A 144,179-nucleotide genomic window follows, 5' to 3' on the forward strand; every position below is an offset into this window, starting at 1 on the left:
AGTGAGGTAGGTACTTTTTGTGGCCTTGTTAATGTTTCCTATCAATATTGATTCATAAATGCTATCATTCTGTCAGTAGAGCAGTAGTTTAATGCATGTACGGTTGTGAGGAGTGGGAATTTTAGAGTCTCCAGTAGGACTAGGCTGTTATTTGGTCCAAATCAGAGCTTTCTCCTTTTGTCAAACCAACAATTGTTGAATTTCCAAACTTGTTTTTCCTTTTCTGAGGCCAATTGCTGGGCTTCTGTAGCCAGTTTTTCTAGGTTATCATTCGGGGAAATATCCCTTCAGACCGTGACAGAGGTTTGGCTGCTGCTGGTCCCTTTAAGGGAAGCATTCCTTGCAGAAATGTCAGCAAAGTGATCTTCCTTAGCTTCCAGAGAATCAAGTTTAGAATTTCCTGGAAACTTATTAATAGCTAAAGTGGCAGGTAAAAGTATTGTATCCAATAATTCTGATCATAGGGACCATGTTTAATTTGATTTCCACTGGAATTAAGGAAGCCACTTTGTTTCCACAACATTCCAAAATCATGAGCTACTCCAAAAGCCTTTCTACTATCAGTATAAATATTGGCGGTTTTGTCCTTGGCTAAAGAGCAAGCCTATGGAAAAGCATATAATTCAACCTGTTGGGACAAAGCAGCCGTAGGTAAAGATGCTGCCTCAACAATATCAAAAGGAGTTGCAGTAGCACACCCAGCACGGTATTTGCCCTTGTCACCTTTTAAATAAGAACCATCACTGAACCTTGAGAAGTCAGTGTTACCAAAAGAAATTTTCTACAGATCATCATGAGGAAGTCAGGAGGTGATCCCCAGCGTTAAGTACTTTTGAGGTACTTTGTTGGTGATGGAGGGGGGACAAGTAGCTGGTGTTTAAAATTGTAAAAGAGTTACATGAGGAGCACTTAACAAAAGATCTTCATAGATGAGGTGACTGGCTAGGAAATGTTGACTGTGAGAGAACACCTACTGCATGAGGTACAGAAATGGTTAAAGGGGATCCCACTATGATTATCCCAGTGACCTTAATCTAAAGGGCAGTGGCAGTAATGGTTCTAAGGCAGGGAGGCATCCCTTTGCCACAGGGTCGATGGTAATCTCTGTATTTTTGGGTGAGTACCTCAAGGGTATTCCCTTTCTTTTCATCAAAAAGGAAAATGGGAATCTGATATTTGGGATGCCCAAGGTCAGGTGGCTTTATCAAACTCTCTTTTTAGGCCTTAAAAGCTATGTCATCCACTTCTTCCCATAAAATTGGGTTGGGGTTGTTATTGTTAAGCAAAGCATACAGAGATTTGGTCATAAGAGAGAAATTTGGAATTGAATATTAGCAATAACCAAATAGCCCAAGAAAACCTTGCAGTTGGCACTCAGTTTTGGGTTTTAGGAAACTGAGGACACCATGAAATCTATCTGCATCTAGGTGTACTCTTGTTCTGACATCAGATGCCCTAAATATTGAACCTGGGTTTGGGCAAACTGCAGTTTTCCTTTGGCGACTTTATGTCCCTTTAAGGATAAAAGCTTTAGCAAGTGCATGCTGTGTTACTGTGAGGAGGCTTGAGAAGGAGAGAAAAGAAGCTGATCATTCACATATTGCAACAAAGTAGAACCCTAGCAAACTTTATATTCTCCAGATCAGCCTTCAGAATTTGTGAGAAATAAGGACTTGCAGTAAAACCCTGAGGCATTACTGTTCAGGTGAATTGTTTTTCTTCCTAAGTGAAGGCAAAAAGGTATTGGCTAGCTTCATCAACTGGAGCACTAAATAATGCACCACATAAATCAATTACAATTTACTTCCCATGGTAATGGATGGTAGTAATGTGTGAGGGTTAGGAAAAATAGGGTGTTGAGGGATAACAATGTTTCTTGCTCAGAGGTCCTACACAAACTTCCACCCTCAGCCCTTAGGTTTTCTCACTAATAAAATAGGAGTATTGCAGGGACCTAGTACAAGGGATATTGAGGCCTTGAGGCTCTTAATCATCTATTATGGGCTTTATGCCTTGAAGAACTTCTTTACATAGGAGGGTATTGATTAACTCCGGAAGGAGGTTTTGAGGGATTTATTTGAATCTTGATGGGAGGTGTGCTGTGAATTTTTCCAATATCAGGGGGAGATTTTGCCCATAAGGTGGACGGCAGATGATTCAGTAGGGACAAAATGATCAGTATTTCGAGAAGTAGCTTTAGTATTGTCAGAAACGGAAGAAACAAAAGTAGCCTGGTTGGCTGTTTTGACGAGTATTGTCAAATTCTAGAATTATTTCCTCCTTTTTGGAGAAAGAAATTCTGGAATGATACTTCCCTAAGAAGTCTCAGCCTAATAAATGGATAGGGGTGGAGGAACCAAGGAGAAAAGGATGTGTATCTCTCAAAGGGCCGAAACAAAAGGGAATAGATTCAGAAACAGAAACCTCTTGAGGTTCCCCAGTATTTGAACTGTTTTAGGACTCCAAGGCAGGGATGCTTTATAGTAGTGGGGTTGAGCACAGACAATGTGGCTCTGGTGTCACTTAGGACTGGAAGAAATTCATCCACAATCTGGAGAAATGTTTCTCCTAGCCGATTAAGAGGGAGGATTGGGAAGAGCCTCTGTACTTCCTGAGAGGGAAATTGGGAGGATGTTGGAAAGGCTGGTTAGAGGGCGGAAAGTGCCTAAAGCACTTAGATTTGTAACATTCTGTTTTCCAATGTCCTGCTCTTCGCAATAACAGCAGAAACTAGGAGGGTTTCCATATTTCTCTGGGGGACAACAGAACACCAGAAGCCTCATAACCCATTTGGTTTATTCCAGAATGGAGACAATTTGTGCACTGCTCCTGGGAAAGCAGCAAGATTCCATATTTCTCTTTGCCCAGGCCCATGCACATAGCTTATGAACAGTAGGTTAGAGATGGTAATATGGCATGTCTAGGCAGGAGACTTGAGGCAGACCCACAGCACAGTGCCATCTCACTTTCAGAATGGCCTGCTGCTAGTGAATAAAGCTTTGTCCTTTCTCTGCTGTTTTCTGGTGGTTCAACTCTGGGACTTTATTTACAGTAAATAAATCTCTGTAGGTGTGTCTAAACTCAATTCTTTATAGCTCCATCAGTTCTCTATTCACTATTGGTTAAAAATAGAAGATGGTATTTAAAATTTTTAATTTTGATACAGGCTTTTAATTTTTTTCAATAAATACAATTACCATGCATAAATAATACATTAAGTATACCATGACCATTTTCACTTACTTCACATTCTACTTTTAATCATATTTCAGATGTCTATGAAAGCAAGAGACTTTTTACTTCCAGGTAACTGGGTTTGTCTCAAGTAGACAGCAGTTCTAAGAGTTGTCATTCTCTGATGATTGGTGGCTGCTTGAAATGCCGTGAGGTGAGGTTTCTATTCCACCCTTCAAAGAATACTTACTACTGCAAAAAATGGGCAAACGTCTTTGCTGCTTTAGGAAAGGAGCCAAATTGTAAATGGTTCTAGAATAGAGTCATGGACTCATAGGGCTTAACTTAAGGATGCATGATATTGAAATCAGAGAACATTTGAAATCAGGAGATTTGGACTGGTGTCCTTACTGTGTGAATATTTAGTTGTGTGGCTTAATTTCCATTACTTATAAAATGTGATTCTGTTATAGATGGCATCTAATATCCCTGCCAGCCCTGGCATTCTATGATTACGGAATGAGGCATTTGCATCTGTTATTTAGATCACAATTTAAAAAGTCTTGTTGATAATCAAAAACCCTGAGAACTGTGTTAGAACATTGATTCCCAGGTTTCATCCCTAAAGAAGCTGATTCATTAGTTCAGAGATGGGGCCTTGGAATCGGAATTTATAAAATATCTCCAGAGATGAACCAGGCTATATGATGTAGATCTAATTCAGACCACAATAAGATGAGTAAAGCCTGAAGAAATGGGTTAATCCTGTGATGCAGAGAAACTTAAAATTATTTTTAATTATAAAGGTAGAAAATGTGAGTTATAAAAAACTTAGAAAATACAATAAGTATAACAAAAAATCTTAAAATCATTCATTCATAACACCACTGCCTAGAGCAAATAATGTATTCTTTTTTTGTGTGTTTAACATTTTTTGGTAAATATGTATGTGTGTGTATATACACATATATGTATATATACATGTATACATTCATATTATAAATATATAAATTATCCATCTGATTAGGTTTATGTCAATTCTATTTTGCTGTTTTATTAAATATTTTTAATTTAAATTCAAATATCATGAGTAGTTCCCTTGTCATTAAAAATTCTTTGAAAATACAATTTTATCACTTGATTTCATTTTTGTGTGTGGAAAATATAATTAATTTAACTGCTATTTTTATCATTTAACTCCTAATTTTTCACAATTGCAAACAAAAAGACTAAAATAGATACCCTTGTATGTAAATGCTTGTTCCAACTTTTATTATATCCTCAGTGTAGAGTCCTAAATATGGAATTACTAGATTAGAGGAATACACTAAATTATAGTGATCATGTGAAATGTGGTCAAAGATTGTGCTAAGGTTAGCATTGCCATGAAGACTAGAAAGATAAGAATTAATTGGCTCAAAGTTGTACAGAAAAAGTCAGGGTCTTCAATAAGATTTTTAAAAATCATTTTTATTTATATCTAAAATCCAAACAACTGCTAGTACTTTTGGTACATTTAGATGTATAGTTCAAGCTAATTGATTTTAGATAATTCACAGCAGAGATAAAGAGTAAGGCTTGGAAATTTACCTTAGAATTATCTGAAATCTTTCCTTTATATTTCCTTTCTTTTCTTAATATTTATTTAAACTCATGTTAATCTCTCCATTGTTGTTTATCGATATATCCAACAGCATCAGGGGCCTATGATTAAATTTGTGGCTCTCTGGAAGGAGGGAAGGATGACGCACTCTACCCATCTCAGAATCTGCTTCCTTCCAGAAGTTTCCCTATCTCTCACTCTTTTTCTGTCTCTTTCCTCACCCTCATACACAAACATATATATGCATGCATGAAGTTACGTATGCACACACATGCAACACGCACACATTGTGTCCAATATATTAAAAACTCAAAATGGTTGGGGAAGATTAAGCTAATGAACTGAAAACTAACTAACGTCTTTAATCCTATCTTACTTCAACAGACCTATAATTAGAGCAGTTATGTAAAGCAATCCTGTCATTAAAATGACATTATGCGGGCACAATATGACGTATTCAAAGGGTGAACCAAACCACTTTACTTGAGTGGATCCCTCTTATAGACGCTGACTAAAACAAAGGAGTTGGTTTAGCTGGAACACTGAACCAACTGTTTGGAAGGACATAAAAATTCAAAGGAGAGACAAACTCAATCAGCAGTTGAGTTATGAAAGATAGGCTGGCAGATTAAACTTTGCCCTGCATTATTTCCTGAGTAAAAGTTTCAGGCTTCTTCTGGGCTGAACACCTCTCCACATCCCATGTGCCAGGCTGGAATAAGCAAAGGAGAGGGCGCCTTGGATGGGCCATCCATTCTCCACCTTGTTGAATTATAACTGTGACCAGGCTCGATTGAATGCCGAAAATCCCCTCTTTGAGATGATGAAATTAGGAAATACAGGGCTTTCATTAATCTTCAACTCAGCTTGCCAGAAAGCACTGCTGATGAATCATTTGCCACAAGGCAGCTTTGTTGTTCCTAATTGTCTGAGTTGTCTCTATGTTCCTTCTTTTCTTCAACTTCTCTGCCAACCTACTTTACAGGAAAACTGGGATACTGTTTCTATTATAAAGAGGTTAGTTGGTGATTTTAACTACAGGCTTACCTTGGAGATAGTGCGGGTTTGGCTCCATACCACTGCAGTATTAATCATATGTTGAAATAAAGCGAGTCTTGCGAATTTTTTGGTTCCCCCGTGCATATAAAAGTTTTGTGTGCACTATAGACTATTAAGTGAGCAATAGCATTATGTCTAAAAAACGATGTACATACCTTAGTTAAAAAATACTTTATTGCTAAAAAATTCTAACCATCATCTGAGTCTTTAGGGAGTCATAAGCTTTTTGCGATAGTAAGATTAAAGATTGCTGATCACAGATCACCATAGCAAATTTAATAAAGAAAAAGTTTGAAATATTGTGAGAATTACCAAAATGTGGCACAGAGGCATAAAGTGAGCAAATGCTGTTGGAAAAATGGTGCCAGTAGACTGGCTCAACTCAGGGTTGCTACAGACCCTCAATTTGTAAGAAAAAAACAAAAAGAAAAACCCGCAATGTCTGTGAAGCACGGTAAAGCAAAGTGCGGTAAAACATGATATGCCTGTAATTCCTTCACTCTGCTATTTGGCAGACAAAGGGATGTAATTTAAGGTCCAATTCTTGGATAATGGACTTACAGATCCAGAATAACTTGCTCATTTCAGAGTCTAACCAAAAGTCCGTAGAATTTAGATGACTTGCCTGAGGAAAAATAGCTAATTTGTGACAGAGCTGCAACCCAAGTCTCCCTATCCCTAGTCTGGTATCATTATGTCTTACCATAATGACAGTTCTTTAGCGCACCTGCTGAGAAGAGCAGGGCAGGTGTGGCAACAATTCACAAGATCAAAGGCAATCGTCAGATAATAGTGGCTGCTGATGTGGTCTTAATTCCAACAATTGACCTTGACCCAGCGATAAAAAGTCATAAAACTCTAATACCTCATTTCCAATAATGCATCAAAAAGAATCTGAAGCAGCGTTTCTATTAACAGTAGCTCACACTTTATAAATATAATATGGCAAGTATATTTTTCATACATCTCAGAAGATGCATAGCCAGGTTATGTAATCATGTTCTTGTTTCCCTTTAAAACCTCATTTTACCTAAAATACTTAAGACACAATGGCTCCACTCGGCTTACCCCATGTCATCATCTCTTATTACCAAGCAAGGATGCCCAGGCTTACCCTTCCTGCCACTTGTGGGAGTTTGGACTCCAGCAACTCCTGTGTTCACCCTAAAGAAAGACTGAGGCAGGAGATTTTACTAAATTTCAAAAATGTCAAATCATTTTAAGCACTGTTCTTATCCTTCTGGATCCAAATCCGTTTCCTTTATGTATTCCCCTTACCTTGTAGGAAACAATCATTGCCTCCTTCTCAATGTAATAAAAAAATAAAAAATGCCCAGCAGTTGGGGGCTTAAAACTCTAAGCAAGAAATTTAACAATTTTCTCATCACTACAGTTTTTCTAAGTTATCAGTCTAGTTCAAAGTTATTTTTTATGTATTTGAATTTTTTAAAAAAATGCTTTATGATCTGTGCTCATAAATGAAGGTTCTAAGTAGTTTATTAATGCAGTTTAACATGAATAATATTTTACTAGTTGAGCTGATATATTTTTATATGTTGTATGATTAAGCACTCTGTTTTGACCAGCCCCAAAGCCACTTTGCCTTCGTAAATTAAGTACTTGGGCAAAATATATTAAGTCTATCAGGGCTCATGAAGTTACCACGTAATTTAACAAATGAGCACTGCAGTCAATAGGATTTATAAATGATCTGGTGGCTAAACGTATCCCTTATCAGCAATTAACTCTCACAGGATGGCTTGGAGATTGAGAAAATTAAAGATTACAATTATTATGCTTACTAATGTAATTGTTTTAACATAAAATGATAATTCCACACACGAGTGATTGAACCTAAATGATAGATATTAATATGCCCAATCATATGGAGCTATATTCCTGACATACTCAGATATTTTCAGTTCTCCAGTTTATCTATCATGTCCTCTTCTCTAAGCCCTATTAGCTATCTGAATCCCCTACTCAGTCTGCCCCCACCCATGGCTACCTATCTGATTTTATTCATATTTTGTGGCTTAGTATCAAATTAGCCATGGCTTCCATCAGGAAATCAGCCATAATCACTCTCTGCCCTGGCACCTACTGCCAGTAAAGGATGGGTGCCCCTTTTATATGCTCCTAAAGTGCTCAATTATAGCACTTACTGTGCTATTATAATTGCCTACTAAATAGTGGGAAGTGGTAGAATATAAGTCAAATGAATAAGTTTAGCATCATCTCCCCTAAACTCAAACTCCATGAATACAGGGACAATGTCATCTGTCTACTGTTGTATTCTTAGTGCCAAGAACAATGAGTCATATATAGTTAAATGCAATATATGATTATTATATAGTGAATAATTGAATTAGTGACATTATTTTTTAGGACAAATGTTGACAACACTTCGACTTAATGAGGTAAAAATGAATTCATTGAGTCCTAATAAAAACCTTTAAAAATATTTTCTAAATTGTGCTTTTTAAAGAAAGAATTTGTCAGTACTATAAAAATATGATTTAAAATACCTCTGAATAGTCTTATATACCAAATTCATGTTCCTCACGTTAACTGGTTATTTTGAATTACTTGCCATTTCAAAGAACTGAATGAGAATTCAGTGAAAGTAACAAATGAACTAAAAGAACAATTCAAAGGAAAATGACCGAGAGAGGTTCACCCTCTTGATCCAAAAGAATAAATTTCAATCTCAACTCTATTACGTTGTTCATGAAATGTTAACCAACTGCCTTAGATCACTGGAGTTTTAAGCTTTCTTGTACTAGATTAGCTGCAGAAAATATAAGGGAAATAGTGACCTTGTTGTCTCAAAAGAAGTCAAATGCACCCAAATAACATGTATGGATTGCTTAAAGTTAGCACTTAAGTAAATCAGATGCCAAAATATTATATGCATGTGATAACAATCTTATTCATTTAATTACTGTAAGGGGTATTTATTACTTTAAAAAGAATAATTGAACAGTTGAAATTTTTGAATGTTGATGGTCACACATTATTAGTAAAGGCGAATGCATTCATGTTCTAATATCTATTCATTAGAATTCTGTTCAGAAAATTAGAAACATGAGACATAATTACAGTGGGTATCTCTTATCACCTCATTATTAATTCAGTTATTTATTTAAAAATATTTACTGAGTGTTTATTACGTGGTGGGTGCTGATTACAACAGTGCTTCAGAAAGGTATGTTTCCCCACTCTTGAGGGGCTTTCGTTCTAGTGAGCAGGGAGGAAGAGCTGGAGTCAATAGAAAGGTCATCAAAGGAGCAAGGTGTTTTCAAATGTTGATATGTACTCTGAAGTTAACAAAGCAAGGTGCTGTGAAAGAGATCAAAAAGCAGATGCAGGTGCTTTCTGTTGATATGTCAAGAAAGGTATGTCTGACAAGCTGGGTGGCATTTGTACTGATAAGTAAGTGACAAGAAGAAGCAGCCAGGGGCATGTGGTTGTCTAGGCAGAGCTAAAAGCCAAAATTAAAGGCTCTAAGGCCAAAAGGATCTTTGCGTGTATGAGAAACAAAATTAAAGGTAATGTGTCTGTATATAGTGACAAAGGACAGCAGAAAGGTCAACAAGAACTAGGTAAATATGAATTTGGATTTTAATCTAAGCAATGAGAAGTCATTGGAGGTCATTTGTGTGTTGCATTGTTGTTGTTGTGTTGGTGGTAGTTATTTTACATGCTTGGACCACAGCCACCAAGAGTGGAGTCAGTCATAAACTTTAGTAAACAATGTGAAAGATCTCTCTTGATTAATTTATTAATCCTCATTCAACTTCCATTCTTATTTTTCTCACCCTAGGTCTCCACTCTAATTCTCTGGTTGGAATTGTTTTTATTAAATAATAACAGCTATTCAGAAATGTGTAAAAATTATGAGAATAGCTCAGTGATTGCAGAAGTTTAAACATATCTGTGTAAGAGATAAAAAGACAAGCCACAGAGTGGGAGAAAATCTTGGCAAATTACTTGTCTTAAAAAGTATTTGTATCTAGAATATATGAAGAATTTTCAAAACTAAACAGTAATAAAACAATCCAGTTTTAAAAATGGGCAAATGACCTGAATAGATACTTCACAACAAAAGATTTGAGATGAAAAATAAACATATGAAAAGATGCCCAATATCATTAATATTTAGACAAGTGCAAGTTAAAACCACCTTGAAATATTATTACCTACCTATAAGAATGTCTAAAATAAAAATAAAACTGGCTGTGCCAGAAACTGGTGAGGATGGGGAGCTTTTGGAGCACTCAGATGTTGCAGTTAGGAATATCAAATGGCATATTCACTTTGAAAATGGTTTGATAGTTTCTTACTAGGTTAAACATACACCTACAATATGATTCAGCAATCCAACTCCTAGAAATCTTTCCAAGAGAAATGGAAAGTTATATTCATACAGAAGCCTCTGTGCAAATGCTTATAGTAGCTTTAGGTATAATCACCCAAAATTGGAAACAAATCCAGATGTCCTTCAACCAGTGACGAGACTGTCAGTGTCCTTCAGCCACAGATCACCAGGAACACACCTATAGTTGAACAAGTTGGGTTTATTATTTAATGAACACACCTAGAACCCAGATTATTATGAGCAATAGTGTTACTCCCGTTCTCTTGAGGCCAGTTCTTGAAATTGTGCAAGCCATGGATTCAGAATTGCTCAAGATGGAGCAGCTTATGTCATGGCTATAGTCTGGTCATCATGTAGTTAGCTTTTTCCCTCTGGTGACAGTTACAGTATCTGTAAAACAACTCAGGACTGTGCATAACACTGTTATCTATATCTTTTAGGGAGGAACTAATGACTCTGTGACTCGTCCTATTGTCCTAATCATTAACTGCTTGAGCCTGCTCTTTTGTGACTCAGGGGAGGCCTGGGAAATGTCAGCTTTTCTACAAATAAGAGGCAGGGTACATCGAGGGACCTTTGTACTTGGGAGGGCCCTGTAGGGTTCTGCTCCATTTTGTGAGTACATATAAATAGCTGAATAAGTGATGGAGAATTGAAAAAAAATTCCTTGAGAAAAATTCCAATTAATAAACATATAAAAAGTGAGAAAAATAAAAAAATCACATTGTAACACCATAATAATAATTGCCATAGGCAAGATCCTGCTAAAAGAGCAGGTGAAAGTTAAAGCAGAAAGAAGATCTGTGCATAGTCTAAGATTTTCTCCCCTGAAATATTTAAGAAGATCTGTGCATAGTGCCATCCTCTAAAAGAGCAGGTGGAATTTAAAGCAGAAAGATCTGTGCATAGTCTAATATTTTCTCCCCTGAAATATTTAAGAAGATCTGTGCATAGTGCCATCCTCTAAAAGAGCAGGTGAAAGTTAAAGCAGAAAGAAGATCTGTGCATAGTCTAAGATTTTCTCCCCTGAAATATATTTACTATTATAAATGGAATAATAGTAAATTTCCATAGGAGAATCCTGCCAGTCACCACATTAGACAAATGATCAAGGTTAACATCCCCAATAATACATATCAACATCATGTACCTCTTGATATGATGACCTAAAAATGGCGCATCCCCTCTGTGTTATCCTTCCAAATACTGGAAAATTTCATGACAAATTATGAGAAAACATCAGACAGACAAACCCAGATTGAGGGGCATTCTACAAAGTAATGGCCCAGTACCCTTCAAAAGTGTAAAGGACGTGAAAGGCTGAGGGACTGTCACAGTTGGAAAAGAGTAAGGAGACAGGTAAATGCAATGTGGGATCTTGGAACAAGAGAAAGGATATTAGTGGAAAAGTGGTATAGCTGATTCACTTTGTTATAAAGCAGAAACTAACACACCATTGTAAAGCAATTATACTTCAATAAAGATGTTTAAAAAAAGTATAGAGATATAGATTATTTAGTGCCATCCTCATAGTGCTAATTCAGGAAGTCTGCGTTGGGCCTTAGTGTGATTCCAATGACCAGACGTGTTTGCGGTCCACTAATTTAGAAGACTTTAGTTCATTAAATAATTGGTTTAGCTTTTTTCCTCCCATTTTCATTGTAAGAGCTACTGTCAAATGCTGGTTGTGTGCCCATCAGAACCATGTTTCAACCTGTCCTTTGTTATCTAGTTCTTCTACTGTAGCCACTCCTTCGGTGAATTAGGAGTTGATCCAAATATAAGGGTCTGTGAATAGTACATGGAAATTTCTCTAAGAGGCTTCCTTTTGAAATGTGAGGGAGGGTATGGTTTGCCCACCAATTTGACAGGAAATAAAGGGAATGAAAGGAGCCATGTGTTATTGTATTTAATATGAACTGAACTTGGAATATCTGTATTAAAGTGTGTTGGGAATTGAGTATTATGAGGGCCTGAGATTGAACAAACCAAAAGAAACAAGATTTAGAGAGCTATCATCGGACTGGTTAATACTCTTCCTAATATTGAAAATTAGTAATAGTAATAATTATTACTACTTCAGAAATGAGGAAACCGAATCCTAGAGCAGTTATGTGTTTTTTATTTTTCCTTTAGATCTCACAGTTAGTACATGGTAGTGGTGGAATTCAGGTAGTAGTTAATCCATTTTCTTTGCAACTGACTATCTCCCCTGCATTATAATATTTTTCACTTACTATAATGCTTTTACATTTTCAAAACGCAGTGCCAGCAGTGATGATATAAAATTTAAAAACATGATTTATTGAAGGCATAATGAGAATTTAGAAAATATTGAAAGATATTGCTAAAGTACACTTTCAAAAGTTAACATCGTGACTCATACAACTAGAAATGAACACGTCAAATTTTTATTTACTTAGATAGTAAGGGATTCAGTAAAATGGTGAAGTTGATTCTAAGAACATTAGAGGAACTGGCTATTGATAGGAAAAAATAAAAAGAATATTAGAGGAATCAAGATAGCAGAGTAAGAGAACACAGAACTCACCTCCCCCTGTGAACACATCAAAAATACATCTACACGTGGAACAATTCTCACTGACCACTAACTGGAGGCTGGAAGAAAGACTCCTGTACAACCAAGGCTGTAAGAAAGATCCACACAGAGTCAAGAAGGGAAGAGAAGCAATCAGATCAGGGACCTGTGCCCCGGGAGTGGACTCAGAGGAAAAGGGAGATTAAATGGGGGTCGGGGTGGGGGGCAGAGACGCTCCATGGGAAGTGAGCAGTTCAAGCTACATATTGACCCTGGGGTCCAACAAAGGGAAGACAAGCCCCCTTGGCTGGTTGCAGGGCCAGTGGGACTAAGAAGAGGGCTGTGGGAAGCCTGGACCCTGCCTGTGAAGAGTGCATGAATGCTTGTTTGCTCCTGAATGCTTACTTTCTCCCAGAGCAGGGTGGAAAGGAAATTGAAATTGAAACCTCCCTGGCACGCACCCTCAGCCTAAATGGAGCAAATGCTTAGCACCGCTTACCTCGCACTGCAGCTCCACACTGGATCAAGGGCTGCCGTGACCAAGGAAAAAGCATGGCCAATCATGAGACACTGAGGCAGCTTAAGCCCTAAGTGGCGTCTGAATAGGGAGAGGTCAGCCATGACTGGCAATTGAACAGGCAGTGCATCAGAGCCAATTGGGTCTATGACAGAAGCCAGACCTCCACAGGCCATGCCCTGACCCTTGCTGAATACAGTAAGTCCCCTACATACGAACCTTCAAGTTGCAAGCTTTCAAAGATGCGGACGTGCGTTCCATCAGCATCAGGCATGAGTGAAATTTCAGCTTGCCCTCCATCTCCTATTGCTGACGATCCTTAAGCTCTACCGTCGCCCACCTCCTCTCCCTCCTCTAGTCAGTGATTCTTCTTGCCTGTTCACTTGATGCTGGCCCCTGTATGCCAGCTGCTGTACTGTACTACTGTACTTTTCAAGGTACTGTACTGTAAGATTAAAAATGTTTTCTCTAGTTTTTGTATTTGTTTGTTTTTTATGTATTATTTGTGTGAAAAGTATTATAAACCTATTACAGTACAGTACTATATAGCTGATTGTGTTAGTTGGGTACCTAGGCTAACTATGTTGAATTTACTAACAAATTGGACTTACGAACACACTCTGAGAACGGAATTCGTTCGTTTGTAGGGGACTTACTGTGCCAACACCTGCCCCTCTTGCTCAGCATTGCTCGCCTCTGGTGTGAGGGTGCTGGTGCTAACAGAGGCAAGAGCGCACACTTAAAGGGAACTGAGCCAGCTCGACCTGACCCTCGGGGCTTCTGATCTAGCAACTTGGAACCTGATAGGGTGGTGACAGCCACTGAGAAGGGGGAAAGCATCACCTCACACTCAGCTGGCTGGATTAAAAAAGAAGAGCTAACTATATGCTGCTTATAAGAGACTCACTTCAGAACTATAGACACACCCAGACTGAAAGTGAAGGGAAGGAAGAAGATATTCCATACAAATGGAAATGACAAGAAAGCACAGAGACTAAACAGCATGCTACTAAAAAACCAGTGGGCCAAAGAAGAAATCAAAGAGGAAATCAGAAAATACCTCGAGAGAAATGAAAATGTAAATACAACTTTCCAAAATCTATAGGATGCAGCAAAAGCAGTTCTAAGAGGGAAGTTTATAGAGATACAGGCCTACCTCAAGAAGTAAGAAAAATTTCAAGTAAACAACCTAAGCTTCTATCTAAAGTTATTAGAAAAAGGAGAACAAAAAAACCCCAAACTCAGCAGAAGGAAGGAAATAACAAAGTTCAGAGAGGAAATAAGTAAAATAGAAACCAAAAAGCAATAGAAAAAGATCCATGAAACCAAGAGCTGGTTCTTTGGGAAGATAAACAAAATTGATAAACCTTTAGCCAGGCTCATCTCAGAAGAAAAGAGAGACGACCCAAATAAACAAAATAAGTAATGAAAGAGGAGGAAAAAAACTAATACCACAGAGGTACAAAAAATCCTAAGAGAAAAATATGAACAGTTATATACCAACCAATTGGACAACCTAGAAGAAATGGACCAAATTCTAGAAACATACAATCTTTTAAGACTAAGTCAGGAAGAAATAGACAATCTGAACAGACCAATCACTAGTAGTGAAATTGAATTTGTAATAAAAAGTATCCTAGCAAATGAAACTCCAAGACTGGAGGGCTTCACAGGTAAATTCTACTAAACATATGAAGAAGAACCAATACCTATCCTTTTAAACTATTCCAAAAGATGCACCCCAGTGTTCATAGCATTATTTATAATAGACAAGATATGGAAGCAACCTAAGTGCCCATCAAAGTTGTATGGATAAAGAAGATATGGTGCATATACTTAATGGAATATTTATTCAGCCATAAACAGATGAAATTCTGACATTTGCAATAACGTGGATGGACCTGGAGGGTATTACGCTTAGTGAGATAAGTCAGTCAGAGAAAGACAGATATTCTATGTTATCACTTATATGTGGAATCTAAAAAATAAAACAAATGTATGTATGTAACCAAAGAGAAACAGACTCACAGATACAGAGAACAAACTAGTGGTTACCAGTAGGGAGAAGAGAGAGAAGAGGAGCAATATAGGGGTATGGGATGAAGAGACACAAACAACTATGTATAAAATAAATAAGCAACAAGGATATTTTATACAGCACAGGGAAATATAGCCATTAATTTTTAATAACTATAAATGTAGTATAATCTGTAAAAAAAATTGAATTGCATCTCTTTCACTCAGCATTGTATTGTGATCATTTCCCCATACCATGCTATGTTTTAGTGGGACATTTCAAACCATTCTGTGAGGAAGATCAGGAGAACTGGTGTTTTTATATTAGATATGAGTAAAATGAAGCACATAAATTATAACTTCCTAGCAACTGGCAGAGGCAGAAAATCCAAGTATCCTGGTTGCTAACTTTAATTTCTTTCCACTAGGCTATAGAGCTTAATTTGATCTCTCTCTCTCTTTTATTTTTTTTCCTCTACTTGTTCCTGTCTTGAATATTTCAACTTAAAATGACATCATCAATATTAGTGTTTCTTGATTTGGTGAATTTTCTAGTGAAAATTCTTCTTAGGTATTATACAGATTACATTGTAGTGATTTTAAGTTCATTAGAGAGATTAGGACACAGTGATATAAAATATGCCTTTTAAATCCAGAATTCTTTATATTATGTTTGGCCATTTAAATTACATTCTCTTTTCTCTGTTGGTGAGTTTACATTTTTAATTAAATGGGTTAATGCCTGAATGGAGATTTAAATGGCCATTAATTCTTATGATAGCTTTTCAGTCTACTGAGTGTGAGGTACTTTTCTGAGTCTGTAAGAGAAAACAAAAACATTGTCTCATTTCCTGCCATGTTTAAAATTTCACATTTATATACAATTAATACACAATATCCAAAAATCAACTTTAAATATTGTGCAATAAAGGGGAAATATTTTGCAATATTCATTTTGAGGTTTCTGAGAATGCCATTTCAGAGGTGGTTTTCTAGGGACTTTCTCCCCATAGACACCTGCTAATCCCACTGCTCTGAAAAGTAGTGTTTGTAAATAAAGTCATTACTTTTCAATTCTTAACAAAAGGAAACTCTTTAGGAACTGAAATTAAGGCATTCTTTATAATGGGGAGTTAAGATAAAACTGCAGTTGTGTCATGAGGTTGCATGAAAATTATTTCAGGTTAATCATTAACTCTTCCAAATGCAATGAGAAACAATGTGTCCAAATGTAAATGGATTCCCAAGAACAGCTAGTAATTGTTTTCTAAGGCCAAATGGACCTTTTGGCCAAGTTTTCTTTCAAATTTTCACCCTTGGGTATGTTGTCAGTAATTTTGCACTATGAGTTATATAGCTTATAATTTGCTTGCGTATCAAAACTATACTAAATCAGGTAGGAATAGCTAGTATGAGAGAGTTCGATTCCCATAACAGCGTGGTTTGGTTGATCTGTCAGATGGCCCAAAGCAACATTGTAATGATTTGGAGATAGTAATTTCTGTAGTCCGAACTCTTCTGTGTGTGTTTGTGTTTGTCATCTTCTAGTATTTATTTTCTTACAGATTTACAGAGTGGTTTGTAGTGGAAGTGGGAAAGGGAAAATGAATGAAATAAATTGAGTCATGTTCATTGCCCTCAATAGCTGTTATTGTTATTAAACAGTAATTATTCTCTCCTACTTCAAATATACCATCTGCTTACATCACCTTCCAAAATCCCAATTAAACTGTTAATTACCCATCTAAACAAAACAAAGAGCTTACCCAAATTTCAAGAGACTGAAGGAATAAAAGAGTAGTGTGAATATGCTAATTTATAATTTGCTCCATCAGATTTAGAAGCTTTCTTGGCAGGTGTAAGAAATAATGATAGCTCTCATGTATTTTTTTTTTTTTTTTTAAAGAAATTCACGTTCTTTCTTTCTTTCTTTCTTTCTTTATTTATGACTGTGTTGAGTCTTCGTTTCTGTGCGAGGGCTTTCTCTAGTTGCGGCAAGGGGGGACCACCCCTCATCGCGGTGCGCGGGCCCCTCACCATCGCGGCCTCCCCTGTTGCGGAGCACAGGCTCCAGACGCGCAGGCTCAGCAACTGTGGCTCACGGACCCAGTTGCTCCGCGGAACGCGGAGTCCTCCCAGACCAGGGCTCGAACCCGTGTCCCCTGCACCGGCAGGCAGACTCCCAACCACTGCGCCACCAGGGAAGCCCCCTCATGTATTTTTATAATGAATCTAAGAACTGTTATGCCCTGTATGTTGAAATTCTAATGTAGTCTTCATCACAAACCAGTGAGTAGATACTATTATCCTCATCCTATGTTATTGATAAGAAAATAGAAGTTTTCAAATTTTTTTAGGTATCTTGTTTATGGTCACATCTGGCAGTGTGGACTTGAAAATAGGCAATGTGGCAAATTGTACTTTCCACAAATGACCAAAGTGATATTTCTGCTAACATAATCTTTTAAAAACCTTGCTATTCCTCACCAAGAGGTGGAGTCCATACCAACTTCCACCCCTACTGGAAACCTTGGTGGGCTTGTGACTGCTCTGTCTAATAAAGTGTGACTGACAGAAATGATGTTTTTTTAACACCTGAGGCTAGATTATGCAAAAAGTAGAGTTTCCACGGTCTCTTTTTGTGACAGGGCTGTCACCCTAGGAACCCAGCTTCCTTGGAGGAAATTCGGGAGAGATCACATAATAGGTGTTCTGGCTGAGAGCCACGGTTAAAGATTCAGCTGACAACCAGCATCAACCTTGAGAGTAAGCAGGCTTAGGCTGAGTGACCAAGTTTTCAAATGATTCCAGTCTCTTGCCATCAAGACATCTCCTGTCTTTTAGTCTTTTCATAGGAGGCCCTGTGTATCATGGAGCAAAGACAAGCATACCCAACATATTGTGTTTGATTTCCTAACTTAAAGAACCCATGAGCATAATAAAGGGTTGATTAAGTTTTGGTGTAATTTAAGTAGTCCTAGTAAATGGAATAGGCAATCTAATTTCAAACTAGTATTTTGAAATATGAGAAATATGAGAAAATACTGTCTCTGTCAAGGAAAATGAAGCATAAGCTATGTTATAACTGCAGTTTTTAAAGGTTCAGAATATTTCCTCAGCATAAAAATTATATACACACTCATAGGCTGCAAAACTTGCAATGTTTGGGAGTCCTGCCTCTTCCATAGACACTATATGACTTCCGATTCCTTCATGATCAGGAGGAGGAAGAGATGAAAGGAAACCAGGACCAAGGAAAAACCATTTAACATAGTTGAATCTTTTTGTCGTTATTTTTTGTTCATCAAAACATCTGGCTGGGCAGATTTCCAAACACTGACTCTTTTTCATTGGAATGTTTAATGGATTCTTTACAGACTTCCAGCCTCCCCACAAAGTGAAATCATTTGCACTATACATTTAGCTGCACAGGTGGTACAGTATCCCTCTGATTTCTTATAACCCGTTGAACTTTTTCTCTGCATATTGACGTGCCACAGTCTCTTTCTGCTGGAGTCACCTCACCCCACCACACAGACTTCTCGGACAGGATTCTTACGAGTTAAAGTTGGTTCAAGAGGGAGTACCACTTGAGTTGTCTATCCTGATCCATTTAAGATGTTATGAATTTTTGTCTCATGTCCCTCAAATTTCAGGATGCTTCAAATCTCTCTCTCCCTCTCTCTCTCTCTAATTGACAAAGTTAGTAGCACTGAACAGTCTTCGTCTATGTATGACCTTTTACACATCAACAATCATATGGTCACAGGTTGAGGTGCCCGTCTTTCTTCTTACAGACAAGTCCCTTTCTTCAAGTGGTTTAAATGAAGCCTCCCTTTCTCCATAGTGGTAGGAAAAGAACCCCCTCATCTCATGAAAAACACAGACATATTCAGTCACAACAGGGAAAGGAGCATATGCAGCACATCTTATTTGGCAGATGACTGTATTTAAAGAAAATTCCTAGTGAATCTCAAGCTTTTTCTCTTTTAGGCTGAAGATGGATAATGAGCTTGGTGTTGAGACACTGGGTTTTGCTACATCTTAGCAAGTACTCTATTTAGAACAGAAGAGTGCTTTGCAATCTGTTTTGGGCATTGGTTACCAGCCAAAATCAATAAGTAGGAAAAATCCATTTTTAACATCTCAAGAATCTTATTGTACGTGGATAAGTTAACCAGACCTTTCTATGTTTTGAACTTTTACAGTGTTAAAATAGAATTTGGATCCTTTTTTTGTTTCTTGTGTTCCTTCTCTTTCCCCAAGGGATTAGTGTTGTTTTTTGTTTTTTTGTTTTTTTGTCTTGGAAGTAGTTCAACCACTACTACCTGAAAGAATATGAGGAAAATAAGGTGTCAGGAGAACGTGAGTTTTCTCCTGGGTATCTACAGATAACTTACAGAAGTAACTGTTGATAAAAATAGAAAAGATAGTTTGGGACAATATTATTGATAATCTTAACTGTAAAATCCTAAATATCTTGAAATTTCTATTTGAAAATAATTTCAAACTTAAACTTACAAGTACAGTACAGAAGCATACTTTACCAGATTCAGTTGTTAACCTTCTGCCCATCTTGCTTTATTATTTTTGTTCTATCATTATCTATCTGCCAGTCATAATTTAGCTATCATCTATCTATCTCTAGCTATGGTAGGCAGAATTCTAAAGATGTTCTCCTTCCAGCCCCCAGATTCTTATTCCTTGGTCATTCAATCAAACATTAATATAGGTACTATTATGAAGAGATTTTACAGATGTAATTAAACTCCCAAGACAGTTAACCTTAAGATACAGATTTTAGGGACTTCCTGGATGGTGCAGTGGTTAAGACTCCATGCTCCAAATGCAGAGGGCCCAGGTTCGATCCCTGGTCAGGGAACTAGATCCCACATGCCTGCCACAACTAAGGAGCCTGCATGCCATAACTGAGGAGCCGGCAGACCACAACTAAGGAGCTTGCCTGCTGCAACTAAGGAGCCCACGTGCTGCAACTAAGGAACACTCAAGCTGCAACTAAGGAATCTGCCTGCCACAACTAAGGAGCCCGCCTGCCACAAATAAGACCCAGATCAACCAAAAAAAAAAAAAGATAGATTTTATCCTGGTGGGTCTTATATAATCACATAACCTTTTATAAGTCAGAAGTCAGAGAGATGTGATAGAAGAAGGGATCAGAGTGACTCAAAGTGTGAGGATTCCACATGCCATTGTGGGTTTGAAGTTGGCTCATGAACAAAGAAATGTGAGTGGCTTTAAAGTACTGAAAGTTTCCTAGCTGACGGCCAGGGAGGAAAGGACCTCAGGCTTACAACCATAAGAAACTTAATACACTGTCTCCATATAATACTGTCCTTTTCCTTTCTTTCTTTCTTTCTTTTTTTTTAATTTTATTTATTTATTTATGGCTGCATTGGGTCGTCGTTGTTGTGCGCGGGCTTTCCTCTACTTGTGGCGAGTGGGGACTACTCTTGTTGTGGTGCGTGGGCTTCTCACTGCGGTGGCTTCTCTTGTTGTGGAGCACGGGCTCTAGGCGCATGGGCTTCAGTGGTTGCAGCACACGGGCTCAGTAGTTGTGGCTCACGGGCTCTAGAGCGCAAGTTTAGTAGTTGTGGCGCACGGGCTTAGGTGTTCTTCGGCATGTGGGATCTTCCTGGACCAGGGGTCGAACCCGTGTCCCCTGCACTGGCAGGCAGATTCTTAACCGGTGCGCCACCAGGGAAGTCCAGTACTCTTCTTTTTCTGAATCATGAGAATAAGTTGTAAATATTACATCCCCTAGATACGTTATTGGGTAGTCCTTAAGAGTAAGGTTACTTTCTTAGGTAGGAATATAGTTACCAACTTAAGCAAATTTATCTTTGATGTAATACTTTTATCAAATCTGTTACTCATATTTTAGTTTTTGACCTAATAATGTCCGTGGTAGCAATTTTGTTACTCTAGTGAGAACACAGTCTCAAATCATGTATTGCATTTAGTTATCACTTCTCTTTTAATCTAGGGTATATTCAAAGGTTTTCCTTTTGTTTTATTAAATTGTTACTTTTGAATAATACAGTCACCTTTTAAAATAATGTTCTCCTTATTTTGAGTTTGTCTGATGTTTCTTTATGATTAGATTCATGTTTTGCATTCCTGGCTAGAACATGATGCTACATATAAATGATGCTGTATACTTTTTAGGTTATCACAACTGAAGCTACATAATGTCAATCTGCCCCTCACTGGTGATATTAGTTTTCATCATCTGATCAAGGTGTTGCCCTTGACAAAGAGTAGTTACTTACTGATTTTTCCCTTGCAACTAATAAGCAATCTATCAGGAGACTTTAGAACCATGCAAATATTCTGCTCACTTACCAAAATTTCCCTCCAAGTTTGGCATCTGTTGATGATGCAACTGTGAAATAATAATTACTCTGATGATCAGAAAGTGATGATTTCCAACTCCAGCACTCTCTTCATATTCACCAGTTACCATTGGTACTGTAAAGAATAGCCCTGTTTCCCTTCTACCCTATTTACTTATTTTGTATCTTTTACTATTGGTACAGATATATTCTACCTTTTTTCCTATATCTTATAATTTATTATGCTTCTTATTATTTTTGGAGGGAGAGCTCAAATTGTCTGAGGTTTGGCCAGTGGTTGCCCCTTTAAACTAGCTGCCATGTCCGTGGGACATGGCCTATCACTTTTTTTGAGAAGTTCTTTATTTTCTGACATAATAAGATGACCAAACTCATCTTGTATATATCCTGACTAAACCTAGAATCAGCCCTGTCTCCAAAAATACAGTGGAACCTTAGATAGTTTAACTTGAGGAATTATACCATGAAATTCTGCTGTAAGAATATTAATCTTGAAATAAACTTTGAATTAGAATACTTTGTAGATAAAATGGGAAGACAGATTATGAAACTAGAACCTTTATTATAGTTTTTTTTCTTTCCTGTAGATCTTGGTAAAATTTTGGGGTGAATTTTATTTCAGAAGAGATGATCAAACTATCTCTTCTCCTCTCTTCCTCCTCTCCTTCATTTTATCAAAGGAAGACAACTTCATGGCCTTACTCTGGTAATTTCTTACAAAAATGTGGTATATCAACACACCTTCGACATCTCTGTTTAGCTGTACACAAAGTCAAAATAAAGATTTAAAGACAAATCTTTCTAAATAATCATAGAGTTAGTGGTTTGCAGAGAAGAGCTTTATGAGGACAGTAACTTCTTACTCAATCAGAGGTGTAATATGAAGTTTAAAATTAGCAAAGAGCTCTGACTGATGGATCCAGGTTTACAACCCTTTGTGCTTGAAACTGAAATATGATTTCATATGGAAGTCAGTGTTCAGTAGGCAATATTGAAAAAGTTTGCTCTATGAATTTTTGAGGAACACCAACAGGATTAGAGGAGTTGCTTATACTTAGAAACTGGAATTTAGAGGCATACTCATACCATTTTAGGCCACCCTCTGCTTTTGATGACTAATGTAAAGTTCTTGACATTTATCTCATGATCATACTTACAGATATGATGCCTATTTCCACACTCTTAGAGCTTTTCCCACTGTTGGGTGGGAAGCCAACATAAACTCTACATTGTATCACTTAGTATTGATTCTTAAGTCTAGAAGGAACTGGAGAAGAATAAATCAAGGGCTGTCTAATCTTTCATTGTGGAAGGAGTTATTTTATAGAGAGACAATGGACCTTCTAAACACCATTTCTGTTAAGCATAGTAAACTGGGATTAGGATTACATGCAAAAACAGGCATGAAGTTAATATCTTCTCAAAAGATCCCTGAGGATGTAGAGACCTGAAATTAGTATCAAGATTCTAGCTTTGGAAGCCACATGTGAAAAATAGAATGTTAATAGTAGTTGTTATTGCTAAATGGTTTAACTGTGTAGGGACACAGCATAAAACATTTTAATTTATATTAAACCATTTGATCCTTAACCTTATGAGGCAGGCACTATTATTATCCATATCTTAAAGATGAGTAAACAGACACAGAATGGTTAAGTATGTTCCTCAAGTTCCCACAGCTGGATGATTTGATTGGAACCCAGGAAGTCTGACTTTGAACTACTCCATCATTTTAATTTGTTAAAATCACATACATGTTTTAAACAGTGGTTCTCCAGTGAGTCATTTTGAGCCTCTAAATCAAGGATTAAAAACTCAAAATTTAAAATGGATACAGTCTCTAAGAAAATGGAAAAAAGAAATGATAGTTGCATGAAAGAAAACTGATAGCTATGGACAGGTTGCTTGTCATTCAGTTATAGCTGGAAAAAAAATCAGACAACATATTTAGGTGCAAAGCAGAAGGAAAATCAGAAGAAGATTGTTGCCTTTCCTGATTAATGATAAATCATTTGCTATAGAAAATCTAAAAGTAGAACCAAAATTAACGGTGAGTGTTAGGAGGGTCCAATTCTCAAGTGATTTAATAGAATTATGGGTTTGGAATCTGAAACATAATACATGGTGTGATAGAAACTAGAGTATGTGAATGTATAAAAAACCAAGGCATGCAATGTGCCCCAAAATAAAGAAAACAAGCATGAAAATGAATCGTAATATCTGAACTTGGAAGATGACTTTCTCTTGAAAAACAAAAAGGTACAGATCCCACAACATAGCCAATAACTAAACTTTGAAAATGATTTTTTCATATCTTTGTTTAAAAAATAACAAGCAAATAAAACTCAAAACTGTTAAGTTCATAGGCAAATCTAGAGTATGGATAGCAACTTAAAACATCAGACTTTGTTTGTATCCATATTGAGAACCGTTAATTAGGTGTACCTGGAACTATCATGTTTACTTCTGAATTGGAGCAAGCTCAGTAGCTGGTAATCAGTGAATGTATTAATAATGGTAATATCATCTGTCAAATGTTTTCTCATGCCAAACACTATACTTAGCATTTGTGTACTTCATCTCACAGATCAGGTCCTCTTCTTGAGAATTACAATCGTTTTATTAACAGTATGGCCAAGCTATGAGCTCATTGGCACACAGCTAGTTAATGAGAGACCATACTCCCAACTCCAAAGGTCATGTTTTTAAGCACTGCATACTATGGCACTCTCTTTCAAAATAATTCGCCCTCCGGAAAAAAAATATGTATGCATATATTATATCTGTGTGTTTGTGTAAATATAAGTAGAAAGATAGACAGAGTGACTTTTGAAGTATATGGATTTTAGACACTCATAGGAAATATGTAAACTTGAAAGGGGTTACTCGTTTGTGTTGCCTGAGGTCATGACTAAATGTGTCATAAAGGAGAACTGTTACTCATTCAATTTTTATTGTATCTTGTGTGGTCTCTACAGAGAATAAGAATTTGCTAGTACTTATCCAGAGAAGGTATTTCTCTGGACTTGCATTATTTATTTTTTAAACCACAGCTAGCAGTATGTCGAACTCAAGTGGGTATATTTATCTAGGACATGCTGAAACTGGGGATTGGTATCAGGCACAAATGGATTATTTTCTAAATGCATGTTGTTTTAAAACTCATTACATAGATTAATAAGGGGATTTATATTCATTTATGCAAGAAAGAATGTCCAGAATTATCAAGAGCAATACTGCTGGAAAGGTGGTCATGGACTGCTGTGATTTGTGAGATGTTTGTCAATGGCCCTTAAGATGGGTTCAGAAAGTAAGACTTAACATTTGGAAGCTGTTATTGAAATTAACATTGCTGTGATATACAGGCATGTGATCATTTTTATAGTAATTTATTTTATTACATTTTCCAAAGTATCAGTCCAACCAATGGGTTGAAATTTTAAAACAACACAAAAAGTAGATCCTTGATTGTAGAGTTTGTAAAGTAATAATGTATAAATTGAAAAATTAAGTCCAAATTAGGGGTTTGCCTGAAATATCTAGATTGAAGAATATTTTTAAAATTATATATGTCTATTTTTCACTTAAATTTTCTGGATGAATGTCTTATTTTCAATTTTTCTCTATCTTTATGTATATGAAAAATAAGATTCTTCTATCTGCCAAATCTTTTTGGCCTCTTCTCAGCTCAATTGTCTGAGAAAAATCAATTTTTATTTCAGTATTAGAAAAGGGTCATTGCTACCCATGCTTCATTGCTTCCTCTGAATCTAGTTCAAAGTTTGCATCATAGTGTCAGGAGATCAGAGAACTAGTTCTTGTCTAATTCACAAGCTCTTTTGCAATTTAGAACTTAAGAAACATCAAGGACACAGAGTTCACTGAGAAAATTAGCCAATGTCTTGTGAATAAAGCATGGACATAAAACACAACACAATATCAAATTGAGTTAGACAGTTGGCAAGATGGGGAAATCAATAGCATCTTGGCATGTTGATGAGAAATGCTGACTGATTTGTGGCATCATTCTGAGCTCTAGGCATCAGTTACTGTATTTTTTCATTTTTATTATATAATGCTTACTGTTTTTTTCTTATGATAGCATTACTTGATCATAATACAAACTTAAAACTGCAGAAAGCTGTAATGATTAAAATGAAAATCACATGTATTCTTACCACTCAAGGATAGCTGTTCACAATATTGTATCCAGTTTTACATATGTAAGTATTTCTTCTATGTCAATTGGTGTTATTTATGTACATGAATTTTGATAGTGATTTTTAACCTGCTACCATATAGGCATTTTTTCTCATGTTATCTAAAATTCTTCAAAAATGTAACTTTAAAGATCTGCATGGTATTTCATAGTATATTTAGCAATTTCCTCACTGTTGAACATTTAGTTTAATATTTGTTAGAGCAAACAACATTACTATATATACATATTTGTCTGCATTTCTGTCTGTTTATTCCTTATGATTGATTTCTAAAACAGTGCCATTTTATTGAATTGTACTTATTTCCTACTGGAACATTGCATTTTATTTATATTTTGAAAGTCATATTTTTCTGTCCAAGTATGTATAATACCTAGTTTGGTTCATTGCAAAATAGACATAAATTCTTTCAATTCAGTTCTTAAAATTGAAACTGTATGTTCATATAATGATGCAAAATATAATACAGAAATGCATGTTAAAAAATACTTAACCAGTACTTCTACTTACAATCAAGCCTCCCCCAAAATATGTAAAACTTTAAATTGTTTCTATTTTTAGTTCTTGTGATTATCACTCTAATAGTTAATGATATTCTTTTATATTCACTTCTTGATCTGAGAACTTGGGCATTTTCTATAGATTCTTGCTATGAGAGGAGGGTTTCTTTCTATTATGGTCCCCCCGCCCCAACCTACTTCTTTTATTTTTGACATTTATATTATTATTCTTGCTTTTTATTGCTTATCTCTGTAACTCTATGCAATAAAATTAGGTCATTTTTTTCTTGTATCCTCCTCTGTGGCTAGTTTCATGACTCCTCACTAGGTAAGATGTGGATATTTGCCCTTATGATTACACCACATGTTTAATCATTTTTAATTTTCTACCCTGTGCCCTTTGTACTTCTAATTTTACATTCTCAAGGAAGAAGAGGGTTAGTATTGTATATGCACAAAATTCAGTTTTCTGAGCCTCTCTGTATGTTGATGCCAAAACATGTTAAATAGTAGTAATATTTTATTAGTATGAGAGAATAAAGAGATTAGATGCATATAAGAAAATATAAATGATATTCAAGGAGATCTAACATATGTCACACGTGAGTTCCAGGAAGAGAAGGCTGAGAAGTTAGGTCAGAGGAAAGGATCGAAGAGACAAGGGAGGGGAATATCAACAGCTAAAGATGACAGGAGTCTGCAGGTTTTTTAAAAGTTATTATGGTTTTCTAGGCCCTTTGTATTTCTGTTAGAAGTTTAGAATAATTTTGTCAACTTCCGGAAAAAAGAAAGCCTGCTGGATATCGATTGAGATTGCATTGAAGCTGTAGATTGATTTGGAGAGAACTCCTTCTTGATGAAATTGAGTTTTTTTGGTCCCATGAACATGGTATTTATTTCCATTTATTTAGGTCATCTTAAATTCCTCTTAACAGAGTTTTGGAGTTCTCAGTATACAGGTCTTTCACATCTTGTGGAAGATCTGTCCCTAAGTATTTGATATTTTTGGTACTATTATAAATGATATTTCTAAATTTCCACTTGTCTGTTACTAGTTAATAGAAATACTATTGATTTTAGACTATAGATCTTGAATTCTGTAACCCTGTTAAACTCATCAGTTCTGGTAGTTAATTCATCGGTTCCATAGGATTTTCTACATTGACACTTGTGTCCTCTCTAAATAAAGACAACTTTACATCTTTCTTTCCAATTCTCATGCTTTTTATTTCTTTTTTCTTTTTCTTCTTATTGCACTGGTAAGAACCTCCAGTACAATGTTGTATAGACGTGGTGAGAGCAGAAATCTTTTTCTTGTTCCTGATATTAGGGACAAAAATTCTATCTTTCACCAGTGAGTACAATATTAGCTGTAGGATTTTTTAGATGCCTTTATCAGGCCTAGGAAATTCTCTTTTATTACTAATTTTTTGAGTTTTGTTTTTTAAACCAGAAATGGTCTTTATATCTTTAAATGGCTTTTTAAAATTATTGAGATTATTATTTTTTAAACTATAATCTTTTAGATCATTTTTTTCTATCAGAAAGAAATCTACAAGTTAATATTTATCTTTACTGTGCCTGAGCTCTAACAAAATCTAATAAAATCAAAGACACATCCATTGTCTTGGAGAATGGCAAAGCAAAAATTGCACTAAAGTTAAACAGGCAGAGAAAACTTTACTCAAGGCTATTGGAATAGTGTAGAAAGCCAGAACTAAAGTCTGAACTTAGCTCCACTGAAACAAAAGGCAGGAGAGTTTAATCACTGAGGTGAATGAGTGGAAAAATACTGGAGGATATTAGCGGAGAGATTAATCAGTTGAATATGTCCAGCACATTGAGTTATTCCTGAGTTTTCAACTGTTTTGCTCTGTAATTAGGCCTTCTGTTTTTGCTAATTGAGACTGATTGAAGGTAGACTCCTACCTTCCACAGAGACTGGGAGAAAGGGCTCTATCTTCCTTGATGATTACATTCAAACGAATGCCTTGCAAGTCCATGAGAAAGTCATGCCTGGATCAGAAAACTGGCCAGAGGCTTTTTTTTTTTTTTTTTTTTTAATTTATTTATTTATGGCTGTGTTGTGTCTTCGTTTCTGTGCGAGGTCTTTCTCTAGTTGTGGCAAGTGGGGGCCACTCTTCATCGCGGTGCGCGGGCCTCTCACTATCGCGGCCTCTCTTGTTGCGGAGCACAGGCTCCAGATGCGCAGGCTCAGTAATTGTGGCTCACAGGCCTAGTTGCTCCGCGGCATGTGGGATCTTCCCAGACCAGGGCTCGAACCCGTGTCCCCTGCATTGGCAGGCAGATTCTCAACCACTGCGCCACCAGGAAAGCCCTGGCCAGAGGCTTTTAAAAAGTTTTTCATATATCACAAAAGGACAGAGAAAGAATTTACAGTTAGGAGACTTTCTGAAATAAATACTCTAAGAAAAGGGAGGTCGGGGGCCTAGAGTCAGGAAGTAGCCTGTCTAAAGATTAGTCAAGCTGAGAGGAACATTAAGGCTGTCTTGGTCACAACTATATATATAGTCCCTGGTTAGGCTTGTTAAACAGTGCTCCTGTGTGACATTGGAAGGCATGCTGTACTCCTTTTTGATTTTGGATAAGTTTTGGATAAGTTTTCTTAGCCTCAGGTATTTCAATAATCACATAAGGTGGGAGATGATGATTTATTTAGCCAGAGTAGTGGCAGTCACCGTGGTGGCTACAGGTAGTCAAATTTTTTAAAGTATTTTTTAAATTAAAATTCAGAAAAATTAAAATGTAAGTAAATAAGACTTGCTGATTGAACAAATGGTGGGATATTAGAGAAAGAAAGGAGTCAGTGATGACACCAAATACTGTTTTTTTATCTGAGCAGTGGGAAAAGTGAGGTTTTCATTAACTTTGTTTTTATAGAGTTGGTCATCAGATTAGCAATCAAACTATGTCTTGTTTTATATACTATCTGTGGCTTTTTCCCTGCAGTATGTTGGTCCCCTGCAATATTGCCTTCACAGCATTTCGTATCTAATTCTTAGCCTTTCGTCAAAAACCTGCTCTTATGCTGTCTTTTCAATGAAATAATTCCAGTTATCTCCAGCCTGATACGATGATGACAGTCCTACTGTTGGTATTGTTAGTGTTGTTGCTAAAGTTTTTGGCGGTTATACTCCATGCTTGGTACTATGCTAAGACCTTTACATTAATTGTCTAATATCATCCTTATAACAACTCAGTGAGGTATTATTATTATTTATTTGTTTTTACAAGTGAGAAAACTAAGGCTTAAAGATGTTGTCACTCCTAGAGATGAGGATGCAAAGACGGAAGTGGTGGCACCAATATATTAATTCAGTTTTGTTTAACCCCAGAGGACCAATCTCTTAAGCTTCTAGAATGACTTATTAATTGCAATTATTGATGAATGACTATTTGTTCTATAGCTTACGTTTGGTTTCCCCAAGGTGATTGCATTTGTAATTTAATTAATCCTGTGCATCCATCCTTTCTTTCTCCTAGTTACCCCTGTGGTTAGTGCTGTACACTGTTCAATTCTTTTTGCTTTATGGTTCTCTACTGAATCATATTTGAGAGAGAGATTGTTTCTTTATTCCAAATAATGTAGCAAGATCCTCTGGCAAATTATTTATATAAAGCAAGTGGATTTTATCAAAAGTTTTAGTTACCTAACTGACAATTTTTCTATCCACACACATCGTTCATTACCTAATTATTTATTTATTAACTTGTGTTAATACATTTTTTTAAAGTGAGATGATGATGTTTTTTACAGAGAAATCTCAGATATGTTTTCTCTCTTTTTCTTCCCAGCATGAATTCTTTTTTTTTTTTTTTAACATCTTTATTGGAGTATAATTGCTTTACAGTGGTGTGTTAGTTTCTGCTGTATAACAAAGTGAATCAGCTATACATATACATATATCCCCATATCTCCTCCCTCTTGCGTCTCCCTCCCACCCTCCCTATCCCACTCTTCTAGGTGGACACAAAGCACCGAGCTGTTAATGAGAATAATATACACTGTATTGGGGAATCAGAGCTAGGGAACTTGAACAACATTTGGTACATCCTTCTACCCAAAGGTAAATTCTCTGCACAGCCTCCCTGACAAAGCACTGCTCTATTTCTGATTAATTATGGCAGTAAAGGGAAAAACAGAATGCCTCAATGCATTCAGTTTTATTATTGAATGAATATGTGTGTTCAGCGTTACCCATGATAGTTAGTTGAAATCTTCTTCTTTGTAACTTTTCAACCATTGCTTTTAGTTCTACCCTTTTAAGAAATAAAAATAAATTTAAGATACACACTGTGCCACATGCTCAAACACTTAAAGATGCCCTTCATCTTTCTCTCAAGGCTTCTTTCTTCAGGCTAACTCTGCTCAGTTCCCTTAGATACTCTGTGACGCCCATCCTACTCCCTCCCAGTTGGCTCTGTTTTTCCCTGGAAAGAGGCAGCAAAAATATTCATTGCTGTAGGCTGCCATATTGATAGCAAACAGGTCAATTAACAAATGGCACCAGGATAATGACCTAGCTCCTAAATGACTGATCCTTCCGTGCATTGATTCTAATCAGTAGATTATGGATTCACGAGCATTTGGTTTATTGACACTAATCACCGTATAGACAATGTCCCTGAAATATTCAAGATGTTTGTCCACATTATAGTCTCTCTACAGTTTCTCTGACAAGTTTCTGTCCTTCCCATTTTGATCTTTGTCTTTTGCACAACTGCTTTGAAATGTATCAGTCTTTTCCTGAATCAGAGCTAGTAAACGTCTCTTCTGTCCATCTTAAATACTCTTTATTCCTTTTGATGTGGTTTTTCTAATTAATGGCATTAGCATGAGATGATCTTCAATCTTGGTTAATCTGAAAAGGGAACTGTAAAGTTTAGTTTTAGCTGGAATTTCTGCTATATATACAGTTGCTTCTCATTATTTGCCATAGTGATGTTTTAGAAAATTACCATAGATACTGAATTAGTGAATACTGAACTTTTGCTCCTAGGGGAAATACAGGGTTAGGTTCCTGCAAGCCTCTGGTAACAACATTTTTATCAACCAAAACACCATTTATGTTAGGTAGGTTTGCTTGCCAACAATGTCCTTGTAAAACAATCTAGTGTCTTCATTGTTGAAAACCTGCTCTACCATAAAATCCTTTTCCTAAATAACACTTAGCAGGTATTTTTATGATTCTTCTGCAGTCTCTTGACTCGCAGAATCTGCCTCACCTGCAAGTTTAACTTTTTTCATGCTCTATTACCCTTTGAAATGTCCAAGCCAGCCAGCACTAGCTGTAAAGGGTTTAACATTTTTCTGATTCTAGGTAATGTGATTGTAAATTTCTCTGGCTTTCAGCCTCACAATAGTGCCATCTACTACACTTTTTAAAATGGGTCATCACCTCATGAATCCACAAATTTAGCTACTTCTATCTTTTCCATAGTTTCATTACGTATTATAGATGTTGCTTTAGCACATTCTGGAGTGGTCTCATGGACAGATTGGTGAATTTCCTCTTCATTTTTCTGGATGTACCTTATTGTTGATTCATTAGTATTGAGCTCATAGCCAACAGCACTGTAACTCATGCATGAATGAAGCTAATCTAACACACATATTTTCCCCATAAAGTATATCACAGCCTTCCACTTAGGAACACTACACAGCACTTCAGTATTATACCTGGGAAGATTTTAAAATTCTCAAACTAAATTCTCAGTTAAATCACCAAGAAAAAGTACAAAAATGTAAAAAATATGGCACTAAATAGACTTTTAAAAGCATGCTTGTTTACAGCATGAGAGCTGACTCGCCTTGTTTGACTTCAGCTGGGAATGCGTGTGTCCAGCAACTTAAGTTTTTGCCTCTATGTACATGTCCATGAATAACCACATAAGTGCCCAAGTATTGATTTGGAGGTTACAAATAAATTTTAGTGAGTAGGCCAGTCTGTAAATATGGAATCTACAAATAATGAGGATCAATTGTATTAGGGTTAAAGGGATATGAGCCTTCATAATGAAAAAGTCCACCAAATGTCCAGCATAAAACCATATGCTTTGACAGATCATTGTGTATTTTCAGAACATTAAGCTTAAGAGAAGATTCCCAGATTATATCCTCCACCTTGTAAACTCAAAGAAAAGTTTTTCTCAGGCTCACTTTGCTGGTTACTCTTATTGCATCCTTTTTAAAAATTATTCCATCTTTTGTTTTTATTTGTTTAGAAATGTATTATCCTTCTGCCTTCTACTGATGGTTGTATTCTCATGCTCTTCTTAATTAGAGGTTTATGACTTTATGTATGTTTTATTATCATCTTAGGGGAATTATAACAGAGAAGAAAAACACATATCTTCACTCTTCCATTTTTCACTGACAGCTCAGAGGCTGAGAAGCTAATGTGCTCTGCATAAGCAGAAAATAGACAAGTTTCTGGAAGTTGGATATGGGAGGGTAGTAAAAATCACTTGAAACCCTTGAAATGTGTGTTCCAGGAAGATCAGGTAAATCACCTGAGCTGGGGTAGAGACAAGTGACATGAGTTATACATCAGAATGTAGGTTTGGAAAAAGTAGACTAAAGCTTGTGAAAGAGTAGACAGTGGCTCTGACTTGTTATTTTCTGACCCATCCCCTAGGAGCCTGAAAATACTTTTTTTAATAGAAAGATATGATATGAAATCCTAATCAACTTTTTCTAGTCACATAAATTGTGTGCTTTTGTAGAATGAAACCACATATTTGTATTGATGTCTTGTATTTGAATAATGCTAAAATTATTTTATTAACAAAATCTGTACCTCCTATAGACTCTAAATGAGAAAGACCTCCAAACTGTTAAGAGTCCTCAGGTCCATGATTTAATGATGGCTGAAATGAGGAGATAAGTTATCCATCGTATCATTATTTTTCCACCAAGAGAAAAAACAGAATTAAAACTTTGTACTTTGTCTACTTGTCACCTGGGTAATAGAAGAGGAGGCTGAGCCTGAATAAATGTGATGGGAGGGATACATTGATTCAGGTTCTTACTGAGATGTGGTTGTAAGAGAAATTTACACACGTAATTAATATTCAGGAAAGTATGAAAGCCAAAAAAGGCCTCAGATAAAATTAATGGTTTTGAAAACTCTGACAGCAGAAAACGCCATTAACTATTATGCTCAAAAACAAAACAACCACCTGCTGCAAACTTTCTTATTTTGGCATGGCAGAACAAATGTACTAGAAAGAGAAAAACTGTAAGGAGCCATTTTATTTTTGATAGAAATCAAATATCATGATTTGCCAAAGTCTTATGACAATTTTGGAAGGGAAGTTTCTTTTCAGAACTTGGAACTAAATCCATCTGTATTTCTATTGTTGAGTATTTAACCAATGAGGTTTTCCTAAGATGTTACTTTTATCCTGAATTTACATTATCCTGGATCACTTGATTACTGGCTTATGCTATAGTCTCACACATGATTTACCATGTATAATAACCTGCCTTCAAAATGTATGCATATATAAATAGATTACAAGATATTAGTGGATACATAACATAAAATACATGAATGTAAAGAAAATTCTGAGTTCAGAGGAGGTGGTATTACATTGTTCTGAAGAGGTGATTTTGTTTTTCAGTAGGTTCAGGAAGGGGGAAAGTTACTAAATGAAATTAATATTTAAGCAAAAATTCTAAGGAGATAAATATGTACAAACCCAAGAGTCTTAAGAATATTTTATTAAAATATATGAAGGGTTATGGAAATAGCAAAAGAAATTATTTCATAGTTGAATAAGCCATACTACCTATATGGAATTTTGTAAAGAATTTATGCACATTCAAAGATTTATTAAATATGGACATTTTGGCCAATTTTCAATTAGCCAAACATATTGTTTCAAAAATGGATTATGGAAAGAAGGTAGACACTTAAGGTAAACATGAATAGAAAAGCAATGAAGATTGGGACAACACTGTAAATCAACTCTACTTCAACTTAAAAAAAAAAAAAATGAAAGAGAGGAAAGAGGGAAGGAGAGAGGGAGGGAAGAACAGAGAGAGAGAGCAGCAGACTTGAGAGCGTGCAGCAGCCAGAAGAGAAAGTTATTTATATTCCTGCCTTTCCATTTAACCATTGCCATTAGTACTTTAAGCCTTGAGTTCCATGACATTTTTCTCTCTCTTCAAGTAGTCTCATTCCTTGATTATATTAAATAGTTTTTTTTCACTGAAAAACAAAAGAGCAGTGTTCCCAACTTCAAAAGGTTGTTTGTAGGATTACATAAAGCATTGAATATGGAAGCACATTGAACAGAAAAATGTACAGTGTTAAATGAAATGATACATTAATATGAAGGCAGCCATTTTTATTGCTTGGAAGTTTTTAATCAGTAAATCAACTTATACTTTTTATTTGTTTATAAATAAATTATTGTGAAAAATGGGTGATGTTGAAATTGTGCTCATCTCTTTCTCAACTTTGACACCACATCCCCAGAGTCTATGACATGAGGCAGCATCATTGGGGTCAAATGGACCTTGTGGGTCAAATTTTAGCCTTATAATTATTCATCTTTTTTATAGGCAATAACGCCTCCCTTCAAAATCATTTACATGTCAGCTTTGACCTGTGTAAGTCATAATCAGCATTTTACACACTCATACAGTGTGTTTGTTCACCAAGGAAAGACAAAGAGGCTTATTGAAAACTTCAATACACACTTCTTTCTGACTTTCTCAATATATATTTTTTACACAGTGCAGACTGCAAGGGGAAGGTAAAGAGCAATCTTATGGGGCTACAAAATGGTTCATTTGAACTCCATTCAACCATGTGTTGTGCAGTTATGCTCTAGTGAACTAGGTAGACAAGAACCCTTCTCTCAAGTGTTCATACTTTGTTCAGGGAGATAGACAATAAATAAGGAAATAAATAGTTTTGATAGTACTGACTTCTAAGAAGAAAATAAATCACAGTGATAATTAGCAATGGGGAACCATCTGCTTTGGTTAGGATGGTCTGGGAATGTGTGTGTCGGCTTAGATACTCAGGGAAGGACTCTCTAGGGTGGGCAGAGTGGGGGGCATTTGAGCTGAGGACAGAATGATGAAGAGGATGAAGCTGGGCCAATGTCTGGTAGAGAGTGCAAACATCCACAGGCAGAAGGAGATTAGCATATCTGAGTGAAAAAAAAGAAAGGATTCAAGCTGGGGATATATATTTTTTTCTTCAGTGCATGTGTCTAGGTAATGGGTTATAATCCAGAAAAAAAATTTTAGACTCTTGCCAAAGGAGGTAAATTCAGTGGATAATGTAGTAAAATTTACAGGTTTAAGATAATCACTTTTGATTTTCCCTGTGGAATGTATTCTTTACCTATAGTTTTTCTTGATAGGTTTTGCCTTTGTTTTACAGTCACTGTACATATTAATGTTCTTGCAGAACTGCTTTAAAGGATATTATAATTATCCTGATCAACTATAAAAGCTATACTATAGTCGTAACTGTTGTGGTCCATATCCATGGATGATATCTTCTGGCTACTTATCATCTCTATTTTGAATAGTCATGGAAGTGTTCTGAAAATTAGAAAGGAAGAGCAAAAATATATCACAATGATGGTTTCCTGAATAGTTATGTTAAGCAGGTGATTTTATGTTTATGTGTGTGTGTATGTAAACACAAGAAGATTTTTTTCTCAAAGGAAACTGTGACCTTTATTGTTTTGACTTTACGTAAGTTATCTTTTCTGGCCTTAGATTCTATAGCCCTCTTCTTCCAATAGACTCATAGCACTAATATACACAGATATAGCCTCAAACCACAAGTAACATAAATATATTTTCTATTTGTATGAGGCACAGAAAACCAAGGAGAAGCATTGGAAGATTTAAACAAATCTAATGGGAAAAATTTGATGAATGAACCTTCTTTAAATACACACTGCTTTCCAAATGTTCCTTCCAGTGTGGTCAGCATTAGCTTTTTTTTTTTTTTTTTTTTTTTTACTTTGTAGTCGATTTCACACACACACACACACACACACACACACAGATGCACAACCCACGCACAAGGGAGTATTGGTATTCAGCATACAAAAATCACGCATTAAAATTGTAGGTAGTTAAGTCCAAGCAGATGGTTGCACAGCATTTATATCTTTGATTAAATTTTATTTTGATTTATTAATGGAACTATAAAATTCCTTAATGAAGCATATTCACGAAAAGCCAAAGAAGAGAAGATTTTTAGCTGGGCTTGTATTACTGAGGCCATAAAATTAACAAGTAAACAGAAAACATAACTGTCAAATTATTTATGGGCTTCTCTTTAGCATAAATATTTTTAAGGCTGTATATCCAGGTAGATTTTGTAGCAGATGTAGTGAAGCAACCCAGTTAGAAAATATAAAAACAGTTCCCCAAGGCTCATATCATTTAGCAAGTGTGTTATTAGGGTATGCAGGGCAACAAGGATCAATATCGGCTGTCACTCAGAGGGCACTGAGCTGGGAGGAACGTGTAGAGATTAGAATTTAGGAATAAGTGAAGATTTGGAACAAGAGTTTATAATATATAATTGCCACTTTCTGGAAGAGATAGAACTCCAGAAATTTGAGAAAGTGTTCAAGGAAAAGAAACAATAGGAGTTATTAGTTTTAAATACTTTAAAGTCCTGGAGTCAGGACGGTATTTGTGGCCTGCTAGAGAAGATGTATCAGCAGCTCAGTCAGGTGAGGAAAGGGGAGTTTGACCTAGCAGTTCCTCTGATACTTCTTCCAAGCAAAGGCGGGGCCTACTGTCATAGTGTAGATGCCTGTGGGCCTGAAGGTGTGAACTGCATGAAAGGTGAAAGGCATTTCCAAAAGCCAGAAGGCAGCAAAGTGTTAATTTTGATGAGCGAAAAGGTGAGAAATAGGAGACCTGATGTTACATATTGCTAGGTCCTGACTAATTGGCCTATTTCTCTCACTTTGTACTAAAAGAGTGTCTCTATCACTTTCTTCTCCCCCTCCTCTTTTTTTTTTTTTTTTTAAAGAGCAACTGCTTTCCCTTCATTAGGTTAACTGCCAGAGAAAACACACCTTTGGGATTTTCTATTCTGCTCTTAAGAAAGGATGCATGTTTCTCCCCTATAAATTCTCTCCCATAAACAGTTCATGGTTGTGTTTTAAGCAAAGTGCTTCAAATCTGGGAGGGAGGGAACAATCTTTAACATGGTTTTGAAGAAGATCAATAACGAAAACAAAGTATTGTAAACTCCATAGTGTTAAAAATTAAATCAGTTGCATTCCTTGGTTTTATGATTCCTACAGAATTTGCTTCATCACCTCCCAACCCAGCTTTAGGGCAGGGATGCACTCTTAAAATGGACAGAAGAGGAAAACACTCTTGCTGTGCTTGATTTTCTGCTCGGTGCAGGTTCATCTCCTCTCTGGTTTGGGCAGCATTTATTATATCTACTGTCTATTTATGTACATTTTGATACCTCATTTGATTAAAAGTTTGTTGTTGAGAATGGAACTCATATTTGAATCACATTTGTATCCTTTTGCCAAGCACACATGTCTTTTAGGTCTTTGGCATTGATAAATTTTTTTAAACAGTTTGATTTACAAGCTCTATCAGCTTGCTTTAATCCCACTGTGAGGCAGCCTGATGACTTATCCTATTGCTATGAAAGCTTAGAACTACGTGATGATAGAACACTGAAGTGCATGTGATTAGTTCAATTCCACAGCATTGCTAGCACAATACTGACCAATACAACATATTGGTAATATTTAATTTAGAAAACTTCCTCTTGGGAATTGCATTGTAGTGCTAAAGATGTATAAGGCATCCAAAGTAGTCCCACAGATAATTTGGATTATCTAAAATTATGTTAGTTACATTTATGCCAGACACTGTGCCAAATATTTAGTATGATTTAAACAATATTTACTTAGTTTAGTTATCTTTCTTGTATAACTTCATGCATGTAGCATATAGATGAGATCATTCTTTTTTTGTTCTTGTTTTGTGTTTGTGTGACCATTTTCTGAATCTGATGGAAAAAATGAGTACTTTTAGCATGAATATAAGTATTTTACCCTCAATTTAAGGAACATTAAAGATACACATTTAATTTTATACTACAGTAAAAGTAAATGCCAGAATCTTTATTTTTGTATCTAAAATTAATATATATGAGTAATAAATATATTTGGATACATATATAACAAAATACTAAAAATATTTTAAATTAAAAAATTTTGCATGAAATGCTCATGTTCTAATAATATCCATCAATATACCTGTGGATCAAAATGACAATATTTACACTCTTTTGAAATTTAGTTCTGAATGAATAAATTTACATTGTGACTATCATTTTTTAAGATGATGTAAGATATTTAGGAAAGTGGTAAAAAAATTATGAATCACACAAACAAATCATTAGACTTGAAAGGATCTTGTTAAGAAATAACTCCTATGAGAATTCTGGTGCTCTTAGTTTGAAATTGACTTAATAATAAAACAATAAAATGTACTTATTTATTTTATATGCATTAAATATGTCTAATAGCCCCGTAAAAATGTATACTATATTTATAATTTGAAAATTGATATAAATATGAAAATTATTTACAACTGAAATGATTTATTCCAGTGTAGGAGAACATTTATCTGTGCAATTGAGAGATTTAAAAACAAAATGAATGACACGTTTTTCATTAGGTTCGAGGCCCTGTCCCATGTACAGATTGTTGTTGATAAGCCATAGAAAACCAAGTAGATTACAAGTTTTAACCTAGTAGTATATAATTCAGTAAAATTATAATAGGCTTTACATTAATACAGAAATGTTTCCAATGACATTTGTTTATAGATTTTTGCTTGTATATAGCTCAAGCCATTTTTGAAGTAATTTAATCAAAATATGAAATCCATGAGGACCTTGGCATCTCATCAAACCTATAGACTAAACTGTGGCTGGGATTCAGAAACAATTATATCCAGTGATTTGTCCACTATTGGGAATCTCTCCATTTATCCTCTCTCCTTCTCTCCGTATTAGCTTCATACTTTTCTCTTTTTCTGTAGTTCTGCCATTTTCATTTCTCAGTTCTACATGACAGAACGTATAGTAGCTGATAGATCCCGAGGTTAACATTTTATAATGTCAGCCATTAGGAAGAGATCATCCTTGGGGATGAATTGATTGGTCCAGCTGGGCCAGACACTCACTTCTGACCATTACGTTATGGTCTGAAGTTGGATCATATTGAACCATGGCTGTTCCAGCTGCCATATGACTGTGGAAGGGACAGTCCCCAAAGGAAGTAAGAATGTTGGTCAAATAATTTCATAGATTTCCTATAAAAATAATCCCTTGGAACCTCAGCATACGTCTATATCTTTCATTTCAAATATAAAACATCACATAATATATACCTATGCATTACAGGTTGGGAAGTAGACACTGAGATGGTGATTAATGTGTAAAAGTTTTAATAGGGAGTTAAACACCTTTGGAAGGAAAGAAAGGGATGGAAGCAAGATTGAGCAGAGGGAGAAGTTGGGCTGAGACCCAGTTTCATCAATGGCTCAGCTGACCCTATGTGGTGCTGTACAGTTGTATGGGCCTAAGTAGGGCTGTGAGGCTTGGGCCTTTATACCCCTGCATTAATGACTCAGTGGATGTCAGCTGACTTAGGAAAGGAGCATATCCTTGGGCTGGGCATCTAACTTTAACTAAGGCAATTCCTGAATAGGGTTCTTAGCTGAAGGCTTACTGCTGGCAGCACCCCCAACAACTGGGAGAGTAAGTTGTTCATCTCTGAAGTGGGACCTGAGCAGGTAGCACAGCATACATTATATTCTTTCACTTGTGTTTCCTGGATATATTTTCTCATATAAATCCAGAGAATAACTCCTCTAATATTCCAGAGAGTTTTTTATTTTCATGGACAGACTTAGTAGAGGGACGATAGTGGGATGAATGAAAGCCCTCCCTGATGAATATAGAGTAGGAATTGCAACTGATGCTCCTCTTCCTCCTCTACTATCAATTCAAAAGTGCTCTGACTCTCAATTAGTATCTCTGCTGGTCTCAGTGGCTTAAGTGGTAATGTGACCCGACCTCAACCTTGAGATGCCTGAGCCCGTAGTCAACATTCTCTTCTCAAGCTGTGGCTGCTGTGCTTGTTATTTACCAACAAATTTGGGCATGGGGTACCATGAGGGTCACTTGCATAGCAAAATATTTCTCCCTGCTCCCATGACTGATGATCATGATCTATAAAACCCACAAAGATGACAACTTTTAACCTGCTAGGTCAGCACAAAGAGCCCAGGCAGCACCCATTTCTTATAGTGTAATGAAACTCTTGCTGTGTATTCTGGTTTTGTGACACAGAACCTCAAAAGATTCAGACAGATCCCAGAGTTCTAAGGATGAGAAGCACACCTTCCCCAATAGGGATGATGGAAATGACAATAAGTAAGATCACTCCTGCTTCCACCTCTTTCTTCCCAGACCCATGGATTCTTCCCATAGGGAAATAACCATATATAAAAGTCTTGGTTGAGTGCAAATTGTGTCCTGGAAGAAGGCACCCTATCATTACAAGGTATCACCTCTGAATTGGTAGACAATCTGTGCCTACAACACTCTGTTCCATCAAGTTGTCAGTTTCTGGGTGATGTGGTATGTGATAGGATCAGTTGATTCTCTGGTTGGGTGCTTACCCCTTACTGAACCTCCTTTGCTATATAAAGTGAGTTCTTTGGTCTGATGTGATATTACATGGCATCTCATGCTCAAGAAATACACATTCTTGAAGCTCAAGATAGTGGGGCTAACTGTAACCAAGTGGGCAGCAAGGGAAAGCCAGGGCTTAAATTTCTTTTTATTCTTGTCAAAATAAATTGCTGTCCCTTCCAGGGTGTAGCACAAATCTGGCCTGGTTTCATTGTTACTTAATCTTGGCTATTAGTCTATTGTGTAGGAGAATGTATGGAGGCAGATCCTGAAGGGGGTGCATGTTGCCCTACAGGGTGGTGGTAAGTCTCTACATGGTCTTCAAATAAATTCTTTTAACATCTCAAAGAGAGTTCACAGCAACCTGTGCATCAATCCAGATGTTCACAACTTAGGTCTTAGGATCCCATTCTTTCCCAACAAGAACCTTGACCTTGGTATCTAGGCTGGGAATTTTACCCTCTTTGATTTTCTGCTACTCTACTGATTGATTCTTGGGGCTAGACCTAGACTTTCTCTGCTCTCACATTGAAGTAGATAAGAACCTCTTTGTATACTGCTACTTAAGAGACTTCTTTGGCTTTCATATTTGGCTTTTAATTAGAGTCACCACTCCTAGTCGTTTTTTCCCCCCAAGGTATGGATTGTGCTTAAAAATAGCTCCCCAATTCCACTATCTTTATAGTTATTATTTTTCTGGAACTTCCTAAATGTTTGATACAGTCCTCTTTAGAATAAGATTCCAGTTTATCATTAGTGAAAGTTTAAATAATTACACTGCTATCTTATGCCATGTTTGGTTGCAACACAGTCTTATGAAAGGCCTTAGCCGGCTCCACAGCAATTGGGTAAGCTTAATCCATTTTCAATTGTTATGAAACTAACATATGTGGAATTATTTTTACCATTTTGATTTGTGTTTTTTTATGTATTGTGCTTTCTCTGCATTTTGTGTTTTGTTATTTACTTTTATGCACTTATTGAAGTAATTACTGTTTGTATGCTTGTGTTGCCTCCTCTACTTGTTTCAAAGTTATATATTTTATTGATTTTATTTTAGAAGTTTCTTTTAAATCTTTAAATGCACACTCTATTTAACACAGTGTAAAATTAATCATTATCTTTTATCCTCTTCTAAGGCAGTACCTTAACTTTTTTCTTTTTTTCATACTAAGTCTTCAAAAATCTGGTAAATATTTATTTTATTGAGATATAGTTGATTTACAATATTATATTAGTTTCAGGTTGCAACATAGTGATTCAAAATTTTTCTAGATTATACTCCATTTAAAGTTATTATAAAGTGTTGGCTATATTCCCTGTGCTGTACAATTTATCCTTGTATCTTATTTATTTTATACATAGTAGTTTGTACCTCTTAATCCCCTACTCCGATCTTGCCCCTCTCCTCTTTCCTCTGGTAACAAGTAGTTTGTACTCTATATCTGTGAGTCTGTTTCTGTTTTGTTATATTCATTCATTTGTTTAATTTTTTAGGTTCCACATATAAGTGATAACATACAGTATTTGTCTTTCTCTGACTGACTTATTTCACTAAGCGTAATACCCTCCAGATCCAACCATATTGTTGCAAATGGCAAAATTTCATTCTTTTTTATGGCTGAACAGTATTCCATTGTGTGTGTGTGTGTGTGTGTGTGTGTGTGTGTGTGTGTGTGTGCATGTATGTGTGTGTGTATGCCATATCTTCTTTATCCATTGATGGACACTTAGGTTGCTTCCATGTCTTCGCTATTGTAAATAAAACTGCTGTGAACATTGGGGTGCATGTATCTTTTCAAATTAACGTTTTGTTTTCTTTGGATATATACCTAGGAGTGGAATTGCTGGATCATATGGTAGTTTTGTTTTTAGTTTTTGAGGAACCTCCATACTGTTTTCCATAGTGGATATACCAATTTATTTTCCCACCAACAGTATGCAAGGGTTCCCTTTTCTCCACATCCTTGCCAAATTTGCTATTTGCGTTCTTTTTGATGATAGTCATTTTGATAGGTGTGAGCTGATATCTCATTGTGGTTTTGATTTGCATTTCTCTGATGATTAACAATGTTGAACATTTTTTCATGTGCCTGTTGCCCATCTGTATGTCTTCTTTGGAAAAATTACTATTCAGGTCTTTTGCCCATTTTTAAATTGGGTTATTTATTTTTTTGATATTGAGTTGTATGAGTGTTTATATGTTTTGAATATTAACCCCTTATCTGTCATACCATTTGCAAATACTTTCTTCCATTCATTCACTTACTTTTTCATTTTGTTGATGGTTTCCTTTGCTATGCAAATCTTTTAAGTTTAATTAGGTCCCATGTATTTATTTTTGCTTTTGTATCCTTTGCCTTAGGAGACAAATCCAAAGAAAATATTGCTGCGATTTATGTCAAAGAGTTTTCTGCCTATGTTTTTCTTCTAGGAGTTTTATGGTTTCCAGTCTTAAATTTAGGTCTTTAATCCATTGTGAGTTTATTTTTGTATATGGCATTAGAGAATGTTCTAATTTAATTTTTTTACATCTTTACATGTCCAGTTTTCCCAGCATCACTTATTGAAGAGACTGTCTTTTCTCCATTGTATATTCTTGCCTATTTGGTCATAGGTTATTTGACCATACGTTCACGGGTTTATTTCTGGGGTCTCTATTACGTTCCATTGATCTAAGTGTCTGTTTTTGTGCCAGTACCATACTGTTTTGAATCCTGTAGCTTTTTAGTAAAGTCTGCTTCAGGGAGCATGATACCTCCAGCCCTGTTCTTCTTTTCTCAAGATTGCTTTGACTATTTGGGATCTGTTGTGTTTTCATACACATTTTAGAATTATGTGTTTTAGTTCTGTGAAAAATGCCATTGGTATTTTGATAGGGATTCCATTGAATGTGTAGAATATCTTGGGTAATTTGATCATTTTAACAATATTAATTCTTCTAATCTATGAACTTGGTACTTGTCATCTTCAGTTTCTTTCATCGATATCTTATAAGTTTTCAAGTATATGTCTTTTACTTTATTCCTAGGTATTTTTCTGATGCAATGATAAATGGGATTTTTTTCTTAATTTCTCTTTCTTATAGTTCATTGTTGATGTACAGAAATGCAACATATTTCTGTATATTAATTTTGTATCGTGCAACTTTACTGAATACATTGATGAGTTCTGTTAGTTTCTTTAGGATTTTCTATGTATAATATCATGTCTGCAAACAGTGACAGTTTTACTTTCTTTCTTTTCAATTTGGGTTATTTTATTTCTTTTTCTTGTCTGATTGCAGTGGATAGGACTTCCAATACTATGTTGAATAAAAGTGGTGAGAATGGACATCCTTGTCTTGTTCCTGACCTTAGAGGAAATGCTTTCAGCTTTTCACTGTTGAGTATGATGTTAGCTGTAGGTTTGTCATATACGGCCTTTATTATGTTAAGGTATGTTACCTCTATGCCCACTTTCTGGAGAGTTTTTAATCATACATGGGTGTTGAATTTTGTCAAAAGCTTTTTCTGCATCTATTGGGATGATCCTATAGTTTTTATTCTTCAATATGTTGATATAGTTTATCACACTGATTGATTTCCAGATATTGAGTTCAGAAGAGTTCCTTTCTCTGCAATATTTTAGAATAGTTTAAGAAGGATAAGTATTAACTCTTCTCTAAATGTTTCTTAGACTTCACCTATGAAGCCATCTGTTTCTGGACTTCTGTTGGTTGGGAGTATTTTTATTAACTGATTCAGTTTTGTTACTGATAGACAATATCTTAACTTTGAATACTATATATATATATATATGGTACTCAATCTGTTTCTCTGTCTCTCTGTCTCTGTCTATATCTATCTATCTATCTATGTACCTACCTATCTTTCTACTATGTGCATAATGTATACCATATATACACAGATATATACTATATACACTGTATATTTTGTATGTATGTATATACACACACATACACAGGTTTGAACTGTTCAGGTCCACTTATCCATTGATTTTTTTCAATGGTAATTATTATTTCTTTTTGAAATGTTTTCTTTATATGGCTTCAGTCTCAGCACATTTTCCAAGTTTTCTTCCTCTTACTTGATCCATTCCTTCTGTGTCTTATTTGCTGTTCCCATATCTCCTTTCTAAACTTTAAACATTTAAGATTCTCAGAGCTTACCTGTCCTTACCTAGAGTGATCTCATTTAGCTTTAATCTTTTTGACCAACCCAATACTATGTACTGATAACCTCCAAATTTATTTCTACTTTAAGCCAAATATATGCTCCCTAAATATGTATTTTCAGATGTCTATTTGACACCTTTCTTAGAAACCTAATTGGAGTCTCAATATGTTCAAAGGTAACTCTTGGTATTATGCCTCAAAAGGAAAATCTTTCCCTCTTCTAGATGTCCCCACCTAAATTCACTGTACCTAACTGATTCACTTGCTCCTGCTAATATCCTGAGATTTGTCCTTAACTCCTCTTTTTCCTTCACTCCATAAATCCAATCCATCAGTAAGGTTTAGTCACATTATGTGACAGATCCCTCTCATCTTTACTACTATCACTGTACTAACCCAGGCCATCATCACTGCACTAGCCCCTAACTGTTCATCCTGCTTTCAATCTTGCTGTTAACAGCATTTTCTACACACAGTGACTAAAGTTTTTTTCATATGCACATCAGATCCCATCATTTTCCTGCTCAAAACATTCCAGTAGCTTCTTCTCACGTTTAGTACACAGTCTAAACTCCTTTTCCAGCCTTACAAAACCTTATGTGAACTGTCCCTTATTTGCCCTGGTAACCTGATCTCTACTGCTCTTTTCTTTCAGTATCCCTTAGTGCTTTAGCCATTTGCTATTCCTCTAGATATCATCACGGCCCGTCCCTCTATATCTTTCAAAGTTCTACTCAAATGTTGATTCATCCAAATACCTTTCCTCACCAACCTGCTTGAAATGGAACACCTCTGTTCCAATTTCTTTCACTCTGTCTCTAATTCTGCTTTACCATCTACATAACACTTAACTCTCTGAAATCAGTTTGTTTATTTGTTCCTCTTCTCATCCAATGAAAATCCTAAGAAGCAGGATTCTTATTTATCTTACTCAACATTGTATCCTAAATGCATACAAGGGTGTTTATAGCAGATTAATAATTCAATAACTACATGTTTAATAATAATTGAATGAATTGGTCAGGGTGATCATGCCAGTTTTTGGTTATTTAGATTCCTATTGCAGGGTTGTTTCTGAGACCACCTCAGGATCATTTAGCTTCAGGTAGCAGTTCCTTTTTCCTTCTCCATGGTTCTTTCACAGTTTCCAACCAAGGCTAAAGACGAGGTCTGAGGAAATTGCCCAGTTTACTGTGCTGTAAGGAGGACCCTGCTTACCTATAAGAAGAGAATTGACTGCATCTTTAAATACATCTATTTAGTTCATGTTGATGTTAGTAGTTACTTATTCGTTCTCCTGTTCAGTTAAAGGGTACTTTCAGGTTTGGCAACAATTCTAGCTGCTAATGACCGACCCAAGGCTACTTGGGTCCACAGAAGTGAGGACACGGAGCTCCTCTATTCTGAGGTTCAACAACATTAAGGGAAATCAGCAACAATGCTTTCTTCTTTATTGCTAATAATTACTTCCCTTCTGCCCAGCCCATATTCAGTGTCATCACATAACTGGAGAAGATATTGAAACTTGTCACAGACTTATATATAACTTGTCCATGATATAAAAACTGATAGAAACAGATTCACCTCCAAATGCTAGAAATTTAGTAAGCTTCACCATGTGACATAGTAATTTCTTTTTTTACTAAAAAAAATTTCTCTGTGTGAGGTAGGAATTAGCTTTTTTTTTTTTTTTTTTTGTACCCATGAGGAGACTGAGACTTATTGAAGTTGTAAAGTGTTTTATTGCTAGTGACAGCAGAGCCGTGATTATAGCTAAGAACCTTTTGATTCCAAACCCAGGGTATTTCCCAAAGGGGCTTTTCCCTTGTCTGCAAGAGAAGTACTCATATACCTCATCAAATATTATTGACCTGCTCAATTGTTTATATCTGATCCATTCCTTATAGACAAAGGGCCAGAACTGAATTGAGCCTCGTTTCCAAGCATCATGTCAAGAAGTATAACTACAGGAAAGGGAAGGTTTGATCTGATATAGGAATAGAAGAACTGGATTCTTAAAAATAGTTATATAGTGGGAAGAAGAGAGAACAGTTTGGGCTTCCATGTTTGGAAGAATTCAAAATCAGGACAATGGCAGTGTCAGAGGGCAAAACTAAGTCAAATGCTTTCTAAATTAGTTTCTTTCCTCCCTGGGAATTAAGGAATAAAAAAAGTCAGAGCTACTGGTTTATAATTAACTATATCAAAATTTTTTACATGATTATACATTGGTTGAATTTTTATAGTTTATTATCCAATCTTGAACCATTTTGAAAGTGAAAGGAACAAGGGCAAATGTGAAGTCACATGAGATGCTTGGGCTGTGAATTGATAATAGTTGAAACTACATGAAGCAATTCTCCCTTTGTTTTTTGAAGCTTTCCATACTAAAAATTAAAAGTTTTTGATAATATTTTCAAGTGTTGGGATGAAATTATATAACATAGAAATACGCATATTACTCTTTTAAGTATTAATGTATGCTTTTATTATTTAAACACTATATTCAAACCACACATATGTTGTCTTAGAGATAGTTTGAGAAAATAAATCCAAATACCACACACTTATATGACAGCACTCATACCTTGAAAATATTGAAACTGCCAGATTTATTACTTAATACCAATGTCATTGGACATAATCCTGATGTGACCTATAAAAGGGAGTGATATGTCTGTTTCTCACAGTGGTTCAAGTAGGTAATTAGCTGAAAAACTGGATATTTTGGTGTAATCCAGATTCAAACCAAGTGAAAAGTTCAAAAGAGTAAGCAATAAAGGGACAAATTATGAATCAGCACCAAACCTTATTACAATTATATTTGTATGAAAAGGAGTAGAGCAGATGTATTTTTTCTTGGAGTAGTGAATGAATATCAGCTGCTATAGAAAACCTTAACGTTTTATTATTTGAATTTTGGATACTTCTATAAGTAAACTCTTCTAAGCCTGATGAAAAAATTTACCAAGTGGAAATCGGAGTTTATTCCCTGATATGCTCAGAGACCTCTGATTAATTACCTTTTCCAGCCATTTCACTTAGGGCCCCTTGGCTTGGACTCAATATTGCTCATCATTATATTTTGTTCAGATACCTCATACAGTGGCTGGAATGGAATGTTTGCTCAGCAATTGTTTATTGAATATCTGATGAGCATTTTTTCACTCCCTTAGGATTCACTTCTGTACTATATTTCTTCATGGGAAGTGGTTGGATAAATTAAGGTGCTACTAGCTGATAATTTCAGGTATCAACTTTTTTAGTGCAACTCATCTCAGGCAAAGAATGACCACTTAAATTGGAATTTGGCTAGTTGAGAGAAAATTTGGAGAGAGACTTTAGGAAATTTCCAGAAAACTTTTAATAAGATTATATAGATAACAGTCGAAATAGCATTCTTTTTTTTTTTTTTTATAAATTTATTTATTTATTTATTTATTTTTGGCTGTGTTGGGTCTTCGTTTCTGTGCGAGGGCTTTCTCCAGTTGCGGTGAGCGGGGGCCACTCTTCATTGCGGTGCGCGGGCCTCTCACTGTCGTGGCCTCTCTTGTTGCGGAGCACAGGCTCCAGATGCGCAGGCTCAGTAGTTGTGGCTCACGGGCCTAGTTGCTCCGCGGCATGTGGGATCTTCCCAGACCAGGGCTCGAACCCATGTCCCCTGCATTGGCAGGCAGATTCTCAACCACTGCGCCACCAGGGAAGCCCCGAAATAGCATTCTTAAGTTTAAGAATAACCTCTGGTAAATAATGGCATTGGTCTCTTGTATTACCTGTAAAATAAAGAGGTGGACCTACTCTGGGTAAAGCTAATTCAGTTGCATACATATAAAATTATATATATATTATAGTCATAAGACTTCCCACTGCTCTACATGGGGTGGATATCCCTAAGAATTATAAAAGTTAGCTAGCTGAGATAGTTTTTGAATATGTTTTCCTCTCAGTGGGTTAAATAATTGTTCTCTTGGAAACAGCATACACTGTATTTATACAGCAATTGAGGTATACATTGCCTGTGGTTTTATTAAGCATTAAATGGGAAAGATAGTTTTAGTTTGATTCACCAAAAAATTGCTTCAGAAACATTAACCAAAGACATTGCATTTCTCTATTTTTATTCCCCTAGGCAATGAACTTGTGGGCAGCACAACGTAAGATGAATGACAGAGCCATGGAATATAGCTGAGGTAAGAATTACATAATTGCAATTCACACAGATAACATTTTCCTGAACTGCCATTATCTCCATCAGTTGATACCCACCATTTCTGAAATTATCCTACAGTTTTATCTACTGATGGGCTATGATCAAATTCAGAAACATGTGTGGTTGAGAGTTGAAAAGATATTAAAAAAATGAATCAGTCTTGCTTTGATTTGCAATTCTACTATATAAAGTCCATAATTCAAAAGATCTATTTCCCTGTATTTTCTACCACTCCATAGATAAATAAACGTTAGTTTGGATGAAATTGTTTTAATTGCACAAAATTCTTTCATGGTATGTGACTAATATCAAGGCTTGGAGTCATGATACCTGGGATAAGACTCTGGATGTCACTTATATTGCACAGGTTGCAACTCCCTGAACCATAGTTCATCTAAGAGGGCAGCTGAGATCTTGACCACCTGCTGTGTTACAGAGTGATAGGAAAATCACAGGAGAAAAGCCTGGGATGGGGGTAAAATTTGCTAATTTTGCCAAGCAAACTCCCAGGTAAACCACAAATCAAAGAGAAAGAGGTTCTGAGTCATTGAAACCTCTTTGTCCACAGTTTGGATCTTTATAATGTTCTCAAGGTCATTTTCTTTGATTGAGTAAATGTAGCCTAATTAGAAAAATGGGCATTTTATCAGTCTCTTAGGATTAACTTATCTGCTCTGTTTTTTGATGGGAAGTGTATTTCTTGTATTTCTGTGGAGTTTAGATGTTTCCAGAGTTAGCTCTCACGTAACTTTGCGAAAAGCAGGGAAGTTATTGTTTTCCCGTATTATAGTTATGAGGAACCTGAAGCTCAGAGATGTTAAGTGGTTTGTCCAGTAATTGACATCTAAAAATGGCAAAATGCTTTCATTTCACTCATTTACTTATCCATTCATTTAATACTTAAATATTTATGTAACACATTCTTTGTTTCAGGCTGTATATGGAACATTGTGTGTATAATAATGAACAAGGTGGGGGAATGCAGACAATAAATCTAATCAGGGAAATAAACACAAAATTATAACGTGAAAGATGTGATGAATGACAGAATAATAGATGAAGAACTTTCTAAATAAGTGACTTTTAGGCAGATATTAGAAATATACAACAAGAGAGGATGGAGCATATATTCCAGGCTTATAGAACAACCCTCGTGAAGGCTTCTGATCTGATCTTTATTGCAGATCATTGCCATAATTAGAATGCTGTGTGTGGGAGGGTTTGTGGGTGGGTTTATGCCTCTTGTGCAGGTCATACCTTCTCAAAACTCCACTGTCTAGCAATATCTTGGGTACAGTTTATCTGTGAATATAAAATGGGACGTATAGGAAAGGGAGACAAGAGAAATATAGTTGGTACCATTTCTGTTCATGGTTAGAGAACTTAGTCATCAAGGATTTCCAGTCCACTCTGCTAGCCCTGTTGACTTTAGCAAGACCCAGTCACCTAGTGTGAAGAGAAAGGGTCAGTATCAGCAAAAGTCAACATATACAGGGGCTTGTATGATTCCTTGCAAAATGGAACACTCAGTAAGTACTCTTGAAGGACAAGGTGATATCCTGGGGCTTTTCCCAAAGAGCTACAGTTTCAGATGGTTTTCTCAAGACCTGTATTCTGCCATTGAGGAGACCTGTAAGAATTTCCTAAAAGCATTGAAAACATGCATAAAATCTTTGAATGTCAATGTCTAACTGCTTGTCTCATTTACATTTAAGTCTGAGGGAAGATAGAGTATTTTAAGCAAAAATGGAAGAAATGGACACATTTAAAAAATCTCAAAAAGAGAGTGCCTCAGTCTCATGACGTTCAAATACTCAAATATTTTCACAAGTGGTGTTCTTATAATTTTAATAAAATATATGTGTAAGAAGGCAAAGTCAAATTTTTAATACTCTTATGGGGATACTATTTACTATAAACTTTATAATTCAATGGTTTTTATTAAATTTATGCAGATATGCAACCATCACCACAATCCCATTTTAGAACGTTTCCATCACCCCCCCCCCAAAATACTCTCATGCCCTTTTACAGTTAACCCCTATTCTCACCCTCAGCACTAGACAACCACCAATCTGCTTTCTGTTTTTATATTTTTGCCTACAAGGGAGAAACTTACTGAAATAGTTCTGTATGTCTTGTGCCTCATCTCCAACTGTGGCTACATGACACTTGCCAAGGATCTGAGGTCTTGTCTTTCCATATCACTCAGAGTGATTCAGGTTTTTAAAACTAAAGTGGGTATGGTAGGCAGAATATGCCCCCTCCTCCAAAGTTGTTCACAGCCTAGTCTCTAGAACCTGTAAATATGTTATGTTATGTGGCAAGGGGGAATTAAGGTTGTTAATCAGTTGACTTTGAGATCAAAAAATTATTCTGTATTATCTGGATGTGTCCAATATAATCGTAAGGGTTCTTAAAGGTAGAAGAGAGAGCATAGTTAATGACAATGTGATAATAACAAAAAAAAAAGTCTAACAGCTGTTGTTGGCTTTGAAGATGGAAGGGGGTCCCCTAGAATATAGGAAAAATCAAGGAAGTGGATTCCCACTAGAACTTCTAGAAGGAACACAGCCCTACTAACATCTTGATTTTAGCTAAGTGAACCCATTTCCAACTTCTAATCTTGAAAACTGTAAGATAAGAAATTCGTGTTGTTTTAAAGCTACCAAGTTTTGGGTAATTTGTGACAGCTGAGCAAAGCTGTTAATTATATAATGTTAGGGGACTAGAACAAGTGCCTCTTTTTGATACAAGTTTTCAAACAGTCTATCAAATCTAGTTACTGAAAAAGGGACCTGGCTAATTCTAGAGAAAAGGCTTGGCATTTTCTCTGAGTGCTTTTAACGGAAAATAGCAGAGTTACATAGGTTAACAAGTAATTGCTAACCGCAAGAACCTTGAACTGGAGTTGGTCCCTCATCTGGAATTTTCTGGCTCTCTGTTTCCCCTCTTCCTCAATATACACACATTTCTTGTCTGCCCCACATTTACTCATCTTCAAAGCTCAAGGTTCCAGGAGACTTTCATAGTGAGTGTCATAGGAAGGTAGGATGCTGGACTTTGTGCATTGCGCTGGAAAGGTTTCACTCTTCTTCACCTGCCCTGTGCTCATGAAGTTGTACTTCACAGGCTGCAGTTATGGATCCCCTTCTGTTTCTCTCTCATACTGGGTTCAGATAATGGCAGGCACTATCAAGAGAACAGAGCCATTTGTATTCCCTTCATCTTTATATTATCTATATATGGTAGTGCAACGTCTGAACATCAATAGTTAGTTAAACTTGAACTGATTTATCTGGAATACAAATTAGACCTCTTGAAGACCGAAGGAAAACAAGCATGCAAATGCAGAATGTTTTCCCAAAGCAATGGAAATACATTAAGTTGCCATCTATCACTCTTACATATTTTCATTGGAGATGGTGTACAGTTTTGCATTTTAGTCACACAATATCCTGAAAAAAATCCATATTGTATCAAAAAAAATGTGCTTTGTAAAAATGCCATAGAGAAATTATTTCAGTTTAATCTGACAAATTATACATGGCCACCACCCTTAGCCTTTCACTGGTTTCTTCAAAACTAAAACAAGATTGATGACCAGTAGTATTTATAATTACTATGAAAGAACTTATGAAATGGAAAATTGTAATTACATGCTTAATAATCTTAATATTTAATGTATTCTTTATTAATAGTTACATATGTTACTTTGTTTTTTATGGGGCAATATGATTTTTCCATTGCCTGTAGTAAATGTTCTTATCCTATTGCAATCAATGACTCTGATCTTTACAGTAGAAGTAATTAAAAATACCCTGAATATTTGTATATCTCTTGAAGGCAACTAGCTCAGTGGAGGACAATCTTTGGAAACTGAAACAAGGTTTTGTTTTTGGTGGGTTTTTTGGTTTTTTTGAGGGCTTCAGTTAAGATTTACCTAAGAAGTGATAAACACCATACTTCTTTAAAAGTATAACACTATAATAGCAGTGTTCTCTTCCACTGTGTTCTGTTTCCTCTGCTCTGCTCTTTTCTCTATCCCCCTCTTTCCCCTTTCTTCTCCTCTTCTCCCTTCCCAATTCTCCCTCCCCCTTTCCTCTCCCTCTTGGTCTCCATATCCATCTCCCTCTCTTCCTTTTTCCTAGCTTTTTTTCCTTCTTGCAGTACTTTTTCTTCATAGAGCTATTTCATCTTGAAACTTCGATGTTGCTAATGAACTTTTGAGACATCTCTTTGAAAATCATTAGAAAGGTTCAACTGCAATCTTATATACATTCTTCATTAAGAGAATGTTACATGGTTATTATAAATTTTCAACTGATTGTAATTTGTTTATTGTCAGGCTAGTAGCTACTTTTCTCACTGTGAGTTTTAATCACTCATACATGTTTTATAATTTGGAATAACTAAACATAGAAAATCATTGAGCAAAGCACGTTATGGGTTGTCATACCAGGATTTTGTTACTACTCTAAAGATGAAAGTGCTTGACAGATGCTGATTTTTTTGAAAACTGGAGTTTCAGTACAGCTTGAGTTTGTGTATTGTGTGTGCCTGTTATTTTAGTTTTAAAGAATGCCTTATGGGGATTACATTGATCTAAGACATTTATTTATCATTTATTTATTATTTATATTATTTACCTCTCTTAGTTTGCTATGAAGTTCTGCTTAATATTTAAAATAAGTGCTTACTACATGGTGAGTCTAGTAGTCACTCAGCAAACCCAGGGTTGGAGAGATTTAAATTAGTTTCTTAATGACTCACAGGGAATTATTCATCTGATTTTCTAATTTAGACTATGTAGTCTTCAGGTTTCCAGTCTCCATCTTTAGTCAGGAAGACTTTTTATCTTTCCAGTGCTTCAGTGGGAAAAAAAAAAAAAAAAAAGAGTAAAATATCACAGTTCATCCTCATTGCCTATGTTTTGTAAAGTTGCATTTAAAGTATTATTTGTGTATACTCAAATGTTTTTATTCAACTTTACTGAGACAAAATTTTCATAAAATAAATGATTATAAGAATGCAGTTTAATGAGTTTTGACAAATATAAACAGACTTACAAAACCACCACCAAAATTAAGATAGAGAATATTTTCATCATCTCAAAATATTTCCTCATGTTTCTTTTGCGGTCACTTTCCCACAGCCACTGCCTCAGGTAACCACTGATCTGCTTTCTATTACTTAGATTACCTCTGCCTAATCTAGAATTTCATAGTAATGAAATCATTGTATGTCAGTGTATACTCCTCGTTCATGTAGTTGTCTATATCAGTATAAATTATTCTTTTAAATGTATAAATATCATTCCACTGCATGAATATAATTTGTTGATTCACCTGTGGATGAAAATTTGAGTTCCTTCCAAATTGGAACAATTATAATTAAAATTTCTATACACATTCTTGTAGAAGTTCTTATGTGGGCACATATTTTTATTTCTCTTGTGTAAATGCCTACGAATATAACGAATGGTTTATATAGTAAGGGACTGTGTAACTTCATAAAAAACTGAGGAATCATTTCCAAAGAAGTTGTACCATTTTACACTCCCACCTACAATGGAGGAGATTTCTGGGAGCTTCACATCATGGAAACGTGGCTTGTCTTTCTAATTCTACCTACCCTAGTGGTTTATAGTGATATCTCATGGTTTTAATTCACATTTCCTTGATGATTGATATTATTGAGCTTATTTTTATGTTCCAACTGTTTGTTTAAATATCTCTTTTCTGAAGTGCCTGCTCTTACCTTGTATTAACAGATATAAAGATATGCATATTTTCTACTTCATCTTTTGTCATTTTTGGTACATTGTTTTTCAAGAACTTTGTCAGTTTTATCTAGATTGTTTAATTTGCTGGTATAAACGTGTTCATAGTAATCCCTTTATCCCTTTAGTGTTTTAAGGATATATAGTGATTTTTCATTTTTGATATTATTTTATGTTTTTCTCTTTTTTAATTTTCATGGCTATTACTTTTAGGAGTTTATCAATTTTATTAGTATTTCTACAGAAACTTTGTATTAGTATTTCTACAGAACCTGTTTGTTTATTTATTTTTTCTTGGTTTCTGTTGTACTTCATTGATTTATTCTCTTCATTATTTGCTATGTGCTGCTTTCCTTGGTTTGATTTGCTCTTCTTTAACTAGGCAAATAATAAGAAATCTTAGATTATTATTGAATTTTTCCTTCTTTTCTAAGTACTTAATGCAGTAAATTTCTCTACAGATTGCATCAGCTATATCCCATACATTTTGATATGTTGTGTTTTATCTTTAATTTTCTTTCACTTCAAAGTAGTTCCACACTTTTTTTCTCTTATTTTTCTTTGACTCATGGTATTTGCAAGTGCTGCTCAATTGCCAAATATGTGTTTCTTTGTTTTGGATATCTTTTCATTTTGATTTGTAACTTAACTCCAAGTGCTCAGAGATAAGACTGTATTTTAAAAATTCTTTGAAATTTGTTGAAACTTTCTTTATGCCTTGGACTATAACTTATTTTGCACATGCTTCCACTTGAAAAAAATGTGCGTTCAACAATTACTAGTATAGTGTTCTAGAAATATCAACTAGGTCAGTTTGTTTGATAGTGTTATTAAAATATTCTCTGTTACTTATTTTTGTCTAATTGTTTCATCAACTCCCAAAAATGGATCATTAAATTCACTAAGTATGATTGTGGATTTGTTCATTTCTTCCTTCATTCTTATTAATTTTTGCTGTGTTATTAGCTGTGTACACAACAAGGATTGTCACATCTTACTGATAATTTGCTGCTTGATTTCACTTTGAAATGACCTTTTTATATCTTGTAATGTTCTTTTTAGTGAAACATTGATATTAACATAGGCCAGCTTTCCTTCTATTAGTGTTTCCATGGAATGTCTTTTCTAAATCTTTTAGTTTCCATTCTTTGTAAAGTATTCCATTATTTCACCTATCTGGTTTTATATTCAAAGCATTTTTTTTTACTTGTAAACAACATATTGACATAGTTCAGTCTTATTTTTTTAATTCAGTCTGTCGATATCTGCCTTTTAGTTGTAGTTTTTACTATATAAAATATAATTATTGATATGTTTGGTTTAAGTCTACCATCTTGCTATTTGTTTTATTTGTCCTATAAATCCATTTAATCTCCTTTCCCTTGCTATTGTTTCATACATTCCCTTGCTATTTTTGTCATACATTTTACTTAAATGTTATAGGCATGATAACACATTATTAAAACTTTTGCTTTAAACAAATGATTTTCTTTATAGTATTTAAGAAAGCAAAACAGTCATTTATATTTAACTATCTACCATTTCATCATTTCTTCATGATATGAATTTCCATCTGATATAATTTCCCTTTTACTTGTAGATCTTCATTTCATATTATTGGTGGTATGATTCTGCTGGAAAAAAATTTTTTTCCCCAGTTTTATCTTACTCAGGAGTTTCTGAAATCTCTGTTTAGATTTTTCCACCTTTCAGTTTATTTCTTATGCATTTAATCACACTCTTGCATTACTCAGTTAAGAATTCTGCCAGAGAATTTGAGGGAAATTTCTATGCAAATACTGAGGCTTACCCACTATGGTTCCCTTTACTGGGGGTGTTCCTATTCATTTTCCAGCTGTCTGGTAGCCCAATATTCTGACCTCTAACTCTTTAGATGAATAAGACTGCTGCTGTCTGCAGATAAATGCAAATACTCTCCTCTCCAGGGTGACTTTTTTTTTCCCCCCAGTGGCTATCCCTTTTAACTCTGGGGCCAATGGGCTGAGGCTTGAATCCCAGCTCTGACACCTACCTGTTAGTTGGGCTATCTCAGGCAAGTCACTTAACACTTCTGAATCTTTTGTAAAATGAAGAAAATGGGATCTTCCAGGATGAATTGATTTTAGGATTCAAGATTCTTAGATATGTATGCATATATTTACATATCTCCCCTAGGAGCATTGGTTTAGTATTTATTAATTCAGTGTTCATAGTGACTTTATAGAACATTACTACCAGGAATATCAAGAATTGAAGGCATACCTAGAATTTATACTGGTTACTGACAGGATATTAAAATTATATAAACAGAGCTGTCATTAACAAAAGAAGAAATCTGTTGATGCTTCTCCTTATTTTTAAGGACACTTCCTGGTAGTAACACATATTTTCCTATACATCTTATAGCCTGGTACATAATAACATCATTACACCTAACTGTGAGTGATACTTGAAAATATAGTCTTTTAGCTCAACAAAAAATAGCCTATTTGTTTTCGTAGGGAAAAATAGGAGATAGGTTAATTAGAAGCATCTGAGGGTCTATGCCATATAGGCAGTGATAAGAATAATTCAACAGAAATAAAAGATGCAGAACTTACCCTTATAGAAGAACTCAAATCTAATTGAGAAACCAAGACTATAAAGTGGAGATCAATGAGAACATTTAAAATATAACCTAATGGTATGGGTTTTAAGAAGCAAAGAAACAAAATGAGAAAAGGGGCAGCCCAGCTGCAATGAGAATGTAGAAATAGGTACTGAATGAATATTTATTGAGTATATGAAAGAATAATTGTGTAATTAAATATTCAATTCAAGGAATAATCAAAATATCACTGCTAAGAGAAAGAGTATTTAGTACTCTTTTTTACAATTGATATCATAATATCAACTTAATGTTACCTAAATCTTTGACAAAGCAGGGAAACATTGGATGTCTTGATATGCAATCTTCATCGAATATCCTGTATCCTAAAATGAACGAAAACCTTAAAAGTTTATCTTATCCTTTTATTTTAGCCTGATAACCAGTTGTCACCCCCATTTTATAATAAGGCTTGTTAAGTATTTTATCTATGGGAAATCTCTTTATAAGTCATGACTCAAAATCTAGAGGCAGGACTGATTTCTTTCAGGGAGTAACTTTTCCATTTTACTGTTTATAAGTACTAATACTTAGTGTTAATACTTTTGGTGATTCGGGTAATAATTTATGTATGAAAAGCATTTTTTGTTAAGTTTGTGCCCCATCCTTTCTCAAAAGGGATAAAGGTGAAGTGTTTCAAGTATTTCAGGGAATTCTCAGCCATAAATTAGTATGAAATGTCCCAAGTGCAGATACCTTCCTTTCCCCCCAATAATATTCCTCTTAACAAAGCTTACAGATATGGCATCTCCAGAAACAAGGCCAACCTTCATGTGGGAAGGTAATGACAAGAAAAAAGTCACATTAAAAATCAAACAATTGAATCTTTGTGGTGTGTCTGTAAGAGAGATAACTCACTAGTGGCCTAATGGGCGGCACACAGCGTGAAAACTTCAGGGGAAAAACATGTTAAAGCCTGGATCTGAACTTAATAGACGGTTTCTTTTTGTCTCTCTGTCTATTCTCTTAGAAAGAGAAGCAAGCAATAGGTCTTCTAATGGATGAAGAGCAACTTGTAGAGGTAGCGCAATGATATACTACATCTCGTGTTTTTATTTTTGAGAATATTCCCATTTGCTCATGAACTCTGCATAGTTAGGTCATTTACAGTGTTCCTTTGTGCAGATGACATAAGAAAAAGAAGAGTACTAATGATGATAGCATTAATTGAAGTACCAAGAATTGGTTTATTGCCTGAGCATTGAAACAATTTAATAGGGACAGTTTCTTTGAAGTACAGAGAACAAAAATGCTTTTGCAAGAGGGTGAAAATTAGAGGCTCTGATCAATCTATTTGAGATTGTATTGCTAGAGGGCAAACTTTTTAGCAAACAACTTTGTACCATATGGCTGAGAGTTCTACCTCAGATCTGCTAGAGAGTTCTAGTGTGTTTCTCATGGCATTCTCTATGTATCATTCTGAATTTACAAAGGGGAAGCTCTGTCAGAGTGGCAGAAAAATTAAGAGTAATGGACTTTTAAGTTGGTAGAGCCTAAAGTACTTTCTTTTAGAGGTCACTGAACCACTTTCTCTCATTTTAACTTGAGGAAGCTTCATCCTGTGGAGATGAAGAAGATGAATCAGGTCATCCAAAATCATGTGACCAGGTGAAGGCAGATTCAGGACTAGGTATCCTTATCTTGACCATCAATTCAGACCTGAATCTCTGGCAAGGTGTTTTATTTAAAAAATGCCAATTAAAATCTATTCAAATGAAGAAGGCACTGACAAGATCAAGGGTGTTGTTAGAAGCGTTGCCCTCCCATTACTTAGTAGCAAATTTTGATTGGGCTAGAAATAGATGGTTTTCCTCTGTGTTGTTTGAATTTCAAAATACTTTGTCCATGTGTGTGCCCATGCACACATGTGCATTCCCTTTGCTCTTTTCGGCTTACTACCTTCCTTATTGGCTTTCTGGTAACCGAGGAATCTACATCTAAGGCAGGCTTAGAGCTAGAATGTGATTATACGCAAAATAATATGGATAATCAAGAATAATTAAAATTATGGAACCAATTGGAGTTTCTCTTTGACTTTGCCACTTAAGCTTTCAGATTCTAATTTAGAACTGACTTTTATTAGTCTTTAAAATCCCATAAACCTGAGTAGCACCTTTCTGATCTATCTTTGCTGCTACCATTCCAAGCTCTGCACTGCCTCCTGCCACTGTTTTTATTTTAATAAAAAAATTTATTATTATTATTGGTTAATGTTATATTCTAATTTATATATATAAATGTGTATAATATATATAAGTATATGTTCATTTAATTATATTTTATTAAAATCTGCCCAAATATTTTGTTGAACAATGCATAAAATATATGTAGCTATCAAGAATGTGAATTTCTTAAGTGCAAGGCTTTTTTTAAAAACAATTTTATCTCTGTATTTCAAGCATCTAAATTGACTCTGACCAATAGAGGATGTTCAGTAGGTATCTAGATAGACCTTTGTATTTGCATATGTTTCTCATGCTGTCTTTTTATATTGGTATGCATTAAAATATAGATAGACTCATCAAGGATCCTTTGTAAACTATATATTTTTAACATGTGGTATCAGTTTCAAATATTGGGAAGCACATAATTACATTAATAAATAGTTTAACTAGTTCTCATGGACTTTAATAAAGAGGCATTTTTTTCCCCCAGGGATGAAAATATTCTCACCCTGTTTCTTGATTCATTTTGGAAGCATTGCATTCACTTTGTAAACCTAAATTGTTGCTTTGGAGAGAGATCATAGTAAATGTGTTAATCATCTAGTTTTAAAATCTGTAATTTAAAACATGTTTTGTTTTCCTTATAATTGCTGTTCCAGGGGAAGTAAATGCCACACATGAATGCACATTCACATACACGCATATGGACACACACTTATATTCTCTTCTGCGCAATTGAGTATTTTATTCAATGTTCTGGTAAAACAAGGGGATTGAGCAAAGTAGAGAAGAATTGTTAATAAAAATTATGCCCCCCCTCCATGTTAATACAAATGGTTAGATATTTTGTTTTGATGTCCTTTTGTGTTTCATCTTTCTGGACAGGGCAATATGATAAAGCATTCTATTTATCTATAAATTTATCTATAAAACTAAATCCCAGCCCCAGAGACCAAAAAAAGGCAATATAATGGTGGTAGAAGAATAAAAATTCAAATAGTCAATAACTAACTAAATAAAAAAGAATGTGATTTCTAGCAGTATGATTAGATAATGGTAGGTAATAGGTAACTCAAATTGACAAAGTATAGATTTAAAAATCATTATAAAGTACTATTTTTACCCTGGTAATTCAATAGAGATTATGACACACAAGTGGGATCATTAATCTTAGGTTATTCATATATATATGAATTATGCAAATTGAGTTTATTCCCTTCACCATCATGTGGGTATGTTGTACCCACATATTTATGCCAATTGCCATGGGATTCCTTGTAATACAAATAGCATAATGTGAAAAAACATGAACTGTTTTTGTTCTTGTATAATTGATACAATGCTAATGCCAAATGTATTGCACAGTAAGTACTTAGGTAGAGTGCTGATCGATTTACAGCCAACATTTCACTTGATCTTTACAATAATTCTATGAAATGGATAAAATTATTATCACTGTTTTACAGTGGAAAAATTGTTTAGAGAATTCAAATAAACTGCCAAAATCCCACTGTTAGCAGTAGGGCCCATCAGAATCTCCACATTGTGTGTTCAGTGCCCAAAGACAGGACACAACTTGCACAACTGTATAGAAATTTACTCCATAAGATGCTGGAATTTGGAAACTCTGGGTGCAAAGAAAATAAATTCCATTAGATGCTAAGATTTTGTATTCCTGATAGAGTCAAGTCTGAGTTGGCTAATTAAAATTTGGAATTTCAGCTCACCTGAATGCAGCAGAAATAGAGAAAACAAATGTGGCAGAAAGGTTGGGGAAATTAAAAAACAAATCTCTAGGTAGAAAATCTTGGATCTCAGTTTAGAAGTTGCTTTGTTGATTATGTTCCTCCTGAATCCTCAGTGTCTGGATGAGTACCTTTTAGTGCTTTCATAAGAGGCAGTATTTTTCTACCAAAGCCTACATCACTCTACATGGAAGTGCCTGCATATATGTGTCACCTTCAGTTTACTATAATTTCTGTAAAGACAGGGACCCATTCAGGCTTTATGCCCAGAGCCTAGAGAAAGAGAGAAATTTGACTACAGAGAAAGACAATGACATGTCAAAGACCATGGATAAATATTTCTGAACTTTGATTTGTAATGATTTCGTGAACTAGAAAGAAATATGACCTCACATAGTAACAAAATGAACTCCATATTTTAATGCACCCCCTTTTTCTTTTTAGTTTTTATTTAGTGAAAAGCATTTTAAAGTATAATTAATTTGGGGAGGGGTAAAGTAACATTTTTAATGTAAGACACTAGTTAGTCTTTGGGACACATCACTGAATTGAATTCTCTATTTATAAAATATCTTAAATGATTCTGTTTCTGAAACATCTTCCAGGTTTGATAAAAGCATCCAAAATAGGGATAATGTATTGTTAAGACTACTTGGGAAAGAATTTCTTGCTAGAAAAAAAAGGATTCATATTTCCATTTCACAAAACACTAAAATGAAATTAAAGTTATTAAAAAAAGGTTTAAGATCACAATGAAAAAGAAAACAGGAAAGGAGACAATAACAGAAGAGAGAGAAGGAGCTGGCAACTCAAAGATGGAAAATAAAGAGCAGTGGTAGCAGGCTTACCAGGCTAGAGAACACCAAAACTAAATGCCTGCATTAGGGCAAAACAGGAAGAAGCTAGCTTGTTTATGAAGAAAAATAGAAACATAGGAATTCGAAGCACTATGCAATTTTGAAGGATGTTAGATCCCTAGTCTTCAGAAATCACCAGCCCCGGTAGCCAGGTAACTTCCCTTCCCTATTCCAGCAAAACATGTAGGGCTTACTTTTAGGAGACATTCTGGCCTCAGTGACATCAATATCAGCTGAGGTTGTAAATGAGGAACCAACCCACAAATAAGAGAACCATGTCAAAGTCACCAGCATTATTTGGGAACTTGTTAAAAATGAAATTTACTTAGCCCTCCCCAAGACCTACTCAGAAACTCTGAGGGTGGATGCCAGCAACCTGGGTTTTAACAAACCTTCCATATGATTCCAACGTACTCTAAAGTTTGAGAATCACTAATTCAGAGCACACCATCACTAGTTTAGCTCAAATTCTGAAAAAAGTCACGTTGTACCAGTAAAAGAGGGGGATGTTGTCACATTTATTTTAAAAAGCTTGTCCTCAGTGAATGGAGAAAAATACCATCTCTATCTAAAAATGTTTGCATGTTTGTTTATTCTTCTTCTGTGACAAATACAAAAGGATTCCTGACAGCTAGAGCAGATGGCAGTTATTAATAGATTTTATTTTATTTAGAGGTGCTTGAGAAAACTTTTAGGGGAGATGAATATATTTATTATTTTGGTGGGGGTAATGGTTTCAAGGCTGTATACATATTGTGAACCTCACCAAATTGTACATTTTAAATATGTATACTTTTTGTATGTCGGTTATAGCTCAATAAAGATATTTGGAAAAGGTGAGGTGGGGTTTCCTCTTTATTAAGGCTGAATAATGTTCCATTGTATGGATATACCAAATTTTCTTTAACATTCATATATTAATGGACATTTATGTTGCTTCCACATCTTGGCTATTGAGAATAATGTGCAGTCAACATGGGAGTACAGATGTTCCTTCAGGATTCTAATTTCAGTTCTTTTGGATAAATACCTAGAAGTGGGATTTCTGGATCATATGGTAGCCTCTATTCTTAACTTTTAAAGGAACCTATATACTGATTTCCGTAGCAGATGTACCATTTTACGTTTCCACTAACAGTGCACAAAGGTTTCCAGTTTCTTCACATCCTTGCCAGTAATTGTTAATTTTAAAGTAATTGCTATTCTAAGAGGCATGAGATAATACCTCATTGTGGTTTTGATTTGTATTTGCCTAGTGATTAGTGATGTTAAACATCTTTTCATATACCTGTTGACCATTTATATGAACCTTGAGAACACTATGCTAAAGTAAATAAGCCAGTTGCAGAAAGGCAAATGCTACATGATTCCACTTATATGGTATCAAAAAGAGTCAAACCCATAGAAGCAGAAAATAGAGAATGTAGGGTCAAGGAAGAACTACTGAATCACAAAGCAGCATGAATGATTTTAAGAATAATTGTGTTTATAATATTTTTTAAAACTCATGTTCCAGTTATTATGGTTGACTCATGCTTGCATTTGTGTTTACAATAATATTTATTCCACAAGAAGGTGAAGCAATAGTATTGCATAGGATATTTAGTGGTATAAATGGAGAGAAATTATGAGAAGATTGTGACACCCCAAGGCAGATAGCAACCTATGCTGTAGCTTTTGGTTCCGCATTTACCATGCAAGCATCTGTTTGACTTGGTTCTCTCGTTGTCCCTATCAGCTTTCAACAGTTAATTGGTTTAAGTATACCAATAGGATGGTAGGTGAAGATTTTTTTTACCTTGATGATTATGTATCAGTTGAAGACAGAATTCCTGAGTGGTACAATAAGGAATAAATCTTCAAGAAAATAAAAAGCATTTGCAGGCTTATTAAATGAAACACTATTAAAATTCATATTGAAGATGGCTCTTTGAGAAGGTTTTCATTAAGTGTAATGTCTGATTATAGGAGACTAGCAAACTAAGCCTTTAGATAATTTAACACTATTTGTCTAACATTCTTATGGCCATATACTTTTTTATATTAGAAATATTGAAGAGAAAGAATAGGAAAAAACTAACTATAAATCCATCCTGAGGCTTAATGTTTCTATTATGACCCACAATAGCAGTGATTTTGACAAAAACCGTCATCCATCACAGTAAATTAATGGCCTTAATGTGGATTTTATGGGTTTGAATCTAATTGTAAGTGTATTTTGGTTTTATATATGTGAAAGAGTCCTAAGCTTAGGAAATTTTACTTAGAAACAAAACTTAAACCTAGGAAGAGATGCTTAGCCACATTAGTAGCCCACGGTATTAAGAATAAAATAACAGTGCAAAAAAGTTGGAAGAACTATAACCAGGTGTGAATTTTAAATTTGTTTAATTTGCAAATTTTTATACACATAATAAATCATTTTGGACATTTCAAGGCAGAAACAAATCAGTTATTTAAAAAATATTTACATTATTACCAGCAAAAATACCAGTATCCCAGTACTTTAAAATAACATGTTTATGGGAATAGGGTATAAAAAAGTTAGTATTTCAAGAATCATAACTCTCCTCAATATTTTTTCCCATTGGTAGTGTGTGTGTTTTTAAAGCAGCTTTATTACTATCTAATTCACATGAAATAAAATGCACCTATTTTAAATGGATAGCTCAATGAGTTTTTTTAATCTTTAGTCGTCTTTATTTTTTTGTCCAGTTTTATTGAGGTATAATTGACATACAGCACTGTATAAGTTTAAAGAGTACAGCATAATGATTTGACTTATGTACATCATGAAGTGATTACCACAGTACGTTTAGTAAACATCCATCATCTTGTATAGATACAAAATTAAAGAAATAGAAAACAAATCTTCTCCCTTGTGAGAACTGTTAGGGTTTGCTTTTTTTTAACAACTTTCATATTTAACATACAGCAGTGTTAATTATTTTTATCCTGTTGTACATTACATCCTCAATACTTATTTATCTTATAACTCTTATAACTGGAGGTTTGTACCTTTTGACTGCCTTCATCCAATTTCCCATCCCCCCACCCGCCCACCTATGGTAACCACAAATCTGGTCTCTTTTTCTGTGAGCTTGTTTGTTTTTGAAGTATAATTGACTTACAGCAATATATTAGTTCCTGTTACAAAAATTAGTATTTCAATATTTCTATACATTTCAAAATGGTCACCAGGATAAGTCTAGTTACCATCCGTCACCATACTAAGATTTTACATAATTGTGGGCTATATCGCCCACACTGTGCATTTCATATCCATGACTCATTTATTTTAAACTGGAAGTTTGTACATCTTAATGTCACTCACCTACTTCTTTCCTTTCCCCACTCTACCTCCACTTTTCCCCTTTGGCAATGAACTGTTTGTTCTCTGCATCTGTAGCTGTGTTTCTGTTTGATTATGTTTGTTCATTTGTTTTGTTTTTCAGATTCCACATGTCAGTGAAATAATACAGTATTTGTCTTATTCCATTTAGCATAAGACCTTCTAGGTCCATTCATGTTATCACAAATGGCAAGATTTCATTCTTTTTTATGGCTGAGTAATATTCCATTTTGTGTGTGTGTGCCTGTGTGTATATTCTACATCTTCTTTATTCATTCATCTATTGATGGGCACTTAGGTTGCTTCAATATATTGGCTATGTAAATAATGCATTGAATGATATTGAGTTGGATATTAACCCCTTATCAGTAAGTGGACTTTTTTTTTGTTGTTGATATTTTCCTTCTCTGTGAAAAAGATGTTTAGTTTGATGTTGTCCTAGTTGTTTATTTTTGCTATTATTCCATTGCATGAGAGGACATTTCCAAAAAATATTGCTAAGACTGATGCCAAAAAACCTACTGCCTATGTTTTCTTATAGAAGTTTTATGATTTCAGGTCTTACATCTAAGTCTTTAATCCACTTTGAATATGTTTTCTGCTCTTCTTCTTGTTTTCCCATCAATAGCTGATCTGTAAACAGTTGTAATTTTGGTGTGCCTGTGGGAGAAGGTGAGCTTAGGGTATTTTTACCCCACCATCTTGGTCACCCCCCCCAGATCAGTGAGTTTTTCCAAATATGTAATCTCTGGCAACCATCAAAAAACAAACATAGACGAATTCTACTCAACACTCTATAATGACCTATATGGGAATAGAATCTAAAAAAGAGTGGATATGTGTGTATGTATAACCGATTCACTTTGCTGTATAGCAGAAACTAACACAACATTGTAAATCAACTATACTCCAATAAAGATTAATTTAAAAAATTAATGAAAAAAAAAAAAAAACCACAAACATATAGAAACTTTTTGTCACCCCACAGTGTTCCCTTTTACCTCTTCCCGGTCAATCCTATCCTCTAGTTAAACATAGAGATCCTTCCTAAAATGTAGAATATCTTGACCTAAAAATTCCAGCAAAGCACAGCTCTAGCTAACATCAAATAAGGCTCTCTCTCTCATTGTTACATAGTTCACACAAAAGCAGTAAGAGATTTCACTGCTAAATGTTAAACCTCTAGAAGAGTATTTCTTCTTAATTGTTGTTTTAATGAAACCCCAACAATTAGAAAATTAAATTTATTTTCACAGGTGGCATTGAAAAATATAAGAAAAATTTGAAAGATAATGAAATAATTAAACAAATCTGGATCTCATGTTGACCCCACCAAATTTTGAGGCTATTAACACAATGGTCCTAGCCATCTGTGAGGTTCATGTGAGAGGGCTCAAATGTCTCTATTTCTACAGATATCCTGAAATTGTTAGTAAAATGGATATGAATGCAGATGCTACTGAGGACCTGGAAGACATGTTTAACTGTGTGTTACAGAAGGTATCAATGGGATGCAATCTCTTAATTTTACAAATTGAAAAAAGTGTACTTTTCTTCTTTGCAGGGAAAAAAAATGCTGTGGGCACAGGAAGTACTGTTTGTTAGGAAAAGCCCTCCTCCAGGTTGTAAAATGGAGCAGAAGGGAAGTATATTACAGACCCTGGAGGATATAGAGAAATCCTTCAGGAAGTGTTTTGGGGAGAGTGATATGGAGAGAAGTGAGTCCAAGCCCTGCCCCATCATGGAATTGAAACCACAAGGTTTTGAATCCTCAACTAGTACTTTATCTTATCAAGATTCTTTTGAGGAATGTGGCAGACCTGGAACTGTGTTGCTCAGATCTCCCTTCAGGAAAGTACTTGCTACCTACCTGTAAGGACCTCTGGTTAGATGATAGCCTGTCTCTGTGAGGTCATTGATTGTTTGCCTCAGCTTTTGAAGTAAATTATGGTTTTCTAGGGTGACATGAAGTCAATGACTGAGCTAGGTGGGATTTTGCTAATAAGCTCCCCTCCAGGCTGACAGTTCATCAGGTCTGAATTGTAGTCTGATGGCAGGCTCGGCCCAATCCTGCTTCCTTTCCCTTTCCCTTAACAGGTGTTACTTCCCAATAAACCATTTGCATTTTATTCCATTTCTGTGCCTACTTCCTAGGCATTCCAACTGGTTAAAGGAGCTCAGAAGAGAAATGATTCTCTCTGAAACCATAGAATGAGGCAAATTCCCTAAGTGCCTTAAGACAAAAACAGATCATTCTTATAGTATAAAAATTATATACGAAAAGGTCTAGAGTGGGCCTAGAAAACATCCCCTCTGTTATGTATGTACCCACCAGAGTCTAGAGTCTAATGCTTAGTGCTGCTAGATTCCTGTGGAATATTTCAGAGTATGATGGGCAAGAAGGAAACCAAGTGTTTGAATACAATCTCCATGAATAATCCCCAATAAATGCAATAAATGCTATTCAAGTCTTAATGTGTTAGCCTATAATTCATCCTTGTTGGCTCAACATCCAGTAATTCTTAAGAAAATTTTTTGAGGCTTTTATTATGTTTTGGATTAAAGTATTCTACCAGATAGTGCAGGCATTATATCTATCTTTATTTCTCTAACTACTAAATTTAATCAATTTCCATATCTATAAATATGCATTTATATTTTCGCTAGGTTGATAATTATTATTATATCATTATGATTATTGTTCTGAGTCTGATTTCTAAATGAGCAACCCAAACAGAGAGAAATTCATATTCATACACAGTACAAATACATAAACCCTCCAATTTACAATATAATTTAAATGTTATTGTGGATTTTAAATTCTTGTAGGATTAAAATCCATCATTACTTGACTGGTAGGTGGGTAATGCAATTTGTTTCAAATGTTCACAAAGATATTCACAGCCAAAAAATTTAATAGACCCAACGTAAAGGAATTACTACCACAAATGAGACATTTAATTATACATTTAAATTAATTATAAGGAAGTAATGGTCAAGTACATTGTGTTTTATAATTCCTTATAGCATAAATAAAATCAAGAAAAATTAAGGGATTACAATGTACAATGTTCATAATAAATGCTTTTATTAAATAGCAAACTTAATATTCTCTTTAGTTAAATAATTAGGGCATTAAGGCTAAATATTAAATGTCATTTTAATACTGTACCAAATGGGTCAGATTTCATTTCTCTGGTGCATCACAAGAAAGACGAAGGAAATGAGCCTTGCCTGATAGGAAATGTATTGCAAAGGCTAAAATTATTTTGCAAGTTTTACTCATGGACTGGAGATTTGAAATTGCTCATTTAAGTAGATATTGGCCATAACCAAGAGACTGGAGAAATCTCACCCAAATGAAATAATGTACTGTTCACTCTATCACTTTTCTCTTCTTCACGCACATATGTTCCTTGGTACATATTACCTTATATCATAATTTGTATTTGAATATATAATTATATCTTTAAAATTATAGCAATGCTCCATTTGGGATGAAGAATGTGTCAGCCATCAGGGCTTAGTAAAGTGCCCTCTACTCTTAATGGAGAATAAAAAAGTTTGGGGGTTTGTGATGGTCATAATTATTTTGATTGTTTTTGTGTGGCAGAAAGTATTAATAAATTTTAGGTAAAGCCACTCGAACATGGTGTAGCTTATGAGAACCATGGAGGAAAAGATCCCATTCTAAATAGCACTGTACAAATGGTGGCCAGTTTCAGTGACTGGACATTTATTCACATCAGTTCCTACTGTAGTTTTTAAGGTACAACATATGGTTGTACCAATGGTCATTCAATTCTTCAAATATTCTTTATAGGATAATTTAATAGTGTCTGTTATACACTAATCATTGTGCCAGGCTCAGGTGATTAAAAACACAAGTCATCCATTTTTATTGTTCATAAATGAAAGCAGTGTGAAACAATAAATGCTGTAATTAATGTTTGGGACAAACTGAAGAGTCAATATAGGAGACATGCAAATGCTATTGCCAGGATGGTAGTAAATGCAACCAGGATGGCAGGTTTTTAGTGGTGCTAGAGAACAGCTAGCCCAGGCCTGTGAAAGAGGATGTTCTAGGAGGGACTTCAGTTATAAAGTGGGGGAACTAAAAAAGTATCTGGTGTGTTTACTGAGATAACTTTTATAGCTCTGTCACAGAGCTTTGGGGTTGAATTATAAATGTGTACCTTGAAAACCTAACATAGGAAAAATAGCACATTTTAACTTTTGTAAATATGAAAAGTTGTGTAAAATGGAAAATAAATAGTATAATCTATATGTTGAGATTTCTGAGGGGGCCCAATATATAACACTTCTTTTCCTCACCTGAGTTTGTAACCAAATAAGTGAAAAATCAAATAATTCAGCAGACAGAATTCAAATTATCACCAGATATTGAAATATGTACTTTCATATTGCAGGTTACTTTTGTGTAGTGAATTCAAGAATTGAACACCCTGGTTCACCCCGTCCCAGGCAGCTCTGGATGGAGCATGCTTCTGCATCTTTTTAAAAAAAATAGACTTAACTTTTTAGTACAGTTTTAGGTTCACAGCAAAATTGAATGGCAGGTACAGAGATTTCCCATATAACCCCTGCCTCCTTACATGCATAGGCTCCACCATTATCAACATCCCCCACTAGAGTGGTACATTTGTTACAATTGATGAACCTACAATGACACGTCATAATCACCCAAAGACCATAGTTTACATTAGTTTTCACTCTTGGTGTTTTATATTCTGTGGGTTTAGACAAAGCAATGACGACATATATCTCCCATAACTGCATCATACAGAGCAGTTTTACTGTCCTAAAAATCCTCTGTGCTCTGCTTATTCACACCCTGCAATTTTTTCATAAAAGGTTAAATATAAACTTACATAAAACTCAGCAATTTCACTTTTGGAATCTATCCAAGAAAAATGAAAATGTGTCCAAACAGTGACATATATGTTAATGCTCATAAACAGTAGTATTCAGAATGGTCATAAACTAGAAACAAACCAAAGGTCCATAAATGGCGAATGGATAAGCAAAATATGGACTATCTACCTCACAATGGAATACTGTTGACCAATCAGTAGTCTGCTCTTATATGCTACAATATAGATGATCCTCAAAAACATTTTGCTAGGTGAGAGCAGCTTTTGTTAGACAGTTTTCCATGGGACCCTCATGTTTATGAATATCTGGCAAGTGAGATGCTGGTTATTCTTTGTTCCAAACTATTGGAAACAAGATGGAGAAAGAAAGAATGCCTAAATTCCATAGGGTATGTTTCCAGAAAAGTTTTGTAAGTGATGTGACAATTGAACTAAATAAGGAAGATGAATATGTATTTTAAGCAGGGAGTTTGAGATGTCAGGAGTCATAAAATCACATTAAAAGCATCAAAATCATGGCCGGGGGTGGGTGTGCGGTGCAAGCAGTGCCCTTAATCTCTACATAGAGGGAGCAAGGGAGAAATTTGGGAAATAAGGCTAAATTTGGGAAATTTGGGAAATATTTCATTGTTGGGCATCCAGGAGAAGTGGTCAGCTCAGAATCAAGATTGGGGGGCTCTTTGGAGAAGGAAAATTAACCTTCTCTCTGGGTCTGAGGTCTGTTCATCTTGGACTCAGAAGCTGGGATCTTCTGGAGTGAATATAGAGACTGGCAGTATTCTAAACAGGCAAAGGCAGCCAGGAGCTATGCCAGCATCTCACCTATTTGGGTCTAGAATTATATGGGGAGTTTGAGTTATGCTTCATTGATTTTGTCATCTTCATTGTTGTAAATCTTCAGTTCAAAATACAAAAGTACTTCTATATAACAAAATAGTAAAAAATTAAGTAAAAATATAAACTAAGTTAAAAGGCAAATGACAAACTGAAGAACTGTTTTCAGGATACATTCAACAAGTCTAATTTTCTTAGTATATAAGAAGAAAAATATAGACAAGAAAAAATGAATAAAATACATGAAAGTGCATTATATACATACAGAACTAAAATAAATGGCTAATAATCATATAAAATAATTCTCAACCTAAGTTAGAAAACTGTAAATTAAAAATTAAAAGTTATGATTTTCTCCTGTAAAATGAGCAAAGCTGGAAGTTTGGGAAATTTTAAGAAAACAAACTCACTTTTGAAAGAGTGTAAATTCATGTAAACTTTCGGAAGCAATTTATAAGTATTTACTAAAGTTAAAAAATCTTCATATTCCTTAACCCAGTTCATCCACTTCTGTTAATTTAGCTTACAAAAAACACACAAATTCCCAAACATACCTTTTCACAGATATTCTTTGTAACATGTTTATAATGCAGAATAACTGAAACCAACAGATGATGAAACCATTTAAATTCAGATATAATATATTTATTTTTTCTGAGATGGGGGAAATTCCAAGATATTTGGCAATTTAAAAAAAAGCAAATTGCAAAAGATTATGTGAAACATAGTCCTACCAATTTAAAGAAAGTAAATGATGGAAATGGCTTAGAGGATACTTAAGAAACTTTGTACATTATGTACTTTGGAGAACTGGCCTTTTGACACTGGGAATGGTCATATGGAGAGTGAATTATAGTTTGGCTTTGTTAACTTCATTGCTGATATTGTTTACAATGAGCATATATTATTTTAATTGTAATAACAGTATTAACATTAATAATAAGGTGGCATGGTATCTCTGCTGTGCTGTGATGAATTCAAGGGAGAAAGGAGAGAAGGCTTGGATAGAAAGTAGACAAGAGGTGAGTGTCTCCTTTCTGAAATCCCTGTTTTGTTTTGAATAGTGCTTGTGGGAAGAGAACAGTTGTGGCTAGCAGAAAAGAGGTCTCACCTAGGTCAGCATCAGTAGACACGGGCATGAAAGTTAGCTATGATGTGAATGCCTGTACACTTTTTCTTGAGCCCCTCTGCGGTAAAGAGACCAGACACTCTTGAGTGATGATGCAATTGATAGAGCTGTTGGAGTTCATACCTAAATAGGTTGCCCTGTCCGTTTGCTAACTCTTGAAACATAGGCAGATATTTTCCCAAGGATAGTGAAAGATGGCAAAAAGTAATGATGGAGGCCTCCAAAAGGAGTTTATCCAAATGGTGACGTTTACTCCCAATAAATTTAATTGATTTAATGTTATCCTCCCACAATTCGAAATGGAATGAGAGAAAAAATTAAGAAGTACGGAAAGAATACTTTGAGATTTAGGTGAATTTAATTTACCTAATTTTTACATATTGGATATTAAGTGTACATATATTATTACAAGACTCTAACAAAGAATGTTTATATAGTAGCAATGGAAAACACATTTAGATAGTGTTTATTATTTGCAGGATTTTTTTAATGCATTGGGAATGTACAAGGTTTCAGATAAAGCAAGTTAAAAGCATAAATGTGGACAAAATAAAGATGGGCAGTGACAGGTGAGGGCGTGGAGCAACTAGAATTCTTGAACACTTTTAGTAGAAGTGTAAGTTGGTACAACCACTTTGAAAAAATAATTGGCAGCATCTACTAAAGTTGAGCACACATACTTCCTATGACCACAAGATCCCGACCATGGTGCATACTCAACTGAATGAGCATGAAAAGAAGTCTGTAGTAATAGTCACGGCAGCATTATTTGTAATGGCCACAGAATGGAAACAATCTGAAAGTTAATCTTAGTAAAATGGATAAATAAACAGTATTTCAGTCAAACAATGCAATAAATACTATATAGCATTGAAACAAACAAAAAACAATTGCTACACACTATAATATGGATGAATCTCACAGACTTAATATGAGCAGAAGAAGCTAGATACAAAATAGTATATACTGTTGTGTGATGCTATTTACATACACTTTAAAATATACAAAACAGTGTTTACTACTACTAAATTAGTATAGTGGTTACCTTTTGGGAAAAGAGGCATAATTAGTAGGAGGGGCATAGGAGGATTTTTGGGATAATAGTTATGATTTTTTATTGATTACTTGGTGGGTTCACTTTGTGAAAATTTTATTAAACTGCACTCATGGCTTATGCATGATTCCATATGTATATTCTATTGATATTCAATAAAAAGTGTGTTCAAAAATTATAACATTTAATGGAAAAATATATTAGCTTAATAATCTAAGAATATCAAGTTAAAACATCATTTACATAATGTATATTATTTGAAAGGTGTATACACACTTCTAAACAATTGATATGCTACACTATTCTTATTTTGAATGAAACTGGAAAAATTATAATGGGAAAAAGTTATCATAAACAAACAGGAAAAACTATGGTCCAGGCATTCAAGAACTTGGGCAATGATGCACGGAAGGGGAAAGGCGCAGCATGTCCAAAGGAGGGCCTCTGGAGTGTGGAGTTCCAGAGTTTGGAGAAAGAGAGGTCCACCAGAATCCTGGAAGAATGCCAGAAGAACTCTCTACAAATGTATATAAATAAGTTGAAGAGACCTCCCAGCTCCATATAATATCAAATGGTGAAAATCTCCCAGAGATCTCCATCTCAATGCCAAGACCCAGCTCCACTCAATGACCAGCAAGCTCCAGTGCTGGACACCCTATGCCAAACAACTAGCAAGAAAGGAACACAACCACACCCATTAGCAGAGAGGCTGCCTAAAATCATAATAAGGTCACAGAAACCACAAAGCACACCATCAGACGTGGACCTGCCCACCAGAAAGACAAGATCCAGCCTCATCAACCACAACAGAGGCACTAGTCCCCTCCACCAGGAAGCCTACACAACCCACTGAACCAACCTTAGCCACTGGGGGCAGACACCAGAAACAACGGGAACTATGAACCTGCAGCCTGCAAAAAGGAGACCCCAAACACAGTAAGTTAAGCAAAATTAGAAGACAAAGAAAAACACAGCAGATGAAGGAGCAAGGTAAAAACCCACCAGACCTAAAAAATGAAGAGGAAATAGGTAGTCTACCTGAAAAAGAATTCAGAATAATGATAATAAAGATGATACAAAATCTTGGAAATAGAATGGAGAAAATACAAGAAACGTTTAACAAGGACCTAGAAGAACTAAAGAGCAAACAAACAATGATGAACAACACAATAAATGAAATTTAAAATTCTCTAGAAGGGATCAATAGCAGAATAACTGAGGCAGAAGAACGGGTAAGTGACCTGGAAGATAAAATAGTGGAAATAACTACTGCAGAGCAGAATAAAGAAAAAAGAATGAAAAGAATTGAGGACAGTCTCAGAGACCTCTGGGACAATATTAAACACACCAACATTCGAATTATAGAGGTCCCAGAAGAAGAAGAGAAAAAGAAGGGGATTGAGAAAATATTTGAAGAGATTATAGTTGAAAACTTCCCTAATATGGGAAAGGAAATAGTTAATCAAGTCCAGGAAGTGCAGAGAGTCCCATACAGGATAAATCCAAGGAGAAACACGCCAAGACACATATTAATCAAGCTATCAAAAATTAAATACAAAGAAAACATATTAAAAGCAGCAAGGGGAAAACAACAAATAACATACAAGGGAATCCCCATAAGGTTAAGAGCTGATCTTTCAGCAGAAACTCTGCAAACCAGAAGGGAGTGGCAGGATATATTTAAAGTGATGAAAGGGAAAAACCTGCAACCAATATTACTCTATCCAGCAAGGATCTCATTCAGATATGACAGAGAAATTAAAACCTTTACAGACAAGCAAAAGCTAAGAGAATTCAGCACCACCAAACCAAACCAGCCCTACAACAAATGCTAAAGGGACTTCTCTAGGCAGGAAACACAAGAGAAGGAAAAGACCTACAATAACAAACCCAAAACAATTTAAAAAATGGTAATAGGAACATACATATGGATAAATACCTTAAATGTAAATGGATTAAATGCTCCAATCAAAAGACATAGACTGGCTGAATGCATACAAAAACAAGACCTGTATATATGCTGTCTACATGAGACCCACTTCAGACCTAGGGACACATACAGACTGAAAGTGAGGGGATGGAAAAAGATATTCCATGCAAAGGGAAATCAAAAGAAAGCTGGAGTAGCAATTCTCATATCAGACATAATAGACTTTAAAACAGACACTATTACAAGAGACAAAGAAGGACACTACATAATGATCAAGGGATCAATCCAAGAAGAAGATATACCAATTGTAAATATTTATGCATCCAACATAGGAGCACCTCAATACATAAGGCAAATACTAACAGCCATAAAGGGGGTAATCGACAGTAACACAATCATAGTAGGGGACTTTAACACCCCACTTTCACCAATGGACAGACCATCGAAAATGAAAATAAATAAGGAAACACAAGCTTTAAATGATACATTAAACAAGATGAACTTAATTGATATTTATAGGACATTAGATCCAAAAACAACAGAATACACTTTCTTCTCAAGTGCTCATGGAACATTCTCAAGGATAGATCATATCTTGGGTCACAAGTCAAGCCTTGGTAAATTTAAGAAAATTGAAATCGTATCAAGTATCTTTTATGACCACAATTCTATGAGACTAGATATCAATTACAGGAAAAAATCTGTAAAAAATACAAACACATGGAGGCTAAACAATACACTACTTAATAACCAAGAGATCACTGAAGAAATCAAAGAGAAAGTCAAAAAATACCTAGAAACAAATGACAATGAAAACATGATGACCCAAAACCTATGCAATGCAGCAAAAGCAGTTCTAAGAGGGAAGTTTATAGCAATACAATCCTACCTTAAGAAACAAGAAACATCTTAAATAAACAACCTAACCTTACACCTAAAGCAATTAGAGAAAGAAGACCAAAAAAACCCCAGAGTGAGCAGAATGAAAGAAATCATAAAGATCAGATCAGAAATAAATGAAAAAGAAATGAAGGAAATGATAGCAAAGATCAATAAAACTAAAAGCTGGTTCTTTGAGAAGATAAACAAAATTGATAAACCATTAGCCAGACTCATCAAGAAAAGAAGGGAGAAGACTCAAATCAATAGAATTAGAAATGAAAAAGGAGAAGTAACAACTGACACTGCAGAAATAAAAAGGATCATGAGATTACTACAAGCAACCATATGCCAATAAAATGGACAACCTGGAAGAAATGGACAAATTCTTAGAAATGCACAGCCTTTAGAGACTGAACCAGGAAGAAATAGACAATATGAACAGACCAATCACAAGCACTGAAATTGAAACTGTGATTCAAAATCTTCCAATAAACAAAATCCCAGGGCCAGATGGCTTCACAGGCGAGTTCTATCAAACATTTAGAGAAGAGCTAACACCTATCGTTCTCAAACTCTTCCAAAATATAGCAGAGGGAGGAACACTCCCAAACTCATTCTATGAGGCCACCATCACCCGGATACCAAAACCAGACAAAGATGTCACAAAAAAAGAAAATTACAGACCAATATCACTGATGAATATAGATGTAAAAATCCTCAACAAAATACTAGCAAACAGAATCCAACAGTACATTAAAAGGATCATACACCATGATCAAGTGGGGTTTATCCCAGGAATGCAAGGATTCTTTAATATTCACAAATCAATCAATGTGATACACCATATTAATGAAATGAAGGAGAAAAACCATATGATCATCTCAATAGATGCAGAGAAAGCTTTCAACAAAATTCAACACCCATTTATGACAAAAACCCTCCAGAAAGTAGGCATAGAGGGAACTTACCTCAACATAGTAAAGACCATATATGGCAAACCCACAGCCAACATCGTCCTCAATGGTGAAAAACTGAAACCATTTCCACTAAGATCAGGAACAAGACAAGGTTGCCCATTCTCACCACTGTTATTCAACATAGTTTTGGAAGGTTTAGACACAGCAATCAGAGAAGAAAAAACAGTAAAAGGAATCCAAATCGGAAAAGAAGTAGAGCTGTTATTGTTTGCAGATGACATGATACTATGCATAGAGAATCCTAAAGATGCTACCAGAAAACTACTAGAGCTAATCAACGAATTTGGTAATGTAGCAGGATACAAAATTAATGCACAGAAATCTCTTGCATTCCTATACACTAATGATGAAAAATCTGAAAGTGAAATTAAGAAAACACTCCCATTTACCATTGCAACAAAAAGAATAAAATACCTAGGAATAAACCTACCTAAGGAGACAAAAGACCTGTATGCAGAAAATTATAAGACACTGATGAAAGAAATTAAAGATGATACAAATAGATGGAGAGATATACCATTTTCTTGGATTGGAAGAATCAACATTGTGAAAAAGGCTATACTACCCAAAGGAATCTACAGATTCAATGCAATCCCTATCAAAGTACCATTGGAATTTTTCACAGAACTAGAACAAAAAATTTCACAATTTGTATGGAAACACAGAAGACCCCGAATAGCCAAAGCAATCTTGAGAAAGAAAAACGGAGCTGGAGGAATCAGGCTTCTGGACTTCAGACTATACTACAAAGCTACAGTAATCAAGACAATGTGGTATTGGCACAAAAACAGAAATATAGATCAATGGAACAAGATAGAAAGCCCAGAGATAAACCCACGTACATATAGTCACCTTTTATTTGATAAAGGAGGCAAGAATATACAATGGAGAATAGACAGCCTCTTCAATAAATGGTTCTGGGAAAACTGGACAGCTACATATAAAAGAATGAAATTAGAACACTCCCTAACACCATACACAAAAATAAACTCAAAATGGATTAAAGACCTAAATATAAAGCCAGACCCTATCAAACTCTTAGAGGAAAACACACGCAGAACACTCTATGACATAAATCACAGCAAGATCCTTTTTGACCCACCTCCTAGAGAAATAGAAATAAAAACAAAAATAAACAAATGGGACCTAATGAAACTTAAAAGCTCTTGCACAGCAAAGGAAACCATAATCAAGATGAAAAGACAACCCTCAGAATGGGAGAAAATATTTGCAAATGAAGCAACTGAGAAAGGATTAATCTCCAAAATTTACAAGCAGCTCATGCAGCTCAATATCAAAAAAACAAACAACCCAATCCAAAAATGGGAAGAAGACCTAAATAGACATTTCTCCAAAGAAGATATACAGATTGCCAACAAACACATGAAAGAATGCTCAACATCATTAATCATTAGAGAAATACAAATCAAAACTACAATGCAATATCATCTCACACCAGTCAGAATGGCCATCATCAAAAAATCTACAAACAATAAATGCTGGAGAAGGTGTGGAGAAAAGGGAACCCTTATACTCTGTTGGTGGGAATGCAAATTGATACAGCCACTATGGAGAACAGTATGGAGGTTCCTTAAAAAACTAAAAATAGAACTACCATACGAACCAGCAATCTCACTACTGGGCATATACCCTGAGAAAACCATCATTCAAAAAGAGCCATGTACCACAATGTTCCTTGCAGCTCTATTTACAATAGCCAGGACATGGAAGAAACCTAAGTGTCCATCAACAGATGAATGGATAAAGAAGATGTGGCACATATATACAATGGAATATTACTCAGCCATAAAAAGAAACGAAATTGAGTTATTTGTAGTGAGGTGGATGGACCTAGAGTCTGTCATACAGATTGAAGTAAGTCAGAAAGAGAAAAACAAATACTGTTTGCTAATGCGTATATATAGAATCTAAAAAAAAAAATGGTCATGAAGAACCTAGGGGCAAGATGGGAATAAAGACGCAGACCTACTAGAGAATGGACTTGAGGACACGGGGAGGGGGAAGGGGAAGCTGGGACGAAGTGAGAGAGTGGCATGGACATATATACACTACCAAATGTAAAATAGATAGCTAGTGGGAAGCAGCCGCATAGCACAGGGAGATCAGCTCGGTGCTTTGTGACCCACTGGAGGGGTGGATAGGGAGGGTGGGAGTGAGGGAGATGCAAGAGGGAGGAGATATGGGGATATATGTGTATGTATGACTGATTCGCTTTGTTATAAGGCAGAAGCTAACACACCATTGTAAATTATACTCCAATAAAAACGTTAAAAAATAAATTAATTAATTAACAAATAAGTTGAATCAAGAGGTTCAAGTTATGACAGTGATGAGCATGGAGCTCATCCACCTGGGTCCTCCATATAGGAAGGAATTGTCTATCCAGCTGCTGGGCCTACTGTCAGGAGAAAAGCTTTAGCTATCATTCCTTGGGATTCCCTCAGCTGCAGAGAATGGTCTCACCAAGGACACCTATCTTAGGGTAGCTTAAATCTAATACCCTATCTTAGGGTAGCTTAAATCTAATGACCAAATCTAATGACCAAAGCTTAAATCTAATGACACCTCTCTTAGGGTAGCTTAAATCTAATGACCAAAATCTTATACCCTCCCTTCCATATTTGTAGATTCCAAGAGCACTCCTCAATAAACATCCTGCACACTAAAAAAAAAAAGAATTGGGGCAATGTATTCAAGGACTAAAAGTATCCTAAGTAATAAAGCATGTATTAAATGGAAAAAATTGTAAACATGAATTTATTAAATTTTTTCTGTAGAATATATTTAGATATATTTAAAGGTGTTTTTCAAACAGTATATCCATGTAGATCAAGTCAAAGTACTGTGACTAACAGGCTTCTCATTGTTGAATTTACATACGGATCCAGTGCTGTTATAGCTGGTAATATGCATCATCAATTATATGGGTTGGATTCCCTCTTATCAGGGTTGGGGATAGGGATCAGTAATATCTTTTGCTACCTTTTCTATCTATAGATCTTTATCTTTTTGACTGGAGATAGGTGTGACCTTAGCACAGGAAAATTAAGCAGCACATTTCATCTTCACATTTGAGTAACACCCTTCACCCATATATTTTAGTTCTTTACCCCATAGCAAGAATCCAAAAGTACTTTTGCTATTTGTTCTGGCTTTTTGCCTTGATTTTCCTAATGACTTGTTCCACTATAGCAATATTTTGGCTTAAAATAAATTAGTGGATTAAGTGAGCACATCAATTCCCCAATAGTCTCCTGGGGAAATGAAACACACAGTCAGCACATTTTGATATGTGGGTTGGAGAAGTACTGCAGATATGGTATGGGGAATGGTAGGAGAATGGGAGAAAGAATAAGAGGAGACTGAGAGAAGGACAAAAGAGGGGGAGAGAAAAGTAGCATATCAAAAGTATAGCTGTAAACCCTGAAACTAGGGAGATCTGTATTCAGATCTTGCCTCCCATGTGGTAAAATTGTTAATATTTGGGCAATTACATTTTAGAAGACTGAGAGGAAATAAAAAGTCACAGGTTCTTTATAGTAGAAAGGATAGTACTAAGGTGTTAAATTCAGAAAATATACATAGGATTTTAAAAAATTCTTTTAAAACTATATTTTAATGATAATTTCATTAATAATACATTAACTAATATGTATGATTTTGTTCATCTGATTTCCTATTGTTTTTTTAGATGGACTTTGCTGCCTGGCAGAGATCTAGAAACACAGTTCTTATAGTTTCCATTTCTAGAACAGCCCATCCAACTGGCAATGTCTCAAAGTTATGAGATATAGTTTTTTAATATCTGGCTAAGTAGCAAAAACATTTTCCCCCATATTTTATAGCAAAAATGTTTCTTGTCTCATTAGTTATGTTTGTGTAATGCACCATGAATCTCAGGTGAATTTGCCCCCAAGGCGCTCCCTGCTTTCTTAATATAAGTTGATTTTCTGTTTGAGTGCTAATGTAAATAACATTTTCAGAGCCTTTTCCCAAGTGCTACACAATAACTGATTCAAAGTGAATTAGAAATTTTGCTTTTTCCAAGAACAGCTGTTTTTTATTTTTATTTTCCATTTGTTCAATGATTCTGAGAAGACGTTTCCATCTTAATAATGGAAAAATAATGTCCATATCATTTACATGCTTAAAGGAATTCTCTTTTCTTTCCCCACTGGTTGTGCCATTTTCTGCAACAGAGGAAGATTGGTTGAGCAACACAGAACTTTTGTGTTTGATATATGGGACCATTAGAGCTTGATGAACTGCAAACAAATACCCCCCCCTTTTTTTTTCTTTTCTGAGTTATATACTTAACTTCTTTAGTACAAATGTGATTATTCTTTAACCTTTGAGATCTTTGAGGCAAGACTATTAATATGTAAATTTTAACTTTTTGTGCTTAATATAACATAAAATAAACTAACTAAGGTACCTAAAAGAGCGTTTGGAGGAAAAGAAAATTTATAACCACATTTTTGATGTGGGTTTGAACAGTAATAATTTTCATTAAAAACAAACAGACAAGGATAGCTTTTCTTTCCAAGTCAGTTCCACGCAGTTTATGTAGAGGTGGCGAATTTACGCACTGTGGTCTCTCAAGTCCTATCTTACACTATCACCATGAAGCCCATTATTATGATTTGTCATTTATTATCTAGTTCTTATTTCTTCTTTGTACTATTCCAAACTTAAATTGAGATATCAACTCTGAGATATTTTAATATATTTTGAAGTATATATGAGGCACTATGTTCAAAAGAATTTGTGATAAATAGATCAGAAGATACTAATCTATTTGTAGTGTTTTACGTATTTATACTTAAATATGCTGTTATAAAATTGTCAACAAGTGAAATAAAGAGATAGGTAAAACCAGGGTTTGGACCTGTGGTAGACCAAATTCTAAGATGTACCCCCAACCAAATTTCTTGCTGTTATGCACAGATCTGTCATTATGATAAGATCAGTCCCAGTATTGTTATCTTATGTGGAAAAAGGAATTTTGAAGATGTAATTAAGGTTACTGATGATCATTTATTTCAAGATTATTCAGGTAGGCCTAATGCAAACAGTCAGGCTCTTTAAAATTAGAGTGCTTTCTTCATCTGGTAGCAGAAGTCAGAGATATTCTTAGCACAAGAAGAATTCAATGTGTCATTGCTGGTTCTGAGATGGAGGGGGCCCTGGAACTATGACCTGGGAGGAACCTCTAGGAGCTGAGAGGGGACAGAGGCCAATAGCTGGGGAAGAAAATGGGAATTTGAGTCCTACAACCTCAGGGAACTGAAATCTGCCCCAAACCTGAATAAGCTTGGAAGCAGATTCTCTATTCTCCAGATAGAGCACAGCCTGGCTGATTACCTTAATTTTGGTTTTGTAATACTCTGAGTAAAGAACCTAGTCAAGCCTGGGACATCTGAACTGTGAGCATAAAATGTTTCTTTGTTTTTTATCTTTTTATTTTGAGATAATTATAAATTTATGTTCAGTTGTGAAAAATAATAACGAGAGATTCCATGTACCTTTTTACCCAGTTTCCCAAAATGGTAACATCTTGCAAAACTATACAATATCAAAACCAAGATATTGACACTAATACAATCCATTGATCTTATTCAAATTTCCCTAGTTTTACTTGTTCTTCTATGTCTGCTACCACAGTCAAGTTACAGAGTATTTCCATCACCAGGAGGAGCCCTCAGGTTGCTCTTCTATAGCCATACCCTCCTCTCTCATGCACCCCCCTCCCCCTAACCCTTGGCAACGACTAAAATTTTGTCAGTTTTGGGAATGGTACATAAATACAATCATAGACTATGTGAACTTTTGGGATTGGCTTTTTTTCTGTCAATATGCTTTTCATGAGATTCATCCAAGCTGTTGTATGGATTAATAGTTTCTTTTTATTGCTAAGTAGTATTCTGTGGTATGGATGTATATAGTTTGTTTAACCATTACACACTGAAGGACATCTGGGATATTTCCAGTTTTCGACTTACAAATAAAACTGCTATATTTGTGTAGGTTTTGTGTGTATGTAAGTAGATTAGTTCCCGTGGCTGATATAACAAATTACTACACACTGGATGGCTTAAGAAAGCAGACATTTATTCTCTTATGGTTCTGGAGTCCAGAAATATGAAATCAGTATCATTGGGTTAAAATATAGGTGTTACCAGGTCCAGACTCCCTCCAGAGACTCTAGGGAAGAATATATTCCTTCCCTCTTCCGGTTTCGGGTGGCTGTCCATATTCTTTGATTTGTAACTATCGCTCCAATCTCTGCTCTGTGGTCACATTGCCTCCTCTTCGTCTCAAAAGTCTTAACTTAATCAAACCCACAAAGATTCTTTTTCCAAATAAGGTAACATTTATAGGTTCCAAGGGTTTGGATGTAGATATCTTGTGGTGGGGAAGGGGGAATTTTTCAGCTTACTAAAGTAGTTTTTAATTTCTCTGATAAATGCTCAAGGGTGCAATTTCTAGTCACGTGATAATTGCATATTTAGTTTTACATGAAACTGTCCAACGTTATCCGGAATGGCTGTACAGTTTTACATTCCTACCAGTAGTGTATGAATGATCCGCATTCTCTGCATTTTATTTTTTTAAGCTATTAAGTTTGTGGTAATTTGTTATACAGTAACAGAAAACTAATAAATTATCTTAACCAAATTAGTATATTAGAGTGGGCAATATATTTTTCGCCTTTTCAAATGTCCAAGATATCAAAAATGTTAAAATGAAAACATGGATAACCAATCAGAGTGCCTTTTAAAGCATATCAACCAGGAATAACTCTAATAGTTAATCAAGATGATGGTGTATGGAAAACATTTCTCACTATGTTAGATGTATGTGTATGAAAAGATTGCAATAGCATAGAGTATAAAAAGTACTACACAAGTTTCACATTGTGGGAAGTAACTAGTACTGGTAGTTCACCCTTAATTTTTTTAAATTAATTTTTATTGGAGTATAGTTGATTTACAATGTCATGTTAATTTATGCTGTACAGCAAAGTGAATCAGTTATACATATACATATATACACTCTTTTTTAGATTCTTTTCCCATATAGGTCATTACAGAGTATTGAGTAGAGTTCCCTGTGCTATACAGTAGGTTCTTATTAGTTATTTATTTTACATATAGTAGTGTGTATATGTCAATCCCAATCTCCCAATTTATCCCTCCCCGCCTTCCCCCTTTGTAACCATAAGTTTGTTTTCTACATCTGTGACTCTATTTCTGTTTTGTAAGTAACTTCATTTGTACCATTTTTTTTTAGATTCCACATATAAGCAATAGATATCATATGATATTTGTCTTTCAATGTCTGACTTACTTCACTCAGTATGCAATCTCTAGGTCCATCCATGTCACTGCAAATGGCATTATTTCATTCTTTTTTATGACTAATATTCCATTGTATATATGTACCACATCTTCTTTATCCATTCCTCTGCTGATGGACATTTAGGTTGCTTCCATGTCCTGGCTATTGTAAATAGTGCTGCAATGAATATTGGGGTGCATGTATATTTTTGAATTATGGTTTTCTCCAGATATATGCCCAGGAGTGGGATTGCTGGATCATATGGTAACTCTATTTTTAGTTTTTTAAGGAACCTCCACGTTCTCCATAGTGGCTGTACCAAGTTACATTCCCACCAACAGTGTATAAGGGTTCCCTTTTCTCCACACCCTCTCCAGCATTTATTGTTTGTAGATTTTTTGATGATAGCCATTCTGACCCATGTGAGGTGATAGCTCATTGTAGTTTTGACTTGCATTTCTTTAATAATTAGTGACATTGAACATCTTTTCATGTGCCTCTTGGCCATCTGTACGTCTTCTTTGGAGAAATGTCTATTTAGATCTTCTGCCCATTTTTTGCTTGGGTTGTTTGGTTTTTTTTGATATTGAGCTGCATGTACTGTTTGTGTATTTTGGAGATTAATCCCTTGTCGGTCGCTTCGTTTGCAAATATTTTCCCCCATTCTGTGGGTTGTCTTTTCATTTTGTTTATGGTTTCCTTTGCTGTGCAAAAGCTTTTAAGTTTAATTAGAGTCCACCCTTACTTTTAAGGAGATTTGGCCTAAGTGAAGGAAGAGAGACAATGTATATCACAGTGAAATAAAGTTATTATGTAAAACTGTCTAAATATATCGTTTTTAACATATGATTGAGGTGTGCAGAGAAAAAAAGAGTATGGCTGCAAGAGAATTTAAATAAATGAAATGGTCTGAAATAAATGAAATGAGTGAAACTTTTTTTTTCTGAAATGGGTCAAATTTTTAAAGTGCTAATGCATTATGAAAGAGATTAGACTTTCAGGAGTAAACTCTGAGTTAACCAAATGGCAAATGGTTAGAAGAGAAGGAGAGGAGTAACTGGAATAGTCAGACATATCTGCCTGCCAGGGAGGAGGAGCAACTACAGGTAAGAGAGGAAATCCTCTGGATTTCCTAGAACAAGCTTCAATGGCTTCATGGTGGTTTGGAGACTGGCACTGAATTTTGTATGAAACAAAATTGTCATAGCTGGAGTTACCTCAGGAAACGCTGACTGCAAATATCTAGGTTATGCAGTTAAAAACCTAGGGAAAAAAATCCCATTATGTATTTTCTTTTAATGTTTATGTTCATTTTTCTATTAACTTATAAATATTATAGAGCATATACTTTCTGACAGAATTATGACCATAATGCAATAAAATTAGAAACCACAAAATTATTGCAAGAACAAATTCACTTGGAAAGTAATACAAAGATATAAAACAAAACCAAACTGTCTTATTTTACAAAGAAAAATCAACACTAAAGCTACTACAAGTATTGTAGAAATTATAGCTAGTGCCATATGTATGAGATATGGTTGCAGGAATAATCAAAGGAAATTATAGAGCCATAAATTAAATTTTAAAATGCAAGATAGATTGAAAATAAATTATTAAACATTTGGTTCATTATGCTACAAAATATTAAAAAACAAACCGAAAGAAAGTAAACTAAAAGGACTGGTAAAATAATAACAGGAAAGAAGGTAAAGAAAAACATTGAAAATTAGTTGGATCAGTAACATCAAAGCTTATGCTTTGGAAAGACAATTAAAATAGAAGAAATTTTTGCAAATCTTAAGAGAGAAAAGGAAGGAGGAGGAAGGAGAGGGAAAGAGGTAGAGGAGGAAGAATAGAAAGAAGATGGAGTGAGGAAAATATTATCAATACAGATATAAAAGACATTGAAAATATTTTCTATTAACTTGGATGGATGTCTTGACATGCCACGAATCTTTGAAATCTAAAATCTTCACCACTATGATAGGCCTCTGAATCTTTGTATGGTTTGTCTATTATGTTCTGGCACACATTTGTCTTACAGGGCATCCAAGTTACTTGCCATTTTCTTCTCAAGAGATTCGATCAGTTGAGTGGTGAGGTAGCAGTTCAAGGGCTTCTACTTGACCTCATTATGATGCCTTTTATTCCACAATTCAATGAACCCATCTTAGGGTTCTGTCAGCAATTAAGAACAGCTGCCCTGATTATACACTCAGAAATTGGGGAAATAACCGCAGGGTGAACCATTGGGCTCTATGTAAAAATGAAATGGGCCAGTACTTCATTTATCGTCTAGTGACTCTAGGCCCCCACTTTAACATGGGGGTTATTGTGATGCTCCACATCACCTAGAGCAGGGTCAGCTCTGATACTGTATCAATATATCACCAGTCCCTAAATCATCTTGGTATGGCCCTTTCCCCACAATATAGTTACTCTTGAAATGGCCATAGATCCTTTTGAAGAAGGATTGGTGGAATAGGTACTACATATTCTTGCTGTGAAATTATAGGTTACTTTTTCAAGAAAACCTTTTAATTTGTTCAAGAGACAACTTCTAATCTGTTGTCATTGAGTCTGACATCTGATTCACATCTGGAAACTGGGCAAGGGCTTTTGTCAGCCTTCTGCCCAGCTGCATTTCATTATATAAACCAAGCAACAGTCTCATTGGATGCCCAATTATATCACCTCGTGTTCTAATTCCCATTACAACAGATTGCTACATGTCAGGGCTCCCTAGTTGCCACTTTGGTCTTGTTCCTTATTATGGTAATTATTTCCTCCTTGCCTCTGATGGTTAATTACTGCCAACTGTCCACTGCTATACTGGAATCTTACTGCCAATTTACACTAGAGAATCCACTTCTATAATATCTCTTATTATCAAGACTAATTTATAAATGACAACCACCATTGAGATTTCATCAATATCACTTCCCTTTATTAATGTTTGTGTTATCCCTGTGAGCTTCTGGAACTCAATCCTCTGGAATGTCTGGGAAACAATATAGAATTCACCCCTGATTTGCCCCAACTGAGGAGGTGGAAAGCTTGGGTGTTTATCCACTAACCCCTATTTTTTTTTGGTTGAGCGTTGAGCAGTGGTAAATGTTTAACAGTCATCTCTCTGAACAAGTAGTCCTGATTTCTAGGATCTTTCACCTGTGTTGGAACCACTCTTACTATGGCCAATTTCAGACTACAGCATGACATCACTGAGTGTGGGATTGAAAGGAGATGCTCAGTAGCACACCATTATATGGAATCTCCACCCTACAAATACAAATAAGACATTAAGAACCTCAAAAGCATAGATAATAGTAAAGTGTAAAATAATTAGAAACTGATGAGTTTTGAGCATATTTTACTCTTGTTTTTAATGTAATTTATTTAATTGTAAGTTTATATAATTTAATTCTTAATAATGTTGTATTTAAGAACCAAGTTGTAAAATCCCTGAAAATTTACCAGCCAGCATTTGCACACTGGTACACATGACACCAGCACACCACTGCTCCTGTAGATGACAAATTGTCAGCGCCTGTATTCTGACCTGCACAAAAAAACTAAGCAGCTCCTTTAGTCAGGGAGAGGAGTCATTTAGAAATTTGTAGGTACTTGTGATGAGAAACCAACACTGTGCCTGGGAGCAGTAAGTGCCAAGGATCCGGGGTTCACTGAAGGCATCTGCTGCATTACTTGTCCTTAAGAATTCATGAAAATGTGCACGGATAGGACTTAAAACATTTGTTTTATATATAACTGAGAAGGGAGTTCTCATTTATTGCATACCAACAATGTGTTAAAGGGCCTTAATCTTCACTATAGCTACATGTAGGCTGTTATCCACCATCCGAAAGGCAAGCCATATGCTCAGGGTCTCTGACCGTTAACTAGCTGAACAAAGCTTTTAACCCAGGTTTGTCTGACCCTGAGGACTGAACTATTTATTTCAGGCTAGAGTCATGTGTGATTGTTTTAATTACATCACATAAGTAAGATAAAGATTAAATCTGTTTTTTTTTTTTTTTAAATTCTGAGCACCACCAATTAAATAGAGAATAAGAAATATGTATCTTGCCTAGATTTCTTAATGGGAAATCTTTATATCAGAAAATTAGCCCAAGTTGGTGACTGGCAATACAATAAAGTTGAATTTAGCTAGGAAAGATTCCCCCTTTCCATTTCAGCATCCTGCCCATCTATCCAATAAAAGGCAAAGATTTTCCAAGGAGAAAGAGTCTTCATGAGATGTCTATTATTTGTGTGTATGAAATGCAGTGATTTTGTCAAGAAACTCTCTGAAGAAAAAATTAAAATTAAACAAAATGCTCTCATTCAAACAATATTGTTCTAAGTAAAAATCCCCAGAGCTTTTCTTTATAAATCACTATTACCTCATAAAAAATGCCTGATTAAGTGATAGGAAGTAATGGTAAAGAGAAACATAATTTGTTACTTCTTCTGAAGTTGAACAGCTTATAGTGAGTTCTTCATAATTATCTCCACTTCCCTTTTTCAAAGTTAATAAAAGTTTCTGTTGACTTCAGCATTGCTTTGAGGTGACTAGAAATATATAAAGGCAGTGGCACCAAAAAAAAAAAAAGGAAATTAAGCCAGAATTTTACAGTTTAGGCCAAGGCTTGGCACATGTTTTCTAAAAAGGGCCAGGTGGTAAATATTTTATGCTTTGCAGGTCATAAAGTCTCTTGGCATAGCCCAAAAGTAGCCATAGACAAAGGTAAATGAATAAGCATGGATGTATTACAATGAACTTTATTTACAAAAAAAAGGAATCAGGCTGAATGTGACCTCTTGGACATAGTTTGCAGACTCCTGATTTATGCAGATGAACCATATTGCTAAGTTCCTGATCATTCCAGGTTTTTTTTTTTTTAATGAAACAAAAATGCTAACAATGGATTCATAGTTTATTTTTTTTCATTTTAGTAAATATTGACTTGGTGCTCAATATGTGCCAGACACTGTTCTGGGTACCGGTGGTGCAGTGGTGAATTATTAAAGTCCCTTTCTCAGTGAGCTGTTCTTTGAGTGAAAATGCCTTAAGCAAATAAATACACAAAAAATATAGAATATTATGCCAGGTGTTGCTTAAAAAAACAGGCAAGTAGATAAAATTAAAGATGTTTTAAATTAGATAATTCATCTGGAAAAGCACAACTGATAAGGTGATATTTGAATATAAAGCTGAATAAAGTGAGGTAGAATGCCACATAAATGACTGGAAGAATAGTCTCCTGGAAAGAAGAAACCTTTGGGACCAAAACCTTGAGAGTAGAGATTGCTGACTGTGTACATGGTGTAGTGAGAAGTCCATGATGGTTAGAGCAGATGAAATAGGAAGAGAGGAGGGGGGGAAAATGTCTGAAAGGAAGGCAAGGCCCAGATCCCTGAATTGCAAGAAGATTGTTTTTTCCATTCTCTTCTTGCTTTTCACCTGCACTAATACAACCATAGCAACCACTATCACAGCTTACCACTCCTGATTTTAATGTGGTCTCAAAACAAGGGCATAGATGATGATTTTTCTCCTTCTCCTTATTCTCCTTCTTCCATATTCTACCCCACATTCCCCTCCCATGATCTTGGTAAGAAAAGCTTGGGGCAGGATAAGTGTTTAAAGTAGTGAGAAATAGATACTTAATATAGTAGTTGGTGGGTAGGGCAAACTGAATATTTTGATAGGTTAGATGTAGAATGTAATACAAAGAGAGTAGTCAAGAGTGACTGTAATTTTTTTTTTGACCTGATGAATTGATAGGTGGAGTTCTACTGAGATAAATAACAATGTGGATGAACATATCTAGGGTAGAGATTAAATGTCCAGGATTTTTTTTTTTTTTTTTGACTTCTCTAGGATGTCAAGGTGGCAGTTTCTTTTAAAGCCTGGAGTTTAGGAGAGAGGTCCAGGTTGGAAAAATAACTTGGGAGCATCAGTCTACAGATATTATTCAAACCCATGAGCGTGCATAAGATTGCCAAGGGAGAGTGTAGATAGAAGAAAAAAAAAAAACCAAGCACAGAGGCACCTGAGGCATTCCATCACTTGAAAGTTGGGGAGACATGGAGGAATCAGCAAAGTAGAAGAATGAAGAGTGGATAGATAGCAAGGTAGGTGGCAGTGAGGAATATATTCTGCAAGCCCTATGCAGAAAGTATTTCAGGGAAGATGGAATGATCAACTGTTAAATCCCACAGAGGATGTATAAACAAGAACTGGGAAATAAATGCTTTATTTTGCAGCATGAAGATCAAGAGCAGTTTTGGTGGATGTTTGGATTAAAGCTTAATTGTAATATGCTCAAGGGAGAAAGAACAGAGTGGAATAGGATAAAATAAGTATAGATAACTATCGGAGAAGCTTAATTTAAAAAGGAACAGTAATACAGCAACACAAACAAATAGGACAGGAGTTAGCAGGAGATGTAGAGTTAAGAGAAGGTATATAGACAAAAGTTCTTAAATAAGAAATGAGATGTAAAGAACAAGTGGAGGATATGTCCTTAGGAAGAGCAGAGGCAGCTGCTTGGTGGTAAAAGAGGGGAGGAAGACTATATAGACACATGTGCAAAGAGATGGAGAGAAGAGTGGTGGGTGGTAAGGTATTATCTCTTCAGAGGACCCCTAATTCCTTCAGTGGACAGTTTATCTGCTTTATCTCCTCATATGTGTGCATGATCTATTTCACAAAGTATAATTAAAGCTAAATTATTGCTCTGGGGCCTGAGATGTTATCTAGTGAAAATGAAGATTAGGTAGGAGGTGGTGAAAGTTTGAGGGAGAAATTATGAAGTGGTTGTCTTAGAAGAATGAATAAACTATGGAAAAGTAGTAAGAATGATAAGCAGTCCTAAGCACTATGAGATTACTGTTAGTACATTTAGTAATAAACGTGTCAGCTCTGTTCTCTCTGCAGGTGCAGATGCAGATGCAGAGTAGGTTGAGAATTGGATTTAACCAGTTTGTTTTTTCCCACTCAAGTATAATGAAGAAAGCAGGATGGTGGATGGGGACTGAGTATGCACCCAGGTAATTTGTTATGTATAATGCTGAACGCATTAATCTTGTAGGGTTAAGAAGTGATATAAGAAGATGAGAGGACATGAGAGTGAAAAAGTAGTTTTTGCAATGGATGGTAGGTCTTGATGGAGTTGAAGAATTGTTACAGTTGGAGTACTAGAGGGAGTGAACTGGGAAGATAAAAAGTTGTATCAGGGGATGGAATATATGAAAATGAAATTGGGGATAGAATATAGTTAGTTATTAGAAAAAAACATGTTCAAGTATGTTTCAGTGAAGTAATATAATAATACATATAATATAATAAACTAGTACTCATTCGTATTTACTGTTTGCTCTCAAATTCAACCATATAGGAGGATTCCACTTTCACACTCCTTGAGTTTAGGTATGTCCATGTAACTTGCATTGGTCAAAGAAATGAGACCAGAAGGGTCACTCCCATGTTGGGTGCATTTAAAAAACAGATTTCTCCATTCTTTATTTTCCTTACTCAAGCTGTAGTTGTGGACATATTGAAATGATCATAAATAGTGTAACAAATGAAATGTAATAAATGCCCACTGTCTTCTAAGCCAAAGATGGGCAGAACTTGGCCACAAGGCAAGGTTAAAGCATCCTGGAACATTTAATAACCATGTAGAAGTCAGTTGCCCTGGAGAACTTTGTGGGTTCACAGTATTTTACAGGGGTGAGAAATAAACTTTTCTTACGTTAAGCCACTGACAGTTTGGTGACCTTTGTTAACACAGCATAATCTAGGATATCTGGCTCACCACAAAAGTATGCTTAGTAAGGGAATGGCTGAGATAGGCTGGATGACAAGGTCACTGAAGGAGAGGAGGTCAAGGGAGGAGAAGTCAAGGTATAGAAGGATTGTCTGTATGAAAATTTAAGTCACCACACTTCATTACACGATACGTTTGAAGAGATGACAGTGAGCCAAGAGCTAAAATTCTCAAGGCATAAAGAGAAATGACTTGGAGATCTTAAATGACTGCAACAAGCACTGATAATACATAGTGTAGTGTGAGGACATAAAATCCTAAAGCTGAGAGATTCATGGAGAAGAAGGAAATATTACAGAAGTAGCTATACAAAGAACCATTGAGGTCTGGCTATTTTAATTATATACAGGAAAATCTTATTTAAAGAAATCCTTATATTCTTCAAATAAAAACATTTACTGAAACAGTTTCCCTTTTCCAGAACTTTAAAATCTACAATTAAAAAAAAAATGGACCTTTTCCTAGCACTTTGACCATGGAAATTACATTAAAATAAATTAAGAAAAGACTTATTCTGGAATCCCCATCTATTAGGAGGTTACATGGACTTAATGTATAATTTACAAGTCATGTACTTTACTAATTTTGATCCTAGTTTTTTTTTTTAATTTACAATTCAGTTCCAATATTTGCCTTTGCTATTAATAAAGAAATGCAAATTTCTTCAACTTTGGAATAATACAGTGTGCCTGAATTCATTTTACATGAATTTCCATATATTTCATTTTCCTTTTCTTTAACTGTGAGTCATATATTTGACTAATTTAACCTTTTGGCTGTTTTACAATTTAGAATATAAATGGTTCAGACAATAATGTTTATTTTTGTAAATTTTGTTCTGTTGCTTGATTTGTTGGCAAATTTAGGAACATGAGTAATTATGAGTTAATACTGAGAATCTGCTTCATAGAATGGACAATCCTTATTGCCATATATTTAAACTTCATATTTTGAGGTATGTTTTAACTTACACATTTTAAAGAGTAAATATTACACTGGAAAATACGTTACAATGGACAGAGTGGGGAAGGATTTTTTGTCTTTAATGTTAATTAGAGGTTAGATTTTCTTTAGACCCCCAAATAACTAACATCCCTTTACTTTGAATGTAGATAAGAAGTTAAAGATTCTTTTCTGAAAAACTATGCAAGGTTTACTGCATCATTAACAGGTTCACATAATTAAAGAACCTGAAAATGCTCAGTAAAAAGTAGCATTGATTCTGTACAGATAGTGAAAGCTAATTGAAGTACTAATATTTTTACTGAGAATATTAAATTTTTATTGTCAACCTTCTAAATTCCTCTATGTTGTAATATAATCACTTCTGTTTATTTCTGTACTCTGTTTTTGGCTATTCCTATTGGCAGAAACATCTGTTGTAGCTTAAGTTTGAGCCTCTTTCTATTCTTTAAATATGAGCAAATAAAATATTAGATATGAAATACTATTTTGGAAAATACCATAAACTCTAGAACTTGGAAGAACTGTGAATTCTAGAACTGTGAAGCTCTGCTGTTTCTTTTCTTTATAGTTCAGATATCTATACCTACCAGATTTTGTTATATCAAGTCCCACAGAATTTGCATTTTATTATTCCTTTAGCTATAAACTCACTCCCCCTTTGTCGTTTTCAGAAATAAAGGAAACAAGCATTACATGAGCTCTCTGACTTATTAAACTACACCCAAAGACTAAACTTCTTTGATCTAATGTTTATAGCATATTATAAAAAGTTTGTTAATTTTTCAAAACTAAGTGATATCCTTAATTTTACCACTCAGAATGAGGGGATGAAGCATAGTAATTTCCTTAATACCTATCATCAGGCTTTGCCTCGTTCTCAGCTCTAATAAGGGTGCTTATTTTCTGTGAGCAAATATTCAGTATGTACTATGTGACATGTACTATCCTTTCATTTAATCTTGTGAGATAGAATTTATTACCATTTGTTCTGTTAAGCTGTGACTTAGTGAATTTAAGTAACTCGGTAAAAATCACACAACTAGGACATGGAGATGTTGAAATACAATTATGGGTCTGTCTGTTTCCAAAGACTACTTCCTAACCAGTAACCATTTTTCCAAAATATAATATTCAGATGATTTATGATTCTTTATAAAAAATAATCTAGAGGGTCAGTTTGGGTGATGAACCAGAACCTGAATTTTTACAAAGCCATCATAGGAATTCTGGCATGCCTAATTTGAGAAACTTTACAATGACCCTTATAAATGGCCTTGCTTGCTCAGTTGCTGGATGCTTTGGTTCCCTCCTTTGATAATCTGCTTTCCTCTACTCTCTAGACCCAATCCCTAGCAACGACACCAGAAATTAAGAACTAGGGCCCTATAGTGATTAGCACTAAATCAGCACTGAGTCCACCCTGAGCCATTTGTCTCTTTGGGTTAGAGTTACCATCTACTGTGGGTCACAAAAAACTCTGTATTTATTACATGATTTTGCTGGGCTGGTATTTCTTTACATAAATTTCAGCTGAGTGTGAAACATTCCACAAGCTCCATTCCAGGGACCAGACTTATTTTCAGGGCTGTGCCAGTGATTGGATGAGCTACATCCTAAGATATGTCCTGTATCATTTAAAAAAAACAAACAAACAGCAATTCTATCATATAGGAATATACCATATTAACCAATAGTACTAATAATGGGGATTTGGTAGATCTTGCAAAGTTAGATCTATGCCCAGTAGATGAGTAGAGGAGCAGTGTTTTTTGTTTGTTTTGTTGTTGCTTTTAAATCATAACTTATTTCCTTTTTGATAGTTTTTATTGAAGTATAGTTGATTTATAATATTATATTAGTTTTAGGAATACATCATAGTGATTCAATATTTTTGTAGGTGATACTCCATTTAAAGTTATTACAAAATAACATAAATATTTCCCTGTGATGTACAGTATATCCTTGTTGCTTATTTATTTTATACATAGTAGTATGTATCTCTTAATCCACTACCTCTATCTTGCCCCTCCCTACTTCCCTCTACCCACTAGTTTGTTCTCTATATCTGTGAGTCGTTTCTGTTTTGTTATATACATTTGTTTTATTTTTTAGATTCCACATATAAGCAATAACATAGAATGTTTGTCTTTCTCTGACATATTTCACTAAGCATAATATCCTCTAGGTCCATCCACATTGCTGCAAATCACAGAATTTAATTCTTTTTTTATAGATGAGTAATATTCCATTGTGTGTGTGTGTGTGTGTGTGTATAGATGAGTAATATTCCATTGTCTGTGTGTGTGTTATCCATTCACATGTTGATGGACATTTAGGTTACTTCATATCTTGGCTGTTATAAATAATGCTGCTATGAACATTAGGGTGCATACATCTTTTTGAATTAGTGTTTTTGGTTTGTTTTGGATAGATAGCCAGGAGTGGAATTGCTGGGTCATATGGTAGTTCTATTTTTAATTTTTTGAGGAACCTCCATGCTGTTTTCTGTAGTGGCTGCACCAATTTACAATACCACCAAAGGTATTCTAGGGTTCCCTTTTCTCCACATCTCTGTCAACATTTGTTGTTTGTAGACTTTTTGATGATAGCCATTTTGACAGGTGTGAGGTGATGTCTCATCATGATTTTGATTTGCATGTCTCTGATGATTAATGATGTTGAGCATTTTTTTTCAAGTGCCTGTTGGCCATCTATAGATCTTCTTTGGAAAAGTTTCTATTCAGGCCTTCTGCCCATTTTATGATTGGGTAGTTTATTTTTTTGATATGAGTTGTATGAACTATTTATATATTTTGGATATTAACCCCATATCAGTCATATTATTAGCAAATATTTACTCCCATGCAGTAGGTTGTCTTTTTGTTTTGTCGATGGTTTCCTTTGCTGTGCAAGAACTTTTAAGTTTAATTAGGTCCCATTTGTTTATTTTTGCTTTTCTTTCTTTTATATTAGAAGACAGATAAAGAAATATTGGTATGATTTATGTTGAAAAGTGTTCTGCCTGTGTTCTCGTCTAGGAGTTTTACAGTTACCTGTCTTACATTTAGATCTTTAATCCATTTGAAGTATATTTTTGTATATGGTGTGAGAAAATGTTCTAATTTCATTCTTTTACATGTAGCTGTCTAGTTTTCCCAGCACCACTTATTGAAGAGACTGTTTTTTCTCCACTGAAATTTTTTGCCTCCTTTGTCATGGATTAATTGACCATAAATGTTGGGTTTATTTCTGGTTCCTCTCTCTTTTCTTCTTGATGAGCCTGCCTAAAGGTTTGTCAATTTTATCTTTTCAAGAAACCAACTCTTGTTCTCATTGATCTTTTCTGGTTTTTTTTTTTTTTTTTTTGGTCTCTATTTTACTTATTTCCTCTCTAATTTTATTCCTTCTGCTGATGTTGGGCTTTGTTTTTTCTTCCTTTTCTAATTCCCTTACATGGAAGGTTAGGTTATTTGAGATTTTCCTTGTTTCTTGAGGTAGGCCTGTATCACTATAAACTTTACTTCTAGAACTGCTTTTGCTGCATCCCATAGTTTTCGGAATGTTGTATCTCCATTTTCATTTGTCTCAAGGTAATTTTTGATTTCCTCTTTGATTTCTTCTCAGACCCATTGGTTTTTCAGTAGCATGTTGTATAGTCTCCATATATTTGTACTTTCCCCATTTTTCTTCCTGTAATGATTTCTTGTTTCATACTGTTGTGGTTGGAAAAAATGCTTGATATAATTTCTGTTCTCTTAAATTTGTTGAGACTTGTATTATGGCCTATCATGTGATCTATCCTGGAGAATGTTCTGTGTGCGCTTGAAAAGAATGTGTATTTTGTTGTTTGGGGATGGAATGTACTGTAGATGTCTATTACGACCAACTGGTCTATTGTGTCATTTCAGACCACTGTTGCCTGATTGATTTTCTGTCTGATCTGTCCACTGATGTAAGTGGGATGTTAGAGGTCCCTTATTAAATATTATTGTATTATTGTCAGTTTCTCCTTTTATGTATGGTAATATTTGCTGTATATATTTAGGTGTCTCCTGTATTACGTGCATTTAGGAGCAGTGTTTTAGTGACATAAATTTTTTTTTCTGGACCCCAGACCAAGTGCAGTATTACAGGATTTTTGTTTATTTACTTACATTATGTAAACATAATGTGTGCATTCTTAGATGCTATCTCAAATATTCAAAATCTCTTACAGCCTCTGCTTTGGAGATTCCATAGCTATACAATGTACATTATAACATGTCATTCTTAAGAAATCCATGAAACACCTATTAAAAAAGACAAGAGGTGGGAAAAAATAGTATTTCCTTCCTAGAACTTAATTCAAGAGGGAAAATGGCTTGAAAACTAAAATATTTTAACCATGAAATACAGTGGAAAATTTTCAGCCTTACAGACTCTAAAATAAGCTTCTTATTGCTATTTACTTATTGCTGTCTTTCAAATAACCAGAAATTCCATGGGTATTAATTGATCACCATTTCCTTTGCAATCCTTTCACCATCTGTTTTTATCATATATTCTGTTGTCACTCACAGCCTTCTCTTATTATGTACATCTCTTTTTCTGGCTTATTAACATCAAATCTCAGACCTTGTCAATAGAATGAATAAAACATTAAGGAACCCCAACCCCGGTTCGAGATTTTATTTCTGATGATCACTCAGGTTGAATTAATTAAAATGCCTTTTGTGAATAATTTATAAACCAAGAGTGAATAGGATCATTAATTGGGATGAGTTCCTGTAGTTTTGTAAATCATTATCTATGACTGATAGTTATATAAAGAAAGGGCTTTATACTTCATTGGTACATTATTACATAATTCTCCAGCAGCAGTTGAGAAAGAGTAATTGAATGAATGACACTCTTTGGTACAGCAGTCTGTAATGATAAAACTTAGGACAAATGCATAGAAAGAAATGTATTTAATTGTCAGAGAGTTTCTGAGGAAGTGAATACTGTTCCCACTACCTTCTTGTTCAGGATATACCAAACACAGAGAAGAATATGGGAAATTTGAGGGTCCTAGCCTCTTGACTAAGGAGTTACTGCCTCTTTTCTTCTTTCATCTTCTCCCACTGCCCCATATATGAAACTTTTCCTGGGAATCTTGTTAAGAGGAACAGAAAAAATGAACATGGGAAAACTGCCTATGTCTGCGTTATTCTTATGTAGTTGTAACCACTTTGAATTAACATTCTTGCTACTAATTAAATTGGAATAGATTATCTTTACTCTAATAAATTACCTTTAAGTGGTTTATCAGGGTAGTTGAAACTAAAACTAATATAAAAATTGAATAATAGGCTGAATAATGGCCTTCCCAACAATGTCCACACTCAATCCCTGGAACCTGTGAATAGGTTGCATTACATAGGGAAAGGGACTTTCCATACGTAATTAAGGTTATTGGTCCTTAAATAGGGCAATTATCTTGCATTATCTAGGTGAACTCAATCTAATCACATGAGTATAGAACGCTCTCTGGCTGGAATCAGAGAAGGAGTGAAAAACTCCAAGCTTATGAAGGATTTGCAGCACCTTTAATGGTTCTGAAAGATAGGGGCCATATGTAAGGTCTGGAGAGAGGCCTTTATGAACTCATGGAAAGCATGAAAAGGAGTGATGGCAGCCTCTAGAGTAAAGATTGCCTCCTGGCTGATAGCCATTCAGGAAGCAAGGACCTCATTCCTGCGACTATAAGGAACTGAATTAGGCTAACAGTTTGAATGGGCTTGGAGTTCGATTCTTTCCCAGAGTTTCCAGTGAGGAACACAGTCCTGCTAACACTTTGACTTTAGCCCAGTGAGACCTGTGTCAGACTTCTAACCTACAGAACTATGAGATAATAAGCAAGTGTTGTTTTAAGCTGTGATAATTTATTATGGTAACAATAGAAAATTAATCCAAGTAGTGACTTAATGTAAGTTGTGACTTGAGCAAGTTATTTGCCTTCCCTGTGCCTTCAATTCCCCATTTGTACAATGGGCTTAATAAGAGTATCTAACTCATTGTATTGTTGTCCTATATGACTGTTAGTCCATATACATCATTAAGTCTAGTTATATAGGAAGACACATAATGCCAAAGTTGTTGCCAGGGTACAGTAAAATATAATAAATGAAGTGAAGGAAGTAAAAATTCATGCTATATAAAATGATCACATGTTCTTAAATTGAATTCAGATGAAAGAGGAAGCATGCATTTACAGATAGACAGTGGTCACAGGTTATATGAGATATGTATTCCTGACAGTCTTTTAATATTTGAAACTAAGTTAAGAAATGGACAGTATTTTGTTACCTAGATAAGGTTGTGCCACAAGCTTATGATTCAGTCATTCAGGATTCTTCCAAAGTATGCAGTTACCCCCTTTTGGGAGGCATTTAAATTATATAAAAAATAATACATAAAGTAAATTTTAGTAATATTATTTCAGATTAATATAATTTGATTGGCATTGAATGCAGCCACACTGCTTATATTGTTTTCCCCAAATGGTTTTGTACAGAGCCAACTTGAGCATAGGCAGCATTTACTGACTGCAAGTACTATATGTCAAAGTAGTTTTAAGCCTTGTATCCGGGCATTAAATCCCACTACATAATGGGATTTTTTATACTTAACATAGTTCTGGTTAATTAATAATATATGTGAATTATTGATTAGTTCTTCAACTCACATGAATTTGTTATGTAGAAGCCTTGATTAATACATCCATGAAAAGAAGACCTAAAGATATTATCTTTATGCAAATTGTCTTAGTAGCTCTAAAAATCTTTAAATGTTATTAGTGTTTCATTTTCTACTTATATCTGCTGATAAGAATGATAACTCAATTAGACTGCTGAATATATATCCATGTATACACACAAACAGACCCAGACACACACGTGTATATAACCTCAGGGGGGAGTAGAAAGCTGTTCTCAGGAATTTATTCACAAATTTTCCGAAGTAATGAAATCATGAAGAAAGGAAAACACCTAACACTAAATTACCAATGCTGTTTAATAGGCATTCACATAGTACTTTTTTAAAAATCAAGGATATTTTCCTTTGCCCCAAAATCCATTTCTGGTACCAACTATAAAAGGATTGAGATGTTTTTACCATGATCCTGATCAAAGAGTAACATGTAAGGATGAGCATTGCTTTCTTCCTGAAATTTCTCAGGATGAGCCTTCTCTTGGGCTTGAGCTCAATGAATATAAAAAAAATAACAAACAGTTATATATAAAGGAGAAAATGTTACTAGTTTGTGGATGGAGTATCTCAAGCTCTGTATATAATTTAAACTTAGATGAGGGTTGTTTAAGCTACCAGGAATAGTCAAACAACTTGAAGAAATATTTCCTTTGGGTGAGGTTGGGGCAGAGTCTTACTCTCTAGGGGCCCCAGACAGTATGTTCACACTATTTCATCTAAATTCTGGAAAAAATTATGATAATGTAAGTTATACTGCTTTAATTCAGGTGTACTTGAGTGTAAGTTATGCTGAAAGTTAAGAAAATGTGTTGGCGAGGAGGAAGAAGTTGAAAGAAACAGAATAACAAGTAGGTAAGGAATACTAAACCATAGAATTGTCCTTTGTGGTGATATCTAAGTCAGGCAAAGCTCAGTGACTAAAGAGGTGTGAGGAACATGGGCTTGGTTTAGGAAGAGAGTTCCACTCATGTATTAGAAGTATAATGTATGCTGATGTCAGTAATGATAAAATAGCAGCTGCCATTTACTGAGTGCTCAATATATAGCAGGCATTATCTCTAATCCAAATCGACCCTAATGGAATAGCTACTATGGTTCCCAATGAGAGATAAGAAAAATTACATTTATATTGGTCAGGCAACAAGCCTAAGGCCACATATCTAGAAAAATTCATTTTAATAATTGAAGCATGCTAAAGACCTAAAGATGTTGTCTCTAGGATAATGGCTTGATATTGTCTGATAGCTTATCAGACAGTAAAGATAACCAAAGTCTGCCATAGTTCCTGATGAGAAGTACTGATACAGTGAGGAAGTTAAAAATAAGATAGTCTTTTATTTCTACAACTGAGTTTGGGGTGGCCTTAGTGATGAGGTTGATCAAAAGAATAAGGCAGAATTCTTATTTTATATACCTTCCAAGGTTAAGTCATTAGAAATCTCCCTGCTTCTGTCTGCCCACTTGGAAAGCCTCTTACTGGAGAAGTCAGCCTCCATGTAAGACATCTTAATCCCCTAAGATAACAGGTGGTGAGGAACCCCAAGCTAGCTATGTGGAGAGGCTATGGAGAGGGCAAGATGCCTCGTAAGCCACAGCTGGTCTAAACATTCCAGGCCAGGCCTCAAGCATGTGAGTGAAGAAACCATTATGTACATTCTAGACCACAACAGACATGACCAAAGATGTGGAGAAGAACTGAGGAAACACAACAACAGATGAAACTGTGGGTCTGAGACATAACTGAGAGACACATAACTGGTGTCTCTTAACTGAGACACCAGTTAAGCTGTCTCAGCTGTTCCCAGCCATTTGAGCCACCCTAACTGAGGCACCAGTCTTTATGGAGCAGAGATGAGCCATGTTTGCTGTGCTTTGCCTAAATTCTTGATTGATAAAATTGAGAGCATGATTAAGTGATTATTTTATGCCACACAATCTCAGAGTGGTTTGTTTCACAGCCATAGACAACCAGAACAGAGTGTACACATATAAGATTGCAAGGCCTATGAGCACCAGATTCCAATTATGCCATGATAGTAGACTTCTAAGAAAAAAGAATACATAATCACATTCATCAAGTGGGTTGGAATTCATAGCAGAAGTTCTGCACAACTTGGGGAATCCGATTTCTTGATGCAGAAACTGAGGCACATACCCAGTTAGTAATTAAGTAATAAAAACAGTAGCCCATATTTTGTGAAGCTATTATGTGTCCGGAAGTATGGCAAAACTTTTCACATTCACAGTCTCTAGTTTTCACAAATAACTTATTCTAGGTCACATAGCTGGTAACCGTGTGAGCAGGGATTCAAATTTGGTCCACATGGCTTTAAATACAGTTGAAGTTTCATCATGTCATATAGTTTCACTTGTAGCAAGTGGCATCATAGTAGAGGAGAAAAGTGATTTCTTGACCCTGTGGACACAGTGAGATTCAGGTTTTTTTCAAGTACTTAATACACCATGTTTGTGGCAGCTCTCTCACTTCTTGATAGGTTAATACCATAAAAATAATTGCATCACTGTTCTAAATTGACTTGGGATCTGGTTTAAGTAGAGTGTGTAAATAGAGGGTCTCAGTGGCACCAGCTGGCTAGAGCTATGGAGGGTAAATGCTGCTCAGAAGATGGTGTATTGCTTTGAGATGATTGGATACTTTCTTTCCAATGCAAATAGCTAAACCCTGGATTTGTACATAAATCTAGAAATTCTTCAGTCTTATGTCTTTCATTTTAATTCTATGACCTACACAGTGAAATTCTTCCTCAACCAAGACTATGGGTGGTGAAATTCATCTAATGAGTAAGATTAATGGACTTCAGTTAAAGGATTGTTTCTGGTTTGGTCACTTACTCATAATACACCTTTTTCAAGATATAAATTTGTTGAGCCTCTGTTTCCTTATCTGTCAAAAGGATGTAAGCATACCATATCACAAATTAATACAGCTAACACATGTAAAACTCTATCATCATCATATTATTTTCTTTCTTCTTTCTATTCCTGCTTACAGAATCATAATTCCTTCCAAAGAATAGAGCTCTATGTCAAATTCCATTGCCTCCTGTAATTATTCCCTGAATGACCAAGTCCTTATTAAGGTATATTTTTGTAGATCAAAGGGAGTCTCAGTTTTGGACATAATACTTTACTGATCATATGGTTTTAATTTTTATTTTATTGATTTATTGAAAGAAAAAAGTTAAAATAGCAACCACCTGTCTCATAAGCAAAAGGATACTGATTATTTTTAACTAGTTATAACAAAATTTCATATAAATTATATAGACAATAACATAAGCTTGGATAACCTCAAAAGAATATCATGATTTTTCTTATAATCCATATGTTCTCCCCAGCATTGTCTAGTCATTGATGGTCTGGTATATATCCATGGAAATAAACCAGTGCTCCGAAGATGAGGGTCATATAAATCTATAGTGTATGTGTAAGTTGTGTGACTTTTGTACTGCTGGAAGGCTACCATTCAAAATCGCATCATGCCACTTATTTGCTGGTCATTAAAAACATGGGGTACTGTTATACCTGTAATTGCTGGCAAGTGAAGACAGGTCTTAAAGCTAACTCTTAGGGAATGTCAGGCAGCAGGGAATATTTGGTATTAACACCAACATTGTACTTTGTACTTATCATTAGCAGACACGATTTGTGTTAAAAATTAGGATTAAATTGTCATTTACGGGGCTTCCCTGGTGGTGCAGTGGTTAGGAATCCGCCTGCCAATGCAGGGGACACGGGTTCGTGCCCCGGTCTGGGAAGATCCCACATGCCACGGAGCGGCTAGGCCCCTGAGCCACAACTACTGAGCCTGAGCGTCTGGAGCCTGTGCTCCGCAACGGGAGAGGCCGCGACAGTGAGAGGCCCGCGCACCGCGATGAGGAGTGGCCCCTGCTCGCTGCAACTGGAGAAAGCCCTCGCACAGAAACTAAGACCCAACACAGCCAAAAATAAATAAATAAATAAATAAATTTATTAAAAAAAAAAAATTGTCATTTACGAACAGACGGTCTAAAAGAATTATACTTCCCTGCTCTTAGTCACTTTGGGCTTCTCATAATGCTGTTTTGGCCTGAGAAACAGGATTGTGTCTTGATTAAAAATACCAAGTATTTAATCAGCAGACAAGGAGAATGTGCTATCCTAAGCATTTATAATCACAGATGCCAAATTCTTGTTCATAAATTCATATGTGTGGAGTAAGCCTTTTGTACGGGCCTGCAGACTGCAACATAGAACCTTTGCTTTTCCTTTACTCCAGGGAGTCTCATATATGGTTATGCCATAACATTTAATACTTTGATTACACATTTTCCAATATTAAATTACATATCTTGAAAAGGGCATAAAGTAGAATGCATTATGTTAGCAAATGTCGGGATATTGATTATGGTCCAGACTCTGTTCTAAGCACTTTACATACATTATCTCTTTTATTTCTCATTCAACCTTATTGTTTACTTGTAATTATACCTCCATTTTAGAGAACAGAACAGAGATTTAGAGAGTTAATTAACAGGTTCAAAATCATACAGCCAGATAGTATGGATGTCATTATTTCCATCCTTGTTTATACGGTTCCAAAATTTGTATTGTTAGCCACTATACTATGCTGCTTTTAGCCACTCTGCTTAATAAAATCTTGCCAGTTATTAGCTGACACATTACTAAGAGATCTTTGAACCTATTCTCATCTCCTGTGGAAATTTTAAAACTACATTTTTAGATCATTTAAGAAAACACATGCTTATTAGAGAACCTTGTTCTGATAAAATTTAGGCATGTTGTATGCTTAAGAAATTTATTTTGAGTACTCATGACTTTTCTCACAAACTGCCATTTAATTTGATTTTTTTTCTATATGCCCTGTGCTTTGGGAGTAAACACATTAAACTATAGGCTATGTTCTGGCATTTCAACTCTTGAGATCATGATTCTGAAAATAAGAAATATTTGAATAGGGATAATAAACAAACTGAATAACTTTTCTGTTCTTATCATGTGTGGCATGGCTTATTTGAAGGTAAGCCTGAAGATCAATATCTTGTTATTATTTACTATTTATCTGTAGCAAAAATTTTAATCATACTGCAAGGCCAACCTGTGAAGGGAAGTAGCTGAGCTAAGAGACTATAGCCACTGCCAAAAATCCATTGCTTAATTTATACATTATGTATATTGAAATTCTGCTACATAGTATACTTTGTCACATTGATATAATAATTAATCTCTAGATGGCTAAAAGTATTAGGGTTTGCAGAAGTATTAGAATTCAGGCCCTGAAGGTATCAATGATCACTATGACATGTTTTCATTAAATTAAATTTCACTAAATTGATATCGAGAGAGATTCAGTTTAGTTATCTGAAAAATTTGTATTGTAAAATAACTTATTTCCAAGAAAATGACTCTGGATAAATGGACAGTACCTTCTGGGAGTCTTCATATATAGAACATTATGAGCTAAATCTCATACTGCTTTGATTTTGTTTTCATTTTATTTTTTATATTTCATAGACTGTTCTAGAACAGACAAAAATTATGGGGTGTGAGATTTGCCTAAAAACAAAAGTTGGAGGCAGGGAAATACCCTATAAACTTAATGTAAAATTTCATCTTAAATTTCTAATAAAAATGAAGTAATGATTTGTAGCATTTTACAGCAAGAGGAGAATGGTTTCACCTCCATTTTAGTTTTATTTTGATGAATTTTTTGAATGTCAAATCTGGTGTCCATATATGGTATGTCAAATGGTTAAATGTAAAACTTCCCATCACAGTAGTGATAGACTCTAGGAAGCAGATCCTGGGATGAATTAATTTAGAGAGCTACTCCCTGACTTCAAACTATACTATAAGGCTACAATAATCAATACAGTACTAACACAAATAACAGACACATAGAAATAAACCCAGAAATAAACCCACACCCATATAGTCAATTATTTCAAACAAGAGTCAAGAATATACAATGGGAGAAAAGACAGGCTCTTCAGTAAGTGGTGCTGGGAAAACTTGACAGCTACATACATGTAAATAAAGGAAATTAGAAAATTTTCTCACACCATATACAAAAATAAACTCAAAAGAGATTAAAGACCTAAATGTAAGACCAGAAACCATAAAACTTGTAGACGAAAAACTGCTAGGCAGCACATTCTTTGATATAAGTCATAGTAATTTTTGTTTTTGGATCTGTCTCCTAAGGCAAAGAATAAAAAAGCAAAACTAAACATATGGGACCTAATTAAACTTAAAACTTTTTGCACAGCAAAGGAAACAATTGACAAAACAAAAAAGCAACTGACTGAATGGGAGAAAATGTTTGCAAATGATATGACCAGTAAGGCGTTAATATCCAAAATGTATAACCAGCTCATATAACTCCATATCACTAAATTAAACAACCCAATTAAAAATAGGCAGAGTATCTGAATGGACATTATTCCAAAGAAGAAATACAGATGACCAACAGCCACATGAAAAGATGATTGATATCACTAATCATTAGAGAAATACAAATCAAAACCACAATGAGTGAGTGATCCTCTTAACTACTTAAATGAGCTAGTATGAAGATTAAAAGACAAAAAAAAAATGTAAAAGCAACTGTAACTCCAATAATGAGTAAAGAAATAAACATGAAGATGTAAAATATGACATCAAAACCACAAAATGTGAGGGATGTGAGTAAAAAAGTGTTTATCTTTTAGAATGTGTTTGAATTTAAAGGACTACCTGTTTAAAATAAGGAGATAGAGTTATAAGTCAACATATATGATTCCCATGGTAAACACAAGTCAAAAACCTACAATAGATACACAAAAACTAGAGAGAAAGGAACACAAGCGTACTACCAAAGGAAATCATTAGAAAAACAAGGGAAGAAACAAGAAGAAGAAAAGTACAGAGAAGAACTACAAAAGCAATAAAATAATATGGGACTTAACACCTCACTGACATCCATGGACAGATCATCCAGACAGGAAATCAGTAAGGCAACAGTGGTTTTACATGGTATACCAGTTGGACTTAATAGATTTCTACAGGATATGTCATCCCTAAAGAGCAGAATACACTGTCTTCTCAAGTGCACATGAACATTCTCCAGGATAGATCACATGCTAGGCCACAAAACAAGTCTCAACAAATTTAAGAGGATAGAAATATACCAGGCATTTTTTTCCTACCACAGTGCTGTGAAAGTAGAAATCAATTAATGAAAGAAAAATGGAAAAAGCACAAAAATGTGGAGACTAAACAACATGCGACTAAAAAAACCAATGAGTCAATGAAGAAATCAAAGAAGAAATCAAAAAATACCTCAAGACAAATGAAAATGGAAACACAGTGTTCCAAAATCTGTGGGATGCAGCAAAAACAGTTCTAAGAGGGAAGTTTATAGCAATACAGGCCTACCTCAAGAAATAAGAAAAATCTCAAATAAACAACCTAAATGTCCATCTAAAAGAATTAGAAAAAGGACCAACAAAGCCTAAAGTCAGCAGAAAGAAGAAAATAATAAAAATCAGAGCAGAAATAAATAAAATAGAGACCAAAAAAAAAAAAAAATAGAAAATAAAGGTTTTTTTTTTTTTGAAAGGATAAACAAAATTGACAAACCTTTAGGCAGACTCATCAAGAAGCACAGAGAGAGGAACCAAATAAAATAAATGAAAAAGGAAAAATAACAACCAATATCAGAGAGATGCAAAAAATCATAAGAGAATACTACAGTTATATGCCAATGAATTGGACAACCTAGAAAAAATGGACACTTTTCTAGAAACATAGAACCTGCCAAGACTCAGGAAGAAGTAGACAATCTGAACATAATTTGTTAGTAGTGAAATTGTATTTTTAATTTAAAAAACTCTCAACAAACAAAAGTTCAGGACCAGATGGCTTCACAGATATAACCAGATGGCTACCACACATATAAAGAAGAGATAATACCTACTTTTCAAACTATTCCAAAATGTTGAAGAGGTGGAACATTCCCAAATTCTTCTGTGAGGTCAACATTACCCTGCTATCAAAACCAGACAAAGCCACTACAAAAGAGAAAATTACAGGCGAATATTTCTGATAAATATATATGTAAAAATCCTCAGCAAAATATTAGCCAGCTAAATTCAATGATATATCAAAAGGATAAAACACCATGATCGAGTGGGATTCATTACAGGGATGAAAGGATGGTTCAATATTCACAAATGAATCAGTGTGATTCACCACATTAACAAAAGGTAGGATAAAAATTACATGATCATCTCAATAGGTGCAGAAAAAGCATTTGACAAAATTTAGCATCCATTCATGATAAATACTCTCATCAAAGTTGGTAGAGAGGGAACATATCTCAACATAATAAAGGCCACTGATGACAAACCCACAGCTAATATCATATTCAAGGGTGAAAAGCTGAAAGCCTTTCTTCTAAAATCAGAAACAAGACAGGATGCCCACTTTTACCACTTGTATTTAACCTAGTATTGGAAATCCTAGCCACAGAAATCAGACAAGAAAAAGAAATAAAAGGCATCCAAATTGGAAGGAAAGGGGTAAAACTGTCACTATTTGCAGATGACATGATACTGCATATAGAAAACCCTAAAGTCTCTGCCAAAAAATTAATAGAACTAATAAATTCATAAAGTTGTAGGATACAAGGTTAGCACAGAGAAATATGTTGCTTTTCTATATACTGACAATGAATTATATGAGAGAAAGCAAGAAAACAATCTCATTTAAAATTGCATCAGAAAGAATAAAATACCTAGGAGTAAACTTAACCAGAGAGATTAAAGACCTATACTATGAAAACTATGAAACAATGATGAAGGAATTTGAAAATGATACAATGATCCTGTGTTCTTGAATTGGATAAATATTGTTAAAATAACAATTCTACCCAAAGCAATTTACAGATTTGATGCAATTCCTATCAAAATAACCAAGACATTTTTCACAGAACTAGAACAAATAATTTTAAAATCTATGTGGGACCACGAAAGATCCCTAATTGCCAAAGGAATCTTGAGAAAAAAAGAACAAAGCTGGAGGTATAACTTTCTCTGACTTCAGACTATACTACAAAGCTACTATAATCAAAACAGCATGGTACTGGAACAAAAAAAAGGCTCATATATAAATGGAACAGAATAGAGAGCCCAGAAATAAACCCACGCACTTATGGTCAACTAATCTACAATAAAGGAGTTGAGAATAAACAATGGGGAAAAGACAGTCTCTTCAATAAGTGGTGCTGGGAAAACTGGACAGTTACATGTAAAAGAATGAAATTTGAACAATGTCTCACTTCACATACAAAAGGATATTCAAAATGGATTAAAGACCTAAAATGTAAGACTGGAATCCATAAAACTCCTAGAAGAAAACTCCTAGGTAGAACACTCTTTAAAATAAATTGTAGTAATATTTTTGGGGAGATCTGTCTTGTGAAAGGAAACAAAAGCAAAAATAAACAAGTGGGACCTAATTAAACTTAAAAGTTTTGAACAGCAAAGGAAATTATTGACAAAACAAAGTCAACCTACTGAATGGGAGGAAATATTTGCAAATTATATGACTGATAAGGGGTTAATATATAAAAAATATAAACATGTCATACTGCTCAATATTTAAAAAAAAAAAAACCCAATCAAAAAATGGGCAGAAGACCTAAATAAACATTTTTCCAAGGAAGATACACAGATGGCTAACAGGCACATGAAAAAATGCTCAATAGCACTAATCATCAGAGAAATGCAAATCAAACCACAGTAAGATATCACCTCACACCTGTCAGAATGGCTATAATCAGAAAGAACACAAACAACAAATGTTGGCAAGGATGTGGAGAAAAGCTAAGCTTTGTATAGTTTTGGTGGGAATGTAAATTGGTTCAGCCACCATGGAAAACAGTACGGAGGTTCTTCAAAAAACTAAAAATAGAATTATCATATGATTCAGCAATTTCACTTCTGTGTATGTATCCAAAGAAAATGAAAACACTAATTTGAAAAGATACATGATCCTGATATTAATAGTATTATTTACAATAGACAAGATATGGAAGCCACCTAAGTGTTCATAAGCAGATGAATGAATAAAGAAGATGTGGTATATATACACAATGGGATACTACTTAGACATAAAAAAGAATGAAATTTTGCCATGTGCAACAACATGGATGGACCTGGAGGATATTACATTTTGTAAAACAAATCAAGGAGGGACAAATACTTTGTTATCACTTATGTGGAATCTAAAAAACAAACAAACAATGAATGTAACAAAACAAACAGACTCACAGATACAGAGAACAAACTAGCGGTTACCAATAGCGAGACACGATGGGGGACAATAGTACTTATCTGTTTCATACTGTGTATATTTTGTGTGTTTCTTCAGCGATTTTCTTTGAGAAAATTTTGGTTCTAATATGTTAAGCAAACTAAGGAATGGGCTGTATATGTGTTTTGTTTTCTTTTTAAATAAACTACATGTTGGCATATCTGGAGATTGTGGGGCTTCAATCATTGACGATGCTTTCCTGTGACATTAAGTCTCAGAGGCAGTGTGCTATACATACAGTAAAATGAGTCCATAGTAAAGAGTTAGGAGACCCAGATTCTAGTCTGGATGTTGATTGTCTAACATACTAGTCTTTAGCAATTAACTCCTCTACTTTTCTTCTCTACCCATCACCACCACAGAGGACTATGTTTACTCATCTATTAAATGAAATTGTTAGGCAAGACACATCTAAGGACAGTCCTATTTTGAAAAGTAGTTGAGTTATTCAAATAAATTCTACTTGCAAATTGAGGGTAATAACAACATCATATATTTAATTTATGTTTCCTTCTTCAGTGAATACCATGTTGTATAAGGTCCTATTTGGTGTCTAATGTATTGAGAGCCTAATATACACTTGTCAACCCGATTATACATCACTGGAGACAAGGAGGATAAATAGACATAAAGGCTGAAAGACCACTAGTTTTCTCTCTCTCTTTTTCTTTTTTACTCTTTTTTCTTCTTCTCTTTTCTTTTAAAAAAATGAATTATATCTCATAAAACTAAAGTGAACTCTCAATTTTCTATGCTCTAACCCATAAAAGAGTGAAAAGATGACCAAGACTTAGCACAGAGATACAGATTTGCTTTTTTTTTTAAATTTTTGCCATGGGACTACCATGGTTATTCATTTGAAAAGAATTGTGAACTCTTGGTAGGGCTCTCTTTTTTACACCTCAAAGTCTACTCTACTCTTTTTCCCAATAAATTTCTTTGTACGTAAAAACTACTCAGTCATTTTGTTGACCTGATTTTTTATTAGATGGGTTGATCATTGCGATCATGTCAATGAAGCAAGATAATAAGGTAATGCTTAAAGCAGGAAAGAGTACAATATCTCGCAGCATAAAACTATTTTAAAATATTGGAAGCAGATTTTATCTAGATGCATATGTGAATCAAATTTGACTTTTTCATTTGTTTTCTCTGTTGGTTTTCCTTGGTCTAGTATAATGTGGTGTGCAGTACAGCCAATCATGCAGGAGGCTTGAGAACACTATAAAGAGTATGTTAACCATAAAACAGAATGACGGAATTTTCTTGCATAACTTTGAAGCAACCACTTTTCATCTTTACAACCTGCTAACAGCACTAACAATTATACTTAAGTGGAATAAGTACAATGATTACCTACAGGAATAACAGAATGTTAGGATATAGGAAAATTTTTTCAAACAAAATATAAACTACTACTTTCAACAGAAAACTCATGGAATAGTTTAATATCAATGCAAGACAATTTTTTCAACTTCATTGGATGTCATTTATCCAGAATATGAAACAAGAAGACATTTTACACAAGTAATATTTTTTTTATATTCTAGCAGTGGCTATTACTCTTTATATGTATTGACCATAAGTCTGAAAATCTCTGAGGTGCTTTAAGAAACTTATAAAGAAGGGGAAAGAAGGTGTGAAATAGATTGTTTCATTTCTGAGTCAAGTGTATTTATTGAATGTCAACTTCATTGTAAGTTAAGCAACTTTAGGATAGTGCTTAAACAGGAAACAGTTATTGATTATTTTCTCTGAACAAAGCAAAGTGCTAGGAGTGTTGGGGCCACAAAGTTAAACCAGATAATTTCATCTTCCATGTTGCCTTTATCATTTCAGAGAGAATAAATGAATGCACAATTCTTTCATATATTTTGCTTTATTAATTATTTGAAATAGTCTAAACTATTTCAAAAGAAAATTAACAAGTTGAATATTGGTAAATTATTTTTTCTGATGATGAAAAAATCTTTAAATGATTTTCTTAAAGCAAACTTTAATCATGTCTCAAAGTAATCAAAATATAAATGGCTCTTTATTGTTTTCCTAATTATAGACTTCAAAATGCATACTGAAGGCGTTTTATACCATGGGCACAAAATACTTATTTTCTACCATCGTCTCTTGAGATATCTTCCCTATGTATACTCCGGATACCTTAGAATTTCACTTTTCTATTCCCTGAGTACTTTCTTGCTTTGGTGCCTTTGCTTATTCTGTTTCCAGTTCCTGAGATGTTCCTACCCACCGGTAAAATCCAGTCAATTTCGAGAGTACCTTTATGAAGGTTTTATGACCTTACTATATTTCCTTCCTCAAAATCCTAATAATGTTTTTCTTGAAATCTGTCCCAGGGCACGTATTTTGTAAAGTTAAAGCACTTTGTACTTTTTGCTTGTTTGTTTAATTATAGTCATCCGAGTAGGTGTGAAGTGTATATCATTGTGGTTTTGATTTGCATTTCCCTAAAGACTACAAATATGAGAGGGCTCCCCCTTCCCTTCTTTTAGAAGTGTCCAGCTTCTGGCTAAAAACCTATGTGTGGATTTTCAGGTCTGAACATAGGCAATTACAAGGCTTCGGCTGGCTGACCTCATGCGGAAAAACTGCCCACCCCACCCCAGGCTTGGTACACAGCCATTGCATTACAGTTTCCAAAGAGAGTTGCAGTCAAAAACTCGGACCCCTGTAGCCAGCCATGCTCTTACCCATGCATTTCTAGCCTAGGCAGTTCCACCTGGAGGTCTCTTTAATTGGGACTTTCAGCGGATGACTTCCACAGGTGCCTCTGCCAAGACTTCTTCACGGGGTTGTCAGAGGAACCTTGAAGATAGTCTTCTTCCGCTGAGGCTCAGTACTCAGAATTTTCCTACTCTTAGGCCTTCCATATCACGGCTTCCTGATCCCATACCCTGTCTGCCTGGTTCACAGAATCACAGGAGCCTTTTTTTCAGAGCTCTTCCACAGTCCTTTACCAGCACACTGTTCCCCAGAACACTGGGGAAAATAGAACAGTGAGGAGAGAGTCGCCACTTTCTCTGGCTTAGCGTCTCAATCACAGTAAAGATTAAAGACTTGACGGTTTTTCATTTTGGCTTGTTATTTTAATAGGTTACTCCAGAATCTGGTAACTCAATACTCTCCAGCTCAGTTTAGCTCTTGACATTTTTCACCTTTCTTTTCTTGACTTTTCAAATATAAAGTAAGTGGCCACTATGTGTCAAGCACATTGGTTCTAAGTGCTTTCAAGGAACTAAGAGTTTAGTAATATCAGAAACACTCAAATAAGTCAAAATTTGCAGGTTAGAAGAATAAGAGCTATGACTGACAGTGCAGTAGGAATAAGGAGCAGAATCAAGTGAGTCAAACGAATGAACAAAGACAACATCCCAGCTAATAAAATTGAGATGGGAAGAATGAATATGTCTTAGGAGGGTTCTAGGAAGAGTGAGTTTCAGGCACAATAAACAATATAAGGAAAGGTTTCGGGTCATGAAACAGCATTATGACTATCAAAAACATCAAACAGTTGCAATAGGTTAAAATAGAGTATTTTCAAGATTCGTGGAAATGAGGCTAGAGAGAATAGTAGAGAAGGTTATCATTATCCATTTGTAATAAACAATAATCTATGATGTACTTTTTAAAAGTGTTTTAATCTTGAAAAAATGAAATATAATTCACATAACATAAAATTTATCACTTTAACCATTTAAAAAGTATAATTCATTGGATTTTAGTGTATTCACAATGTTCTACAACCATAAGACTATCCAATTTCATAATATATCCATACCCTAAAGAGAAACTTCGTATCTCCTAAATACTCTCTCCTGTATTCCCCAGAAACCATTAATCTACTTTCTATTGGTATGGATTTTTCTATTCTGGACATTTAATATAAATGGAATCATACAATTTGATGTCTTTTGTGACTGGCTTCTTTTACTTAACACAGTGTTTCCAAGGTTCATCCATATTGTGCATATATTTATATTTCATTCCTTTTAAAGACTGACTAGTATTCCGTTTTATAGCTATCACACATTTTGTTTATCCATTCATCAGTTGATGGACATTTAAATTGTTTCCACTTTTTGATTACAATGAATCATGCTGCTATGAACATTTGTATGCAAGTTTTTGTGTGAACAAATGTTTTCAATTCTCTTGGGAGTGAAAGTGCTGGGTTATATGGTAACTCTATGTTTAACTTTTTGAGGAACCGCTAAAATGTTTTCCACAACAGCTTTACCATTTTACATTCTCACCAACAATACATGAGTGTTCCAGTTCCTCCCCATCTTCATTAATACTATCTCCCATTAAAAAAAATGATAGCCATCCTATGGGTGTAAAGGGATATCCCATTGTGGTTTCAAGTTGCATTTCCCTAATGAAAAATGAGGTTGAACTTCTTTTCAAGTACTTATTGATTTATTCTTTTAGAACTGTCTACTCTAATCCTTTGTCCAATTTTTAGTTATTTGTGTTTTTATTGTTGAGTTGTAAAAGTTCTTTGTATATTTTTTATAGTAGTCCCTGATCAGATGAATTATTTGCAAATATTTTCTCCCATTTGGTAGATTGTATTTTCACTCTCTTAATAGTATCTTTAAACACACTAAAGTTCTTAATTATGATGTTCAATTTACTTGTTTTTTCTTTTGTTGCTTGTGCTTTGATGTCATACCTAAGAAACCATCACCTAATCTAAATTCATGAAATTTTACACCTATGATTCTTTGTAAGAGCTTTTAGTTTTAGCTCTTAAATTTAGGTTTTTTAAAAATCCATTTTAAGTTAATTTTTGTATATGGTGTGATATAGGAGTACAAATTCATTTTTTTTCTGCACATGGATATCCAGCTGTCATAGCACCATTTGTTGAAAAGGCTATTATTTCCGTCATTGAAGAGAGAGAGGAGGGAGAGTGAGATTGATTTTGTAGGCTGAGAAATTCCATGATGTGCTGTCTGCAGGCAGGAGACCTTGGAAAGCCAGTGGTGTAATTAGAAGGCCTGAGAACTAGGGGAGCTGATGATGTAAATCTTACTGCAAGGTCAGGAGAAGACCAGTGTCCCAGTTAAGCAGACAAGCAGGAAGGGAAGGGATGATCCCCTCCTCTGCTTTTTGTTTGATTCAGACACTTAACGAAGTGAAGTGAATGTACCTACCCACCCTGGGGAAGGCCAGCTACTTTACTGAGTCCATCAATTCAAAAGCTTATTTCACCTGAAAACATCTTCACAGACACACCCAGAAATAATGGTTAAATCTAGGCCTCCAAGGCCTAGTCAAGTTGACACATAAAAATAACCATAACAAGGCCAACTTGACACCCATATGCATTGCTTTGAATCATTATTAATCTCCAAATAAAAATAACAACAAGGTCATAATTCCTCCTAATATGATAAACCTATCCCGCATACAACCAACCCCTACCCCAACAGAAGAAGTAAATCTTCGAGTGATGTTTACTCTTCCCCTTGATACCCTATAACTGGCGCAAGTCTGGGAATTGATTGAAGGACTGGGACTCTTTATTTTTATGATTTAAGTTAGACTTTTATTCACTTTTCCTAGAACTTTTCTGCTTCTACAGATCAAGTAAGAATTTAGTGGACTTATCTATTTCACTTCTAGATACACCATGATTAACTAGCCAAAACGATAGGTCTGCATGAGTCCAATTTTGATTACTGCTTTGACTCTGCTGTCCAATAAGGTAACTATGCCCGCCTTGCCTTTGGTGGTTGAGTGCAGCTACTTGGCCCCTGCCAACTTGGGATCCAGTTATTCCCATTGCATTTAGATTTTTCAGTTGTGTGGCTGTGTTCCCACTGTAAGGTTGGCCTATAGTGAAGAGTTATCACAGAGCTCTTCAAGGATGCTGGAGCACGCATCACAAACTTTCTTCTCAAGGTATTAGTGAAAGGTATGTCTTCTGGACCCTCCCACTGTGGGTGAGTAGGTCTTAAATAATAATTTCATTCTAACATTCCAATATTCCTAAGCCTTTGAGTTTCTTTGTCTACCTAAACCAGGGGAGCTTGGGCATCTCTACTCACCATGAGCCATCTTTTGATCCATATTTCAACCAACCAACCAACCAAAATGTGTAAGAGCCTGTTCTAACTGCCATAGTTACATTGCAATACTAAATCCAGGATTTCTCCTTAGTGATCCCATATGAATAGATATGGCCTGATCCATCTTTATGTTTCTTCCACCATTATCCTACATCCTTAATATTCCTTCCTACACATGTTCCCCAGTTCCTGCTTGTATAAATTAGAAAACTTTTTTTTTTTTTTTTTTACTGTAGCTCACTTCCTCATGGTTCCCACTTTGTACCTCACCTTTAGGGACCTGCTGCTTGAGTCTAGTTATAGGTCTAGAAGCAAAGAAGGGTGGCAGGGATGGGTCCTGAGGAGAATCAGAATTGTCTTGCATGGTTACTGCCTCAAGGGAAGCCATTTCCTGAGTGATGCAAGAAAAGGATGGGCTCAAGATTACAATTGTATCTATTCTTATTCCAGTACCACATTTTTTAATTACTGTAGCTTTGTAGCAATTTTGAAATCTATAAGTGTGAGTCCTCCTTTAAAGATCGTTTGGCTATCCCAGGGTCCCTCACACTTCCATGTACAAATTAGGGTCAGCTTGCTCATTTCAACAAAATAAGCAATTGGGATTTCGATAGGGATTGTATTGGATCTATAGATCAATTTAGGGAGGATTACCATTTTAACAATGTTAAATTTTCCAATCCATGAACACTGGCGTCTTTCCATTTATTTAGGTCTTTAATTTCTTTTAACAGTGTTTGGTAGTTTTCAGTGTACAAGACTTGCATGTCCCTTATTAAATTTTTTCCTAAATATTTTACAGTTAAGTATTGAAAGTTTACATTGAAAACATCTGTTATTTAGAAAGTTTACTCTGGCAAAAAGACAGTATCTAACTTCTGGGGCTAAGATTGGAGACAGGATAATCACTTAGACAGTTACTGGAGAAACCTAGGTAAGAAATGATGAAGACATGATTAGGTAGTGTGAATAGAGAGAATGCTAATGCTATAGTCTTCATTAAAGATGTATACTCTTTATATTTGTTTACTGGTTTGATTTGATTAGAAGTAGAGAAGAAAATTTGTAAAAAGGTTAAAGGCTTGATTTGGAAATCCAGTCTCCTTATTCATGGAGAGAATAAATTGATGAGAATGAGCAAATGTGAAGAAGTATGATTTTTAGCATAAGGCATAGTGAATTTAGAGTGCCTGAGAGACTCTAGAATAGGAGTGTTTAGGAAAAAGATAAATACACAGATCTGAGCCTAGATTGTACCCTGAATAATATATTACTATTCAAAGGGCAGTGAGAACTATAATCCAACCTGTGCTTGTAGTGCTGAGCCGTTCACTCTGGCACTGGGCTGCGTCTCCCCACAGGAGGGGTATCTTCCTAATTTATCCATCTGTAACTGGTACCGTTTGAAAATTTCTATAAAGTTTCTGTATGTGGGAATGGTGAGCATGCTCAGTGGGAAGCCTATGGCTGGAAATAAATGTGGAAGAAGGACACTGATGGTTGTCATTTTTCATGGCAGCATCTTTAGAACCGTGCTTATAGTCACAGGCTTTAGAGCTGCACAGTTCTGTGTTCACTCAAAAGCAGAACAAATTAGTCAATCCTTTTTAAACTTAGGCTGCTAGTTTATAATGTAGTTATAATGAATACTGAACACACAGTGTTGTTGTGAGAATAAAGAACACAATGTATGTAATATTCTTACCAGAGATCTTGGAGAATAGTTGAAGCTCAATGAATAGAAATGCCATGATTAAATAACCTAGTTATTTAATCAAATACTAATTTAGATGTTGCTGTGAAGGTATTTTGTAGATGTGATTAACATTTACAATCAGTTGATTTTAAGTAAAGAAGATTACCATTGATAATTGTGTGTGTGTGGTGGGGGTAGGAGGCGGGGAGAGAGAGAGAGAGAAATCTAATTAGTTGAAAGCCTTTAAGAGCAAAAACTGAGGCCTCCCAGAAAAGGAAGAAATTCTGCTTTAAGACTGTAACATCAGGGCTTCCCTGGCAGTGCAGTGGTTAAGAATCCACCTGCCAATGCAGGGGACATGGGTTTGAGCCCTTGTCCTGGAAGATCCCACATGTCGCGGAGCAACTAAGCCCGTGCGCCACAACTACTGAGCCCACGTGCCACAACAACTGAAGCACATGCGCTTAGAACCCGTGCTCCACAACAAGAGAAGCCACCGCAATGAGAGACCCACGCACCACAATGAAGAGTAGCTCCCGCTCGCCGCAACTAGAGAAAGCCCGCGTTCAGCAATGAAGACCCAACACAGCCCAAAAGAAAATAAATAAATTTATATAAAAATAGAGACTGTAACATCAGCTCTTAAATGAGCCTAGCATTAGGTCCTTCAAATTTCAGACTTGCCAGTTCTCACAACCTCATGAGCCGATTCCTTTGAAATACATCTCTCTATAGAAAGATTATATGTATATTACATATATATATATCCCCTACTGGTCTGTTTTCCTGGAGAACTCTGACTAATGCAACCTGGTGTCTTATTTTCTTGGATTTGTTTTTTTGTGCCTCACAAAGGAAGTCTGTTTCTACTGGTAATCTCTCCCTTATTTTTGTTCCCAGTTATAAATAACTGAGCATACCACATCAAATCTACCCCACCCACTAAAAATCATAAGTTCCCCATATTATTTTTATTCTTTATACAGACATGTACTTATAGAATTCTCCTTGGTGTATATTCCTCAAATATTACTTTTAAGGCATTTTATTAAAAGGCCCATTTTTGCCTCCTACCTAAGTTACAATTAAGAATTCCAGGGGATTTGGCAAAAATATTACACATTCATCTTCATGTGTGTCTCTTCTTACCTCATTTCCTGGACTCACAAATGATTTTTATTCTCAATGATAGCCATAGATATTCCAGAATTCTTACTGGTAAATTAGTGTATTAGTCTTTATTAAAACCCATGTTACTACCACACACACATACAATTATAGAAATATCCTCCAGTTCCCATTATAAATACAAAATTATTACATTTGTCTTATAAATTAAGACCAAGTAGAAAAGGCACTGTTATGGAGATGCTCATTAATTCAGTTAGGGTAGGGATTATTCTCCATTGTTCATCATTGAATTCTTAGGAATAAGCATAATTTCCATTAAGTCATTTTGTATTAATGCATAGAAAAGCATAAAGATCCAGAAATCTCAAAAGTTAACTTCTGTGAAAATGTTTTAATATTACCATCATCTTATTTCTTCATTTTCTGTGCTTGAAAGTCCTGGCCATTAATTTCTTTTTTGTATTTAGACAAGAACGTGTTCTCATTCTGTTTACCTCCTAGAGTTTTCAGTTACTATTGATTTGTTCTTTTATTAGGTAAGACTCTTCTAAAATTGCAGTTATTGGGAGTCAAAAAGGTATGGGTTGGGTCTGTCAAGATATTGTATTTATTTTAATTAGAACTTCAACACAAATTAAAGTTTTAGTAAATTATTCTCCTATAGGATTTTTGAATGAATAGATATGGTCTTATTGTAGATATAACTTAATAATTGTTATGCATTCAAGGCTCAGATAGTCTACATATTGCCCCTAAATGCAAAACATTGCAGTAGCTTTCGAAGGTTTGGAAGAATATTTACCTAGATAAGACGTAAGATTCTTGATAATTCCTATGCATATTGTGTGGTGACAAAAGCAATTTCTTTTATCTGTTACTGACAAAATTGTCAACTTACTTTTTAAACTATTGGGATTATTTATAGCCTACTTGATCTTTGAAAATTTAAAGTGATATATCCTTTTTCATTTATACAAGACAATTTTCTAGATTTGAGACTTCTGTGCATCAGTATTACGTATTCATATACACAAGATGAGGTACTCTAATTTTTCCTACCACACAGTGAATCTGGAATTCATGGCATCAATTAATGTGGCATATACAGTACACTTGTATCTGAGAAGTACCCTGGCAGTTTGATATGCACCTTGACTAAAACAGACAAATACTCAAAATAAGAATTATTACAAAAGCGGACATACTCAAACGAGTATTAATTATTATGAGTACTATTTGTACACAGTTTTGATTCTCCAGAAAATCTGATTTTTAAGAATAATTTATACATACATACACATTCTGATTGTGTAGTTGGAATCATTAGATTAATTCATTTCTAGTTTGATTGGTTCCCCCCCAAATTATGATTGTTTCCCCCCCAAAATCATAATTGGTCCCCCCGCCCAAGTTATGATTTGGTCTCTACACACTTGAAGTGGGTTTTTTTGTAAGGCAACATGTGATTTTTTAAAAAAATCTAATCTGACCATCCACGTCTTCTGTTTGGAGTATTTAACATACTTACATTCAATGTGTTATTAATATGGCTAGTTTAATACCATCATCATCTTGCTACTTATTTGTTATATCACCTCATATGTTCTTTATTCTCTTTTCCCCCTTTTCTGTCTTCTTTTTTGGTTGGTATAGATTTATTGATTTATCATCCAATTATAGGTCAACTTTTCCTTTTTATTTTCATGCCTGGTGATCTTTTAATGGATGTCTAACATTGTGAATTATATTTTTTTGGGTATTGGATATGTTCACATTCCCATATATATTCTTTTTTTTTAATTTATTTTTTTATACAGCAGGTTCTTATTAGTCATCCATTTTATACACATCAGTGTATACATTTCAATCCCAATCTCCCAATTCATCACACCACCACCCCCCACCCCCCATATATATTCTTAATCTATCTTCTGGGACCTAGTTGAATTACTTGGAAACAATTTGAATCTTTTGGGTCTGGATTTTAGGTTTGTTATACATAGTGAGAATAGTGCTCAATCTTCTTCTAATTTTCTCCCACTACTGTGGCAAAATTCTTCTATGTATTCTGTACAATGCACTATGAATTACAAGTGTTTCCAGTATGACTGGAGAGAACAGGCACTATTCACAACAAGGGGAAATGTCAGGTATTGTTACCTCTTATCGTTTTTACTGAAGTTTTCTCTAGCATTGGGTAGGTTTCTCACATGCATTCACTATTCAATACTCAGCTGAATACTCAGTGGAGACCCTATGCAGATCTCTGGAATTATCTTTCTGGATATTATTAACAATATCCTCTCTGGTGCTCTCTGCTAAAAACTCTAGCTGTGTTGGTCTCCCCAGTCTCCTCATACTTAAGGAATATGCTGGACTCTACTTGGGTTCTGCTTCTCTGTAATGTGCCCTGGAAACCCTCTCAAGGCAGTAAGCTGAGGCAATCATAGGTATTACTATTACCTGGTTTGTTTCCTGTCTCTTAGGGATCATTGTCCTTCATTGTGTGATGTCTAGAGCATTTTCTGATGTCAAGTCACTGTTTCATATTCTTTACTTTTTCAGTTCTTTCAGAAGAGAAGGTAAATCTGGGTTTATTATTCCATCTTGGCTGGGAGTGGAGTTTATTCCTGTTAATTTTAAAAATTAAGAAACTGTGATGTAAGAAATAAAATAACATGTCCAAACCATTCTGATTATATTGTAATCATCAAAGTAGAGATTCCAAGAAAAAAATTTCTGACACTTAAAACTAAAACCAAAATGAGGTGATGTTGTCAAACTAGTTTAAAGCTGTGTTACTGACTTTAGTTCTGGTGCACTTTAGCCATTTATTCCATATTGATTCTCCCATGAAATAGAATGAAGAGTTCAGCTTCATCCACCGACGCATGGAGATAATGATGGTACACTTTAAGCCAAAACTAATCTTATTAGTAATAGCTTGTAGATGTACTATTCAATTAATTTTAGATCAGATTTTCCCTTTGGCTGGGAAGGATGAGTATTGAATGTTTTATCAGGAAGAACAATACTTCTGACAGTACATTCCATAGTTTTTCTGCTTGGTGGAGCTATGAAGAATGACATTGTCTATAATTTTCAGTTTGGCTTTAGACTCTGTTACAGCAGAAACAATAGCACAAACTCCAGTGCTATAGTTAAGAAATACATGGAGATAGAAGGGTAAAGGCAGTAGAGATTCCAAGAGTACATGGAGCAATAGTGTATGAGATGACCATAGGAAAGAACATGTATCCAAGATAGCCTTTGATGGAGGCATAGTGTGAGGAGTTATCTCTGGTCACACATAGAGTCTGAAATCTTGGGAGCTAAGTAAATGATGTAAAGAAAGCAATAGTAATGACAAGAGCCCGATGATCAAGCAAAGTTTCCTTTAAATAAAGACCCACTTTAAATTTCCTTCTTGAGCAAAACATTAATGAGATTTGACTGTTTCCTTATAAAAATATCTTCCATGAGGGTAGAGGCCATATTGTGTCATTCAGAATTACATCCTTAGCTTTTAGCTCAGTGGTACTGTATAAGCGCTCATGGTTTTACTGAATTATGTTTGATTAGTTGAGTGAGCAAGTAAGGTTGTATAAATACAATATGAGAATTAGAACAGTCCAAACCTCAAGAATTAATTCTAAACCCCAAGATTAGGAATGAAGTTTGGAAATCATTTTGGGTCAATGATTTTCATTTTATAGGTATAAAAACTGAATATTAGGATGATTCAGATTCTAGTTTTACCTTAAGAATCTTGGGGTTTTTGTGTTTGTATGTGTGTGATATGTAATAAAGGTTTTGAGATATAAAAGTCTCTAATTTTAAGAGAATGACCTACTTCAGTCACAGTTAATTAGCTTGCCATTTAATTCTCATATTAAAAAACGATTTTTACTGACAAATACTACAGATTCTGACTAAAACAATCAATTCCATCATAATCACTTTTAAGTCTGTGCATTTATAATTGCTAGTGTGATTATAGTTATTTTGGTTTTTATAATTCAATTAAATCATAACGTTTAATCTTCATAATCTAGTATAAGAATGCCGCACGTTTAAAAGTTTTTCCTATTTTTTAAACTTATTTTTCTCTAAGTAGAAGTTACCTAATTGAAGTTAAAATCATTCACCTGTTTGTAAAATCACGGTGTTATGCATTTCTGCAAGTCAGTGATTTCTTTCAACAAATTGAAAAATTCGTCTTTACCTCATATGCTGAAGCATATATGAAAACTATTCCTCTATATAATCTTAAGTATTCTATAAAAGAGGTCAGCAAATTACAACTTTTCAGACAAACGTCTTTCTAAATAAAGATTTTTGGGGCCCAATTTTTTTCTAAATACAGTAGTCCTCCCTTATCCATGGTTTTAGTTACCTATGTTCAACTGTGGTTCAAAAATATTAAATAGAAAATTCCAGAAATAAACAATCCATGAGTTTTAAATTGCAAGCTATTCTGAATATCATGATGAAATCTCTCACCTTCCTGCTCCGTCCTGCCCAGGACATGTATCATCCCTTTTCCCATTAGTCACTTCTCGGTTATCAGATCAAATGTAGTGGTATTGCAGTGTTTGTGTTCAAGTAACCCTTATTTTAATAATAAAGTTTCTAAAGAGCAAGAGTAGTGTTGCTGGCAATTCAGATATTCTCTTACTGTGTCTAATTTATAAATTAACTTTATTATAGGTATGTATATATAGGAAAAAAACCATAGTATATAGGGTTTGGTACTATCCACAGTTTCAGGCACACATTGGGGGTCTTGGAATGTATCCACCTTGGACAAGGGGGGATCACTGTAAAGATATTTTGGAACACAGTCTTGCCCATTTATTTACGTATTGTCTAAAGTTGTTTTCATGTTAAAACAGCAGAGCTGAGCAGTTGTGGCAGAGACTATATGATCAGCAAAGACTAAAAAAATTGATTATTTAGCACTTTACAGAAAAAAATGTTTGCTGATCCCTGCTCAATACAGTGGTAAAATAGGAAAAATATGACTTCTCCTTGCAAAGCTTCTCTTGATAAAGAATGTTTTTCATATTAATTCAGTTTTTAGAGATTAAAAGTTCTAACATTACTTTCCTGGAGAGTCAGTGCATCTTTGTACCATGCTCACAACTGAGTTTCTAAACTAGCAGTTTATGATTGTGAAAGTAAATAAATGAAACCTCATTTAAAATGGAGCCCGGAGGACGAGAATTGGGAGCTCTCAAGTGCTATCACTCGCCATTATTTACAAACTCCAAACGAAGGACCTTCTTCACATACCTTGGCAAAGAGGAAGGTAGATTTCCTCCTTGCCTAGCAACAGCCCAGCCGATGAGAAAACACCAAAGCCCAGCCCGTAAGAAGTTATCATCACCCTGAACTCTCACTCTCCTCCAGTGATCATTTGTGCAAAATCACCCCTCCCAACTTCCTCTTCTCCCAAATATAGACAAGGTTCTCCTCTTTGTTCTCCAGACTGGCCTTCAGTTTTTGCTATAACATGCTCATCCTGAATTGCAGTTCTCTGCTATTTCTGAATAAACTGTTCTTGCTAATAAAATAACTTGCTATTTTATTTTTAAAGTAGACATTACATGGTGTCCAGGAGTGAGATCCAGAGATGACCCCTCAACAACTCTGAGGCTGGTGTGCAAACAGGTGTTGGTACCCACAGAACCCAATAAGTTCAGTGCTCTCTTGCCAACCCTGAGTTTGAAAGTAAATTTTCTCCTGGATCCAAGTTTCATTCTCTTTGCCTTTTGAGATTTCTAATTTTATTCAAAATCTGTTTAAAGTCTTCATCCTTTATGGTTAAAGGCTTTGTCCTTTCTGGTGAGGATTCATTTGTTTTTCTGAACCTCTCATTTTGAATAATAGCATATAAATCCTCTAAACTGTCCCAGGAGGGTCCATCCTTCTAGGACCAAAGCTGGTGTTATGTTTAAAAACTATGGTCTCTCCTCATGTGCATTTTTAATTAAATGGACCAACTTGACCAAACATAATTTAGAACTTCAGTGGCCATTATGGGGAACTTACAACCTTCCCAAACTTGTTTTCCTCAGAACCAAATTAGAAAGTCATAGCTCTAAATTTTTTTTAAAAAACCAAAATGACATGGGACACCTATTTTAATTGGTATCTTGAGGTTTCCAAATGTATTCAGGATTCTAAAATCGCCTCCTTACAAAATACTATTTCCAAATTAACTGAGGCAAACACACAATTGAAGGAAAATTTGAAAACTTCTGAGGCTTCTTCCTTCTCTCCCTGCTCCTCTTTGTCTCAGGTACCATCTTGTTCATCTCCTCCATCTACTTGTTATTGAACCAAACTTGGGTCCACTTGCCCTCATGCAGTAGAACCAATCTACTAACACTGGGTTCTGGTGAAGGAAAGTGCAGTGTTTATTGCAGGTGCCAAGCAAGTATTATGGGCAGCTAATGCTCAAAAGATCCAAACTCCCCGATGGGTTTCAGGGAAGGGGTTTTAAAGGCAAGGTGATGTTGAGAGTTGTGGGGTGCATGATCAGCTCGTGTACAATTCTGATTGGTTGATGCTGAGGTAACAGGGCAGTGTCACAGGGGTTAACATCATGAATCCTCAGGCTCCAGCTGGTCCGGAGGCTACATGCTCATGGTTATCATGCACTTAACTTCTTCCATCTGGTGTGGGTTTTAGTATCTATAAAACAAGACAGGAATGTGCATTGCTATCTATCTCCTTCAGTGAGGAACTAAAGATTCTGCTATATGGTTGATCGATGGTTCAGAATGTTACTAGTTCTCCTGGCTCAACTGCTGTTTTTGTTGTTGTTTTGTTATTACATGTTCACATTGTTTCAATCATCAATTCTTGAGCCAGGCTTTTGTGGCTCAGGGTAGGCCTGGGAGACTAAAGCTTTTCTGTAAACCAGAGGCAGGCAGAGGACATGATGGGGGTCTGTCCCAGGATGGCCCCAAAGGGTCCTCCTCGATTACATGCTTTGTCTCTGGGCACAAAGCAGCCATCTTATGCTGAGGCCCCACCCCTGGCACCAGCTTCCTCTTTCCCTCCTGCACTGGCTCCACCTTCTTTATCCCTTCTGCTCCTTATTCTAATGCTCACTGAACTTCATTTTTTCTTCAAATCTTTCCTCTTCTCCTGAACCTATTAAAACTTGCCCCTTTTAAGTCAGACCCTCTTGAGGATCCAAATACTAAACCTCTGATTTCTTAAATTCCTTGGACTAAAGCTGAGCTAAGAGCCATAGTCAAAGATTTTCCCAAAGTAACTGAGGACACTCACAGATTTGGAATAGAATTTAATATAGTCATTCAAACATATCAACCTGGTTTCTCTGACTTATATCAGCTAGTTCATATGCTTGTCAGTGAAGGCCACACTCAACACTGGATGAAAACTGCTAACTGGGAAAACCTTAAAAGAATTGCAACCAGGAGGCTACCCTGATCACGTGTTATATGATCAAGCACCTGCAATTGTTAAACACCTTCACCGGACATTTCCTAGGGCTTTCACAAAACCTGTTAATTGGAATAAGATTCAGGTTTGTACTCAGAAGCTCAATGAGCTCATGCATGAATATTATAACTGGCTCCAAACTGTCTTTAAAGAAAATTCTTTCCTTTAAATGTTGAGTCTATTCGGGTGGCCTTTAACTCTGTTGGTTAATGGGCTGAACCAGGATATTTTCTAGTTAAAAGGACCAGGAAGGATTGTGTGGGTAATTATATCCATTCTAGATTTAGTTAATTTAGCTAACCAGCTCTTCCACACCCTATGACTCAATTAAAAGGAAACCCACTGAAATCCTTAATTTCCAACTCCAACAGGTGGAAACCCCTAAACAAAACCAAAATCCTCTAGCCATTATTACAAAAAGCAGGACGTTGAAAGAGGCAATTACAAGCTTAAGCCCTCTGGGTGCCTTTAGTTTTCTGACCAGTCTTTCCAATGCTCTCCTATCTCCCAATGATGGGACTTTGAGGAACTACAGGGGCTTTGCCCAGTCCTTCCCCATAATTAACTTGGAGAAATTGGGAATTCCTCTTTAGATTGAGAATGAATTTCTCTCTCTCTTTAATGACATCAGACCTACAGTCTCTGTGCTGAAATCCACTGTTACTAAACAGCTCCTGCCTTGGAGTTCTAAAATGACTCAGATAGTGGGAATCTCAAACAAACCTCAATGAGTTCCTGTCTCCAAACTATCCCCTTTTGTTTAGGCCCTCTAAGAGATGCCTTCCCATTGCTCCTTAGTTACTCTGTCACTACCCGTTTATTGGGCTGAGATATCTTAGAAAACTGTTATGCTGGAATTACTTTATCCTAAAAAAAAAATAATTTCAGAATTTGACAGCAGCAATCAAAATAACCAATCAGGTGAATCAAATGATCCTTCAGCATCTTTTATTTGCTCTGTCTCTGAAGATGCTAAAGTAAATTCCAAAGACACCAGTCATTTGTCCCTCTTGGATCAGCTGCCACCCTCCTTATGGGCAATATTCTCAAGTGATATTGGCAGAATCCACCGTGCACCTCCTGTTAAAATCCAAATTGACCCTTCAAAGCCTCTCCCCAGAATTAATCAATACCTTATAAGTAAAGAGGCCTTCCAGGGCATTAAGCCGATGAAAGAAGACTCTAAGCCCCAAGGCCTCATTACCCCCTGCACTAGTCCCTGCAACACCCTTATTTTATCTTTAAGAAAAAGTGAATGACCATGGGTGGAGATTTGTCCAGATTCTCCAGGCCATAAACAGTATTAGTTATCCCTTGTCATTCTGTAATTTCCAATTTCCATACTTTATTAGCCCACATCCCAATGAAAGCAAATTTTTCACTGTGATTGATTTACATCACACATTCTTCAGCATCCCTGTGGATAAGGCCAGCAATATCTCTTTGCTTTCATTTGGGAAAAAACAACAATTCACCCGGACAGTAATGCCTTTGGGTTTTACCAAAAGACCTTCTTTCTTTCCACAAGCTTTAAAAGCTGACTTAGATGATTTAAAGTTGCCTGAAGGCTCTATCATATATGTAGATAACTTGCTCCTTTACTCCTCTTCCATGGCTGTCTTAAAGGAGAACTTCCCGGAAGCATACATGACTCCTGGAGTGTCTCCATGAGAAGAGCCTTTCTCCTTACTCTTTCAGAGTAAGTGCCAATGAAAACATGTTTAGCAATCACACCCTAACTTTAGGAGAGATAGGCAATTCCACAGCCAACGCCATAGCAGCCCAAAAATGATCACTTGATTCGTTGGCTAAAGTAGTTTGGACTTGTATAACCCTTGATTATCTACTTGATGAACAAGGAGGCATTTGTATGATAGCACATACCACCAGAGGATAAATATGTCCAGAGAAGTAGAAACCCAATTGCACAAAATCAGGAGCAAGTACATTGGCTGCAACAAACTTCACTTAATGATTCATGGCCCCTTGATCTATTTAGCTGATTACCTTCAGGTTTGGGCTCTTGGTTTAGAGCTATCATACAAATTGGATTTATCATATTTTCACTCTGTTTTGCATAATTAAATTTAAACTTTGTACTTGTTGCCCATTAAACCTTTGTAGAAACAATGTATCTAATAAGGTGATGCCGTCTCAGCACTTCACGATGATGGCCAATGCTTACAACCTTGACCAGATAGAGACTTTAGGCGAGTAATGCCTGGGAATTCTCCCTCCTACCCTTCCCTGTTGCTAAGATATGGCCTCAACAGTGTCTAATGTGTACACTTTTTCTATACATTGGGACATGAGAGCTAGGAAGAGTCCTTTCTGACACAGAGGGACAAAACCACCAAACATTGAATGCTTGATTCTTGATCAGCGATTCTTTTAGAGAAAGAGCTTGATCACAAGGGGCAAATGTGAAAATAAAAAAAGGAAACCTCATTTAAAATGGGACTTGGAGGACCAGAATGGGGAGCTTTCGTGTACTATCACTTGCCATTGTTTACAGACTCCACAGAAAGGACCTTCCTTACATACCTCTGCAAAGAGGAAGGAAGATTTCCTCCTCGCCTAGCAACAGCCCAGCCAATGAAAACACGCCACAGCTCAGCCAGTAAAAAGTCCTCACCACCCTAAACTTTCCTTCTCCTCCAAAGGGCTTTCATTCAAAATTACTCCTCCCAACCCAACTCTCTCCTTTCCCCAGTATAGGCAAGCCCATCTTGTCTTCTTTGTTCTCCAGACTGGCCTATAATTTTTGCTGTAGCATTCTTGTCCTGAATTACAATTCTCTGCTATTTGAGTAAACTCTTTTTTGCTAATAAAGTAACTGGCTACTTTATTTCTAAAGTCAACACTATTTACCAGTGTATCGAGAAGACTTAGCTGGCATGGCCAATTAAGGTGACCACAAATTCTCTGACACCTCATCCTTTGAGAGTGAGATCTGTCTCCCCTTCCCTTTTATCTGGGAAGAATCTGTGATGCATTTGTTAAATAGACTATAGAAGAAGTGATTCTGTGACAGTTTCTGAACCCAGGCCTTAAGAGATGGCAGCTTCTACTTCTGGTCTTGGAATACTTACTTTTGAGGTCCTAAACCATGATCTAAGAGTGACTATTCTAAGACTATTATGCTGGGAGAAAGTTGTGCCACCTGTAAAGGTCCTGGAGGTTGAGATGAAATGGGGGAGAGAGAGAGAGGGGCCAAGGGTACTGAGACACCTATCCCTCCTACCTGCTGTGGCAATGATCAGAGAATAACCATGAAGTCAAGCCCTTCCCAAATTTCTGACCCACCAAATTTTGAGCAAATTAAAATGATTGTTTTAGGGCATGAAATGTTGGGGTAATTTGTTATGTGACAGTATATCACAAAATCAGATTTTATTTATAATCTGATTATTGTTGCTATAGCTAAAGCCTGGAAACACAAAATTCCTGAAGGAAGGAAGCTAATGCTAGAGGATTATGCTCCAAGCTCCCACTTTTACAACTTCCATCACAGTCTCTGTCCCTTAAAGCATGAGAACTTATCTTTTAGGTTTTGCATTTGCCAATTGCTAACAAATGTTTGCTAGTTAGATGGAAGATTAACAATTGTCCTTCCTGAAAAAGTAAACAGGTAATCTGTCATAGCTACTTCCTTGACAACTGTGTGACTTGTTAAACGTAAAAAAAGGTTAAAGATACTATTTCTTTAAAAAGTGAAACAAATCAAAATAGTAATTAAATTTGGGTGATAGCAATGTTGGTATGATAATATTCTTTATTTTGTAATAGAAATGAAATTATTTATACATATCAAATAGGTTTAACTCTTTCACCTTTATATATTTCTTTTCAGTAGTTCCCTTGCAGGGGAATAAAGAGAACAGAAATACAGTGCTCTGGTAGACCATATTGTTCACTAATTCATATACCCTAGACCTATGGCTTTATCCTTTCTTGTAAGTGATAATAGTATGACTATTTTCTCAAGGGACTATCAGGGAATTTTCCATTATAATGGTCTAAATTCCAGTCAGTCCTCCTAAATATCTCAGATTTCACATAAAATGCCATTCATAAATCCTCATCTTTTTCATTCTTAACATTTAACTAAATGATAAACAATAGGGAGAAGATCCATTTATAGCTAAAGGGATGTCCTAGATTCCTCCTTTAAATACCCTATCTGCAAATATAGTCACATTCTGAGGTACTGGGGCTTAGGAGTTCAAAATATGAATTTGGGGGGAGACAAAATGGAGCCCATAATAATAAGTATATGTATTTATTCATTTTGTAACACTTCCAGAGTGATTGCAATACCTTAGAACACAAAGTAGATTATGGTGCTCCACTCTGTATTAAATTATTTCTGATAATTTTAGGATTCTTGTGTCAACTTTGTATAAAATTTGTCTCCTGCATTACTCCCATATATTACTTCTCACAGGGTATATTTGTATCGCCTTTAGGAACAGGCTACTTCTTGTACTAATAGAGATCTGGAAATCTCTTTAAAATTCTATGTAAATTAAATGTTATTGAATGGTATTTGGTGTGTGGTCTCAAAAATTTTCTTTGAAAAGTTTTCATTTGCATCTGTGTTATGGGTGTTATCTGTCAAGGCTAGGCAAAAGTCATTTATTTATTTATTTTAATAACTACCAAGGTTTTTAACATTGTTCGAAGTATATTGGTTTGTTAGCTAAAAGACATATAACAACTACACAATTACAGGTGGGCATTTTCAATATAGACTGACTAAATTCCTCTACTTATATTTTGATGATGTGTGCTTTAGTTTTAATTCCTCTAAAGGAATTATTGGTGTTTAGATTTTAGGGAATTTGAAAATAACTAATTAACGTTCTCAACTTAATTAATATGTTAATATCAGAATTTCAATAGTGAAAAAGTTGAATTGATCAGGCATTAGGCATTAGGTAAATAAATGTTATTGTGTGCCAACAGTGGCATCTGATATTTAAAATGCAGTAAGATTGTATTGTAATATGTTTTGAAACATGTAGCACATAGTGTATAAAATATGAATAAAAGAGCCTAGCATAAAACAGCATATAGAAAATATATATATTATACATATTAATGAAAGATAAAAAGCACCATATTGAACATTCATGCACATTGATTGTTAAAGATTGAAAAGATGAGAATTTTTATTTTAATTAATATATATAGTAAGGTCTGTAACAATTTAGATATTTCAAATACCTTTACACTATAGCTTTTCTCTCATTTATAAGTCAGGGTATATTAATTATAAAATCAAGTCACTTACAATTAATGGCCCCAAACAAATACATAACAATGTGAAGATTCCACAACTAGATACTCTCCTATGCATGTAATATATACTGACTTTCACAATTTTTATCAAGAAACCAAATGCAGCAGGCATATACAGATATGCACATATACATATACATACATAACATACCTAGGAAAGACATTGCCTTATGCCATGTTCATATGACAATTAAAAGTATATGGTTGGTTACACAGTGAACTGAATGTGGAAAATTCTAATTTTATGTCTTGGTGCTTTGAAAAAGAGGGAAAAAAGATGCCAGTCTTAAGCAATGTGACATTAAATTTAATACCAAAGTCATTCTAACATGACACTATTGAAAGAAATTTGATTTTTGTTATATCATGGCCATTTTATCATTGTTGACCATTTTAGAACTGATAGATGATACATACTAGATCTATCCAGCAATGTAAGCAAAGTTCTAAAAAGAAAACAAAATTCTGAAAAGCAAAAGGTTATTATGAGGTATAAATAAGAAAGGAAAATAGCACAAAATGTCAACTGGATTTTGAGATTTGTATAAAAAGCCATCAAGTAGTGGGTGTCCATGAAACTTGCCATTTGTGCTTATATTGATTAATTGCAAGATAAATAAAATGTGAGCATTTTAAATACAGAAAGGAAAATGCTGTTAACCTTCTGCAGACTGAACTTTATAAAGCTGTTTTTAGATGTGTAAATCTTGCTGAAATTAAAGACAGAAAGTGTACTTTACACATCTTTTTATTTTTAAGAGATAATGATTCTAATCGGACCCAAATCCATTTTATGACTTGGGAGAGAGTTAGCAATGCTTATATGAACCTATCATCCAGGTGATAGTGATGAGTGGGTGTACAGTGGTACTTCTCAAGAGAAAGAAGGGGTTACTATACAAAAAAGTAAAATAATTGAATGGGGTACTATTTTCTAAAATGGGCCATTTAGGGAATCTTTTTATGAATAATATTAAATGTCCAATCTGCATCAGTTTACAATGCAACAAACCGACCACCTCCTTAAAATATATACCCTCTGCTTTCTTACTTGTTTCATTATCTTCATAAAAAGTACATTTGTCATTATGGACAAGGACCATAAAAAGCAGAGTTCCTATACAGAAAATAAGTACGTGTGGGGGAGAGAGCACAAACAAAGAATCAAAAGGCCAAAAGACCAGTCAAAATACTGAAGAAAAACTATATAGGTTGGCCTAAGCAATTGAAGAAAATTGGAGGGTGTTAAATAGCAGAGAAAAATGTCTGTGGGGGGAGTACAGTGAAGAATGTTTATACTAGAGCCTACCTTATTCAAATTGAGTAATTAAAGATAGAGAACCTCCTTGTGATACATGGTTATGAGTCCTTAGAAGTGAATGTGCTTTTTAGGGGTCAAGCTAATTTTTAGATGGCATATAATCAAACAGTTGAAAAAATACATTATTTCTGTAACTGATGACATTATAGCCAAAATGAGGAAATACAATCTAAAAAATCAAAAGCTATATATAAATGTGTTTTAATTTATGTTAATTTATTCATATTAGATTATGATTTGCAAGGCACTAACTGGAATAGACAACTAGTGGTTGCAACAGAGGTTCATTATGCCATATGCTGAGAGATCTATTATCTATTTTAATGAAGTCCAAAGTCTCGGTAAAGCTACTCTCTAGTAAATTTAATAAAAGCATGTAACAGGTATAAGTGCAGGAAATACTTTCATGGTAAACAGTTACATAAACCCCGTGTGGCTCTGCATTTCTTCTACTTTTTGACCAGAATGTCCATATCATAAGGGAAAATAATACTGTCTTTGGAGTCCAAGTTCACATATTACCCTATCAGGGAATACTTCCAACATACTTAGACAGGGATAATCCATCTTCTGTGTTTCTGCATGTCACAATAATCTTCACATAGCATTATATATATATATATATATATATATATATATATATATACACACACACACACACACACACACATATATATATCTTTTCAATTAGATTGTATATTCCATGAAGGAAGATTTTATTCACTTTGCATTCTTACTTTTTATGCCTGAGATATAATGAAAGCTCAAAAAATGTAGATGACACAACTGGATGTAGTTCCTGGACTTAGAATTTTGAGTTTGAAATAGATTATGACTTATTTTTTCAGCACTGTTTTGCCTTTCTGCGTTTCATAATTGATGAAGTACATGAATTGATGTAGTGCATGAAAAATGCTTACTGCAGTGCCTGGCACAGAGCAACATATTAAATAATCAAACTCATGTTATTAAGCCTCTGCTTTAAGTAATTCTCCATCCCCCTCCTTCAAACACCCAGATCTTCCTACTCTGATACTGAAATCTGAGCCTTCACTTTGCAGATAGCATCCTGACCTCAAAGCATAGATAGGTGATATTAGCATTTGTAAGAAAGAGTTATGCTGTTGGAATGAAGTTAGTACAAAGTCAAACTCTCAATCATTGGAAGACTTCCCTCCCTCCCTCCCTCTTCAAAAATATATCTCCTGGCTTGCATGTATTTACAGTGTAATAGAAGAGAAACATGGGATTTTCTATAATAAATATAAGCATAAAATACTGAAAAATACAAAACAAAGACAAGTTAATTCTGCCTGGAACGCAAAGGAAGGCATGGCAGAGTTAGATTTAAGCAAATCCTTGAAAGATGAGTAGGCAAGTGAATAAACAATGTTTAAGCAAAAAGTGCAGAGGCAAGAAATTTCATGGATTAGATAGAAAATCATGATAAAATCTGAATCACAAAATCACGGGGGTGGTGGAGGGCAGGATGTGAGGGACATAACGCCTCCAAAGTTGAATGGGACCATATTGCCAGGGTCTTATGTTAAGGAGCAGTCTGGTGTTGACAAAGCCTACATGAAGAGATTTGTATTTTAGAACAGTAAGTAAAGGAGAAAACTGATTTCTGGGGGAAGAGAAAGGTTGCATATCTGTTGTAATAGTGTATGCGTAATATGATGGGGGGCAAGTAATCATGAAGATAGAGCACAGTAGAGAGAGTTGAGAACCATATTGTAGAATACTGCAAAATTTAGAGGGGACACAGTCCAGAAGAAAGCCCTCACTTATGGCACCATTTGCAAGTTCGGGGTACCAAAACATCCTCAGGTTCAAAATCTCAAACAACTCACTGAAGGCTATTACACTCATGGTTATGATTATTACAGAGAAAGGGTTTAGATTCAAATTGGCCAAGGAAAGAGATTCATGGGGCAGAAGACAGGAGGTTCCAGACGTGGAGCTTCCAGGTGTCCTCTCCCCATTGCAGTCATGGAAAATGTTGGCTTCTAACAACAGTGTGTGACAGTACTTGTAGAGTATTGCCAAGTGGGAAGCTCATCCAAGCTTTGGTGGCTTTATTACATAGGCAGACTGAAGCCTCTGTGGCTGATCTCATTCTATAGCCTTTCTGGAGGTTGAGCTGACACCATGTGACCCCAAAACCCCACTATAAATGGCCAGAACTCACCCTAAACAAAGACACTTTTATCAGGGCTTAGAGATTATGGGAGCAGAAGCTGAAGGTAAAGGCCAGACCTCTCTCTGAGAACGGGTAAATTCTTTACTACACAAGTATCAACAGGATGTGGTTTTAATGGTGGGTAACTGAATATTTGAATAGTGGAAGGATAACTGAATACTCCAACATGATTTTCTGTTCCTAGCTTCTGTCAAAGACTAGTTACCTTCTTAAACAACATTTGAAAACAAATAGAAGGAAAATCTAAGAGACTATTAAGGTGGAGATAATAAGATGGTTTTAGAATTTAATGAAGTCCAACGTTTGCAAAAATTTACAACCTTGAGTTTGTGATTTTTATTGGATAGAGAATATGAGTGGCAAAATAGGAAAATGAGACCAATGAGAGAGAGAGAGGAGAGAGAGTAGGGGTGTGGGGGTGGAGAAGAATTGAGTCGCCACTATAAAATAGAAACTGATTGTCTTATTTATTTTATGACATGGCATACATTATTAATATTAAGAATAATTGTTAATGATAATAATACAGTCTTCTAATTCACCTATATCTAATAACAAATAGCATAAATTTATTACTCCATGCTACATATGTAAACAAGTAGTATCATTTTTCAATCATAAAGAGATCGTCTATTATCTATATTCTTTATTAGTCAAAGAGATGTTTAAAAAATACACATTATTACCAATTTTAAAATTTTAGTCCAGTTACCTTAAATGTGTCATACTTAACTAAAATGCTTAATTCTTACTTTTAAGGTGCTGTGACAGTATTTGAATACATACTGGGAAAAAAAGAGATGTAGCAATATCAAGTCTATTAACTAAAGTCCAGATAAATTAATAGATAAATATTACTTTAAGATAAGTGGATAGGTAAAAAAGAGAGAAAACCAGCCATGTTCTTTGAAATTTATTGTAAGATGCACAATTTTTTTTTTTAGCATCTTTATTGGAGTATAACTGCTTTACAGTGGTGTGTTAGTTTCTGCTTTATAACAAAGTGAATCAGCTATACATATACATATATCCCCATATCTCCTCCCTCTTGCATCTCCCTCCCATCCTCCCTATCCCACCCCTCTAGGTGGTCACAAAGTTCTGAGCTGATCTCCCTGTGCTATGAAGCTGCTTCCCACTAGCTATCTATTTTACATTTGGTAGTGTATATATGTCCATGCCACTCTCTCACTTCGTCCCAGCTTACCCTTCCCCCTCCCCATGTCCTCAAGTCCATTCTTTACATCTGCGTCTTTATTCCTGTCCTGCCCCTAGGTTCTTCAGAACCATTTTTTTAAATATATATTCCATATATATGTGTTAGCATACGGTACTTGTTTTTCTCTTTCTGACTTACTTCACTCTGTGTGACAGACTCTAGGTCCATCCACCTCACTACAAATAACTCAATTTCGTTTCTTTTTATGGCTGAGTAATACTCCATTGTATATACGTGCCACATCTTCTTTATCCATTCATTTGTCGATGGACACTTAGGTTGCTTCCATGTCCTGACTATTGTAAATAAAGCTGCAGTGAACATTGTGGTACATGACTCTTTTTGAAGGGAACCCTCTTGTACTGTCGGTGGGAATGTAAATTGATACAGCCACTATGGAGAACAGTATGGAGGTTCCTTAAAAAACTAAAAATAGAACTACCATATGACCCAGCAATCCCACTACTGGGCATATACCCTAAGAAAACCATAATTCAGTAAGATACACAATTAATCAACTACTAACTATTCATTATTAACGCACTTTAGGGCATTAAAATCTTACTCTGGGGAATATGAACGGATAAGACATTCAACTTACTTTTAAAGATATTGTATTATGAGTAGCAAGTCTTGTTAATAAGCACAGCAAATAAGAGACAATTAAAGATTGTTTATAAATAAATTACATGATTTATGACCAGGAGAGGTGAAAGCATTATCTACTGCAGTCCATTGGAAATTTCATTCCCTTTTCTTCCCAACAGTGTGGAACAGTTTCCTCCATAATCTCTCACTGAAGTTGCCCTGGTCCCTTCTGATTAAATCTGAATGCCGTCTCCTATCATAACAAACCTTTCTTATTGCTCCTCATATCCCTATTAATTAAATCAATCTCATAATTTGCTAGTATTAAAAGCCTCTATAAATCTCTGATAAGTAAAATATTTTACTTTATTTCACCGATTTTTTACATTTTAATCAACTTTATTGAGATATGATTTTCCGTTTTAACTGTATAGTTCAATTGGTCTTGGTAAATGTGTATACTCATGTTATCTCCATCAGCATCAAAATATAGAATATTTTCATTACTGTAAAAAGTTTTTTTCCTGTCCCTTTGAGGTCAATCTCTGCTCCTAGATCCAGACCCCAAGCAACCATTGAATTACTTCTCTCACTGTAGATTAGTTTTTAGATTTCTAGAATTTCATATAAATGGAATCATAGAGTGTTCTCTTTCATTCTTAGCCTCTTTTACTTTTTAATGTTACTGAATGTATTATAGTTCATTCTTTTTATTGATGATTTATATTCTGTAAGGATATTGCAAATTGTGTCAGTTTTAAACATTTTAACACATTTAATAGTGATATCTCATCAATTTAAATTTGCATTTCCCTGACTAAAATTATGTTGAGCATTTTTTCATATGTTTAAAAGCCATTTGAATATCTTCTTTCATAAAATATTTTTTAAAACTTTTGCCCGTTTAAAAAATTGGTTGTTTGCCTTATTAATGAGATATAATTATTATTTACATATTCTATATAGATACAGCTCTTCTGCCAAATATAAACCTTGCAAATATTTTCTCCCAGTGTATAGCATGCCTTTCATTTTCTTAATGGTGTTTTTCCAATACCCAAAGGTTTATTAATTCTGGTGAAGCCCAATTCATAATTTCTAATCTTAGGGTCCCAAGAAATATTTGCCTATCCCAAGGTCAAGATTTTCTTCTTGAATTTTATAATTTCAGCTTTTATGTTTAGGTTTGTGATCCATGCTGAGCTGATTTTTATGCAGTGTGTGAGATAAAAACAGAGCTTCATTTTTTTTTTCCCCCAATATGGATATCCAATTGTGCCAGCACCAGCATTTTCCTTCATTGGTTCACCAGACCCTAATTCCCAAATTACGATATGAAGAAAATCATGTGGCCTCTGTACCTGGAATGGATTGCATTATAGGGAAATCTGAATATTAATGAACAGTAGGTATGCCTAAACATTGCTCCAGAGAGATACATTATCTCTATCCTGTAAGGCTATTTTAAATTTATTTATTATTTATTTATTATTTATTTTTGGCTGTGTTGGGTCTTCGTTTCTGTGTGAGGGCTTTCTCTAGTTGCGGCAAGTGGGGGCCACTCTTCATCGCAATGCGCGGGCCTCTCACTATCGCGGCCTCTCTTGCTGCGGAGCACAGGCTCCAGACACGCAGGCTCAGTAGTTGTGGCTCACGGGCCCAGTTGCTCCGCGGCACCTGGGATCTTCCCAGACCAGGGCTCGAACCCATGTCCCCTGCATTGGCAGGCAGATTCTCAACCACTGCGCCACCAGGGAAACCCTTGTAAGGCTATTTTATATAAAGATCCTTAAAAATATAGTTCAGAAGAAAGCCATACAGTGTCCTTGCTCAAAAAAATACAGAAATGTGAGAGATACAAGAAAATTGTCTTCCTTGGCTTCTCTTCCTTCTTAGTTTCTTGTGCTTCATTTGCTGAGCTTCTTGATCTAAATTCATATTTTTCACAAAATTTGAAAATTTTGGCCATTGTTCCTTCCAATTTTTTTCCTGTTACTTTATCTTTCTTTCATGGACTACATTTATACGTTTGTTGGGCCACATAAAGTTTTCCCACTCACCATTGCTTTAATTGTGTTCCAGTATTTTGTCTGTGTTTCATTTTGGATAGTTTGTATTGTAATATCTTTAAACTCACTAATATTTTCTTCTGCAGTGTAAAAAACAAATGGTAGGGGAATTGTTCTAAATGTAAAAATATTAAGACGATATAGTGTTCCATATAACAGCCACATTTGGGGGAAATATTTGAAATTTGGATATATACTAGATATTTCATATCAATACTAGAGGGTTATTGTTGATTTCCTTGGAAGAAATAATGGGATGAGATTACTTAGTATAATATCCTGATTTTTAATGTATGAAAGCTGAATTGGTTTGGGGTAGAGTATCTGCAACTTAATCTACTCATGCAGAGAAAAACAAAAAACCCTGTATTTATAGCTTCCTAGATAGATAAATATAGCAAGTATTATTGATTCTAGGCAGACATGCATATGCACAGTATTACATGTTCAGATTTTACTACTTGAAAATTATCAAAATTAAAAAGATAAAAATAATTTTGAAAAAAAACTTAGATTCTATCTTACTGGGATACATGAAATAGTGTATTTCATGTAGGCTTAAGGATAGTCCCTTCAAATGTTGAAGATTGGAGGAGCAGCATGGACAAGAAATTTAGGCAATTCTATTGGTAAACATTTCAGAGGTTGGAAAAGTAATAGTACTGAAATACCAGGTTTAGAGGTTTCTATTCAGGAAAATCACTTTTATAGAAGTAACATTGTATTTATGTGTCCCTCAGAATAGGATGTGAATATACTATCTAAAGTCTACTTCTGAGTCAAGGTACTTTTCAGGTCTGGGTTTATTAGGATTACTACAAGAAGAAATATCTTCATGTGTATTATGTATTCGTTATTTTTTTTACTATGTCATGTAGTATTCCTGTTTTCACTGACTCTGTAGTATATTTAATCACTAAGCTTTGCCTCCCCAAAAATGTAGCTATGGACTTTCCTTACATTCTCTTAGCATTGGTAAAGAATTGTCTGTATGCTGTAAAGTGTGAATGATTTTATGTAGCTTTACTTACTGCTAAAATCCTTGAGCAAGCAAGTCTTACTGGATGCCCGCCGAGAGCCCTGTCAGAATTTCACAGTTTATTTCTTTTTGATGCCCTCTGTAAATCTTGCAATTGTGTATTTCCCTGAGATTGGAAAATTTCAGAAACTTGCCCTGCTTTGTGTAAATGAATGAGCAGAGCTGTAGTTATTATAACCCTTTGTCATTAGATGAAAAAATTCTCTGTGCCATGTTGTAAGTAGAAGAACCATGTCTTGTGTGTGTGTGTGTGTGTGTGTGTGTGTGTGTGCATTTAACTCTTTTTAGAAGTTGGAAATAATTTTTTTTACAGTTCACTCTCTATCTCATTTGATTTAGGAAAAAAGGGTTGAAAAAGTTCTTTTGCACAACAACCATTGATATCAATGAAGACATGATGAAATAGGAAGTCCTGTACTTAAAAAAAATAATTTGGCATTGCATATCCAGATTAAAAAATAAGTTCATACACTTTGATGAGAATTACCACTTTAAAAATATACCCTAATTAAAAAATATATAAGTGGTTAAATTCTTTGTAAAACACATAATAATTGCAGTATAGCAGACACTTGGGAAACATAATAAAATTTCTACAATAGCAGGTGATTTTAAATTTTTATTTAGAGCCATTAAAGTTTAATATTTTTGCAACTAACACAAGATTTTCAAAACTATTTTATTGACATAAAAAGTTAACATTTAATATAAAAAATAGGATACAAAAATGTATATTCAATATGATTCCATCATTTTCTCATATACATGATCACAAAAAATCTGGAAACTATTCATTTAAATAATCATTATCTTTCAGTAAAAGGGTTGTGAATAATATACATTTTCTCCTTTATTTTTTCTAGAATTTTAAGCTATTTCAAAGACTTTGTGAGATAAAATACTTTTCACATATTCCTTTAGCAGGGGTCATCTAGACTACTGTCCACAGGCCAAGCCAACTAGTTGCCTGGTTTTGTAAATAAGGTTTTATTGGAACATAGCCACACTCGTTTCTTTTTTGTTTTTTACATATGTCTATAACTTCTCTTATGCTACAGGGACAAAGTTGAATGACTGCAACATTAAGAACTTAAAGCTAGCCAGCAGAGTTAAAAATATTTCTTATCTGACCCTTTACAGATAAAGCTTTCATTAAGTCCAAGTTCTAATAAATCAAATAAATAATAAATCAAGTTCAAATAAATCAAGATTTCTCAAAAGAAGTTTTATATACCAGGAAGTGATACACATTTATTTTATATATGACTTCATTTAATTACTATTTTAAAGCAGAAATTCAAACAACTCAGAATGAAGAAATATGCTTCAACAAACTCCTTAGACAAAATTAAAGCTTCACATACAGAAGAAAAGTTTTTAAATCCTTTTTTTTAAATCTCCACACTGCATCTCTTTAAAAAGATAACAGAGAACAGACATTAGAAATGATTCCCTCCCATGATGTAATTTTTATTTTTTATGGCTCTTCTCTGTTATCTTTGTAAAAGAATGAAATTGGAACACTACCTAACACCATACACAAAAATAAACTCAAAATGGATTAATGACCTAAAGGTAAGACCAGACACTATAAATACCTTAGAGGAAAACATAGGAAGAACACTCTTTGATATAAATCACAGCAAGATCTTTTTTGATCCACCTCCTAGAGTAATGAAAATAAAAAGAAAAATAAACAAATGAGACCTAATTAAACTTAAAAGCTTTTGCACAGCAAAGAAAAACATAAACGAGATGAAAAGACAACCCTCAGAATGAGAGAAAATATTTGCAAACAAAGCAACTGACAAGGGATTAATCTCCAAAATATACAAACAGCTCATGCAGCTCAATATCAAAAACAACAAACAACCTAATCAAAAAATGGGCAGAAGACCTCAACAGACATTTCTCCAAAGAAGACATACAGATGGCCAAGAGGCACATGAAAAGATGCTCAACATCACTAATAGAGAAATGCAAATCCAAACTACAATGAGGTATCACTTCACACTGGTCAGAATAGCCATCATCAAGAAATCTACAAACAATAAATCCTAGAGAGGGTGTGACAAAAAGGGAACCCTCTTGCACTGTTGGTGGAAATGTAAATTGATACAGCCACTATGGAGGACAGTATGGAGGTTCCTTAAAAAACTAAAAATAGAACTGCCATATGACCCAGCAATCCCACTACTGGGCATATACCCTGAGAAAACCATAATTGAAAAAGTCACATGTACTGCAGTGTTCATTGCAGCACTATTTACAATAGCCAGGACATGGAAGCAACCTAAATGTCCATCAACAGATGAATGGATAAAGATGATGTGGTACATATATACAGTGGAATATTACTCAGCCATAAAAGGGAACAAAACTGGGTCATTTGTAGAGACGTGGATGGACCTAGAGTCAGTCATACAGAGTGAAGTAAGTCAGAAAGACAAAAACAAATATCATATACTAATGCATATACGTGGAATCTAGAAATATGGTACAGATAAACCTATTTGCAGTGCAGGAATAGAGACACAGATGTAGAGAATGAACATGTGGACATGGGGGGAAGAGGAGTAGGATAAATTGAGAGATTGGGATTGACATAAATACACTACCATGTGTAAAACAGATAGCCAGTGGGAACCTGTTGTATAGGACAGGGAGCTCAGCTTGGTGCTCTGGGATGACCTAGATGGGTGGGATGGGGGTGGGGTGGAAAGGAGGTCCAAGAGGGAGGGGATATATGTATACATATAGCTGATTCACTTCATTGTACAGCAGAAACTAACACAACATTGTAAAGCAACTATACCCCAATCAAAAAAACTGATTCCATCATGAAACTGGTTAATATGTCAATTAAGACTACTGTTAAAGGAACAGAGCTCAGGGTAAACACTGCCCTAGCCTCTTTTTCCTTTTTGCTGTTATTTCTTGTTCTGAGTTCTGAGGTAATAAGAAGACATAGTAATTTCCCAATTA

The 144,179-nt window shown here is 35.2% G+C and overlaps 1 long non-coding RNA gene across 1 annotated transcript; it reads left to right on the forward strand.

Annotated features, from left to right (window-relative positions):
* The first annotated feature begins 17,505 nt into the window (after positions 1 to 17,505).
* Positions 17,506 to 98,092, forward strand: LOC309604718. The gene is made up of 3 exons (XR_014231013.1): positions 17,506 to 28,422; positions 28,732 to 42,797; positions 96,218 to 98,092. It is a non-coding gene; the product is annotated as an uncharacterized lncRNA (long non-coding RNA).
* Positions 98,093 to 144,179: the final 46,087 nt, after the last annotated feature.

Source organism: Balaenoptera borealis, assembly GCF_965194805.1.
Source record: "Balaenoptera borealis genome assembly, chromosome: 10".
Classification (NCBI taxonomy): domain Eukaryota; kingdom Metazoa; phylum Chordata; class Mammalia; order Artiodactyla; family Balaenopteridae; genus Balaenoptera; species Balaenoptera borealis.